Below are 138086 nucleotides of genomic sequence, written 5' to 3'. Positions count from 1 at the left end.
GCCACCATGCATTCATTTAAAAAAAATACCTAACAAATTATTTCCAGTGCAACAGTCTTAAGCATTTCACAGCAAGACAGAACATGTATTCCCAATAAGATATTTTTTTTTCCTAGACTGCGCTTGAACTGTTGCAAGAAGTAAATTCAGAAGCTTTGCGTTAGCAGAACTCCTGTTTTCCTGCCATTCAGGCTTTCTTATGTGCAATGCAAGAACCTTGTTACTTGTATTCAGAAACATTGTGGACATTAACTGTGAAAAGTACTCAAGCCAGTTATTTAGCAGACACTTTTAATCAAGCAACTGCCCGATGCTTGGGCAATGGAGCTGACACTGAATGCGCAGCATTTTAGCAAAATAAATAAATAAATTATAAATAAATAAAGATGTCATGCACGTTTTTTCCTGATGTTTGCAGAACTATTTCTATCATTCCATCCAGGCTTTATTTTATGCAATAATGCAAGAGCTTTTCCCTCTTGTGTTCACGATACATTGTGTATATTCCCCATTTAAAATGTACTCCACCTAGTTGTTTACCCGATATCACAGAATCAGTATATTTGATGTAGGTTCCCCTGAGATACTGCAATAGCTTGTGCTGTTGTAAAGAGAATCATTGCAGACGATTTATTTACCTGGGTTAGGCAACGAAGCTACCTGCCGAATGCTGCATGGTGGGGATTCTGCGTGCAGGGCATTGGGGGAAAACAAAAATAGTGGGTATTAGAACATGCTCCTACTCTTACAAGTGATAAATGAGCATTTGACACAAAAGCTTTGCATCAACAAAACTAACATAATACTTATCTTACTGTGGTTTGTTTATGCTACAATGTAAAAGTTTTTCAATTGCATTCTGAAGTTTCGTGGAGAGAAACTCAAGATGATACAAACAATAATTTACCTGGTACCAGAAATGAAGTAGCTTCCCGACTCCTGCGTGATGGTGTTGACTCTGGCCGCACTGCAGTTTGGCATGAAAAATATAATGCATGCATCATTGTGCAGCCACCAAAATTAGCCTGCATAAAGTTTTTCATGTGCCCAAGCAAAGATGTGTTGCTGTTGCAAAAGGAAAAGAGCGTGGAGATAGCTTTCAAAAACTACTGCATCTTTAACAGCAAAGCTGTTGAAGAGAGCAAAGACCGGCATTCGGCAGCATGTCCAATATCAATCAGCAACACAATCTGCGCTATTGTCTCAAACTTATCCCTTGAAACATAATTATCAAAGATTATGACATGAAATTTATTTTCAGTTTGCATCAGACAGTAGATAACCCATTGCACATTTTTTTGAACCAGCAATCTGTAATTTTCTTTTGCCGCATTGTGCTTCACCAGTTCTATGCTGGAGGTCAACTGGGAGTTTGTACAGCTGCGGTAGTAAAGAGCAGCTAGCAACACAGTTTGTAAGAGCCGAAGCAGCCCTGAAGAAATAGGCCAGAAATAGACCTCTAGTGCTTCCTAAGGGTGTGAGAGCTCACTTATACACCTTTGCTGTACATGATGTATTAGTTACCGAGATTGGGAACACGTGACCGAGAACGTTTGAAAAATTCTTTAGTACCTGATGGTGGCCGGCTGCTGCGTGGTGGTGTGGACTCTGGGCACGCTGCATTTAAGCAAAAGAAAGTGTGTATTAAAAAAAACAAAAACAAAAAAGTGAAACTGTTTACTACCCGATCTTTCGCACTACAAGAAGTGTATAAAAATAAAAATTGTAACGTGAGCTTACACTTGGCTGACCAGTTATCCTGAGGCAAAAAGTAGTAGCAGAAGATATGCAAGCAAATGACATACATATGACATGAATACTTTCAGAACAGGTTGTTGCTGAATCATCATTACACATACCATTGAAAAGCTGTGCACAACTATTTTCACACATCTTTCTTTGTAAAATATTGAATGTGTTTTCTAAATAGTCAGTCTCTTCACTTGTGTTTTTTCTCACGCTGTTTAATGCTACTTCCAGCAAGATTTTAAAAATATATTTATAATATAAATAAATATATATATATATATATATATATATATATATAACTTCCAGGAGTCTGAACCAAAGTAAATCTTTGTGCTTTGCTGTCCAATATACCTGAAATATCATACAGATTATTTATAGGGAGCAACACAACTTGGCATGCCTATGAAGGTTCAGAACGAGACTTTCTACGGGAGGTTACAGAGAAATATACCTCCCAGGCTAGACCGATTATACACCCAGACTACACAGGAGTAGTCAACCACGAACTTGACAGGGAAATTAGTGAAGTAGAAGTAAGGGCGGCCTCGCAAAAACTTAATACTAAATCAGCACCCGGACCAGACATAATCACAAATAAGATACTCAGGAACCTAGATGATGAGTCTATAACAAAATTGACAGAATATATCAATGAATGCTGGAAAACCGGCAAAATACCACAACAATGGAAGACAGCACCCGTCATCTTAATACCTAAGCCAGGCAGGCGCTTACAGCTGGAGAATCTGAGACCCCTATCTTTCACATCTTGCGTTGGAAAGCTCATGGAGCATGCAGTCCTAGAGAGACCAACCATCTCGAGGACAGGGACCTGTTTCCCTCCACGATGCTGGCTTTCAGAAGGAATCTTTCCACGCAGGATGCGATGCCCAAGCTTAAACACCAAATCATAGGCGACCCAGGCAGATCCACTAGAGCCATCCTCGGCTTATACTTAAAGAAAGCATTTGACAGTGTAACACATCAGACAATACTCACCAGCCTTGAAGAGATAGGATTAGGAAAGAGAACATACAATTATGTTCGTGCCTTCCTAACCGGCCGAAAGGCAAAGATCACCGTGGGAGACCTCGTCTTGGAAGAGATTGAGATTGGTAGTGCCTGCACACCATGGGGTCAGTGAAATCGCCGATGCTGTTTAATCTGGCATTATTCGGATTACCAGCGAAACTAGAAGAAATTGAGGGCCTTAACCACACTATATATGCCGATAACATTACCTTATGGGTAAAGGAGGGTAATGATGGGCAGATAGAACAGACACTCCAAAGCGCGATTGAAACAGTCGAACAATACCTAGAGGGAACTGGATTGGTTTGCTCGGCGGAAAAATCAGAATTATTATTGTACAGGCTGACTCGCAGGGGCTGTAAACCAAACAGCTACAGGGGGGCAGACATCTAGAAACGGACATAGAATTGAAGACTGCCGATGATAAACCCATATCTAAGGTTGATAAAATCAGTTTTGGGACTGCTCAGCACAAGCGTTGGCGGGCTAGTTGGTGCGAATCCATAATTACTTGTTTAGCGCAAAAACAACGGACACGTGAATGACGACAGGACAAGGCGCCTTGTCCTGTCGTCATTCACGTGTCCATTGTTTTTGTGCTAAACTAGTAATTGGGACTGCTCATTGAAGCAAAAGGCAACAATGGAGAAACCATTAGGAAGTTGGAAGGGACAGTATCTCAAGTTATGAGGTTGATCAAAAGGATAGCCAATAGACACATTGGAATGAAGGAAGGGAACATGATCAGAGTGGTACAGGCGTTCATTATCAGCAGGATCGTATACGTCGTACCCTACCTTAGATTGTATGCTGCCGAAAAGATTAAATTAGGATGCCTCATTAGGAAAATTTATAAACAAGCCGTAGGACTACCAATCAGCACTAGTACCGACAGGCTATTAGAATTAGGCCTGCACAACACAATAGACGAGCTCATAGAGGCGCAGCGGATAATGCAGTACGAACGCCTTTCCAAGACCAACACAGGAAGACACATACTAGAAAGACTAGGTATTGGGTACGATACTCAAAACGGAACCAAAGTGGACATCCCGAATGGTGTCAGGGATACGATAACCGTTCCCCTATTACCAAAGAACATGCATCCCGTGTACAGGCAGATGAGAAAGCAGAGCAATGGTCATACAAAAGAAATTTGGGAATAGTAAAGAAGCAGTATTTGTAGACGCTGCTAGATACAAGCACAGGCGCGGATTTACAGCCATAGTAATTGATCACAAAAAGAAGTGCAAAACATGCGTTACGGCAAGCACAGTAAACATCGAGGCTGCAGAGGAGATAGCTATTGCGCTAGCACTATCACAGACCGAAGCGGACGTAATAGTCGGTGACTCTCAGGCGGCAGTACGAAATTTCCTTAATGGCCAAATCTCTCCTGAAGCACTAGAAATCCTAATGGCAGGTACCAAAAGTAAAGAAAAGAATGTTTGTTTAATATGCACACCCGCTCACACCTCCACCTCGCCAGGAGACAGCAATAATAATGAGACGGCGCATGACGTGGCTCGAGGGCTTACGGACCGAGTCACGGCCGATAATAGGGCCGGCACCTTAGCATCTCCTGAGAACGAGGATGGAGAGGAGTGGGAATGGAAGGATCGTACGACCAGATTTATTCACATCACACAACACTACAAATTGCAAATTTAAAAAAAGGTGCGTTTTCCCACCACCTCACCAAAAGCTCAGCAAAAAGCAGTCTGTCGAATGGCGGCAATTACAGACCAGAACTTATCCGAACCCGGCGATCTCACACCTCATTTACCAAGACATGTGCAAGACAGATAAATGCAAAAACTGTGGTTCTAGAGCCAATCTGGAACATATGCTATGGAAATGTCAAGGCACAACCAACAATAATGGGGATGCAGCCTCTCGCGATCGCCTCCGCTACGCTGGGAGACTGTGTTGCTCAGCTCTGCCCTTGACGATAAACTTTGGGCTGCCCAGCAGGCCGAGGAAGCCGCCAGGGCTCAAGAGCTCCTGGCCGTCACCTAGGCGGGACCATTTGCCCGTCCCACAAACTCGCAGGGCCGTTAAATAAAGTGCTTTGACTGACTGAACACAACTTTGGTAGCAGCTAGTTTCGTAAATTTGATTTCTGGTGGCACCGTTAACTTCTGCACAGGCTTAATGCAGTGATTGATCACTTTTATACTGAATAAAACTGACATCTACGACTTTACACTAAGAAAGGTTGAAGTTGAACTTACACCCGTGTCACACTGGCGTTCGGAAGGCCTTCCAACTGATAGTCCGTTGACTCAAAGGTCAAGTTCGAGCTGCTATACAGGCGACTTCGAAGGCCGCTGAGTGAATAGTCTATCGAGTCCCTAGAACTCGATCTATCGAAACCCCGATGGCCTTTGAGCAACGAAAGCGGAAACAGCGCCAACGGGCACTCTCATTCACAGTGTGCTCGTACTCACGAATAGAAAGAAAAAAATCAAACCAAATGCTCTCAAAAATCGTACATACGAGTGTTATTAATTATTTAAGGTATTTTTGCGATTTGAAATGTGCGAACTGCACAAACTCTCGACAACAGCTTGTGTTCATCGTGCCACAGTTTCGCTACTCCATAACTTAAAAACTAAACATATATTTATAACAACGTATAAGCAATTTATTAAAATACATTTCTGTGCTTTTGAGTGGATTTAGTATTATTTAACTTTTGGTGACATGAAAATGACACTAAAGATCTGCAGCGCCACACAATTTTTGTGAGAAACGCCTCAACCAATCAATGGCCTTTCAAGAGTGCCATGTAGAACTTTGAGTCGATAGTGTTGTGGCGGTTCGAAGGCCGTCCACTGGAAGGCCTTCCAAGCGTGCCTGTGTGACACGGGTATTACACTAAAATGTTGAGGCATACCACAAGGAAGTAAAGGAACATTTTCATTCAAACTCACAGGCTTCCCATCCACTGTAAAGAAGTAGCGACATATGGTGAATATAGTCATAAGTACGTGCCTTTGCATAATGTTTCACAATAAAAATTGCAGTGCACTTTAACAGATTTGCAACTTGATACAGTTAACTTGTTTCTTGAAAGTCATATTTTGCACTTTATTCATGTCAGGAAAGCGGCTACGTTATATTTCTCTGTGCTTCATCTCACATGTTAAAGTAAATTTCTATTAAAGTGCATAAATATTTATAAGCAAGCAAAAGTCGCATCGAAACCAAAACAAAGGGATGCAGTGTTGACATTAAAGGGAAACTGAGACTTCCACCCAAATGTAGCAATTCGCTACTATGGAAACCCAACCGGGTTCCTCGAAAGAAAGCCTCGCAGTTGAAGAAAAATTCGTCTTGGTCCGGGACTCGAACCCGGGACCACCGCCTTTCCGGGGCAGCCGCTCTACCATCTGAGCTAACCAGGCGGCTAGCAGATGGCAGGGCGAAGTCGAATTTGTTGACAACTCGAAGCAAAGGCAAGTGTTTGATGTAATAGTTCAGCGGAAATCCGCTAGGTGGAGATAAGTAATTAAAGGGAAACTGAGACTTCCACCCAAATGTAGCAATTCGCTACTATGGAAACCCAACCGGTTTCCTCGAAAGAAAGCCTCGCAGTTGAAGAAAAATTCGTCTTGGTCCGGGACTCGAACCCGGGACCACCGCCTTCCCGGGGCAGCCGCTCTACCATCTGAGCTAACCAGGCGGCTAGCAGATGGCAGGGCGAAGTCGAATTTGTCGACAACTCGAAGCAAAGGCAAGTGTTTGATGTAATAGTTCAGCGGAAATCCGCTAGGTGGAGATAAGTAATTAAAGGGAAACGGAGACTTCCACCCAAATGTAGCAATTCGCTACTATGGCAACCCAACCGGGTTCCTCGAAAGAAAGCCTCGCAGTTGAAGAAAAATTCGTCTTGGTCCGGGACTCGAACCCGGGACCACCGCCTTTCCGGGGCAGCCGCTCTACCATCTGAGCTAACCAGGCGGCTAGCAGATGGCAGGGCGAAGTCGAATTTGTCGACAACTCGAAGCAAAGGCAAGTGTTTGATGTAATAGTTCAGCGGAAATCCGCTAGGTGGAGATAAGTAATTAAAGGGAAACTGAGACTTCCACCCAAATGTAGCAATTCGCTACTATGGAAACCCAACCGGTTTCCTCGAAAGAAAGCCTCGCAGTTGAAGAAAAATTCGTCTTGGTCCGGGACTCGAACCCGGGACCACCGCCTTTCCGGGGCAGCCGCTCTACCATCTGAGCTAACCAGGCGGCTAGCAGATGGCAGGGCGAAGTCGAATTTGTCGACAACTCGAAGCAAAGGCAAGTGTTTGATGTAATAGTTCAGCGGAAATCCGCTAGGTGGAGATAAGTAATTAAAGGGAAACTGAGACTTCCACCCAAATGTAGCAATTCGCTACTATGGCAACCCAACCGGGTTCCTCGAAAGAAAGCCTCGCAGTTGAAGAAAAATTCGTCTTGGTCCGGGACTCGAACCCGGGACCACCGCCTTTCCGGGGCAGCCGCTCTACCATCTGAGCTAACCAGGCGGCTAGCAGATGGCAGGGCGAAGTCGAATTTGTCGACAACTCGAAGCAAAGGCAAGTGTTTGATGTAATAGTTCAGCGGAAATCCGCTAGGTGGAGATAAGTAATTAAAGGGAAACTGAGACTTCCACCCAAATGTAGCAATTCGCTACTATGGAAACCCAACCGGGTTCCTCGAAAGAAAGCCTCGCAGTTGAAGAAAAATTCGTCTTGGTCCGGGACTCGAACCCGGGACCACCGCCTTTCCGGGGCAGCCGCTCTACCATCTGAGCTAACCAGGCGGCTAGCAGATGGCAGGGCGAAGTCGAATTTGTCGACAACTCGAAGCAAAGGCAAGTGTTTGATGTAATAGTTCAGCGGAAATCCGCTAGGTGGAGATAAGTAATTAAAGGGAAACTGAGACTTCCACCCAAATGTAGCAATTCGCTACTATGGAAACCCAACCGGGTTCCTCGAAAGAAAGCCTCGCAGTTGAAGAAAAATTCGTCTTGGTCCGGGACTCGAACCCGGGACCACCGCCTTTCCGGGGCAGCCGCTCTACCATCTGAGCTAACCAGGCGGCTAGCAGATGGCAGGGCGAAGTCGAATTTGTCGACAACTCGAAGCAAAGGCAAGTGTTTGATGTAATAGTTCAGCGGAAATCCGCTAGGTGGAGATAAGTAATTAAAGGGAAACTGAGACTTCCACCCAAATGTAGCAATTCGCTACTATGGAAACCCAACCGGGTTCCTCGAAAGAAAGCCTCGCAGTTGAAGAAAAATTCGTCTTGGTCCGGGACTCGAACCCGGGACCACCGCCTTTCCGGGGCAGCCGCTCTACCATCTGAGCTAACCAGGCGGCTAGCAGATGGCAGGGCGAAGTCGAATTTGTCGACAACTCGAAGCAAAGGCAAGTGTTTGATGTAATAGTTCAGCGGAAATCCGCTAGGTGGAGATAAGTAATTAAAGGGAAACTGAGACTTCCACCCAAATGTAGCAATTCGCTACTATGGAAACCCAACCGGGTTCCTCGAAAGAAAGCCTCGCAGTTGAAGAAAAATTCGTCTTGGTCCGGGACTCGAACCCGGGACCACCGCCTTTCCGGGGCAGCCGCTCTACCATCTGAGCTAACCAGGCGGCTAGCAGATGGCAGGGCGAAGTCGAATTTGTCGACAACTCGAAGCAAAGGCAAGTGTTTGATGTAATAGTTCAGCGGAAATCCGCTAGGTGGAGATAAGTAATTAAAGGGAAACTGAGACTTCCACCCAAATGTAGCAATTCGCTACTATAGAAACCCAACCGGGTTCCTCGAAAGGCCGTTTTTTGGTTTTGGCCCGTAAAACCCCGTAATTTATTTTAAGAGTACCTACGTCAAAATATAAAGGCCATTTTTGAAAGCACAGTACTAAAAAGGCGGGAGAAATTTCGTCGATACCTTCAGTGACGCGCAATCTGGGGCGACGCTGTGCTGCGGCACCAAGGCACCAAATGCGTATCTTGCAACCGGGCGCAGGCGGAACTGGCGACGCAATCTCCCACGCGAAAAGATAAACGCGGGAAGGCAGCGCGGCGGAACTAGCGTAGTAGTATGGAAAGGGGAAAGGTTGGCGCGGAACTGGCGTGGCGACGCAATCCCCCACGCGAAAGGATGAAAGCGGTAAGGCAGCGCGGCAGGGAGAGGGGGGGGGAGGGGGGGGGGGCGTATGCGCACGGCGCTCGCAGACACGGCACTCGCACGGCGCCGGTGCGGGCAGACGGCTCTGACCTTTTTATGCCCTTTGCTTTCGCCGCTCAGTTTGAAGCGATGCTTGCCGCCAGCGTTTTGACGGTGGTTGTCTGCGGACATCGAGTGTGATCTATTCATGTTTGCTTGTGCACGCTGACACCACGCTTGTTGATCCAGTTAGTAAGCGAATGTGTCCATGTTTATGCAGCCGATAAAGCTACTATCCCTACTCCGTATAGCTCTCTACTAATTTGCTATCGCAATTGATGCTTCGCCTTTCGGGCGAAACTGCGACATTTTGTCTTGTTCGCATTTCTTTTTATGCATACGCGAAAGCCGCGTCCCGTGTCCGCTGGGGATAATGATATCGCAATATTGTGCTTGTGGGGAAAAAAGAAGTGCCGCTATGTGTAAGGTAACGGTTAGGAGCGCGCATCTATTATACCCGAAAAACGATCACACCCCCACACGTCCGGCAGCAAATGAAGACGCGACATGTCGTTCGCTCCCGAGTTAGGGAACAACCGTGTGTCCGCACCAGGCCACACCTCGCCTTGCATGTGCGCTATGACTCATGGTAGACCTCAGAATCTTATCATTTCAAAACACTTCACATAGGAAGCCAGCAAATACTAAATCTCTTAATTACTACAACGCAAACAACGAAATCGAAGGGGAGACACAAAATGATAGGACCATGCGCCGACTATAAATTGAGGCTTTTTTAGTGGAAGACTTTTGTAGAGACGCTTTATAGGAATCAACACCAACAAGCCCTATTCGCCGTTCTAATTAAACACGAAAAAAAAAAGATGGCTTATTCAATATACCGACATTTTATTAAAAGAGTTGCAGACTTTGTTAACTACGAATGCTTTCAACAGGCACTTAGCTCTATATATAGTCGCAACAACAATGATCTGCGCCGCAGACAAGCAGAAATGTTTAAAAAGTTTATAATGAAATTATCACGTAACAGGTGTCGAATATTTGGTTGCAGCAAAAGTGCTTCTATCACTTGATGTCGCTGACGAGCAGGTAGGTCCGTATAATCGCAAGACCGAAAAACCGCGAGTCGTAAAGAATAACTCTATAGACTTTTTTTAATTGGCTTTTTCATAAACTATACGCAAATGCATAAATCCTAAAATATTTGCGGCAATACGAAAATCGAAACGAGCCCTAAAAATGGGCATTCTACGATAAAATCGCAAAAGTTTCCAAGTATACGTGTTGGTGACACAAACTCCCCTTCACATTTGCGCAACGGTAAATAACGTCATGGGCATTCCTGAAAAGACTACACACCACAAGGCGAAATGAAGCAGCCTTCACTCGGAGCACATATACTGTAACGGTTCCTTCGGCTTAGTTCTCCCCTATCTCTAATTCACCTCTCACGACCAGCCAGTGTCACGATATGCTCAGGCTGTGCCAATAAGGAAATGAAAAGCTTTGGAATAGTATCGTTAATTACTCTGATCAGCCCAGGTAAGGATATTTAACATTGGCACCAGATGCCGTATTTTGCAATTACTATTAATTTTCTATTATCATTCTATATTTTGCTACATCCCCAAGTGGTTCGTCTCGACAATAACGACTCCGTATATATCGCAGCAACATGCGGTCTCAGTTCAATGTCCATGCGTTTGTGCGGTAATTATAATTACAACTATATTCATATAGCAATTGTGCAAATTATCACACTCGCTTAAGTGGGTTCGACTGTAGATAGGCAGGGCAAGATCGAACTAGTCTAAATATTTTCGTTTTACTAAGTGCACATGTCACACTTCATCAGATCTTTGCGTACGTGTTGCAATGACTACACAATGCCGCAACGTTTCCTAACAAAGTGAACGTGCAACACCTCTGACAGCATGCACGGAAGCAATCAAGCACTTAAAAGAAAAAGGGCCGCATTATTACCTGCTACGCTTAGTACAACAACTCCGTACTTGGCGTACGATGAGTCCGGCGTCTCCCTGCGTTTAACTGCTTTAGTAGTTTGGGATGGCCTGTAGCTACTCGGCCAAAAACATTGGTTTCCTTCAAGCCAGTTAGTTGGAACTACCTCCACGGTGTTGTCATTCAAAAAACGCACTACAGCATACATGATCTGGAAAAGGCAACACTTTATTCACATAGTAAATAAATTCAGCACTTTAAATGAAGATGCATATCAAAAATTAGTCATACATTTTCACCACGTAATTGTTTCAATGTTACGTTTTTATTAAAAATGTTACTTTTTGAAAGGGACAAAACACACTCAAATATGAAATAACTGAGTGCCATCTGTAAGAGCGCTTTTCCCAATTTGCCGATTGATATACAGCGCTTCGACAGACAGGTAAATCAAATGGCTACTAATTATAAGGTATAGCTATAGATTGCATGTTCCGCATTTCACCTATGTTGCAGTATTTATTGTTTTCCATGTTACGAGCAACCAGGTGTCTTGCAGCAGTCCTACTGAATATGCAGAGGACAGTAAAGTATCTAAGCAATTCCTATTAAATTACGCACATTTTTCTGGGCCGTCGAAAAATTAATTGCCTGGAATATTTCAAATTTTAGGTTTAGCCTTGCACAGGCACTTTTCAACTTCTGCACTGTCTTACAATAATGAAGGCGCAAATCACACAATGAAGTAGCTATATGGCAATCATTACAAAGAGAAGTTGCCAACACATAAAAGAATGCTTGGGTGCATTGCGGTTGACAAAAAAAAAGAAAAAGAATTGCAGAACGAAGCAGGGAGAAATATGTAATATTACATTCGTCAGTTGTATTATAAATACAAGTGACGACTGCAATAGTACATATTTATCCCTGCTTAGGAGTTTGCACACCTAAAAGAACCATACGTTGGGTGTGTTGGTATTCCATACTTGTGAAAACAGCACGAAACAATAAAGGGCGAAGAACAGGACAAGACGGTCACAACGCAACAGCGCCTGGATAAGTCATATATATGTATATTCGCCTTTTCGCGCATGCGATAACAGCAGCGATAGTGCGCTCCCAAGACACTTCCGGTCACAGGCCTTATCAGTCTACTGTGCCGGATCACAAAGCGCACTCCTGATAATCTATATCACCGCCACTGCCTTTCTTGCACTCTATAGGTAGCGGACTACGTCATTGAGCCAAACCGGAAGCCGTCCAGGACGCATGTTTTTAAATAGCGAAAAGGTCTATATACCGGGTGTCTCAGCTATCATGCAGCACGATTTAAAAAAAGAGGAGAGCGTTACGCGAAGCTAACCTAGTGCGTATTGTTTCCAGTGCAGTGGAGTAGCCGCCAGCAATTTTTTTCGTTGCTGAGATTTAATTAGCTGATTGAAATTAATTATTTAACTCGAGAAGTACTGCCCTAATTAACGAAGTGTCAATGAGAAAATTCTAGAGCGACATGAAAAACTACCGATACAGCTTTCTGTTGCTCACTACTTGCTACATAAAAGTGTTTTTCCGAGCGTGAAAGGAGCCCGCGAAGAATTGCCGCGCGACTGGTCGCTCGAGGCACTTTGCGTGTATTCGCGGGCTTCTTTCACGCTCGGAAAAACATTTTTTATGTAGCACGTACTGAGCCACAGAAAGTTGTATCGGTATTTTTTCATGTCGCTATACAATTTTCTCATTGATATTTTGATAATTAGGGAAGTAGTTCTCGAGTTAGATAATTTATTACAATTAGGTAATTAAATCTCAGCAACGAAAAAAATTACTTGCGGCTACTCCACTACAGTGGAAACAATACGCACTGGATTTGCTTCGCGTAACGCCGTTCCTCTTTTTTAAAATCGTGCTGCGTGATAGCTGGAACACCCTGTGTGTGTGTGTGTGTGTGTGTGTGTGTGTGTGTGTGTGTGTGTGTGTGTGTGTGTGTGTGTGTGTGTGTGTGTGTGTGTGTGTGTGTGTGTGTGTGTGTGTGTGTATATATATATATATATATACAGGGTGTTTCAGCGAACACTTTCAAAAATTCTTAAAGGTTGCCTGTGGCAGATAGCACAATTCTGGTTAATGAGCTGGTTACTTGAGGAGGCGGACATTACTTGCGCAAGAAATTGAAATGCATAATTGACTAAATAGCACAAATTCACTAATTCAGTTTTTAACTAATTACGTGATGGCCCATATTGCAATTTACAAATAGTAGCCGTAGAGTCCGCAAGGTGGATCCACTTGGAACGAATTCTCGGGATGACACCCGTTTCGAGATAATAATTCCCGAACTTTGCGGAGAAATACATTGGCGTTCCAGTTAGGTTCTTAACAAAACGTCGCTTTATGCATTGACGCACAAAATTAACTGGAACGGCAATGCATTTGTCCGCAAAATTCGGGAATTAATATCTCGAAACTGGTGGCATCCTTAGAATTAATTCCAAGTGTATCCGCTTTGCGAGCTCCATGGCTACAATTTGTAAATTGCAATATGGGCCATCAGGTAATTAGTTAAAAATTAATTAGTAATTTTTTGTTAATTAGTTAATTATGCATTTGAATTTCTTGTGCAAGTAATGTCCACCTCTTCGAGTAGACCAGCTCAAAAACTAGAATTGGGCTATCTGCCACTGGCAACCTTAAATAAATTTTGAAAGTGTTCGCTGAAACACCCTACACACACACACACACACACACACACACACACACACAATATATATATATATATATATATATATATATATATATATATTCTAGAGCTTCCAATAAATATTTCTCTTGTTTGTCAGCGCTGCGACCGTTTAGTCATCTTTTTCATTATTTGTTGTTTCGCACTGTTTTCACAAGATCACACACCGAACATTTCCTCCCTTTCACATAACACTTCTGTAAACTTAACATTTCGTCGCTACCTATAAAAGACAAAACGTGGCTTTCATACGTATACATTGGCCTGGTACGGAAATATTATCCTAGCTGCGTACATTCAGATAAATCTACAAATACATTAATTAGGCTCGGAAGCTGACCGCATCTTCCACCGTGCTGATACAGGAATCATGCATATGATTACGTGAACAAAACACGATAGAAGTTTATATGGAACAGAAAGATCATTTTGCCTACAAGGCAGACAAAGGCGCAACAAAGCACAAATCCTGTAAAATGATCGCGTTGCGTGAGCGTAAACCACAACAGACACGAACTCTGATAAAATAAGAAGGCATGACCTTACCTTTGCTTTGTAGACGGAATGCACCAACCTGAAGGTTCTTTCTCTGGGTGAACGACGCGCACCGAGAGATGTTCGTGCACACGTGCTCGGGGCAAGCTGTCTTTCCAACTTCGTGAACGCGCACACACTGGCGGAAAGCGCAAGCGGGACAAACCTCTACGCGCCGAAGAATGATGACCTTTAAACTACTACTATAGGTTGTTCGTTATGAGAGAAGGAAAGGTTGGCGCTATCTTCTGCAGCCCTTGAGGGAGCACGGCCCAGCGCTACTCTTCTCGGATGCACGTAGGCGGTTTCTCTCGCCTTCACTACTCTTCCCACTGGCGCTCTCTTATTATCGTCAAGACGCGTCGGCACTCCTTTATGGTTGAAAACACCATGAACTTCCGCCTGTCAGGACTCCGCGCTCTAAGGTAGCACACAAATCACACAAATGCCGCCGCACACGCAGCGCGACACGCTGCAAGAGATGAAATCAGCTGATTGTGCGCAAGAGACAAGCAAAGACGGGGAGAAAGAGTGGGTATGCGACTGCGTGTCAAAGGTGAGCTAGCAAACGGAATGGAAATGATGTACATGAACCAATCAATCGACGGCTTTCATGACCCTGCTGGAGTAACAACGTGTGAAGTGGAAAAGCCCTAAGAGGAGCACGCGATTGCTTTAATTTTCGTGTTATGAAAGGTCCTTTAGGCGCCCCTTGTTTGACAAGCGGTTCGCAAAATCTCAATTGTAAAAGCAAGGAACACCGCGTGATACCGCTTCAATGCGATGCCGTGCGGAGATAGGGCTGATGTGCGATGCCTCGCTGAGCAGGGCGCGGCTAGTGCCCCGTATGGTTTCTAAAACGCTTAACGTGAAGGTGCTGCCCTTACACAATAATGAGTGGTTAATATTTAAAATGCGCCTTTAAAACGTTCTTCCGTTACGCCCTTGTACCGCTAAGATAGTAGTACAGGAACACTTGTTCTTGAGCTTCTTTGTTAACCTCCAAGTTTCTGCACCATATGTTCGCACCGGCAGAATGCAATGATTCGTCCTGCAGTGGACATAAATATAGGCTGATGGTGATGATGACAGGAATACTACGTAAATGTGAGACGTGGTGGACTAAACAGAGTGAAGTAAAGGGAAAACCAAATGTTCTTCGCGCGATGCCACGTGAGGCAGAAGAACACATTTTGATACTACGCTAGACACTGGCCACACCATGGGAGAGGTCAGATCGCAAGCAATGAATATCCCCAAATCACTGGACTTACAAGGTATAGTGTAGAAGTCTTCAAATCTCGTGAACTGCCTTCCCAGAATCACTTGCGATCCATGCTTGTCAAAGCAAAAGTCCTTAACAACAACAATCGCACCATTGGAAAGAATACAGCAATTATCTCCAACCGTTGATTTTAAAACAAAGTTAGGGAAAACGGCTATGTGAAACTGTGGGCCTTTACATGAAGTTGGTAGCTGTCCACCCATGTGCATTTTTCTGTATAATATTGGCTGTTTTGATGGCTCCTTAAAAACGTATAGTTTGCCACTGGCCTTCAGCTCACAAACTCTGTTGTGTAATTGCTGTAGAGGGTGCGTAGCACTCCGAAGAAGGCGTTTCAATTGAAACATGAAAGTTTCAGCAGGAAATGCACTAAAGCTGTCGAGTGGCCCATGTTTAATCACATCATCCGCCAAATGAACTAAACCATGAACATTGTATGACAATTTTCCTCTTCCATATAAACTTTTAAATGAAGAAACAAAAAACACAAGGAGCGCTTTAGCATAGTTATTGTATGTCACACACATGTTAGGACTGGCGAGAATTCTAATCGCAACGTGAAGCACAAGGAAGTGCTCATATCTCTTTCGATCTAGAATATCTCTTAGTACAACTGGACCGAAGTACAATAGAAATGATCGAAGCTCAGTTGCTTTCCAAAACCCCAGATCTGTCAAAGGCCGCGGAAGGCGTGCAAACTCTGCGCAGCAAAAATTTTTGAGGTCAGATAATCGCTTTGAGATTCCCTTAAGACGTGAAGAAGGCAAGCGATAGGATTTATTGCCTTTCATCCACAAAAGCAGCGGCTTTTTCGTGACGCCAATACACACTAGATGCATATAATCTAATGGGAACTGAGTGACAAGCCCTACAGGCAGAGAATCAAGAGGTGTGTTTTTTACATGATGGTCTTCTTGAGTTTTTTGAGCAAAAGATTGATCTGTTCGTAGCGGTGCATCCGTGTCAAGAAAAACAACCGTCCCATCTACAAACTCGCCTTCTTGAGTGCACTTCCCACATCCAAAGTAGCCAGTGTGAGATTTGGTACCCAACAAGAATGCTCTTGCTGGGGCATCACAAACAAACGCCCTGGTATAAACTGAGATTGATTTTCCCGCAAACGAAATTCCATTATTCAGTAGACTCTGGAGTTCAGTGATAAAAATAGACAGAAAATCATCAGCAGATGCAGGTTTTGAATGGCCGTGATAACAACCTATCAGGAACACACCGCTACCCACTATGTCCTGCGTTCTCCCTAGGATAGGCCAGAACTGACTGTGAGTACTCTTTGTGAGAGGCAATCCATCGACATAAAACGTAATGCCGATATTGTTCGGTATGGGAGTATCCGTCACTTGTGAAAGCAGGACGCGCAGGCTTTCTTCAATGCCAAAGTGGCAGTACGATCCTGGTGGTACACTTGTTAAATGTGCGGTTGCAGCTCGCGGTGTAGACATCAAAGTTCTGGCGTCTTTCGGCAGGCCTCTATAACACGGGTGCTGACGTAACTCCCTCATTAATGCCGAAAGAGCATTATGCTTTATTTTATGCTCACTACCCCACTCTGCCAGGAAACGCCTTAATCGCATTTCCGAATTGGCCAGGTCCGTCTCGCTTCCTAATTCGTGCTCGTGCCCAAGAACCGGAGCCTCCTCAAACAAGTTCGACTCGTCAGAAAGATCACTTTCGTCTATATTAGACTGCACATCAAAAGGTACAACATTACTTTGATCATTAAGGGTATCTGATTCAACTAATTCATGCATATCATAATCAATTGCACCAGCTGGAGAACCGTGTGCGCTTGCGCGATGAGGTACAATAACGCTACCAATGGCACTGTTACGCAAGCTCGTAGATGTGGAAGAAGCACTGCGCGTGCCGCGGACACTTTCATATGCAGGTACATTCTCACTACAGGGTGTTCCTTCGAAAAATCGACCACTTTCGATGCAACGAACCCTTACATCGCTACCGGTAGAAGAATCTCCTTCAGTGCACGAGCTTAGCCCGTGCTCACTCTCGGAGCTAGGAGAAACCGCCTGAGGAAGCCGACTTAATTCATGAGCACCTCCGCAGGCACGCTGACCCGACTCATTAGAAGCATCAAGAAGGGCACGTGAAGTGGAAGGAGCCACAATAGACTCAGAAATATGGCCAGCGCGAATCATACTTGCCACTTCATTTTTAACCCGACGCATTTTTTGCCAACGCGACAACTTCGCAAAATCTTTCTTGCGCCGCCCCATGGTTCACAATACCTGGCGGTGTCTTCACAAACACTCAGGAAAGGTCTCGTTCACACTGCTACGGTCCCAGAACGTGCACAGCCGTCCACAGTTCAACAGAAAAAAAAAAGCAACAGCATACGAGCGCGCGTAAAACTCACTTTCACAGAAGCCGCCATTAGCGCAACTGGGTTCTACGCAAGGCGCGAAGGCAGTGAAAAGGAAAGTATACGGGACGAGCGGTGTGGAAATAAGCTCGAGACGGTGGTCTTCGTTATTCAGACGCAAAAAATATTTATTTAATAACACATAAATAACAAAAATATTTTCCACAAGCACAAAATTTATATTTTTGTTGAAATTACGAAGGGATGCGTGCGTTCGCATTACAACACGTATAAATACGACACCAATTGTTTTACAATGATGGCCATGACGTCACCATTATTCTAGCGGAGTCGACCCATAGAATATGGCCGACCTTTGGCGCGTAAAATTTATTTCAATACAATGAGTTGCCGCACATTTGAGCTTCTTTAAGCTTCTCTCAACTTTTTTTATTGAAGAGGAAGATCTGTACGGCCCATCACGATGTCACGCAAGAGAGATCAGCCTGCAAGTTCGGATTCAGTTGGATTCGGCCGCTTCGGACCGTGTCGGCCTCCATGGATGAAAAGGCTGTTCGGCCGCGGCATGTTCTCATGTAGCTCTGATTGGTGCTGCTTCGTTATCGTTCTTGTATATTTTATAATTCTTTTTTGGATATATCAGTGAAACGACCCACGTGCTCGACGAATGTGCATCTCGGGTGTCTGTAGAGGTGACCGTACTTGCATTTTCTTCGAGGGATTGCCTGCGACAAGCATCTAGAACGAGCACGCGGTAAACCTATTGTTTCGGAACGGCTGCGTAAACGATACGTAGTGGTCACGTAGTGGTGTTTCATTTCAGAGAATTGCCTGTGCTGCTGCGGACACAGTTGTGTTTACTGTGCATTGTGAGGTTGTTTGTACAGGTGTGTTGTGCGGCGTGCGTTCGTATAAATGAGTGCACGTGTAATATGTACAGTGGCAGGTGACTCGTGGTTTTCTGTGCGTGTTCTTTTTCATTGCGATAGCAATTATATGGACACTCCCAAGCTCATTTCTGCCGTCGCAGTTGTCACGGACGTCGCTGTAGGTTCCGTCTAAAGTCCAAACACGTTAACATCGTCACCGCGCGACGAGGGTGCGCCGATGATTGCGGTTCAATCTCGCGCACGCGAGGGAGATAGGCGGGCCGGAAGCGCGCTTCTGTCACGTGTGAGGCAAGGGGGGGGGGGGGGGCTCACTCATGCTGTGGCTGAGCGGGCACTGTATCTCGAAAGCGGTCTGCGACTTGGAAAAAGCGGGCCCGTGCGGGCCTCTTCAAAGCGATCTGTGCACAGGTGTAATGAACCAAGTGCAACTAATGCCGGTAGCTTCGCATGCGCTGTGCTTTCGAAGTTCGCGTTCAAGCGAGAGACGGCACGAATCTCAATTCTCTTGCTGCTTCGAATTCGCTGCCGCGCATCACTCCGGGGTTATGACAGCTAGTTTCGGCGGTCATCGAGCGAGATGTGTTCATGTTTACCTGTGCACGCGTTATAGTAAGCGAATGTTTATAAGTTTATACGGCCGACAAAACTATCTATAGTGTATAGTCTGCTAATTTGCTATAGCAATCGATGCTTCGCCTTTTCGGCTGAAACTGCGAAATTTATTTTCCTGTCGTCGCAAAACGAACTAGATGAAAACGCGTGTAGGAGACCGAAAAGTTTATTCTGCTTTGATGTTTTGTTAGGCCAAAACTCGCTTATTTGTGGCGTCAGGCTGTCAGCTATTATGTTTTGACAGCTTACTGCTGTGAAGGAAGTGAGTCTAAATTAAATTTGCACTGTTTTAGTGCGACTTATGCAAAACTTGCGTTCCTTCGTCTTACGAAAAACAGATCTCTATGCGTAGCGCATGTTTCTTCTCGTGATTGTGACTTGTGCCGCAATTTGGTTCTTGATGAACAGTGTACTTGAATGAAAAATCTACTGACAAACACCTGCCTTACCTTTTATAAATACCGCAGATATATTGCTAATTTTTATAGTACGTGGATACGAGGGTGCAGCGCCGTTAAACTGTCGGAGCTTCAAGCTTTATTGAATTACAACCTGACACCGAATCGCGCGCGTCACAAAAATTAGTTTCTGCTTGCCAGTCGCGTTGTTTAATTAGTAATTTCACTACCTTCTTCAAGGTAAGGAAAACAAAATCCTACGTTCATGCATGTGGGCGGACATTTTCATTTGCCATGTTATTTTATGCACTTATGCCGATTTTCAGTGGCTGATCCGTAGTCTTTTGCGGTCATAAATATAGGCTGATGATGATGATGAGGGCGATTATGCCACGCGTTCGGACGATCGACTTTTCCATTCCAACCAACCAGCTCCATGCACGTGTTACCTGTTGCCAGTGAAACAAGAGGCAAAGGCAGAGCCCGCCCATCGTCGCAAGAAAAAGCGCGCATCTCGCCGCTATGAGCCGGTGCCATGCTCGTGCAGTCGCCCAATTGGGCGACAGTCTAAACTATGCTGATATATATCCGGATCCCTGTGTATTTTTTCGCTTTGTGTATAGTATACAATGCTGCTGGGGTGTCGACAAATTGTATAGTATTGCTATATATAAATATTTGTTGTTCTTATGTCTGTCTGTCTTATGTCTGTCTTAGTCTGTCTGTCTTATGGAACCAGCACCCACATAACCAGCCACTTATGATAAGCATCGTTCTTAAAAAAATTGAAACTTTGCAAAAGCCACGCGTCGAACACTGTACAGCGCGTAATTTGCACCTGTGTGTTTACATGTGCATTTACGCTTGCTCTCGTATTCAGCGCCATTTGCGTATTCAGTAAACAAGTGCAAGTATTTATACTACGTACACTAATTAGGGATGACGGATGTGCAACAGTCGTATATAATTAAGCCGAGAAGAGCACCGAAATGTCTTGTTCAAGACATATATGTTAAAACAGATAAATACAGATATCTCCTGTACGTTTAGGCAAGACGTTTGCTAGCCGTCTTGCGGCGACGTCTTGAAGACGTCTTAGCAAGATATACGCAGGAAACGTCTTATGAAGATATCTTCTAGCCGTCTCTCGCAAAACGTCTTCCAGACGTGCACAGGAAGACGTCTTGTAGCCGTCTTAAATAGTTGTAGACGTTATAGTTCATTTTGGCTGGTCCAAGACGGCTACAAAACGTCTTGTGTTCAGTGGGACCAATGCCATGATTAGAAACCTGAGCCCGAAGCACATCCTGGACTTGACCGAATATCTAAACGAGGAACTCTGGAGCAAGGGCCACGTACCGAACCAGTGGAAACACGTGGAAGTCGTGACCATTCCCCAACCAGGCAAGAAGCCCGCAATCGACGCCCTGCGTCCCATGTCGCTGACTTCGTGCCTCAGCAAGCTGTACGAGAGGGTCATCGGAGCCCACCTCCAACACTACATAGAGGGGACGGTGACCTCTTCCCGCACACCATGCTTGGCTTCAGGCCAGGACTTTCTGCGCAAGATGCTTTCCTAATCGTGAGGGAAGAAGTTCTCAAGGGCATCCCGAAGGGAGGAGAACACCTCCTGCTCGCACTCGACCTGAAAGGGGTCTTCGATAACATCTCTCACGAAGCCATTCTCAAGGGACTGAACGACATCAGCTGCGGAGAGCGCATCTTTAATCACGTCAAATCGTTCCTGACGGGCCGGACGGCAACCATCGGAATAGGCCAGACTCGATCGGATACGATCGACGTGCCGAACAAAGGAACGCCGAAAGGGGCGATAGTCTCCCCGATTCTCTTCAACATTGCGATGCTAGCGCTGACCAAAGAGCTGCGAAAGATCCCGGACCTAGGTTACGCCTTCTACGCAGACGACATCACGCTCTGGGCCAGCAAGGGCTCCCTCGCGCAAAAGAAGGCGACCCTTCAGGAGGCCGCGACGGCCGTGGAGAGATTTGCAGCAGCGAGCGGGATGCGTTGCGCGCCCGAGAAGTCCGAGGTGATCCGGGTGCACGGAGGAGAAATATACAAGTCACCCGGCCCTATCGAACTCTATCTAGAGGGCCACAAGATCACGGAAAGCAAAAAAGCCTAGGATTCTGGGTTTTTGTATCCAGAGCAATTTGAAAGCCTCCCACACCATCCAAACCCTAAGGTCCGCCACCAACCAGATCTTGCGGTTTATCAAACGAATAATAAGAAGCCGCAAGGGCATGCGAGAAGAGGACACGCTCCGCCTCGTCCGGGCTCTGGTGATCAGCAGAGTAACGTATAGCATGCCGTATCACTACGACTCGCTAAACAAACGCGACGAAGAACAAGTCGATGCCATCATCAGAGGTGCGTACAAAACGGCCCTGGGTCTCCCTGTTTCCACCTCAAACGAGAAGTTAGCGGCTCTCGGGATCCACAACACATTCGCTGAGCTGTCGGACGCGGTTATGGCTTCGCAAAAAGCCAGACTACAGAACACGGCGGCGGGCAGAGCCATCCTCCATCGGACCGGAACGGCAACGGAGCTTCGTGCCCTCGATGGGCAACGATCACTCCCGCCCGAGGTCAGAAGCAAGATCAAGGCAAACCCCATACCAAAGCACATGAATCATGAACTCCACGAAGGACGACGCAAGGCGCGGGTCGACAGACAGGGTCGACAATTCAAGGGTGACCCGTACGTAACGTACGTGGACGTGGCGGCGTACCCTGCAGGGGGCCTCTTCGCGGTAGCCGCTGTGAACGGGAGAGACAACTCCTTGACCCTCGCGGCCGCCGTCAGGGCAGAGACCCCAGCTGCGGCTGAGACCATACCCGCGGCGCTGGTAATAAAGCAACATGACAGGGTGGGCAGGGAAGTTCATGTCGTTACCGACTCGCAACAGGCCTGTCGTAACTTTACCAACGGACGAACACCGGTGCTGGCAGCTCAGATTCTAGGCCCGAGGCTGCAAGAATCCCATCAAATCACGTGGACGCCGGGCCACGCCGGACTGGAGGGGAACGAAAGGGCGAACGCCTTAGCTCGAGCGCTAATCAACCGAGCGGGGCAAAACCTCTCATCAATCTCCACCCTTTACCTTCGTGCCCCTGCCATCAAATTACTGCGACCGACTCGAGATCCAGCGATTCAACCGCAGGATTTATCGTCCCCCTCACAAAAAGTTCAGCACTGAAGAGGCAATAGCCATCAGACTTATCCAAACAAACACATTCCCAAACCTACACAGATACAGCAAAATATACCCACAAACATATCGCAACATCTGCCCCTGGTGCGGCGACACACGCCCTACACTCTTTCATATCTCGAGGGGCTGCGGGGGCAAACCTCAACATTTAATGACACCTAACACGTCATTTGAGCGGTGGGAGGTACAGCTGACCGGAGATACCCTGGCGGCACAAGAAGCTCTCGTCCAGCAAGTACGTCGAGCAGCCATGGCCAGTGGAGTCCTGGAATGAGGACACCACCCACTCGTCCTCAAGATCAACGACCTCGATGGTCTAAATAAATGTTTTTTTTCTCTCTCTCTCTGTCTAGTTGTTAAAGGTTCAATATATATTGATGGATCAATAATTAATTTATTGCTAATAATGGGGCTGTATACGATGCGACGCGCGTATACACTATTTCACGAGGCCTGCCCTCCTGCCTTTATCAACACTGAGTGCGTCACTCTGCGCACGCGTTGACAAAATCACGCGTGTAGCACACAAACATTATGCACTCGCCCTACAGCTCTCGGCGTGTAAAGCGCGCTCAAACGTAGGCGTACGGGTTCATTCATTTCCAAAATGTTTAATCGCGTCTAGCAGATGGCGCTGGTTCGCTTCTTCAAGTGGCTTACAAGTGGTGGTAATTGGCGGCTTAACAGATGTCATTTTTCGCTTTTCTGTCATCACTACCTTCTATTCACTTTAGGACACATGCTACGCAACTGAAACCGGACACTAGCGAAGTCATATCGACTTAGCAGTAGTGCTGAGTCCCGAATCGAGCACAAGTTTGGAGATATCTGTAGTCAAATTCTGGAGAAAAAAATGTGCTGGCATTCCGGTTTTTTCGCGGGCAGAACTCGGACGAGGCTCTTGGTAAATTGCTAACAGATACTCGAAAATATTGCGCGGCTAAAATTGTCGGAACTAAGAGCTCCAAGCTATCGTAAAACCAAGCACTGCTGCCATAATACTTCACTGCTTCCTGACTCTGTAATAGTTCTGTAATAGTAAAAAGAGCCCTAATATGAATATAAAAATTTCGAGAATGTTCGTTAACTTTGTATTTATTGAGACTTGTCGTGAGGGTAATGCTCATTCTTCAAGCAATCTAACTGTAGAGGCAGAATTGCGCCATCGGCAAATATGATTTTGAAAACTCTGCTTGAAAAACAATAGTGTACATGGCAGTGGTGAGAAGATGCAATTACTTTTAGCTGTCACAGATAAGTCATTTTAGCAAGCAGTGCAATGAACCGGTGCAATATAAAAAAAACCTTTTCCCAAAATATAGCACTACAATCAATTATTGAAGCTCGCTCTATTTTCACCGCTTTGTTACGTTTCAGCTAGAATCGATCACCTTTTCAAAGTAAGCTTGCCATTATGTCGCACTAACTTATATCTTGATTCTTTCGTCCCAAGAACAAGCACCGAATGGAACCACCTTCGCTCCTCAATTGTTGCCGTTGCAGATGCAGAAAGATTCAAGATCGCCTTGGAAAATGCCTTGTAACGCTTTATTTGTTATTTCACTGCATACTTTTGTAATCATACCGCCCTTTTCTGTAGTGCCTTTGGGCCTTGAAAGTATTTATAATAAATAAATAAATAAATAAATAAATAAATAAATAAATAAATAAATAAATAAATAAATAAATGGGTTGCTCTCTAAGCTACCCATATCAACCATCAACGCGGCCAACACCAGCGCCGACGTAGACTGCATCAGGAGCAATATTCTGTCCTTAAAATACTCGAATGCTGGCCTCCACAGTGCAGCTGGCAAGCAGCACGGGCCACTTTGACCCAGAAAGTCAAATAGAAAAAAAATGTCACAGTTTCGCCCTAAGGGCGAAGCAATGAATGCGATAGCAACACAGCAATGTCATACGAAGTAAGGTGAGCGGCTTTGGTAACAATATGAATTGTAGTAAACATCAGCTGATTAAGTAAGCAGGTGTGCTGCGGCGTAAGTAGACCGACATGAAGAGAGACTCGATGACCACGAGAAGGCGCGTGTGAAACGGTGGTGTTGATGAGAAGCGCTTCCCGTGGGCAGCGCGCGTGCGAAGGGACACACCTGTAGCGCTGCACTGCCGATCCGGGCAGCATTACATGTGTAGCGTGCGTTGGAAAATGTGACCCGACTATTACTAACTGAATGAACAAGCGTGGTGTGAGCGCGCACAAACAAACATGAAGAGATCACACTGAATGACTGCAGACAACGACTGTCAAAACGCTGGCAGCAAGCATACGCCGCTGCGGGCGAAGGTACGTGCGGTCTATCGCTTCAACAGGAACTGAGCCGCGAATGCACGGCTCATAAAGGTCAGAGCCGTGTGGAGATAAGAGACGTTGCGGCGAGCGACGAGCGCGGTTGTTGGCAGAAGAAAAGTGCGCCCCCCCCCCCCCCCCCCCCCCCCCGCTTCCTCCGGCGCTGGCTTCCCGCTTCCTTGCTTGCGCGCGGGAGAGATAAGAGACCGTGCGGCCGAGCGACGAGCGCGGTTGTTGGCACAGCAGAAGTGCCCCCCCCCCCCCCCCCCCCGCTCCCTCCGGCGCTGGCTTCCCGCTTCGTTGCTTGCGCGTGGGGGATTGAGTGCGTTCGCTCTCCGTGATAGCGTGCGTCCCAGCACGCTTGCGCTCGGGCATACGGCGCGCGGTGAAGATTTTATCTATACGGAACCTCACGGCGACGGCGACGGCTACGGCGACGGCGACGGCAGAAATCCGGTTGAAGTGTCCATATAATTGCTATCGCAATAAAAAAAAATACTGGTTGGGTTCGGGTTCAATGAGCTCTGATTGCGGTGCGGTTCAGATTCGTGAACAGATTCGCAACACTGAATCGGTTCGCGAACTTGTTCGGCCCAGTAAAATTTATCTTTCAGAGGGCGTCATGGCGCTAGAAGACAAGGACAAGAACGAGAGAACAGGGGTGCTATGCAGGATGTGCCGAGTTTCTCATTCGCACGAGTTTTGCCCGAGTTTGCTCGATGGCAGTCAGTGAACGGAGATAGCAAGGAAAGCGCAAGAACAACGGGCCAAAAGAAATGTCGAGATAAAGCCGCGTATGACAACATGAGCGCACCCTGCGCGGCGTTTCAAGCACAGAAGACTGCGCAACGAAACGCGCCAGCGCCGCGTCTTGTTATAAACGTATTATCGCAATTTAGCAATACCGTCACTGTCCCGCTGTCTATCTGCACACTTGCCGTGAGCTGTTTGCCACGCCTTTCTCGAGTGCGTCAAGGGCGTGCCTCCTCTTTCGGGCATTATCTTTCTATCCACCGTCGAATGCGAACAGGGCACATGCGGTGCATTCTTGCACCTACACTTTCCTTCAATCGAATACGTTAAAATAAAATAATGAACAATTTATTTCTTAAAGTATCGGTTTTTCGTTTTGAATGCTATAAATTTCTGATGACAAACGAAGATCGAGCAAATTATTAGATTTCGCACTTTTTTTGCCGTGAGTGGCGACAGTGAGGCGACAGATTACAAGCGGATACATTCTAGAGGGTCACACACACGAGAGAGTTCATACGGTGACAAGTCGCCAGGGGCGCTGCAGTGCTATTCTCGATTAAGTCACTCATGACAATGATCTGACCATTCCCTGTCTATTAGGGGAAGGGCAAAGTATCGCCGCGGCATGGCTGTTCACCGCAGGCGCTTCACTGAGGCTATTAAGGCCGCCGCTTTTCCAACGAAAAACGAGACAATAGCCATAGAGAGGGGAGCAACGGCTGTCGCTGCAAAATGGCTGTACGGTACCATGTTTATTTCTGTGCGCAAAGCCTCCGTGATGCATTGTGAAGAAGAGCGAGCTGCCCAGCGTCACAATTAATTGATTTTTATCGCTTTCCCAGTGAAGGTGCTTCTGTGCACGTATACGCAGTATTTTGAGTGTGTTGTGCACTCCAAAGTGCTTGCCGATTGTTTGTGCTGGAGTTAACAGCCATCGTAGATGGATATCGTAAGGACACCGCAACAATCGCATTTTGGCAGGTGAGGGCTCTAATGTGCCGTGATGAAATGAGACTTCGAACGCAGGAAGGTGTTGCAACTGTTGAGTGTGCAGTGCTTGTTATGAAGAAATGCCATCGTAATGGGTCTAGAAAAGCGGGCGATGCCCTACGCTGACCGTGTTAGCGACACTACCGCTCCGATACATAGCCGTCATCAGTCATCTCAAATGACAGCTGCGATACGTTGTCGTTGGAAAACCCTCCGCACTCCTCAGCATCGTCGTCCACCACGGCGCATCGACGCCTTGCAAGTAGCTATAGTGACGTGCCGATAATTACTTGCTGTGTGCTACGTCGCCACAGTGCAGGCAATGAAACCATGTTGTGGGGCCATCACAGCCCGCGAAGATATACGCGTATGTATAAGCCAGCGATAGTCGGCGCTCAGTACATCACCGATGACAGTGCGTTGTGCGTGTTCTATCTCGGCGGTCAAGATTGTTGATGCCTCTCTGCTCAGCACCGCGTCGCTGTTGCCGAACAATAAGTTGGGCGTGGCTCAACTGTGGTGCGGTGCGCACAAGAGTTACATGCCTCGCGTGGGGCGTGACCTATGGTTTTAATTGACAGACGAACTCGTGCCAAACTTGCACATCGCGAAACCCTCCCCGAGTTGAACTCGGGAACATGGCAACAGCAGCAGCCTGTGTCATCGCATCCAGCGACAGCAAGTGTCAATAGACCGTCTGGACCCGTTCACCTACATGACCGATGTTGAGTTTCAATGTCATTTTCGCCTTTCCAATACGTCAGTGCGCTGGCTGTGTAGCGAGTTAGGCGAAAGCTGTCGTCTGCGGAGATAGCGTGGCGGGCAAATTATGCTTTCGGAGCACAGATTGATGTGAGTAGGCTGCAGAGGAAGAGTTCATGCGATCGTTAGCTTCGGCTCTCTCCGGCTTCAAGCGCCGTGCGTCCACCGTGTACCAGCGCCAGGCCAGGTCCGGCGGCGTCATTGGAGTACTGGGGCACCTGCAAGCACCTAGGGTTCCAACCGGACCAGCAAACCTGTGGTTGGTTGGTCCCATTGTAGTGGTCACATTGTACAGGAAGACTCAGAATGGACGCCAGGCGGCCTTACGGTGCAACAGGTGCCGAAAGCAGTCTTTGCAGTTACACGGTACTGCTGCACTGTACGGGCAGAGAGGCGAGGGAAGTTACTTCGCCAACACGGACCGCCTCGGCCGTCCGAACGTCCACCTCTTTGGGCGGCAAGTGATTTGGCTCACGTACTGACGTACTGCGTGAGCAATAGCGTAGATGTGTGGCTGTTGAATGAGATGACCAGCGACTTGTGTCCTTTATCGAAGCATGCCATCGCCGACTGGAAGAACTACGCCCGTGAGGTCAGGATGGACGAGCTGCTGCCGCGACCTCCTCTCGGGGGCCCCGGAAAGATAGTGCAATTTGACGAGTGCCTTCTTCGCGGCAAGTGAAAGTACAATCGAGGCCGCCTGATGAAGGGCGACAACGTTCCACTGAGCCTCCAAAATTACGGCGATGTTAAAGGATCGTGCACCATGTGTCTTCGGCATGGCCTGCGCTACCACAGGAGTGCTGCGACTTTTCAAGGTCGACCGACGAGACGAAGCGATTATTGCAGCCGGTGTTCAACCAGGGGCCTTTATTCGCAGTAACGCATGGGTCGCATAGAACTGTATTCCAAATTTAGTAGATGCTAACGAGGCGAGCCTCAATCTGCACTGGGAGACAGTCAACCACTGCGTGAAGTTTGTGGGCCCCATCACGAGCGTTCAAACGCAAAAAAAAAAAAAAATAGAAATTTATTGTCAAAAAGTGAATGGCCACCTCGTCAGTGGTGGTGACAGGGTAACTGCACCGATGTTGGCGTCATTCCTGGCATAGATGTCGTGGTAATCAATTAACCGCCACGTACGCCGCGAAGATCATTTCTTGCGTTTGTTAGAAACCACGGTAGGGATGGTAGTATCGATGAACGATTAATCAATTAATCGACGAAAAGTACGCCGCAAAACGATTAATCGTCATCGATGTCTACCTTTAATTTAATCGGTTTAATCGATTAAACCGCTTCGATTAATCGTTTTCCAGACAGTGACTAAAGTGGCGTGAAAATTTTGAAATCGTACTATAGAATGCGGAGCACGAGCAACGACAGCGCGGCTGCGAAGACCGAGAGCGACTGTCAACTGTTTTCCCTGAGTCCTGCCGAGATTGCCAAGCGTTTCCCCGCTTTACGCACACGTCACACAGGCTGCCTGGGGCCGGAGAGAGGCCGCCCCCGTACGGAGAGAGCATTACGTGAGGCAGCAAGTCTTGGAAAGCGAACTCATCGACAAGCCATTTCCTTCGCTGTTTACCTCGCAGTATAGGGTCAGCACGTGACCCTGAGAGACAACGTATTGGCCGATAATGTTTGGTTCGCAGTAGTTTCAAATCGGTGCGCACCCGTGCAGCTGCGCTGCTGCCCTGCACCCGGCAGCATTAAACCGACCGCGCGCTCTGATGTGGCGATCACGTGTTGCGCCGTTACTTCTTGATGTCAGTCGTGCTGCGATGCTCTGTTCTAATTTCTTCTTCCTCTACGCCCACCCTCCTCAGTAAGTGCCATTTTCAAGATACAGGGTGTTCATTTTTAAGTTTTATGGAATTTTTAGAAATCGCCTGTGGCAGGTAGCATGATTCTTATCATTGATGAGGAGGACATTAGTACGAGAAATCGAAACACATATTCAACTAATTAATAAAAAATTACTAATTAACTTCGTAGTTAATTAATTTACGACGCATATTGCAATTTACCAATTGCAGCCGGTGAAGTTATTTATTTGTTTATTGCACGTACTTTCCAGGCCCGAAGGCGTTACAGAAAGGAGTGGAGTCAAAAACAAAAAATAATGCAGCAAAGTACAAACCAAAAATATTAACAAAATGCATTCGAACAGCGGTCTTGAAGTTGGTAGAGTCGGTGATGAGTGCGGCTGATGCGGTAAGGCGATTCAAGTCCGTGCTTGTCCTAGGGATGAATGAGTCACTGTACCGGTTTGTGCGGCACAATGGTACCCCGACTTCGAGGCTGTGGTCAGTGCGAGACGAAATATAAGACGGAGGGGCAAGACGGGTTTCTTTTAAACGGGGGTTCAAATAAAAAACTTTGTGAAAAAAGGAAAGACGGGAACATTTGCGGCGTGACGTAAGATCTGGTAAGTTAAGAGTTCATTTCATTGATGAGATACTTGCATAGCGAGAATAATTAGATAAGACAAAGCGTGCACCGCGGTTTTGAATACTTTCTAGAGTAGAGACTAATGAAGACTGAGTCGGATCCCCAATGGCTGAAGCATACTCCAATTTGGAGCGAACTAAAGTTTTGTAAAGAGTTAGCTTCACGGACGAAGGGGCAGAGCTAAAATTACGGCGCGAGTAATCAACCATACGGTTAGCGTTATTAGCAACATAGTCAATATGCGAATGCTAAGAAAGGTTATTTGATATGTGAAGGCCGAGATACTTGTAAGAAGTAACTGACGTCACAGGTGCACCATTAATAAAGTACGTGTGCATGACAGTGTTACGAGATATTCGCATGGCCTTGCATTTATTTGAATTTAGTTGCATGCACCAATTAGAACACCACTCAGTTACGCGGTTAAGGTCGTCCTGCAGTTCTTGGGAATCGGAAGGATTAGGAATTTTACGGTAGAGAACACAGTCATCTGCGAATAGCTTTATGGAAGAACAAAGAACGCAGTTCGGAAGATCGTTAATATAGATTTAAAAAACACCGCCCAAGCACTCCGTACAGATGGTTAACCAGCGAAGCTGAAACGTGCGGCCCCGGTGTTTAGCAGTGGTTAATCCCGACGCTGTATTGAAGCGTTTCTCAAATATTGGCTACATGTTTGTGTTTCTAGTGGAACGCAAGCGCCAATGGCGGGCGGATGCTGCTAACCACGACACCGAGCTAACTCGAGAAATCGAACGCATGCGACAACGGCGAGCCGAGGAGGCGGCGTTGCGGGCAGAGCAACGTCAACGTGGCAATGGCGGGAACGCGTTCGCTAACAATGTCACTAACGGCGCTAGCTGCCAATGGCGCGCGCGCTTGGGTGCGACGTAGAGAACGACGTAACTGACGGCGCAGCCAATGGAGACGTTTATCGAAACATGGGACGAACGGTTTTTTGTTTCGCCTAGCTATGTACAGCTTTCGCTGTAAAAGAGAAGTGGACCGAGGACTGAGCCATGAGGAACACCTGCTGGTACATTAGAAAACAGGCGTATCCACTTGTCAGGCGTATTCACTTGGAATGAATTTCCAGATTTTGGAACTGAGGTTTGAACAGCGCGAAGAAAACAAGGACACGAAGAAACAAGTACCGCAAACAAGCGCTTGTTTGGGGTATTTCTTTCTTCGTGTCCTTGTTTTCTTCGCGCTGTTCAAATCTCAGTTCCAAATTATGAACCAACTAGGCCTCATCAAGAACTTACTGAATTTCCAGAATGACACCAGTTTGAAGATATGCACTATCAAACTCGCCGTAAAGAAACGCTGTTGCTCCACTTACATTTCTACCAAAATGCATTGAAGAACAAAAGTAACTGGAACGCCCATGTATTTCGTCCCACACGTTGAGAAATAATATCTCGAAACTGGTGTCATCCTGTAAATTCCTTTCAAGTGGGTCTTCCAAACTCATCGGCTACAATTAATAAATTGTACTATGTGTCGTAAAGTAATTAAATAAGAAGTTCATTACTCAATGTTTGTTAATTAGTCAAATATGTATTTCGATTTTTCGTGCTACTAATGTCCGCCTCTTCGAATAACCCAGCTCAACGATAAGAATTATGCTACCTGCCACAGGCAATTTTGAAAAATTCCGTAAAGTTTAAACATGAACACCCTGTACATTGTTTATTCCTTCACTAGTCCCTAGTGGCAATTATAGTTGGCCTTTAAGAAGTTAAAAAACATTATTCTTCATCAAAGGTTATACCCTTGTAGTTCTTATCCTGGTTCCACCTTTCAAACGTTATAATGGGTACTTACGTGAGTAGATAACTGTGTTTAAGCCTTTTTAAAGCACCCGAAAAAAAAAGTCGATTAATCGATTAATCGACGAAAAGCCCCGCATCGAAAGCGATTAATCGATTATAGGCTAAACCGACGAACGATTAATCGTTAATCGATTAAAATATTTAATCCACCATCCCTAAACCACGGTCCCTCGGGCTACCCAGTACAAAGACTGTTTCCAGCGCTTGTTAGAAGCCATCTCTCGGCGCTAGCCCGTCTGAAGGTGCATCACAAAGTAAAAGAAAATAAAGCGTAGTTTTCTGACCCTTGTATGAGTGCTTTCCGGCATTCGTGAATGCTTACACGGTAAGCGCGTGGCTAACCACTACTGCGCTAGCAGACGCTTATTCGTCTCGCAGCCTTACTTTAGCGCGAGCAACGAGAGATCTGTTGAAAGCGCAATGTGAAAACCAGGCGCACACTAATCTGGGCTCGGGAATGGGAGCGCAAGCAGGTAGCGAGCCGCACCAATTCAATCCAGAGGAAAGAGAAGGAGCAACGAGCGATCTCTTGAAAGCCTAGTGCGAAAACCAGCGCACACCGATCTGTGCTCAGAAATGCTAGCGCAAGCACGTAGCGAGCCGCGCCAATCCAATCCAGAGGGAAAAAGAGGAGGGCGAGCCTCCCCTCGTGGTGTAACGCGAAGCGCATTAAACGGCAAATTAGTCTAATACACATTCATTGCACATCTTGTAAACTTTAAAATGCTTATAAACCACGTTAACGTGACTAATATTATCGTACTAAATACATTTATTTTATAACATGCTTGTGCCTATAATGCACTCGGTGGAACGACAAACAAGTGAAAGAAGGTACGGCCATGCACCAACCGTATGACCACGTGAGCCCCAGTTTGTCGACCGCCCATATGGCAACGCCCAAGAGATGACAGCCACCCAGAGTGAATCTAGATAAACCAATGAAACTGGAGGCGTGCCGACGGACAAACTTTGTCTTGTTACCATTAGTTCTTTCATCTTGGGGCGTCGCCAGAGCTCGTGATGATCCCGAGTTTCGCCAAACTCGGCGCATCCTGCATAGCACCCCAGGACGAGCGCTAACTTTCAACGAAGTGTTCATTTCCAGAAACACCGTATTTGTAGGCCCGCACACAGAAAAGGCCCAATCACCGCACATGAAAACCGGCCGCGTCCAGGAACGCAAATTCATTTGTAGTTAGAGCAACTGAAGGGCAGCTGATGCAGCTATCACCGGCCCTCGCTATCAGAGTGGCTTCAACAACCTCTAGCGTAACTTTATCTACATTTATATACAAATCAGAACACTTCATGAACAAGGGTTTGCACCCACAATCACTGCAATGTCCAGAAACATGACCATCTCGGTATCGGTTCAATTTTTGTTTGTGTTCTCTTAACCTATCATTCAGGCATCTCCCAGACTGTCCAATGTAAACCTTCCCGAACGATAACGGAAGGCGATACACAACATTCTTTCCGCATGCACAAGAGGGGCGGATGATTCTTTTTACAACCTGCGCATTTCTTGGCAAACGGATCTGTGCATGGCACTGCATAAGCTAAGTAATTTCTGCGGAGCGGAAAATACTACACCTACTTTGACATTTCGTCCAAGCTTCTTTAGAGCGTATGATACGTTATGCAAATACGGCACAACAACCTTTTTCACGCTGTCACTACTGCTCATGTGCGTGCCATTCTGTTTAACTTCTTAACGCACTTTCTGCTGCTGATGGTCAGGGTATCCTGCATCCGATAGACGTTCTTTTTGTATGTCAAAGCTTCTAGACATTTAATGGGGGATGATTTGGGGAACGCGTTGTCAAGACACAGATTAGCGATTGCTCGTTTCACCAGCTTAGAATGTGATGAATGATGCGGAAGCAGCATCTTATTGTTACGAGGGTTATATTCCCAAGAAATATTATTCTCGGAATATCATCCTCATTTTTGGCGCGTTTCTTTCGGCTTAAACTCACTCAATCCGCATGCCCTTCCACATTACATTCAGGTGCGCTGTCTGTCGTTCAATTGCTTCAGCTCCCGCTGCAGGGGCTCGTGCATGTATTTCGCTTGTCGCGAATCAGCGTGCATAAGTCTCTCACGTCTGCTGCAGCTGACGCTGCAGACGTTCGCTTGCCGCTCACTTACAACGATCATCCTCGAATAATATTTTTGCTCGAAACTTTCTAAATACGTTTAATGTGTTTACGGCGCAAGTTGGTTAGATTTCAAACCGCGCAGACAACTTCGCCTGCAGCTCTCACTTTCTCCATCCCGCAGCCTGCTCAGGGTATCGGTAGCAAACGAAACATCGGGGGATATCTGCGCTTTTGCTAAATTCTGCGCATGTAAATAATGAATTAATGATTATTTGAAAAGAAGTATGGACGATTAACGTCTGTTATAATGGTAATTAAACGCGACTACAAAAGCGTGTGACCATAGCATAAAACTTTATCGACATTCCGTTTCGCAGCAGTGTTGTTAGGAACATTGGAGGAGCTCTTAGGAACATCCACTCACGCAACAACCATCAAATCGTTGGTGGCAGGAACGTTTCATTTCTTTTGCCATTCCCGCGCCGCCGTCAGAGAACGAAACAGTTAATGACTTCGCTAATCCACCAGGGAACGAGCTCAGCAACCTAAAACCATCATATGCGCGATGAGAAATCACCTTTGAGTTCAACAAAACACAGAAAAATCAACATGTGGCAGCTGAAGACTCAAACCATGACTGAAACGATATAGCATACCGTGTCAACTGCGTAGCACAGCACAATTCGCGCTGTTTTTCACCATGAACGTAAACCAACTTGTCCAACTTTCAGCATAGTTGGCAGCACATGACAACCGCTCGGACAAGCCGGCACAAAATGGTAGCGATTTAAGTTTCTAACACTTGTCAAACAATCGGGCAATGCACAGCTCGTTTTTGCAATCAGACTGACACGCAGCTTTGTTCTTTTCTTGTCGCATGATTGTCGCCTGCTATGCGGCCCCCCTTCGGCTTCTCAACCTGGCTGTTCGAGATAAAATTTCGATGGCTTGTGGCGCACTGTATCTGCGCTAGCAACCCGCAGACAAGGATGGAAGAGGCACTAGCAAGTGTGGAGAAGGTGGAGTGGGTGGGCAGTGGAGTGTGGTCCACTAGTGTGGAGAGCAGCGGAAGCAGAGGGCACGGCAGCGCGCGATTAGGGCCAGTGGGTTCGCGTGCATCGTCAAGGTAACCGACAAAACGCATTGGCGAATGCCAGAGCCGGCTCTCCTCTATATTTTACTCCGGGACTGTGACTGACTAGTAAGGAGCTGTCTTATTTAGAAGGTCATGTACACTGTACAGTGCTCAGCGATTGAAATGTGAAAATGCAGCCGGTGCTTTTTGCACCACCGCTGAGCGCTTGGTGATCAGGCCGAATCAAGGTCGATCCAAATAGGTCGCGCAGCTTCGGTCGAAAAGCGGTTCAGAACCATTGTTCACTGGCGTCAGCAAGCGTGGTTATAGGAGCATCGGTCGAAGCGTTACTATGTGAGGAGGGAAGAAACATTTAAATTTTTTTTGTTTTAATATAAGAGATTTTGATTCATTTAACGAAAATAAAATGCTTAATTAATTCTATATACGCGTGGCGAAAAAAGGAAAGGCAACTCTGAACAACTCGGGAGTGACAAACTCACAGGTTAAAGCTTCGTGAGAATGCATTGTAGCCGCACCCCTCGAGCCTTGGCCAATACCACTTAGTGGGTATGCGCCATAGTTAAGGTCATCATGATCATCATTATCACCACAGGGCCACTTATGTAGAGCAAAGTTGACTGAGAAATTGATTGGTGACAGATAGACCGGAGTAGCGGGATGAGCTGCAGCTACGTCGACGGTCGTTCCCACGTCCACAATCTTGGGTATACGTATGTATGTGCGCTAGATTTCACCTCGAGTCCACTGATATTATCCGCCGCCATGGCCATGAGTGACACTGGGTAATACTGCCATGGTCAGTTCTTGTACATACAGTGTAAGAAGAATCCATTAATATGACGGAAAATATCGTGTCAGCTCCATTTCAAAACTTGACCGTCAGTGTGATGGCAGTTTTAAATACATTGTGTTTGATCGTTTTGACTCCTGGCTTTTCAATATGAGACGCAACCTTGTTGTGGCAAATCAATTAGGCAGAATACCGCAAGATGGAGGAAGTATCGTGGAGGGGGAAAATCCACCCGAATGTATGGCACGAAGCTATAAAGGAAATCCATCCGGGTTTCTCAGAAACAACGCCTCGCAGTTGAGGAAGAAAATTGACAACCTATACAGTTGTCAGTTTGATATTTCTACGTCGGTATGACTGTAGGTTGTCATTTTCAAATGACAGTGTTTTGAATCATACTGACGTCTGGCGTGTTAACCCTTTCAGCCTTGAATTTTCTTTAACGCGCAGAAAAATTTTTCGCCGTTTTGTATTGACTTACTACGGCCTAAGAAACACAAAAATATTTAGTTTATTCGGAGTACCACATCGGCATAAAATATGGCGTCATGTCCTATATATAGGAAACCAGGGATTAGTGGTTGTAAAGAGTAATATTGCTACATGCGTGTGGTATTCGGTTGTTTGAACGAGGCGCGCGGGCGCCATCACTCGAGAAAACAAGGGGAAGGGAATCTAGCCGGTCAGCGCTGCAGCCGCTGTTGTAAATATAACCTGTAAATAGTTGCTCGTCTTACTGACTCGTCCTTCGCGTAACAATATCAAGTATTTCGAAGTTTCATATTATTCTCAGCTGTGTCACACATTTAAATGTATAAAAACTTGCATGATGGTGATTTGACAGTGGTTCTTTTGCATCAGACGCCTCAAAAATATTCTTCGTGCTGGTTATACACGGCTCATCATTGCACTTGAATGGCCTCTATCTTTGATAGACGCTTTGTCGGATGTATTTCCGTCATAGATGGCCAATTATTCGTCTGCCGTACAGCAATTACTGCTCTACAAGCCTGCAAAAGCAAACTGCATATCCTGATTTTCATCGTCATCATCTTCCAGCTCCAACACGCAAACTTCCTTCATCATTGCGCTTGAATGGCCTCCTTCTACTTGATAGTCGTTTTGTCGGATGTTTTTTCGTCATAGATGGCGAATTCTACGTCTGTTGTGCAGCAATTACTGCTCGCTAAGCCTTCAAAAGCAAACTGTAAGTAGCGCCCACCGACGCCGCAACGTGGGGACGCTAAAGTCGGTGCTGTCGGCCAGCGCCTTGGTGCCAGCTGCGAAAGACGACGGAAATAAATTTGGGCGGCGTGTGATAGATGCGTAAGCATGGCACGTGCTAGACCGTTCTAAAAGCCTGCTGCGCTGGTCCTCTTGTTCTGGCGCTCGGCTGCGACCCCTCGGTTCCGGAAATGTGTATCCTGGTTTTCATGGTCGTCGTCTTATACCTCCAACACGCACACTTCCTTCATCTTTGCACTTGAATGGCCTCCATTTCCTTGATAGTCACTTTGTCGGGTGTATTTTCGCCAAAGATGGCGAATCCTTCGTCTACTGTGCAGCAATTACTGCTCCCCTAGCCTGCAAAGGCAAACTGTATATACTGCTTTTCATCGTCATTGTCTTCTACCTCCAACACGCACATTTCCTATAGTGCAGCAAACATATTTAGGTCCTTTATACACATACTTATTACTATAGGAGTGTGCCCTTTCCACTGAATACAGAAGTTCAGGCTGACTTACCACCTCGGGAATAATAACACAAGAAATCGGAAACTGTTACAAGCAACAGCGTCCTCACTGTACATTCAACTTATTCAGGGCCCTTGACAACCATTGAGCCCTGGTGTACTATATTTAGGACACGCAGATCATGGCGTGCTGCGGGCTATGCGCTAATAAGAGGCAAAGCTTCCCTATATAAATACACCCCTAAACATATCGGAAACAACACACACAATGATGATCGCTACGGAGACAATAGGTTATACTTGGAGAATGCCAGCAAACTTGGAAGTAGAAAAAATCGAGAAGAAGACAGACAAAGTGACAGGAAGGTGGCTTGGCCACCTTCCTGTCACTTCCAGCTTCCAGCGACTTTGTCAGCCACTTCCAGCCACTTTGTCATTTCCAGACACCTTCCTGTCACTTTGTCTATGTCTTCTTCTCGATTTTTTCTACTTCTAAGTTTGCTGGCAGGCTCCAAGTATAACCATGTACCAACTAGCCCAACAAGCCACTCTCATGAGACAATAGGTATTGAGTAAAATATTATCAAAAGACGGGGATACTGCTGCAGTCGTGTTTCTTGCCTTCCGCTATTTTGATTTCACCTCTACGGCTTTCTGAGGAAGACAAGGATGACGAAACTGTCGCCTATGCTGGTGGAAGTGTATGGAGAATAGCTCAAATTCTTTTTTGAGTTTGCTAACCATTTGCGTATCGATTAAGAACAATTTCCCTTCGTGTCCTTTTTATAGGACGCCAGGGCATAAAGGGTTAACGCGAAGTAAAACAGTGTCAATATGATAGACTGACGTCCTTACATTTTACGCTTAGCTGTAATTTAGATTTTTCCTACTCAATTTCAAATACAACTGATTCGTCAGTATGACGGCCCAGTGGCTTTTCACTGTACATGCCTCATTTAGATGTTTCTGTGTCAATGCGGAATGTAATATGGTAAACTGTGTGACTGTCACTTTCAGTGGGGCACATATTATAAAAGATAATGTAGAATTATTAAGGTGGCTGACTGGGCTAGTTGGATATTCATACTGGCAATACAGCGTGAGATGAAACACGGGGACGAATAACAGACACGGACAAGCGCTGACTTCCAACTGATTATTTTATTGACAGACAAGCTTAATATATGCATGTCCAGGAACAGATATAAAGAAAAAAGAAGTATTTCCACTGACAAGAAAAAAAAAACATAAATCGAGAGAACTATGTTTTGAAGCAACAACAACAACTAACAATCATGGTAGCCTGCTGCGCATGCCCTCAAATTTCAAGAATCTGAGTTCCCTATTATATAGGGTAACCGACGGTTTACTGACGGTTCTGACTTGTCAGTGGAGATACCTCTCTTTCTTTGTATCTGTTCCTGGACATGCTTATATAGCATGTCTGTAGCACAAAATAATCAGTTCGAAGTCAGTGCTTGTCCGTGTTTGCTCTCACGCTGTGTATTACCGATAATGTAGAAATTGGCAGATGCACTTCCGTATTTTCCGCCTGAATGCTGGTTAAAAATAAACAAGTAGAAAAAGATAGTCGTCAAACCTGTGACTTGGTGTGTTATTTTTATTGTTCACTGCAGAGAGCCATGTATCATTGTATCTGAAAAATAGAACGTAATACCGTGATCAGAAGCAAGAATGACACGTATTGAGTTTGCACAATATTGCACAATAAGGGCTTTACGTACAGAGAAAAACCGAACGCTCATAACAAAGCTTCAAATACAGACATGACAAGGAACAATTTGTTTGCCGTCACAATATAAACGACAAATTGGAAGTAGTACTAGCAGTATTAGTAGTATATATACAGGGTGATCAAAGTTAAGCTGACAGTTTTTTTTTAAATTAGGCTCAGCAGCTGCAAACGTATACCGCCGATCGCGTTGCAGTACGGTATCAATAGTATCGGCTCACTGTAAGAGATATTTTATGAAAAATAACGCGAGAAGAACCAGGATTGCATACAATAAATTGTTTTCTAGATTGAGAAAACTATACCTAAAAACGACGGCTCGGGATTTCAGCGAAATACAATTTACGAGTGAAGAAGCTATAAACGCCGTCGGGGAATTCAATTCAGCGATCACTTGTTCCATTTCTGCATATTCCAGACGCAAATAGAGACACTTCATTCGTAAGCAAGGTTACGCTGATTTTGTTGGAGCTACTAATGGTGTCCACGGCGCCGGAAATGAAGGCGCGTCCACGTTAGCGATACAGCAACTCGCCGCGCGCTGGTAGCAGCAGTTCGCAGGGACTGCCGGCCCGGCGGTCTTGCTGGCAAACGGCGAGATCTGCCTGTCACACAGAGGACCTCCCTGCTAGACCTCCCTGGGGCACATCGACGTGACCATTCAGAGACAGAGGAATGGTCGCGGCTACGCCCTTGCGTCGCCGGTAGCCTTACCGCCGCTGATCGCTCGTCACCGATATCGTCGCTAGACAGCTGACGGCGCTTCAAAACGAACCTCCGACGCGCCCAAGCAGCAATGTTTTGTTACCGTTGTTGCTGTTTTAGCATATTCTCGCAATAATCTCTCACGAAGAAAAGATGCTATATTTGCGGCGCCAGCAGCTGCAATACAAGCACGGCTGTGCAGCTGTCGGTAGCCGCGCACTGCAGCTGAACTTGAATTGTATCGGAACTCTCACTGGTGCTAAACGTACGATGAGTGCAGTGCCTTGCACCCGCAGCCCCACCTCCAGGAGCGGCACTTATGGCAAATTCCATTGGGAGAACAGGAGCACTCAAAAGCACGGTGGAAGTGCTTGTTCCAGAGGCGACGTGTTTCAGTGGTCGAACAGGAGTGGGAGAGCCGTCGTCCAGTGGTAGAACAAGAGCAGTTTCGCTGCGCCGAGAGCAGCTCTCGCCTGAAACGGCGAGTACGGAGGAAGTCACGTGACTTAAACCGTCATATCCTCCTTATTCCTTTTTATTTTACTTCAGCCGGCGCGCGGCCGCAATGGCGACAGCCAAGCGTAGTTGGTGTTTTGGCACCACTGATTTTGACTTCTGTGATACGAGCGACCTTCACAGCGATTTAGCGACAGAGCGATTTAGCGACATTTCTAGTCCGCCTTGCTTCTCGTCGGATGCGCGGGGGACAGCGGCAACAAAGCGTCTTCGCCTTGCTGACGTGCTTGGGACGCTCGAAGGTGACAGCAGCAAAAAGTGCTGGAGCTCAACTTCAGATTCAAGTTGCAGATTCAGATGATCTTCGCAGGCGGAAACGTTGTGGGATGCGTCGGCGCTGCACAAAAGTATGTAGTACGTGGCCCCAAACGGTGACAGCGTTACGCCCGCCAGATCACAAGACGATCACGCATGTTTTGCCACTCTCCTACAGAGAATGGTGGGACGTCGGTTGCTTTAGTCACATGGTACATTTCTCCTCACAGGTCGCCCTCCCACCTGCTCTCATAATGCACGCCGTATTCTAGTGGCGGGTCGAGTGTTCCTGCTCTCACTGCACTGTCACCCGACTCCGCACTGCGCGGTGCCCTGCTCCTCTTCTCCCAATGGAATTGGCCATTAGTTTTCCATCTGGGAGAAAGGTCGGAGAGGATGGTCGGCGGGGCTGGGGGGAGCGAGACTGGCGGCGTTGAGGTGAAGGCGAGCTGGAGTAGCGGGGCTCAGCCACATGTTCTTGAGGGGCAACTTGGTCAGAGCTGGGCGTATACGAGCGATAGCGGTCAGGAGCATTAAAGTGCCTGGGAAAATTTGTCTGTGCTGTAGAACTCCAGCGACTTCGGCAGTGGCGGGAGATGTGGCCGACGCGGTGACAATGGAAACAAATAGGCTTCTCTTCTAGTCTAGAGTTCGCCAGGCGGGCGGATTCCGGAACCATGGAGGAAATTCTGATGTGTGTAGAGGCGGAGCTACAAAATGTGGCTGCACATCGGAGTGAGGAGCCGAGAAAACAGAGTGGATACCCAAATTGGCGATCTGCTGTCGAACGAGAGGTACTGGGATCGATACCTCGCACCTTCACCGAATATGTAACGTATAAAGATGCACAGGTATGACTATGTACAGGTAAATTTCCAAGCGCATATGCATGTAGCTCTGCCCAGAACGAACAGCCCGTGCCAGGTTAAATTATGAGTTGCCTACCAGCTGTATGTTTGCAGTAGTATTTTACTGAGTTGATTTTTATTTGAGGGTACACTTCGATCTTGTCACTATATGTTTGTTAATGGCAAATTATAAGGTAGAGAGATCAAGTTTAACTGGCTACCAAGTTGTACCATAAATGGACAACCATAAGTGCATGCGTTATGCACTTATGCATAATATTCGCTAATACTATCTAGGTGTCCATAAACTACCTAGGGATAACTCAGTAGGTACACCAATGCACAGAACAGAAAAAGCGATTTCAGTGTTGTGCCTTGCATTCGATATACAACCCAATAAAGAAGAACACCTAGCAAGCTGCCTACAGGTGAAGTTTCGTTTCCTCCAGTAATTGATCACAGAAAGTACTGGCTTTATTAGTGCTCATTACTAGAACAAAATTAGTAATTTGCGGGAAAAATGCGATCTTCGGAAAAAGGACAAACAAGTACACTTGTGAATATGTGTGTGTGATGTTTCCCTGACGAAGGTTGTATAATACGACGTTAGGGGAATCTATTATTAGGTATGGCTTAACATTTTACTGTTATCCGTCTCCTTACAAGTACAACTCAATAAATTTTATTCTACGTAAAATAATGGGTTATCTCAGCATGTGGACCATATTGTTGAGAAGATCCATGAGACATTATGAACTGATTGAGCGTGCTTGATGTATATATACAATTTGTATTTGATGCTATTAATAAGAACTGCTATCTACTACTTTAGGAATTGAAAACAATAAGCAAAGACAATTAGTTATATAGAGAAGTATAAACTCCTACTGATCTTCACAATATATAGAAGGAATACCCGTGCTTTTTATTTTCCATTTTATTTCAATAACTTGCAAACAAGTTTTTCTAACAGCAACTTTAATGAAATGTTCAATTTCATAAAGTCTTTGGTTATACATTCAAACATTTGAAGTGACGTGAAAAGATGCAAAACTTATGCCCACTTCACGCTATTATTTCGCTGCATGCTATTATCAAGCAATGCATCTACACTTTTGTTTTTAAATGCGAAGCATTTCTTGCCGAACATTTGCTACTTTGACAGTATCTATCTAGCCGCCTATGTCTTTGTGCTCTCACGGTCGTTTTGTTAACTTGGTGTGTATACCAAAATTGGCATAATATGACAAGAGTATATGACGAACATAAATGATATTCATGACATGAATGTCATGACATGCCTGTCATGTAGGTCATGACAATGACCCAGCGAAAAATGTTAACACTCAGCAACCATTGAAATGGGTTGGACGTGCGCGCTAAGTGAACGAAACACTAAAGAATTGTGACAGAAGTCATAGTCATGACCATGACTCAGCAAAAATGATAATGACTCAGTAAAAAAAGGATTAATACTCAAAAACCACTGAAATGGGTTCGGACGTCGGTACTAAGTGAAGGAAGCAGTAAAGGATGATGGTAGAAGTCATAGTCATGAGCATGGCTCAGCAAAAATGACAGTGATTCAGCGAAAAAAATATTCACACTCAAAAACCATTCGAATAGTTTTCGACGTGGACACTACATGAAGGAAATACTAAAGGAATGTGATAGAAATCATAATCATGACCATGACTTAGCAAAAATGAGAACTCATTCACACTCAAAAACCAATGTAATGGGTTCGGGTGTGGTACTAAGTGAAGAAAAACGCTAAGGTTGATGGTCGAAGTCATAATCATGAGCATAACTAAAGCTTTCGCCTTAAGGTCTCTTAGGTGTATCTAAAGGGGCTCCCGAGGACTCATGACATGAATGTGATGACAAGCGTGTCATGTAGGTCATGAAAGAGCCACCTATGTCTTGGTGCTCTCATGGTCGTTTCGTTAACTTGGTAGGCTTCCCGCGCGCTGCTTCGCATAAGATCGATTCTCACAGGGCGTGTTGATCTGCCGGATTTTAACGCATGTTGTTATTTTCGGAACTATATATATGTTAAAATTTTGAATACTTTCATTTCCATGTGTAGTTGCAAGATACTGATGGTCTTATCTGTGATTTTAATTACATTATTTAACGCATGACTTCATTTTAGCGGGATGGTCATTTACAGGTGCATTTTTGTATCCACTTGCGAAATTGTTCACATGCTTCTTTATATTGCGGCGAACTTGTCCTGGCTACTTTTATTTCTCCTTTTTTACTGATTACCGCAATGTTGCTCATACGTAGAGACTGCCCAGTCACGGAGACAAGTCACAACGCTAACGCGAACTTGAATTTAATTGTGTATATTTATTTGTGCCGAGATTCTATTTCAACATTATTATTAGCATTGCAATAAAATTATTACGTTGAGCCTTGTGGGGATGTCGGTCGCCTGTGCGCAACCATCATCATCGGAGCTGAGCTCACGCGCCCGTGCCACGCGCATCGAGCATATAGGCGGAGACAGCAGTTGGCCTGGAGCTCTAGACGGTAAAGGTTGTCTCCCGCAGTCCGTGTCGCCTCTGAGAGCCTCAGCTGGTCACTGGCTCACATTGGCGCCCGTAACGTGGGGCCAATTGGTGGTTCTCGGAGATAGGCATCGGAGCGTCTAGTTCGTTAGCTGGTTTAGAAGAACTTGTTGTCGGGCGAGTTGGTACATATGAGCGGACATTGTTTAACTGCGCGAAAAAGACGGACACAGAGACAGCAAGGAACAAGGACGGGCGCAGCAGGAGGAAGGGCACAGCAGGAACAAGGACTGCGCCCGTCCTTGTTCCTGACAAAGACATGACAAAGTTGACGTTGGACGTTCCAACGTTTAGCGTTCACGACGCCGGGAGATCGGTCACTGATTTTCTTGATGAATTGGCCCTTTACAGGACGGTTTCGAGTGTCTCGGAGCTTGACTTACTCGAACGAGTCTTGCCCGTTGCACTTGGAGGTACCGCGGCACAGTGGCTGCGCCTGCAGCTTCCGCTCCTGTCCTGGGACCAATTCGTCGCGGCGTTCCGAGCAGAGTTCCTGCCAGTAGAATACGACTACCGCATCCGACGCGAGCTGGACGCCCGGACACAACATCCAGATAAAGGTCTGCGTGCATATGTTCGGGCCATGCAGGAACTCTTTCGACACGCAGATCCCAGCGCGGCCGAGTCCTCTAAGGTCGCATTTTTTGCGACGGTGCAACCCTCGCTTTAGGCCATATCTCTTTGGCCGTTCATTTTCTTGCCTTGAGGTACTTGCTGGCTTCGCCCAGCAAATAATAGAGACGTGCTTTTGGGAGCAACACTACGCTCCGCCATCACCTATCGATGTTGCCCTCGAGCCAGTCTGTGCCTGGAGGGAGACAAATACGGGGACAGTACCATCGTACTGTCCCCGGCCACGAACTTCCGTGGCGGGCCCGGATAGAGAACTCGGTTCTCTTGGCCCCAGTAGCAGAAACTCTCCGCGGTGGCGGGGGCCCTCTACTACCAGGGCCCACGATGACTTCACCCCGCCACCACCCCGGTCCACTCCCTTAGACCGGCAACGAAATCCTCTGAACACCGGAGGTCCCTCTAGGTGCCTGCGGCCTGTCGTGCCGCTTATAGGCCGCAGGCACCGAGAGGGTACAGGGAAGATGCACGCCAGGCTGGCTCCTGCTACGGTTGTGGTCAGCATGGACACTACCGGCATGAATGTCCAATGACGCGCTCACCCAGCCGTGATTTCACCCGGGGAAACAGCTCCGGCCCGCGGTGGTAACGAGCTCCCCAACACCGCCCACGGCCGAAGTTACCGAGGGTGAACAAACTGACCTTCTTTCCGTCTGCCGGATAGAACGTACTAGCTCTGCTAGCTCTTGTCCTGTACCATATGTCAAGGTACATGTTTTAGGCACGGAAATATCCGCGCTTCTCGATACTGGAGGCAGCATCTCTCTCATTGGGGATCAGGTTTTTCATTTGTGCCAGACGCGGAAAGTGCAACTCGCACAATGTAATACGCACTTGCGAGCTGCGAACGGAGCATTAATGACAGCACGAGCTGCGGTGCGTCCCAAGCTCTTTCTCATGAGCAAGATATACCGACAGCGTTTTATTTATTGCCCGGGGTTGGCAGTACCCATGCTATTGGGCCGAGACCTTATCGCTCGGGAAAACATAGTGCTGGACTTGGCAAACGGCGGCTTCCGAGTTACTTGCGCACCCCGCAGGGGCGCCTGCGTAAGCAGGCGTTTGGTGAGTTGCGACACCACGGACCCGAGCACATGGGGGTCGGACCCTCCCACGCTTAACCGTGCGTGGCTTAGCCGTGTCCGGGGAAAAGGGGATCCTGGGGGTTGAGCCAATGCTGAGTGCTTGGACCTTTATGGCCCCTCGGCGGAGGCAACACACCCCTTTGGCCTCGGCTTCACGTAGACGGCACCCCCGGGCTGACCCACCCGGGGGAAATCGGTAGTTGCCTTTTCCTGTCTCTCTCCCTCCAACCTTCGTCTTTCTCTCTCACTTTCCATCTCTCCTGTCTTCTCTTCGCTTCGTTTTACTTCCAATTTTCCAGGCAGCAAGGGTTAACCTGGTGTAATCTATCCAACCTTGGGTCTATTATATTAGGTTATAGTGGCTATGTACAGCTGGCGTCTGCGTCTCCATCGGGTCTCGTAGCGTCCTCTTGTTGGGCTTGGTGGTGGGTGGCTGGCATAGCTGCCGAAATCATCCTTACCTTTACGGCTTTTTCGTCATTCCCCCGACTCCCTGATCGCCCTCATAAACGAGGGCGCACCGAAGAAGTTTTTAAGTTTTTTGGCCGCCAAGTTGATGTTTTCCCAAGATTTCATGTTATACATTCCGAGAAAGCAGAAAAGTCAGCAAGAATCGTCTCACCTTTTCTGGTTGCGAAATCACTGATGGAGGCTTTTGGCCCAGGCTACAAGGTTTCCAAGTTGGCAAGCGGTGACCTACTTCTTGAACTCCGTGATAAATTGCAATACGAAAAGCTACCCAATCTTGTGTCTTTCGGGGCCATTCCAGTGAGTGTCACCCCACACCGTTCTATGAACACCATTCGTGGTGTCATCTCCGATGATGATCTAATGGAGCTAACTGAGACTGAACTTTTGGAGGGATGGAGTGACCAGAATGTCATCAATGTGAAAAGAATTAAGATGAGGCGTGATGGTAAAGAGATTCAAACCAAGCATCTAATCCTAACATTCGGCTCAAGTGTACTTCCCGAGATTATCGAGACAGGCTATGTAAAGATCCGAGTCAGGCCCTATATCCCGAATCCCCTCCGCTGCTTCAAATGCCAGAGGTTTGGCCACAGTTCTCAGAACTGCCGAGGCCGAATAACCTGTGCCAAATGTACCGATGAACATCCATCTGAATCTTGTGAGAACGCGCCACACTGTGTAAATTGTGATGGGGAGCACGCCGCGTATTCGCGTTCCTGTCCATCTTGGAAGAAGGAGAAAGAAATAGTAACGATCAAAGTCAAAGAGAACATATCATTCAGAGAAGCGCGAAGGCGGGTGTCCTACCTGCCGAAGAATAGTTTTGCCGAAGTGGCGCGTCAGGGGGCAGCACCACAACGGCCTCCGGCGGCTGTCAGGCCCACACACAGTGAGCCGACGGTGACGCCATCCGCCCCCTCGGCGGCTGCAGCTAGTGCTGCTCCGCCATCTCAGAACAAGGGGCCATCGACCTCCGGGCTGGTGGCCTCAAGGGTCTCGTCCCATGAGACGAGGCCGTCACGACACACCAACCGCTCGCAAGAGCGCGTGTCCAGCGCCTCGCAAGAGGCGATGGACACAACAACCGGCCAGACGGCGCCGCCAGCGCCTAAGGAGCGGCGGGAATCTCTCGACCGCTCCAGAAAAGAGAAACCTCGCGTCACGGCGCCTGGAAAGGGCACCGTGAGCTAGTCTTCATCTTCTGAATACACAGCACAAACTCCTTTTCAATATGAACACGCAAATATTACAATGGAACGTTAGGGGTCTCCTTCATAACCTTGATGATGTCAAAGAGCTCCTTCTTAAATATAGTCCGAGGGTGCTGTGTGTCCAGGAGACGCATCTCAAAGCAGAGAACACAAACTTTTTAAGGCACTATGCCATTTTTCGCAAGGACCGCGACGACGCTACCGCCTCGTCGGGCGGTGTCGCTATAATAGTAGATAAAGGTGTTGCCTGTCGGCAATTGAACCTCCGAACTTCCCTTGAGGCAGTTGCTGTCCGAGCAATACTGTTCGGTAAGCTAGTCACAATTAGTTCGATTTACGTCCCTCCTTGTTATCAACTTTCCAAGACACAGTTTCAAAGCTTCATTGATGAACTTCCTCCGCCATACATAGTTGTCGGTGATGTGAACGCTCATAGCCCCTTATGGGGCGACTCTCGTTTAGATGCGCGAGGACGCCTTATAGAAAATTTTCTGTTTTCTTCAGGTGCATCTATACTTAACAAGAAAGAGCCAACTTATTACAGCGTTACACATAACACATACTCAGCCATTGATTTAAGTATAGTATCGAGTACTCTAATTCCGTATCTGGAGTGGTCTGTTCTCAGGAACCCCTTTGGGAGCGACCATTTCCCAGTTATGCTAAACTTAACAAAACAAGATACATGCTTGCCACATTTTCCTCGATGGAACATGGACTCGGCCGACTGGGAAATGTTCCGAGAGCTTACGTATTTAGGCGGAGATGAAATTGCTGTTTTTAATGTAGAAGACTCTGTTGCATACCTAACAGGTTTCATTGTTAGCGCTGCAGCTAAATGTATTAAGCAAACTAGTGGATTAGCTAATAAGCGTCGCATCCCATGGTGGAACGACGAATGTCGGAAAGCGCGCAAAAATCAAAACAAAGCTTGGAGATTGCTTCGCAATTCTCCAACTGCTGAAAACCTCATTAATTTCAAACAGATAAAATCACAAGGTAGGAGAACACGTCGACGTGCAAAGAGGGAAAGTTGGGATAGGTACATCACCAGTATAAATTCGTACACCGATGAAAGAAAAGTCTGGAATCGGGTAAATAAACTAACAGGTCGGGAGTCGCATCCCCTACCCTTAGTAAGTACACAAGATGATAGCCTCGAAGATCAGGCGGATTGTCTAGGCGAACATTTTGAGTATGTGTCAAGTGCATCGCAATATACCGAAACATTCCTGAGAATCAAAGAACGCGAAGAGCGGCGACCCCTAAATCGCAAAGGCTCATCGAGTGAGGCCTACAATTCCCCATTTACTTTAGCTGAGCTTCAAGCATCTCTCGCTTGTTGCAACAACTCAGCGCCAGGTGGGGATCGTATCATGTACGAAATGATTAGGTACTTACACCCCGAAACACTGAAAACACTCTTGTCTCTTTTTAATGCCATGTGGGCGGCTGGCTGTATTCCGTCTTCATGGAAGGAAGCCATAATCATCCCCATACTTAAACAAGGCAAAGACCCGTCCTTGGCCAGCAGCTACAGGCCAATAGCTCTACCAAGCTGCCTGTGCAAGCTGTATGAAAAAATGATAAACCGGCGCCTAATATGCTTCCTAGAAAATAACAAAATTTTGGACACCTTCCAGTGTGGTTTTCGAGAAGGTAAGTCTACTACAGACCACCTTGTCCGCATTGAGGCATATATTAGAGATGCTTTCATACATAAGCAGTTCTGTCTGTCTGTATTTCTAGACCTAGAGAAAGCTTACACCACATGGCGCTTTGGAATTCTCCGAGATCTTTCGGCAATGGGTGTTCGTGGCAATATGCTTAACACAATCGAAAGTTACCTCACTAATCGCACATTTCGCGTAAGGGTGGGCAGAGCTTTGTCTAGGTCATTCACACAAGAAACTGGTGTGCCGCAGGGCGGTGTGCTTAGCTGCACACTATTTATTGTAAAAATGAATTCCCTGCGTACAGTCATCCCACGCACAATGTTTTATTCGGTTTATGTCGATGATGTGCAGATAGCCTTTAAGTCATGTAATATTGCCATCTGCGAACGACAGGTACATCTGGGAATTAACAGATTGTCCAAATGGGCGGAGGAGAATGGTTTTAAAGTTAACGCTCAGAAAAGCACTTGCATACTCTTTACAAACAAGAGAAGCGTAACGCCTGTCCCAAGTATACAAATCAAAAGAGATGCGCTCTCTGTGAGCAGTGAGCATAAGTTTTTAGGAATCATTTTAGATTCCAAGCTTACATTTATTCCTCATATTAAGTATCTGAGGGCAAAATGCCTGAAGACAATGAACGTTCTAAAACTTCTGTCCCGCACAACATGGGGCAATGATCGAAAGTGTTTGCTTAACTTGTATAGCAGTCTTGTCCTCTCCCGGCTTGACTACGGGTCTATAATTTATAATTCTGCAACGCCAAGTGCATTAAAAATACTAGATCCCGTTCACCATCTGGGTATCCGCCTCGCGACAGGTGCTTTCCGAACAAGTCCGATCCAAAGTCTCTATGTAGAGTCTAACCAGTGGTCACTCCATCTGCAGCGTTCATATCGCAGTTTCACATATTTTCTGAAAGTACAAGCAAACAATGAACATCCTTCTTATTCAACCATAAATGACGTTACCGCTGCCACACTTTTCCATAATCGACCTGCAGCGAGAAAGCCATTTTCCTTGCGTGTGAGGAACCTCAGTGAGAAAATGGGTGTTCCGCTGCTTGATCATCGTCCTATGGCTCCAGTGAAACTGTTACCGCCGTGGCAGTGGCAACTCATAGATTGCGATACATCGTTTGTAGAGGTCACTAAACACGCACCAGAGGCACACATTAAAATGCATTTCTTAGAGCTTCAATACAAGTACTCGTGTACAGAGGTTTACACTGACGCCTTCAAGTCACATGCCGGGGTGTCTTATGCAGCCGTTGGCCCATCCTTCTCGGAATCCGGTGTACTCCACCCGGAAACGAGTATTTTTACGGCTGAGGCCCATGCACTGTTGTCGGCTGTGAAGCATATAAGGAATTCAAAACTTCAAAAGGCAATTATATTTACGGACTCCCTAAGCGTCGTAAAAGCATTGATGTCACTCGCTAAACACAAAAATCGTGTACTTACTGAGCTCTATTCCGTTCTCTGTCAAGCGTATTTATGTAACCAGCATGTCATTATATGCTGGGTGCCTGGCCATAGAAGCATTGAGGGTAATGTGCTAGCTGACCGAATGGCTACGTCAATAACATCGCACGCTATTAACCCTACAGCTGCTGTCCCTGTTACAGATCTGAAACCTTTCCTGCGAAAGAAACTGCGAAGCCACTGGCAACGCTTGTGGGATGCTGAAATAAGTAATAAGCTTCACTTGATTAAACCACAGTTAGGTTTCTGGCCCCCCGTAACGAAAACACGGCGAACTGACGTCCTATTCAGTCGGCTGAGAATAGGACACACGTACGGAACCCACAGTTTTTTGTTGACAGGTGATGAACCACCAACCTGTGGTAGATGTGGTGAGAGGCTGACCGTCCTCCATGTCCTCCTGGAGTGCCGGGAAGCCGAAACAGAGAGAAGGAAACATTTTCCTCTTGCATACCGATACCATATCCCTATCCATCCCAATATGTTTCTTGGCAAAGAACCGATTTTTAATACCAAAGCAATCCTAGGTTTCTTGAATGACGTGGTACTACATGTAATTAGCCCTAGATATTCGTAGCACATCCTCCCGCCAGAGGATGCTGTTGCGATAGTGTTTAGTATAGCACATTCCTCCAGGCCTTTATGTTCAAGGGTTCTGTTGAGGCAATCGTGCTTCATGCCAATTTTCGCATCGGACATATTTTGGAAATAGTAATATTTATTTGCAATGCATATTCAATGTTCATAGCACACGCCATTAGTCATTCCCATAATCTTATTACCTGTAGACTTTATGCACTTTACAGCGACAATTTTAGGCCCCTTTACAGCCACGTCATATCCACCACTCGTAATTCATCGCTTTAATTCAAACTCATTAACACTGGCCTGGCGCTCTTTGGCCATTATTGGCCCTTGCGCCATTAAACCCCATATATCATCGAGTTACTTGCGCAGGTGATTTCTGTCAGTTCGCTCCACATATGTTTCTGTGCATAGCGCCAGTGATTCAGTCACGCTACTCTGTCACTCTGCTTTGCCGCCTAAGATACTGGATATAGTTGACAAGTGCACTTTTCAAGGTAAATGCACCTGGTAGCGAAGCTTCCATAGAAGCGGATACGTTCAAAAAATGGCGGTTCATTCATGGTTCATGGGGCTTAGCGCCATCTGTGTGAGGAGGGAACCCTTCGGGTGGAAGAAAAGATAATGTGACGCCATATCCGTTAAAAACAGAAATCACGTCATTTTATTCTCAAAGGCGCGAAATTTGTTTTCGGGGACCTGCCATTAGAGTTGTATATTGGACTTGTAGTGGACTTGGTGGCACCGACCAGACGACCATGCTTATTCCTGCTTTTTTTGTTGTGCAGATTGCGCTGTGGCCAAGCAGCCTCACTACAGGGCAGGTCACACATACGTACGACAACGGAACAACGCCAGTGACTTCGGATGACAGAACATCGGACAACAAATCTGCGCAGACTCCGATAACGATCGACGCCCCGCAACAACGCAGCGACCACGTTACGGACACGGTCACGCCGACGTTATCAGGCACTCGGCAGTATATAAACCTGACCCATGACCCCAACTGCTTCAGTGGACTTGGTGGCACCGACCAGACGACCATGCGTATTCCTGCTTTTTTCGTTGTGCAGGTCAGTAACAACTACTCTGTACCCTCCTTACGGGACAATGGTGTAACGCTAACGGTGCTGCCAAGTCCACACTTTCTCGCTGTATTGATTGTTGAGTGCTATGATGTATTTAAGCTATTAAATACATCATAGCATCGGGCGATGTCGAGCTCAACCCCGGTCCGACCTCAGACTCGGAATCACTCATCCTAATAACGATCTTTTGAAACAAATTCTGAAAGAACGATCTAAAACCAACAAAACGTTAAAACAACTAGTGACTAACTTGAAAAGGGTTGAGCGAACAGCTGATAACATGGAAACTAGGTTTGCCGCAATTGAAAATGGCATGGAACGACTGAAGTATTGCCAAGAGAAGTTGGCCGAATGTGAAAACAAATATGACACCATGAAAGATCAAATCCAGAACCTTGCATTGAAATTGGATGATTTAGAAAATAGGAGTCGACGGAACAACTTGATTATTTATGGTGTAACGGAAAAACCTAACGAAGATATAGTTTCACTCGAAAAGATAATGAGAGAAAACATTTTAAAAGAAACGCTAGGCATTGAAGTGAAAAACTTTGAAAGAATTCACAGGATAGGTACCCGCGCAAGCAACCGAGACCACCCGATCATCCTTAGATTGTTTTATTACGCCGAAAAAAAAATCTTGTCTTGCTGCTACAAACTGAAAGGCACACCACTAACTTTCCTAAGATTTTTCCAAGAGAGTAAGGGAAATGCGCACGCACTTGTGGCATTCAGTGGTAAACGAAAGGGCAAATGGAGCAAAAGTTAGGCTAACATTCGACAAACAGAATCGATGAGAAAGTGTATACTTGGGACCCAGTGAAGAATATTAGATTTGAATTACCGCAGAAATCAAGCCTTTCAAAACATTCCCTTTCCACTTCGACTTCGCTGAAATCCTCTAAAAACAAGAAAGTTTCAAAATGACAGTCCAGTACCAAAACTCTACGAATCATTTCCCTAAATGCGCGAAGTGTGGTAAATAAATTTGATCAATTAGAGAATCTAATTCTGTCTTATCAACCACACATTATAGTAATAACAGAAACATGGCTTAATCCTGGTGTAAGTGATTCTGAATTGTTATTCTTCCTTCATACAGACTGTTCCGTAAAGACAGAGGATCAAGAGGCGGCGGTGTCACGATATCAATTAAAGATAACATAAAGTCCTTAGAACTTGATGGCATTGCCGACCATGACAGTTTATGGTGCAAAATAACGTATTGTAACAAAAACATAACTGTAAGGGGCGTTTATCGGCCCCCAATTGCAGCACCTGACTTCATCGATCAGATTCATGATTACCTTTCAAAACATACTAATTTTAGATCGAAACTTATTATTGCCGGTGATGTTAACCTTCCCGGAATAGACTGGAACAACCGCTCACATGACAGCCGTGACGTCGCAAGCTCAGAATCACTGCTAGACGTGGCGTTCACGTTTTCACTGGACCAAATGGTAACTGATAAGACCCGTATCACTTCAACATCATCATCTTTACTTGACTTAGTTCTTATAAGTAGTACATTAGAAGGATCTTCCGTGTCCATCGAGAAGGGCATTTCAGATCACAAAGCGCTTATTCTAACCTGTCCCATTTCAATCACGCGAAAATACAAAAAAAAAACAACCTACTTACTTTAAGGATTATACACGCGCAAATGATTCTGCTGTACTAGGTTTCCTAGAATGCCAGTTTCATACATTCAGTGAACTAACAAATCTACAGGAACTCTGGACGCGTTTTAGAAATATTGTTAAGTATTGCAACGAAACCTTCAATCCAAATAAAAAGAAACGCACTAACCGAGAATACCCGTGGATAGCACGTGAAATAATCCAACTAAAAAGAATGAATGAATGAATTAACATTTATTTCCCTTTTTAAGAAATGGGAGGGGCCGGGGGGGGGGGAGAGAGAGGGAGGCCTGTGTGCTCCAGTCTCAGCACCTTCTGCTGCCAGACGTCCGCCTACCAGTCGTGGTAGGCCTCCGCTACCTCCTCAGCCCACCTCAGGACTCGGTCTTGCAGGGTCGCATCGGAACTGCGCAGGGCAGTCTCCCACAGCGCCTCACTACTAATTAATGGTTTGAGGTTGCGGGGGGGATATTTGATGGGGGATTTCCACATGATATGGGAGAGATCTGCTGTCTGGACAGGGCAGAAGCGACACTTGGGTGTCGGGTATGTGCCGGGAAAGAAGTGCAAAGTGCGTGGGGTAAGAAAAGTGCGAGTTTGTAGTTGGCGCCACAATATTGTTACGCGAACGAAGGATTAAGTACAGGAGACTATTTACAAGTATATTTACAAATGATAGCTGCAGCGCTGGCCAGATCAGCCGATAGCTCGAGAGCCCAGAGCAGTTCGTCTTCTTCGTCTAGGCGCCCGCGCGCCTCGTTCAAACAACCAAATACCACACGCGTGTAGCATAATCCCCCGGCGGCAGAAGCGACGTCCCGGAGCGTCTAAATGTCATCACTGGGAGGGTGATACTGCTTCAGTCGTGTAACGTGCACGATATCGCTGAACTGGGAAGCAGATGGGGCGTCAGGGGCGATCTCGTAGGTGACGGGAGTCACGGCACGAATCACTCGGTAGGGGCCTGTGTAACGAGACAGCAGTTTTTCTGACAGGCCGACCTGACGCGACGGAGACCATAGAAGCACAAAAGAACCAGGCGGGAAGTGCAGGTCGCGGTGTCGCTGGTCGTACAAACGCCGTTGACTCTCTTGGGAGTGCAGAAGGCGGCCACGGGCAATTTCCCTTGCGTGGGCAGCGCGGCCGACGGCGTCAAGTGCATATTCACTGGTGGGTGCTGTGTGAACAGGGAGGCTTGTGTCGAGGGGCAGTACTGGTTCTCGGCCGAACAGAAGGAAAAATGGCGAATAACCGGCTGTGTCGTGGCGCGAGGAATTATACGCAAAGGTGACAAACGGTAGAGCGAGGTCCCAGTCAGTGTGGTCGGAAGACACATACTTCGCGAGCATGTCTGTGAGAGTGCGATTAAGACGCTCCGTGAGGCCATTCGTTTGCGGATGGTATGACGTGGATAGCTTGTGCCTCGTGGCACAGGACTGCAGGATGTCCGCGATAACTTTTGACAGGAATGTCCGGCCACGGTCTGTGAGAAGTTGTCGCGGAGCTCCATGTAATAAAATCACGTCGCGTAGAAGAAAATCGGCAACATCTGTGGCGCAGCTTGTAGGGAGTGCTCGGGTGATGGCGTAGCGCGTGGCGTAATCTGTGGCCACAGCGATCCACCTGTTCCCAGAGGTAGAAAGAGGAAAAGGACCAAGTAAATCTAAACCAACCCGAAAGAATGGTTCCGCGGGAATGTCAATTGGTTGAAGGTACCCAGCAGGGAGCGTCGACGGTGTCTTGCGTCGCTGGCATTTATCACACGCAGCTACGTATCTTCGAACGGAGCGAGCAAGCCCTGGCCAAAAGAAGCGCCGGCGGATCCGGTCGTAGGTACGTGACACACCGAGGTGACCGGCAGTGGGGAGGTCGTGAAGTTCGTGGAGGACAGCCGAGCGAAGGTGTTTAGGGATCACAAGGAGTAATGCTGGGCCGTCGGGGTGAACGTTGTGGCGTTAGAGTACGCCATCTTGAAGTGTGAATAAGCGAAGGGAGCTATCGGCAAGTGACGATTCCAGGCGGTCAATGATGTCACGCAAGGACGGGTCACGGCGCTGCTCGTCGGCGACATGGACCAGTGGAAAAACAGAGAGAACGCAGGCGTCGGTGTCAGTATCAGACGTAGAGGTCGGGTCGTGGACTGGGTAGCGAGAGAGGCAATCTGCGTCCTGGTGTTGGCGTCCCGACTTGTACGTCACTGCGTAGGGATATTCTTGTAGTCGGAGAGCCCAACGACCAAGCCTACCAGTAGGATCCTTGAGCGACGAAAGCCAACACAGCGCATGATGGTCTGTGATTACTGAGAAGGGCTTGCCATATAAATATGGGCGGAACTTTGAAACAGCCCAGACGAGAGCAAGACATTCGCGCTCGGTAATCGAATAGTTGCGCTCTGCAGTTGTCAGGAGCCGGCTAGCGTAGGCTATAACGCGGTCGTGGCCGTGTTGTCGTTGCGCTCAGACTGCGCCGATCCCATAACCACTGGCATCGGTTCGGACCTCTGTAGGTGCGGACGGGTCAAAGTGGGCCAAGATCGGTGGATTGGTCAGAATCGTGATAAGGCGTGAAAATGCGGCAGCCTGAGGGGAACCCCACGTAAAAGGCACGTCTTTCTTCAGAAGTTCAGTGAGTGGTCGAGCGATTGCTGTGAAATCTTTCACAAACCGTCTGAAATAAGAGCAGAGCCCCACAAAACTCCGGACGTATTTGACAGACTGAGGTACAGGAAAAGCTGTTACTGCTCGAACCTTCTCCGGGTCGGGTTGTACTCCGGAAGCATCGACGAGATGGCCGAGCACTGTAATCTGTCGGCGCCCGAAGTGGCACTTCGATGAGTTTAATTGGAGCCCAGCCTTGCGGAAGACGTCAAGTATAGCTGCGACGCGCTCAAGGTGCGTCTCAAACGTAGGAGAAAACACAAGGACGTCGTCGAGGTAACAAAGGCAAGTTGACCATTTGAAACCTTGAAGCAGAGAGTCCATCATCCGTTCGAACGTGGCGGGGGCATTGCATAAACCAAACGGCATAACCTTAAATTGGTAGAGGCCATCTGGAGTGACGAAAGCGGTCTTTTCTTGGTCTTGCTCATCGACGGAAATCTGCCAATAACCAGATCGAAGGTCAATGGACGAAAAGTATTTGGCACCGTGAAGACAATCAAGAGCGTCGTCAATTCGTAGTAACGGGTAAACGTCCTTTTTAGTGATTCGGTTTAGGTGGCGGTAATCAACACAGAAACGCCACGTGCCATCTTTCTTTTTGACGAGCACCACCGGCGACGCCCAAGGGCTCGACGAGGGCTCAACAATGCCTTTCGCGAGCATCTTGTTGACTTCCTGCTGAATAACTTGCCGCTCTGCCGTGGACACGCGATACGGTCGGCGATGAATGGGAACAGCATCACCAGTGTTTATCCGATGCTTAACAAGGGACGTCTGACCAAGTGGGCGATTGTCAGTGTCAAATACGTCGCGATAGGAAAGCAAAAGGCGATATAGGGCGGCTGCTTGGCCAGGGGCGAGGTCCGGAGCGACCATGGGACGTAATGGGCCGTCGAGGTTCAAGGCATCCTGCGGGTAATCAGGAGCATCTGGAGACGCGTCGGCTGCAAAAGCAGTGACGTGGTCGTCTGTCACTGACCGGAGCGTGGTCACCGCTATGCCTTCAGGTAACACTTGCTGCGTCAAGCCAAAATTGACAACGGGGAGACACATCCGATTAGCGGCAAGGGTAACGACGGAGTGTGGCACAGAGATGTCGCGCGCCAGGAGGACATCACGAATAGGGGCGACGACATAGTCGCCATCAGGCACGGTTGCCGTTGAGGCCAATTCGACGAAGGTTAGGCCTTTTGGAGGTAACCGAACAAACGCTGTAGTGCATAGGGTGTGCGGTTGTTCGGGGCGAACGTCGGAAACAAGAGGAAGCTCGAGGCACAGCGTACCGGTGGAACAGTCGATGAGGGCAGAATGCGTCGTCAGAAAGTCGAGCCCGAAGATTAGGTCATGAGGGCAACTGGTCAGCACGGAGAACAGGGCGGGAACTTGGCGGCCAGCAATTCCTACGCGAGCAGTGCACATACCACAGACGGCAACAGTGGCGCCATTGGCGACGCGTACGGCTCGAGTGACGGCAGGCGTAAGAACTTTTTTGAGGCGACGACATAGGTTAGCGCTCATTATAGACACTTGGGCTCCAGTATCAATCAATGCCGTCAACGGGACACCATCTACATCTACTTCAATTAGGTTCGTGTTCGTGAGGAGCGTCAACGGAGGATTTGGACAGGACGAACGTGATGCAGCACTACCTCCAAGAGCTGCATGGCCTAGTTTTCCGTCCGGGAGGGTCCATAATGGGTCGGCGACGAATAGCGGCGTGGCTGGGGCGACGGGGACCGACGGCGCTGAGGTGACGGCGAGCGAGTGGGACGACTGTCACCGACGGATACGTGAGAGCTCGAAGGCATACGCGAGGCGAGTAGCGGCGAGGGTCGGCATATGGGCGAGGAGACGGGGAAAAGTAGCTCGAATATGGCGATGACCAGGAGGTGCGGCAGTGGCGAGCGACGTGGCCAATGCGGTGGCAACGAAAGCAAATGGGCTTGTCGTCCGGAGTTCTCCATTCTGTAGGGTTGCGGTATCTGGAATACAGATCGCTGCGAGGCGCAGCTGTCGGCACCAGTCGGGCGTCAGGTCGGGAGATGGAGCAGGCAGCAGGAAAACCGAGGTTGGCAAACTCTTGCCGCACAACCTCCTGAATGAGGGAGATCGCTGGGGCTGGTTGGTCAAAGGTGGGGTCAAGAGGGCGCGGATGGAACGTGGCAGGACTGGCAGCCTCGATCTTGCGGCGAACAGTACGCGTGACGGTCTCATTGGAGGGGGGCGAAACGGTAAGGGCGACGCAGGACGACGTCGCAGCTGTGTTAGGGAGCCGGGAGAATTGTGGAATGACGCGGCGGCTTTTGGCGAGCTCAAAGCGGCGGCATTCCTTGACAATGACGTCGATGGTAGACACATTGTTGAAGATCAACAAGTTGAACGCATCGTCCGCGATCCCTTTGAGAACGTGGCCAACCTTGTCAACTTCAACCATGTTCTCGTCGACTTTCCGGCAAAGAGCTAGCACGTCTTGTATACGTACGAGACATACGATTCAGTGGAAGACTGCACTCGGGTAGCAAGCTCTTTTCTTGCAGCCTGCTGCCGACCGGTCGGATTTCCAAAGAGGTCGCGGAGCTTCTCCTTGAAAGCGTCCCAGCTAGAGATCTCCACCTCGTGTGTCCGGAACCAGACACGAGGTGTTCCGCCCAAGTAGAAGAGGACATTAGCTAGCATTATGGTAGGGTCCCAGTGGTTGTTGCGGCTAACAAGCTCATACATGCGGAGCCAGTCATCAACGTCGACATTACCTTGGCCGGAGAATATGCCAGGATCGCGGGGAGTGGCCACCGTGACGTACGTTGTGGTTGGAGGTGCAGTAGCAGCAGCAGACGAGGTGTCACCGGGAGCCATGGCGGAAAGCTGGACGGTGCAGCCGCTGCGGAGCTCCGTGGCGAGGACGGGGAACGGCACGCTCCACCAAAATGTTACGCGAACGAAGGATTAAGTACAGGAGACTATTTACAAGTATATTTACAAATGATAGCTGCAGCGCTGGCCAGAGGGGATCAGATCAGCCGATAGCTCGAGAGCCCAGAGCAGTTCGTCTTCTTCGTCTAGGCGCCCGCGCGCCTCGTTCAAACAACCAAATACCACACGCGTGTAGCAATATTTCGCTCTGGTGCGTGCTCAACACAGAGAGAGGGGGATACGTTAGGCGTTGGTGTTTGTAATGTGTGCAAATTTCATGGAATGGGATGAGTGCGTCTTTATTGGTCTATTGTTGGGAGTCATTGGGTTCTAGGGTAAGGCCCACATTTCCGTCCACTCGGTCCGTGAATCCTCGAGCAGCGGCATGAGCCATTTCGTTGCCTGGTAGTCCTTGATGTGCTGGAGTCCAGATGCGAACGATGTAGTTTTTCGGCGGGTGAGCGACTAGTAGATAGTACGCGAGGTTTGTAATGTAGCCGCAACTGAAGTTCCGGATAGCAGTCTTCCAGTCACTGATGATGACATCGCAATCAGGTAGCCCCGATGCGAGTGCAATGGCGGCCTCTTCTGCGTCGCCCGCTGAGGTGGTCCTGACTGATGCTGAACGAACAGTGTTGCCCTGCTAAAAATAAAAATAAGACGACGGCGGAAAAAGGGAACCAAGTGCACGTTAGATGATCTTATCGGTACACTAAAACAAAAATATCGGAAGCAAAAGCCCGTTTCTTTGACACTACGCTACCTTCGTTTATGGCGCATCACCCTCACAAATTCTGGCGATATTTGTCAGATGAACAAGAAAAAATAACGCAAATCAAAATTTCGGATCATGTTATTCAGCATCCTGAGCACATTGCCAATGAGATGAACAACTTCTTTCAGTCAGTTTTTTTTTTCAAAACATGCTGCTAATCCAGTTTTAACACCTTACGATGTCAAAATACCAATGGAAGAATTAACTGTAAGTGAAGATGGCATACTTTCTCTATTGCATCAGCTTGATCTTAAGAAATCTACCGGCCCCGATCATATTTCCTCTCATTCTTAAGTCGATACGCAAACTGGACATCAAAGTATCTATTTGAAATACTCACTCTTTCTTTTCAAGCATCAGTGTTACCAGACGATTCGCGCAAGGCTGCAATAATTCTAGTACATAAATCGGGCTCGAAATTAGATTTAAATAACAACCGCCCAGTGTCATTAACAAGCTCATGCTGCAAAATAATGGAACACGTAATATTTAAGGCCATAATAACTCACCTAGAAACAAATGAACTTCTGTATAAACAACAGCACGGTTTCAGATTGTCACAGAGCGGCATATTTTCGAGAGTTCGAGGGGTTATTCACGCCAATTAACGGCCGCCAACAACGTGGTGCACTCACTGTGCGGCATATAAATTCGATTAGCGACGGCCACGGAGCGACATATTTTTGAGAGTGGTTTTGACCCTGATTAGCGACACGCCGAATTACGGGCGTCAAAAGCATCGTGGCCTCAAGGGCGACATCTCGATTCGAGACGCGACACGCCGATTACGGACCCCGAAGTGTGCGTGTACGGCCACGTGGTAGTGCCGGGCTCGACCTTGGCCCTTGACCTTGGGGGAGAGGAGAATCTGCGTTTGTCGTCCATGGTGAAAGGGGCGCGGCCAAGACTGTTGGGAGCTAGGAGCCGTGAATTCGGAGAACTCTACATACCGGCAGTTTCCCTACATAGGGAACTAGGGAAAGGAGAGGCTATTTAAGCGCAGGTTTTGGGCCCTGCTGATTAGTCTAGAAGCTGAACCTATGCGCTGCTGAGAAGCCGTTGGGGGGCTAGTGCCGTTCAGTATCGCCTGGGCCGCCTGGCCACGTCGGAACTCCGAGAAACTTGTTGACGTACGAGACGTCAAACCAGCGTCTGCAACGAAGCTCACGGTAGTTCATCTCAAGTTAGCTCAACCTGCTTGAGAGAAGACGTCAAGTCTAGACTCCCGGGAAACCCAGCTCAGCAATTCGCATCCACCTCGACAAGATCGGACGGCCAGCATTCTTCGGGAAAGCTTTGTGCACCGACTTTCACGGTTTATGGATTTGCTGCTGCTGCCCCGCCATGCGTATGACACCATTTGTTTTCTTTTGAACTTTGATTTCTTTTGAACTTTGCTTTAGTGAAATACTGTTAAGTGTATTCTTGTGTATTTGATCCTCGCACTGTTTCATTTTTATATCTAGTGTTCATTGCTCGTATTTATTTGTCTTCATCATTGTGTTATATCAAGCTTGGGTGTGTTAGTCTGTTTTTTTATTATTTGATTTTATTAATTTGTGTATGTTTATCAGCCGATAAATATCTTGTTTTTTGTTTACTCCCGACTCTGACTCTTTTCACTGTGCTCGCTTGCGTATGGAACGACCAACCGGCTTGTCTACCCCCTCGTCGATCGACTTCGCGCCGACGACAAATCGGGGACAGCTGTGACACAGATCAAGACTGTCAACTATAACCCAACTGGCTGCGAAATGCGAAAACACCCGTGTACTTAGATTTAGGTGCACGTTAAAGAACCCCAGGTGGTCCAAATTTCCGGAGTCCCCCACTACGGCGTGCCTCATAATCAGAACTGGTTTCGGCACGTAAAACCCCATAATTTAATTTTATTGCGATAGCAATTATATGGACACTTCAACCGGATTTCTGCCGTCGCCGTGAGGTTCCGTATAGATAAAATCTTCGCCGCGCGCCGTATGCCCCAGCGGAAGCCTGCGGGGACGCGCGCTATCACGGAGAACGAACGCACTCAATCTCCCACGCGCAAGCAAGGCAGCGGAAAGCCAGCGCCGGAGGGAGCAGGGGGGGGGGCACTTCTCTGCCAACAACCGCGCTCGTCGCTCGTCCGCACCGTCTCTTATCTCCACACGGCTCTGACCTTTATGCACTCAGTTTCCGTTGAAGCGATAGACCGCACGTACGTTCGCCGCTGCGGCGTATCCGCTTGCTGCCAGAGTTTTGACGGTCGTTGTCTGCAGTCATTCAGTGTGATCTATTCATGTTTGTTTGTGCGCGCTCACACCACGCTTGTTCATTCAGTTAGTAATAGTCGGGCCACATTTTCCAACGCACGCTACACATGCAATGCTGCCCGGATCGCCAGTGCAGCGCTACAGATGTGTCCCTTCGCACGCGCTGCCCACGGGAAGCGCTTCTCATCAACGCCACCATTTCACACGCGCCTTCTCGTGGTCATCGAGTCTCTCGTCATGTCGGTCTAGTTACGCCGCAACACACCTCCTTACTTAATCAGCTCATGTTTACTACAATTCATATTGCTACCAAAGCCGCTCACCTTACTTCGTATGACATTGCTGTGTTGCTATCGCATTCATTGCTTCGCCCTTAGGGCGAAACTGTGACATTTTTTTTTAAACCCAACTGGCTGAGTTAACTCACGACATAGCTAACGTACTGAGCTACGTACTAGAGATGGGTCGCTCAGGAGTGAGCCGGATCTTGTGAGCGGCTCTTTTTAAAGAGCGAGTGAGCGGTGGTTCAGTAAAAATGAGCGGCGGTTCTTTTGGAGAAAGAGAGCCGGTTCTCTCGCCTTCAGAAAGCCGTGCCGAGGCGTTCCGTCAGAGTCGTGTCTTCTGCTGGGCGCGACTTCCGCGCCATCTATTAGCGGTACGAGAAAGCAACTGCCCTCCCGCCTTTCCTCGCAAGAGTCGCCTTCACCCCTTCGCCTTCGGCTGAAGAACGAAAGAACCGCCGCTCACTTACTGAACCACCGCTCTCTTCAAAAGAGCGGCTCAAAAGATCCGGCTCGCTCCTGAGCGCTCACCGCTCTTTTCGCCACGGCTCACTCGCTCTTCAAAAGATTCCGGCTCGCTCCTGAGCGCTCACAGTGTTGCCAGGTCCGACGAGGCGGCGTAGCCAAAAGCTAGAGAAGTCGTAGCCCAAATGTAGCCAAACCGAGAAAAAGTGCAAAATATTTCGTAGCCAAATATAGCCATTTTGATTTGCAATTTTATTTGTGTATACATTTTCACATTCGACTACGGTAATCCTTTTTTGCACAACCCGTCGTAACAAAATGTACGTGCCGCAGTGACGGTCGGCCCTTGACATCAACAGCGACATCATACTTGCACAGAACACGTGTTGGTTGGCCACGGAAGCTCTTAAGTTCCAGCGAATCGCTGCAGAGGGCGAAATCAGTGCTTTTATTTTATGACAGATAGTACTAAGTTATTATTTTTAGTTATTTAAAGTAGTATTATGTACGAACTCTGCTTTTTAGCTGTCGTTAACACAAAATAATGTTCAGCGTCATCGATCTCTCACATTATGTCTGCCTACGGCGTAGAAGTTCAGCTGTCCAGCGATCGGCGAAGGCGACGTGCTCACGGCTTCTTTTTTGATGACTTTAAACAAGTATTTCGCGCTATGATATCTCGCGTTATTTGTCTCATCGTCCTATCTTGCTTTCTCATTTTTTGTCTTTGTTTTTCAATTAGCTTGGCCCGGATTAGCTGGGACACACACTACCTATACAGTGTCAATTTACATCAACCTGGCCGCCATCTAAGGTCTCTAGCACGCCAAGAACATGCGTAAGAAAAGGGAAAGGCAACAGATGCCACTCACTCTCTGAATCGGTATAAGCGGAGCTTTAAAAGATTACCGTGCAAACCGGCACATTCGTGTAAGTAAGAAGCGCGCAGTCGTTTTCGGCGACGAGCACGTCCCGAACTAACTCGCTCAAAATGGTAAAAGCCGCGACGGTACACAAAGAGCAATGGTAAACAACAAACTGACAATAGTGGTAATGCTGTGAAAGCCGGTTACTGTCAAAAAGCAAACCATGTTGATGGCTAATAAAGTTTTAGAACATGGGCCCCTAAAGTTTAAGGCCCCAAAGAGCTTTGCGGGTGTTAGCGCTGGGACATGCAGGAATGAAGAGTTTTGTAATAAGCGTTTTGCGTTTGCGGATAGCGTGTTGCGTTTGCAGCGTCACTATGGCGTTAAAGAAAAGCTGTTATAAATATTCAAATAAAATATACCATTTTATGATAAGAAAAGTAATTTATACTTTCGTGTTTTCGCCTTTAATTACAATTTAGAACTTATTCTATTATCAGCATGCAACTTGTTGCACTTAGTTTTGAGTAACCAACTTGACGCACCTTCACCCAGCCAACTCAATCAATCCGTTATATGCCTACGAGCCATGAAATCGACAATTGAATTCGGAATCAGCGGCGTATAATGAACCATTCTTCATTACACATGTTAGTTGAGAGAAAGCGATAACCGCAATCACTTCTTCTAGCTTATGAACTACCACGAATCGAGCCCAGTTTTGTGCTGGGTTAGAGCCGTCGCTTCGGTGGGCGCCGCCATGTTTGTTGACGAAAGTTTTGGGGCAGCTTTTGGGGCCCTGCTAAATCGATGAAATAGCGTGCCCGACGCAAAACCCAAACACAGTTCCCGTCTTGCGCATGCGCAGTGGCTTCGACGCTATTCCTTTGGGACCCCAATACGTTTGAGGCCCCTATTCTAAAGCTCTAATAATTGCTGATGATTGGGAGGCATGACGCAGTGGGGGACTCCGGATTAATTTTGGCCACCTCGGGTTCTTTAACGTACACCCTAAGTACACGGGTGTTCCTGCATTTCGCCTTGATTGAAATGCGGCCGCCGTGGCCGGGTATCAAACCCGCATCCTCGAGCCAGCAGCACGACCCCTCACAAGCTAACACGGTGTGTGAAGTTCATGTGACGTGGTGCACTGATGTCATCGTGGCAAACATGTTTCCATATTAGCAGAATGAATATCTGCATCCATGACGTTACGGGCAAACCATCTAGAAGTAAAAGCACCAGAACCCAGCTTTGGCTCGGGGTCTCGCTCCCATTGTTTTTATTGCGATAGCAATTATATGGACACTTCAACCGGATTTCAGCCGTCGCCGTCGCCGTCGGCGTGAGGTTCCGTATAGATAAAATCTTCGCCGCGCGCCGTATGCCCCAGCGGAAGCCTGCGGGGACGCGCGCTATCACGGAGAGCGAACGCACTCAATCTCCCACGCGCAAGCAAGGCAGCGGAAAGCCAGCGCCGGAGGGAGCGGGGGGGGGGGGGGGGGGGGCACCTGTCTGCCAACAACCGCGCTCGTCGCTCGTCCGCACAGTCTCTTATCTCTCCCACGCGCAAGCAAGGAAGCGGAAAGCCAGCGCCGGAGGGAGCAGGGGGGGGGGGGGGGGGCACTTCTCTGCCAACAACCGCGCTCGTCGCTCGTCCGCACAGTCTCTTATCTCTCCCACGCGCAAGCAAGGAAGCGGTAAGCCAGCGCCGGAGAGAGCGGGGGGGGGGGCGCACTTCTACGCTGCCAACAACCGCGATCGTCTCTCGCTCGCACCGTCTCTTATCTCCACACGGCTCTGACCTTTATGCACTCAGTTTCCGTTGAAGCGATAGACCGCACGTACGTTCGCCGCTGCGGCGTATCCGCTTGCTGCCAGAGTTTTGACGGTCGTTGTCTGCAGTCATTCAGTGTGATCTATTCATGTTTGTTTGTGCGCGCTCACACCACGCTTGTTCATTCAGTTAGTAATAGTCGGGCCACATTTTCCAACGCACGCTACACATGCAATGCTGCCCGGATCGGCAGTGCAGAGCTACAGATGTGTCCCTTCGCACGCGCTGCCCACGGGAAGCGCTTCTCATCAACGCCACCATTTCACACGCGCCTTCTCGTGGTCATCGAGTCTCTCGTCATGTCGGTCTACTTACGCCGCAACACACCTCCTTACTTAATCAGCTCATGTTTACTACAATTCATATTGCTACCAAAGCCGCTCACCTTACTTCGTGTGACATTGCTGTGTTGCTATCGCATTCATTGCTTCGCCCTTAGGGCGAAACTGTGACATTTTTTTTATACGTTCTCGCATACTTGGCCCACTTCCCCAAGTTTGGATTCTCCTCTCTCAGGAGGATCCGATCTTACGTCCAACCTATCGAAATGAATCTCGAATCTAAGCACGGAGAAAAATTCATCTAGCAGGAAAAGGAAAATGTCAGTAAAGCTTCGCGTCAGGAAGGTGGAGTAGGTCGAAAGCTGTGCCCGGCGCGATACTTCATCCGGAAGACATGGCCATGAACACACTTGAGCGTGTCATCCACCCGTGCTTCCCTTCTTTCATGTCGGCGCCAATATCGCCCAATGGCCCCGACGCTATGTTATTGCTCTACCTTCCTGAGGATAGCCATGTTAGTACAGTGTACTGTGACAAACCCACTACTCCCAGTTTCATCCCGATGCCCGGGTATCGGGCGCCTAACGGTCAAGCAGGGTGTAAGTTTAAGTGCATCAAAGATCAAAGCCACCGGCTCAGACAACGGCGCAGAGAGGGAAGCAAAGGCCGGGGAGGGGGGTCATTTCGCGCACAGACACACGCACAGCCACGTAGCCGGCTCACCCAGCTAAAACAAAGCCTTCGAGATTTGCTTCGACCCCATCAGAGCCACCTCTGGAGCGTGGATTAGGGCGCCGATTATAGCCCAAACACAGCCAAGTCGCAGATTTTCAGTAGCCCAAATATAGCCACATAGCCAACTCGTCCAAGTCAACGCCAAAAAATTTTTCCCGTAGCCCAATTTGGCTTTATATAGCCAAACCTGGCAACACTGAGCTGCGCTCACCGCTCTTTTCGCCACGGCTCCCTCGCTCTTCAAGAGATCCGGCTCGCTCCTGAGCGCTCAGGAGCGCGCCGCTCTTTTGAAGAGCGAGGGAGCTGTGGTTCAGTAAGTGAGCGGCGGTTCTCTCGGAGAGAGGAAGCCGGCTGGGCTCTCTCTCGTTCAGTGAGCGTGAGGAACCGTTCCTAGAAAGCGCTCAAGAACGAGCCGGATCTTTTGAGCCGTTCTTTTGAAGAGTGATTGAGCCGTGGTTCAGTAAGTGAGCGGCGTTTCTTTCGGAGTTAGGAAGCCGGTTCGCTCTCCTTGAATGAGCCGTGCTGAACCGTTCCGTCAGAGCTGGGTCTTCTGCTGGGTTTCGATTTCTGACCGACGAATGGCGGCCGGTGTGGGCAGGCTCGCGCTACTGGTACTCGCTCGCAGTGTGTGGTGTGAGCAGCACTCCCTTTGGTTTTTTTGTGCGTCCTATGGTGTGGCACCCGATGCCACCGAGGGGAGAAGTTAAGAAGTCTTAATTGGCAAAGGATGGTACCGTTCGTTTTCTGCTGCTGTTTGAACGATGTCTCACGACTCTCACCGATCGCACATCGTGCGCTGGTCCAAAAACACGTCGAAGATGGTCTTCCGTGTCTTTAAAGACAACAGGTGAACGTACAGTTTACGTCCTGTTCTTCATTTGTGCTAATTAGTGTAGTCATGAAAATGTCGCCTATGACATCCACTTCAGTGCATTTTCTGAGCGTGTATCATTAGCACGTCATTAAAACGAGGTCAATGATCTCTTGTGTTGTAATACAACTTCATTTCTTCTTCTTCGATACTGGCATGATCGCCAGTATCGCGCGTGCACTCAAGAGAAAAAAAAAAACGAAAGGTACGTGCGGCAGTTTTGTGGATCTTTTGTATGATTTTTGTATATTACTTGAAGAAATTTCTACATTCATTTTGCATGGCATTACAGCTTCCTCATATTATAGTGAACGTACGTATGTGAATACATGAATAAAGTTGAAACATAATGTACAATCATTGTGTGCTTTTATTTTGACAAAAGTTGATTTTAAAGTACCACAAAAACAGACAAGCTTCTGTAATGACGATGAAGTTACATATTTTTTTTTTCTGAAAAAAGTACGCCGCATTCTGCCTGTCACAGTATCATAAGCATTTTATCCCCAATATCAGAAAAGAAAGTTTCATTACAACTAAAAATTCACGCTCTTAATATATGTAAAAATATTCTCTAAACATAGCGAAAATACCAATAACACGGTTATTAAATTATGCATATATAGTTTTTTTTCAAAGCCAGATAACTATAGAATATGCATAACACAGATTACACGTTTAAGTGAACCAGTAAGCCGTTCAAATGAACCGGTTCATTTCTGTGAGCTGAGCCGTTCCGAGCCGCTCACTGAAGTGAGCCGTTTTGCCCATCTCTACTACGTACTAAGCTATGCACTGACGCACATAGCTAACGCACGTAATGATGGCCAATTAGATGCTATTTTTTTATACTTTCCTAAAGCGTTCGACGTAGTTCCGCACCAGGATTTACTCACAAAATTATCGGCTTTTGGTATTAGTAATAAAATAATATCCTGGATCAACAGTTTTCTAACCAATCGTAAAAGAGCGTTGCAATCGATAATCATCTTTCACAACCACTCGATGTCTACTCCGGAGTACCTCAGGGATCGGTTCTGGCACCACTATTGTTCTTGATGTACATTAATGACATCCAGTTTGCCGTTAAAAACTCAATTCAAGTGCGCCTGTTTGCTGACGACTGTGTCGTGTACACTGCCGTACACAACTCAGACGACCAGATAGAACTTCACAATTCACTGCTAACAATTTACTCTTGGTGCAGCACATGGGGCATGAATCTGAACACATCAAAAAGACATTACATTTCTTTCACAAATAAGAAACTGCTGCTTAACTTTTCATATTCGATCGGAAGCTCAATTATCAACAAGAGCGACCAGGTAAAATATCTAGATATTAAACGAACGCCTAACCTTAACTGGGAGCCCCACATCTCGACCATCTGTCAAAAAGCCGAAGGCAAACTATTCTTATTAAAAAGAAAACTGCGCGCAGCACCACCCCACCTCAAACTAAATGCGTACAAAACACTAATAAGGCCATGCCTAGAATACGCTGATTTAATCTGGAGCCCTCATCAAAAACGCCTTATAAATAAAATAGAACGCATACAAAAAATGTCACAGTTTCGCCCTAAGGGCGAAGCGATGAATGCGATAGCAACACAGCAATGTCATACGAAGTAAGGTGAGCGGCTTTGGTAGCAATATGAATTGTAGTAAACATGAGCTGATTAAGTAAGCAGGTGTGCTGCGGCGTAAGTAGACCGACATGAAGAGAGACTCTATGACCACGAGAAGACGCGTGTGAAACGGTGGTGTTGATGAGAAGCGCTTCCCGTGGGCAGCGCGTGCGAAGGGACACACCTGTAGCGCTGCACTGCCGACCCGGGCAGCATTGCATGTGTAGCGTGCGTTGGAAAATGTGGCCCGACTATTACTAACTGATTGAAGAAGCGTGGTGTGAGCGCGCACAAACAAACATGAATAGATCACACTGAATGACTGCAGACAACGACCGTCAAAACGCTGGCAGCGAGCGGATATATACGCCGCAGCAGGGGGCGAAGGTACGCGCGGTCTATCGCTTCAACGGAAACTGAGCCGCGAATGCGCATAAAGGTCAGAGCCGTGTGGAGATAAGAGACGGTGCGGTCGAACGAACGACGAGCGCGGTTGTTGGCAGCGTAGAAGTGCATCCCCCCCCCCCCCCTTCTTCCGGCGCTGGCTTCCCGCTTACTTGCTTGCGCGTGGGAGAGATAAGAGAGTGTGCGGACGAGCGACGAGCGCGGTTGTTGGCAGAGAAGTGCCCCCCCCCCCCCCCCCCCTGCTCCCTCCGGCGCTGGCTTTCCGCTTTTTTGCTTGCGCGTGGGAGATTGAGTGCGTTCGCTCTCCGTGATAGCGCGCGTCCCCGCACGCTGCCTCTGGGGCATACGGCGCGCGGCGAAGATTTTATCTATACGGAACCTCACGGCGACGGCGACGCCGACGGCAGAAATCCGGTTGAAGTGTCCATATAATTGCTATCGCAATAAAAATTAGCAGTTAGGTTTGTATATTCGGAATACAAAAGGCAGTCTAGTATCTCAGGTCTGATTGCAAGGGAAAACCTAAAATTCGTCTCGCAGAGAAGAGCAATTTCACGACTAAAATTCATCTAGGAATTATACCATGATCATTTTCAGATAACACGTTCTCGTTACCTGCAAGCTCCTCCAAAACGCTCAACCAGAATAAATCGTTCCAAGACAGTCTATTCTCCCCCAAGTCGTGTTAATATTCACAAACACTCCCTTTTTCCGTCGGCCATTTCCCAGTGGAACAAGTTAACTAACGATATTGTGTGTTGCAATAACATCGACTCTTTTATTAACCGCATTCAGTGTATTGACTTCTCACCATGATTTTTTTATCATTACATTTCTGTATGACTTTTGTATGACATTCTGTGTATTGACTTTTCCCCATGATTTTTTAATCATTACATTTCTGTACCACTCCTGCACGGGCCGTGAAGGGCCTGCAGTATATTCAAATAAAAAATATTGAAATGTCCCGCCATTCGACGTGTTGGGCGTTTCGAGCTTTCAGCGCGGAAACCGATGCAGGAAAATTTCAGCCGCACGGGTGTCGAAACCGCACCCTTGCGCCGAACATACTTTGTTTGGACGCCGACGAACGCTTTGGGCGTAGAGTGCTCGTCCTTTCGTCGGACGACAAGCAAGTCGGCCAGTGCTGTCCCACGAAAACAACTAAAGTGAACAATTATCTGGCGGTCGCAACTCAATACTTTTGACTGAATAGATTAAGAAACAATGAAACTACACGCGTCACCAAATTCAGACAAACGTCGACAACCAAAGCAACACAACATGTGAGGGGGGCGCATTGTATCAGGTGAACTTTACGACGCCCCTTTCTGCACACTTCAAGGGCTGCATTGCATTGCAAGTGATAACGGCGGGCGCTCTTACGGTGGGCGCTGAAAATAGGTGTTTATTGATAATGATCAAGTAAAATAGAGTTATTCTTTTCTCACCATGCGTATATAAAATTGATGAGAAATTTTATTTTCGTAGAATGAATCTAGCAGTGCATCGCTTTAATTAAAAACGCATTTTTTTCTTTCCCTATGTTTGTTCCCTCCAAACATAGTCGCGCTTCAGTCGCTGCTCCCATAACCACCCTTGCTGATGTCGGTGACAATTTGTTCTGAACCGCTTTTCGCCCGAAGCTTCGCGACCATTTGGATCGACCTTGCACTTTTGAGCAGACGCAGAAGCGACAGCTGGTGCGCACGCTGTAGCCGTTCGCAGCCATGTTCACGGAGAAGCCCGGCTGCACTCCTGTACTGCGTCACCATATTGATACAGGAACCACACAGCCTTGGAGCTGCAACCCAAGGCCACTGAGCGTTCACAAGCGGGCACTCCTTGATGTTGCCCTGCAGGAGACGATCGACACCGGTGTGGCGAGACCGTCCCAGAGCCCTTGGGCTTCGATCTCCCATCGTGCCAGCGCTTGAGAAAGATGGCACAGCTCGCTTATGCGTAGACTATCGGCACTTAAACGATGCCACTGTTCGGTAGGCTTAACCCTTTCCTAGCCGGGTGGCGCGGGGTGTCCCCTGCGTCTTCTCTGGACCTCAATAAAGTTATTTCACTCACTCAACCCTTTCCTTCAATCGAGTCTATTCTATCCAGTCTGGGTAGTGCAAGGGTGTTCACTAAACTCGATTGTTCGCGGGGATTTTTGAAAATTGAAATGGAACCCGCCGACATCCCCACACTGCCCCCTCCCCTGCTGCACAGCCTCTAAGGTGTTTAGTGTGTGATGCAGCCCTTCTTTACCGATGAACAATTAACTAAAGACCCCGGCATGACGCTGACAAAAATACATATTGTCACAGTGACCGTTTGAGGACAGTTGCTGGCGATATCGCCACCCACAAGTTGTTATTGCTACTCTTCTGGCTTCAGGAACCTCCTCTCAGGGAAAAGCTGGTTGCTTTGATTGTGTACGTGTGGAATTTGCTCTAACAACTATTATTATACCGTGCATTTTAATGTCCCTTTAGACAATATAACAATCAGAAGTGCGTGGCGCGACATGAAACACAAGCGAGCTCGAGGTAGATACTTTATTATTAGTGTTTTAAATCTGGCTCACGATTTTTGCGACATTGTACGCGGAAAAAGTCCCCGGTGCACCCTGTCAGTCATCGCGGACCGTGCCTTTTCCACTTACAATCCGCTGCTAGCGATGCGCTTGTCTTTCGGTGTAGCGCTCGGTGTTATCTTCATCGTCACGGGAACCTTGCAAATAATGCTTGACCTCGTCGAACATATTTCTGTAATCTGTGGCATCTAGCCTGGCGGACAGTTCCACCCTGTCCCCCGCATAGAGCCTGCGATGCCAGAGGACGAGGTTCCACAGCGCCCGCTGGCCCGTCGTGCGCTCCCAGCTGCCGTAGTAGTGCGCGAACGTGCAGCTTCCGTTGTAGATGCAGCTCGTCCTGGCCGGATCCCACTCGAACAGCGCCTGGGCGTTGACGTGCCCGATGCGCAGAAGCGCTGCCAAGTGGCCAGAGAAGGACACGTCGTCCTGCAGACAGAAGCCCTTTGCAGAGTTAACCGCGTGTCGTGGGGCAGAGATCAGCAGACTTAAAGAGATGTTATGCTGTTCGTGATTTAAGTAAGGATTATCAGTTTAATTTGGCCCGGAAAGTTGCAAGAAAAACAGCAATGAAACCTTGGTACTTCAGATGTATGCAATGAGATTGCTTTACGTGTACCATAATTATGGTTTAAGATCGCCGGCTTTCTATTTATTACGTAGGGGTTAGCGTTTTATCCTATGTGTATTGTCACGTAGTAGTGACGCTGAAGAAAACAGTCGTAAAACTGTGTATGACGAAACTGGTTGTTTATTGGGCGAACCTGTGCCCACAAAAGCAAGGTACACTCAAAGCACAACGATAGCGGCGAACACAGTCGGCGATCGTCGAAAATCTGATCAGCCGCGAAACGCGTCGGCTTTTATACCTGAGTCATCGAAGGTTCTAGATTAATCCCTGATGCCCGCGTGTCTTCCAGAAAGTTCTAGACAATTCGCGTCAGTCATGCAATCAGATAAAATAAGCGTCGGTGAAAACAGGCAATGGAAAGAAGCATCGATAACGTTCTAGAAACTTCCGATACAGGCGCGTCCTGCGCCGAGCTATAACGTTTAACATTTGTTAGCCGGTGGAAAGCGGCCACCGGTGAAAGATAAACATGTATACGTGTCAATACCCTCCCCTTAAAAAGCATCGTCCCGATGCTACAAACAAAAGTGAAAGCGAAAACAAAACAACGCGTAATAAAGAAAAAAAAATAAAGTAACAAAGTACCTAAGTTCGTCAGCGGGCGTAGAAAGGCTTAAGACGCACCACATGGATGACTTCGGGTCGTGCGCGGCGCCGCTGCGATTGCGAAATGCCGTCTGGCACGACCTCATAGTCCAGTGCGCCAATACGTCGGATGATCTTATATGGTCCGAAATAGCGACGTAAGAGTTTCTCGCTAAGTCCTCGTCGGCGTATCGGAGTCCAGACCCAAAGACGGTCTCCGGGCTTGTACTCGACGTAGCGTCGTCGAAGATTGTAGTGTCGGCTGTCGGTTCTCTGCTGGTTCTTGATGCGCAGGCGGGCGAGCTGTCGACCTTCTTCGGCACGCTGCAAATAGGTGGCAACGTGGAGATTTTCTTCGTCAGTGACGTCCGGTAGCATGGCATCAAGCGTCGTTGCCGGGTCCCTTCCGTAGACCAGGTTGAACGGCGCCATGTGCGTCGTTTCTTGCACGGCCGTGTTGTATGCGAAGGTCACGTACGGAAGGATGGCATCCCACGTCTTGTGTTCGACGTCGACGTACATTGCCAGCATGTCGGCGATGGTCTTATTTAGGCGCTCGGTGAGGCCATTAGTCTGCGGGTGGTAGGCGGTGGTGCGGCGATGGCTTGTCTGGCTGTATCGCAGGATGGCTTGAGTTAGTTCAGCCGTGAAGGCCGTACCTCTGTCGGTGATGAGGACTTCCGGGGCACCGTGACGCAGGAGGATGTTCTCAACGAAGAAACGGGCTACCTCGGCGGCACTGCCTTTGGGCAAGGCTTTTGTTTCGGCGTAGCGGGTGAGGTAGTCCGTAGCTACGATGATCCATTTATTCCCGGACGTCGACGTCGGAAAAGGCCCCAGTAAGTCCATCCCGATCTGCTGGAACGGTCGGCGAGGTGGCTCGATCGGCTGTAGCAGCCCGGCTGGCCTTGTCGGCGGTGTTTTGCGTCGCTGACAGTCTCGGCATGTCCTTACGTAATGGGCGACGTCAGCAGAGAGGCGAGGCCAGTAGTATTTTTCTTGTATCCTCGCGAGAGTGCGGGAAAAACCGAGATGTCCAGCCGTTGGGTCGTCATGGAGAGCTTGCAGAACCTCTGGACGCAATGCTGAGGGTACCACGAGGAGGTAGTTGGCTCGGAGAGGCGAGAAGTTCTTCTTTAGGAGAATGTCGTTTTGCAAGAAGAACGACGCCAATCCTCGCCTGAACGCCTTCGGCACAATGATGGGTCCCAAGAAAGTGTCGTCATCCTGGTCGTCTTGTGGCGGCGGTTCGACGGGGGCGCGAGACAAACAATCGGCGTCAGCGTGCTTTCGCCCGGATTTGTAAACGACGGTTATGTCGAATGCTTGAAGTCTCAGGCTCCATCGTGCGAGGCGACCTGAAGGATCCTTCATGTTAGCTAGCCAACACAAGGCGTGGTGGTCGCTTACAACTTTAAAGGGCCTGCCATAGAGGTAGGGGCGAAACTTTGATGTAGCCCAGATGATGGCGAGGCACTCCTTTTCCGTTGTGGAATAATTTGCTTCCGCCTTCGATAGCGACCGGCTAGCGTAACTTACAACCCTTTCTAGTCCGTCAGTCCTCTGCATAAGCACGGCGCCGAGTCTACGCTGCTTGCGTCGGTGTGGACTTCGGTATCGGCATTTTCGTCGAAATGCGCAAGTATTGGCGGCGATTGCAGGCGTCGCTTCAGTTCTTCAAATGCTTCGACTTGCGGCGTCTCCCACTTGAACTCGACGTCGGCCTTCGTGAGATACGTCAGTGGCTCAGCGATCCGTGAAAAATTCTTGACGAAGCGCCTGTAATAGGCGCACAGTCCAAGAAATCTACGCACTGCCTTCTTGTCAGCGGGCGGAGGAAAGTTGGAGATGGCCGCAGTTTTCTGAGGGTCGGGGCGCACTCCAGACTTGTTGATGACGTGGCCCAAAAACAAGAGCTCCTCATATGCGAAGCGGCACTTTTCTGGCTTCAACGTGAGTCCGGAGGTCTTGATTGCTTGAAGAACTGTTTCAAGGCGCCGGAGGTGTTCCTCGAAGCTTGAGGCAAACACAACGACGTCGTCCAAATAGACGAGGCAAGTCTGCCACTTCAAGCCTGCCAGTACTGTATCCATGACACGTTGGAAAGTGGCAGGCGCCGAGCAAAGACCAAACGGCATGACCTTGAACTCGAACAGTCCGTCTGGTGTTATAAACGCAGTCTTCTCCCGGTCCCTCTCGTCGACTTCGATTTGCCAGTAGCCGGTTTTGAGGTCCATCGACGAAAAATACTTTGCGTTGTAGAGTCTATCCAAGGCGTCGTCAATCCGTGGGAGGGGGTATACGTCCTTCTTCGTGATTTTGTTGAGGCGACGATAATCGACGTAGAAACGTAGGGTTCCATCCTTCTTCTTCACTAACACCACGGGGACGCCCACGGACTCTTGGACGGCTGGATGATGTCGTCGCGTAGCATTTCGTCGACTTGTTGCCTTATGGCCTCGCGTTCGCGCGCCGAAACTCGATACGGGCTCTGACGGAGTGGCCGGACATTTTCGTCGGTTATGATGCGGTGCTTGGCGACAGGGGTTTGTCGAACTTTTGACGACGACGAGAAGCAGTCCTCGTATTGCAGGAGCAGAGCCTTTAGTTGTTCTTTCTTGTGCCTGGGAAGGTTCTGATTGACGTCGCAAATTGGTTCAGGTACTATAGTCATCGTTGCAGGTGCACTGGAATCCGTGAAGGCGAACGCACTGCTGGCTTGTACTATTTCGTCGATGTAGGCGACCGTGGTGCCTTTGTTAATGTGCTTGTATTCGGGGCTGAAGTTCGTGAGCATCACCCTTGCTTTCCCTGCACGTAGCTCAGCTATGCCTCTAGCGACGCAAATTTCACGGTCGAGCAGTAAGTGATGATCGCCCTCGATGACGCCGTCCATGTCTGCAGGCACTTCGGTACCGACGGAAATCATTACGCTGGAGCGAGGCGGAACGGTGACTTGTTCTTCAAGCACATTCAAGGCATGGTAAGTTATGCTTGTATCGGGTGGTATCGCGTTGTGCGTTGAAAGCGTTATCGATTTGGACCTTAAGTCGATGACTGCACCGTGTTGATTTAGAAAGTCCATGCCTAGGATGACATCCCTGGAGCAGTGCTGCAGGATTACGAAGCTCGCCGGGTAAGTGCGGTTGTTTACCGTGACTCGCGCTGTGCAGATTCCAGTCGGCGTTATGAGGTGGCCTCCTGCTGTCCGGATATCGGGTCCTTGCCAGGCTGTTTTCACCTTCTTCAACTTGGCGGCGAACGGGTCACTGAAGACGGAATAGTCGGCTCCAGTGTCGACGAGAGCGGTGACGTTATGGCCATCGATGAGCACGTCTAGATCGGTAGACCGGCGTCTGGTGTTGCGGTTAATTCGTGGCGTCGGATCACGGCTGCGTCGGCTTGCTCTGCTGCTGCTACGTCGCGTCGGAAGGTCTTCTTTCGGCGGCGAAGTGTTGTCAAGGCTGTTGCTAGGCGGCGTGCTGATATCTCGTCGTGATGAATCGCGAATCGTCGTCGTCGGCGGCGTCGGAGGATCTTCGGCATTGCGTCGTACAGCAACCGCACCTCCATCGGTTGCTGCCTTTAGTTTCCCGGGTAAGGGCTGGGAGATCGGCCCCGGGTGGGACCGTTGTACTGACGGCGATGCGGCGAGATGTAGCGGCCTGGTGACGGCGAGCGTGAGGATCGTCGTGGTTGCCACTGGGCTCCGGCGAGGTAGTCGGCGATGTCGCGCGGTCGCTCACCTCGATCGGGACGCGGCGCGTTGACGGGGAACCCTCGTAGGCCCATCTCGCGGTATGGGCATCGGCGGTAGATATTGCCGGCTTCCCCGCAGTGATAGCAGAGCGGGCGGTGGTCGGGGGCGCGCCAAATGTCCGTCTTCCTCTGGTAGCTGCGCTGGGCGACGGGCGGGCGTGCTGGCGGCGGCGGCGGTGGACGACGGAACTGCGGCGTTACGGGGCCCTGGCGCGAGCGCGGAGGGGGCCCTTGACGACGGGCGACGGCGGCGTAGGTCAGCGCTTCCAGCTGGGGTTGCGGCGATTGTGGCTGCACCTCGGGAACTCCAAGTGAGCGCTGAACTTCGTCTTTGACGACGTCGGCGATAGATGCCACGTGAGGCTGCGACCTGGGAAAGAGCTTATGCAGCTCCTCGCGAACGACCGCTCTGATGGTCTCGCGCAGATCGTCGGCGCCTAGCGCTTGAGCGTCGGCGTAGTTGGTCAGGGCACGGCGGTTGTATTGCCTGACGCGCATTTCAAGCGTCTTCTCGATCGTTGTAGCCTCGGAAAGAAATTCGGCGACAGTCTTGGGCGGGTTGCGCATCAATCCGGCGAATAGTTGGTCTTTGACACCCCGCATCAAGAACCGAACTTTCTTTTCTTCAGACATGTCGGGGTCGGCGTGGCGGAAGAGGCGAGTCATCTCCTCCGTGAAGATCGCGATGTTCTCGTTCGGCAATTCCACTCTGGTTTCTAAGAGAACCTCTGCCCTCTCCTTTCGTACGACACTCGTGAAGGTCCTCACGAAGTTTTCACGAAAAAGGTCCCACGTAACCAGGGTGGTCTTTCTGTTCTCAAACCAGGTCCGAGCAGCGTCATCCAACGAAAATAGACATGGCGTAGCTTGTCGTCGTCGCTCCATTTGTTGAACGTCGCGGTCCGCTCGTATGTCTCCAGCCAGGTTTCAGGGTCTTCAGCCGATGATCCACGGAAGGTCGGGGGCTTCCGAGGTTGTTGCAGCAGGATGGGGGACGCTGGGGCTGCCATTGAGGTCGTTGACTTGACCTTGATCGCTGTAGTCTTCTCGGGAAGAAGTCCGTACTCCGGCAGAAGTCCTTGCTGGCTACGGCTAGCTCGCTGGTCCTTGGTGACGTTGGCGTTGTCCTCCGGTTTTGGGCTTGGATCGCGGCTTTGCGGGGGCGTTCGCTGCATGAACGCACTAGCACCTCCACCAGATGTCACGTAGTAGTGACGCTGAAGAAAACAGTCGTAAAACTGTGTACGACGAAACTGGTTGTTTATTGGGCGAACCTGTGCCCACAAAAGCAAGGTACACTCAAAGCACAACGATAGCGGCGAACACAGTCGGCGGTCGTCGAAAATCTGATCAGCCGCGAAACGCGTCGGCTTTTATACCTGAGTCATCGAAGGTTCCAGATTAATCCTTGATGCCCGCGTGTCTTCCAGAAAGCTATAGACAATTCGCGTCAGTCATGCAATCAGATAACATAAGCGTCGGTGAAAACAGGCAATGGAAAGAAGCATCGATAACGTTCTAGAAACTTCCGATACAGGCGCGTCCTGCGCCGAGCGATAACGTTTAAAATCATTTGTTAGCCGGTAGAAAGCGGCCACCGGTGAAAGATAAACATGTATACGTGTCAGTATTACGATTGAAAAACGTTCACCCTGACGACCGGCGTTGCCTTCGCGGCTACGAGTGGAGTGGCGTCCCCCATTCCGTGGTGGCGCACATTTTTACGAGCGTGAGTTCGCGAGTGAGTGCCCCGATTTCAGTGGTCTCCCTATGCGGTACAAAAAGTCATCGACTAATTGTGCTGCGAATGGGTGCCAGCACTAGAGCACTGCACGGGCCGATTTTTTCAGCCCGGGCCCGGCCCGATCCCGTTTTTACGTTGGGCGGCCCGCCCGAGCCCGATCAAAACTTTTATGGCGAGACCCAGGCCCGGCCCGGGCCCGGAAAAAATCTACGTCACCCGCCCGGCCCGGCCCGCCACCCCTTTACCTTAGGCCCTAGCCCGGCCCGAGCCCGAATCGAAACCGGCCCGAAGCCGGCCCGAGACCGAAAAATAATGTTTTTCAGAGTTGAGACACCCGAGAATAACTCGCTGCACGTTACATGCACCACCAGAAAGCCCGAGCCCGGCCCGGGCCCGCGTCAAAAAAGCTGAGCCTGGCCCGGGCCCGAGTCAAAAAGCACACGCCGTGCCCGAGCCCGGCCCAAGCCCGTGAAAAAACTGTGCTACCCGGCCCGGTCCGGCCCACTGGCCGGGCCGGGCTCTGGCTTTCGGGTAAGCCCGAGCCTGTGCAGTGCTCTAGCCAGCATTACTTACAATAATAGCACTACAGGCACATCCTACCACTTGCTACCGGTCGATGCGAACAGGAAAAGTAAATTGGGAGAGGCCAGTGATAGGTCGCGGCTGCCTATGCTCGCGTCTGCTCTGCGCACTTTTGCGCTTTCGACTAGCTGCCGTTGTCGAAGCATCATAAAAGACGACGACTTAGAAGCACAGCTGCGTCATCTGTCGTCGCGCGTACCGGACCGCGCTTGGCGTCTGCTTTCCACCAATGCTGGCGTATAATCGCTATTATACAGAAAAATTTTGATAAAAAGTGTTACCCGGCGTTCACCGCGTTGCCACTCTATAATTGGACAATCTGACCGGTAAGCTTTCCGTTGCAATAAAAAACGGTTACCGTAAAATTGGTTGTCAGTCCCTTTAAATATTTCAAGCGAAATAAATTCGGCTAAAAATAAAAAAATTGTATTACTAAATAACTCTTTAGATACACTTCAAAATGTATCGCAGAGACTTGGTAGAGACTAAGGTTTCAGGTGGCCAACACATGTAACGACCAGACTAGCATAATTCGCTCGACTCACATGGTGCTCTGCTTAACAGTTATTCTTCTTTGAAGAGAGAGCATAATCCACGGTGATGCTGAATTTGAGCGTATATTTTAAGTCCCTATGACATCGACAACGTCTATAACATAACTATGACACTGAAGGTGAGCGATGGCTGTCGTCAGCCTATGGCACATGTTTTTACTACAAACGCTAGGGCAGAGGTATTAATTACTGGCTGATTACTGCTGCATCGATTCAAAAGCATTAAAATAGAATATTAGAGAATAATAAAGGGAAGAAATCCATCGTGATAGAAAGAAAAGCGTACAATATTGGGAATTTCTTGTAAACACTTTAGCTTAAAGTACTAAAAATGAAGCTTTTGGTGGGCTAAGCGATACTCACAGCAAAAATACGCTGTGCTTACTCATGAGCCACTATAGCCTAGACATTACGCGTGAACAGGCGTACACTGAAGGAGAGGACCGGTGAAGCAAGTATCCCTCACGTGTCATGAAGCTGAGACGGCGGCACTGCTCTGAAGCTCAGGTGCCACTTGTTTGGCACGGTTGAGCGAGCAATATGGCTCGCCAGTGGTTTTGGTGGTGCATATTTCGTGCTTCAAGACAAGAGACACGTGCAAGATCTGCCTGCGCCCTTGTTGGAGTCTATGCGTTGCGGGAATAGTATGTGACGTAGTGGCATAGCTGAAGTGACGCATTCAGAGGCAGATTCCGCACACATTCTGGTTGGTCAGCAGCGAACAACAGGAATCGGTCTTGGAGCAATCGATTCGGTGGTGGCGTTTTCCGCGACGCGAAAGTGACCGTTGAAGAGGGGAGTTTCGCTTGCTAACTTGCCCGAAAGGCCCAAGTGAAACAGCCTTAAGATCCATCCCAGTAAATACAGTCGCCATGTGTGACCGACGAGCGACCGGTGAAAGAATGACGTGCCGTGGAATTCACATCACCAGTGTAGAAAACAGTGCAGGTGTGCTGAATAATTTCAGTGCTGGTGTACAATTCACAAGAGATTTAGATGCACGTTAAAAACCCCAGGTGGTCGAAATTATTCCGGAGTCCCCCACTGCGGCGTGCCGCATAATCAGATCGTGGTTTTGGCACGTAAAACTCCATTATTATTATTACATTTCAAAAGACTTTGATTTGTTTAGGTGGTATCATCTTAGAAGAACATTGACCTCTCTCTTCTGTGAGTCCAAGGCAGCCCTCCAGAGTTTACTCTCAGCACTGCGCCATGGATCACACGAGCAGCTCGTCGCAGAGATAAGACAAGTACACCATCGAATAGTTGATGAAGGGCACAACATAATATATCAGTGGTTGCCTAGTCACTGTGGCATACATGGCAATGATCGAGCGGACGCAGCGGCCCGACCTGCCCATGACGGTGTCAACTGCGTTGCCATTCCTCTTTCGAGAGCCGACGCAGCGAAAAAACTTTCCGCGCTTGCGCGTGAGCTAACATTGATACAATGGAATTCATCCGATTTTACAAGTGCACGCCTTCATGCCCTGGACCCTAATTTACAGCTCCGTATTCCGTTCAACCTTCCACGACGGGACTGCACACTTCTAGTCCGTCTATGGCTTGGAGTAGCATCTTCAAATGCGTACTCCTTTCTTATCGGAATGACCAATAGCCCACTTTGTGAATTCTGCGGGTGTAATGAAACAATCGCACACCTTCTTTTTGAGTGCCCTCATTTCAACCCGCAGAGAGCAGCTCTCTCAGGGACAATAGATCAACTGGACAAACGCCCATTAACAGAAAAGAACATCCTTGGAAACTGGCCTACACAAACAACGGCACGAGCCGCCCTGAAGGCACTGCTGCGTTACTTGAGAGACACCGGACTCAGTGACAAATTGTGACTCTGCACTGTGTTACGTAGGATGGAACGTTCACACTATGCAACCCGAGATCGCCTTCGGAGACTGCGTGACAGTGCCTGCAGAAACGGTTCTGTTTTGTGTGTGTGTGTGTGATTTTCTTTTGTTTGTTTTTTTTACTTTTACTTATTTTTATCTCTCTCTCCTTTCGCATCCCTTTACCCCTCCCCTGGTACAGGGTAGCCAACTGGAGATAACCTCTGGTTAACCTCCCTGTCTTTCCTTTACGTTTCTCTCTCTCTCTCTCTCTTGACCTCTCTAACAAATGGGATATGCTAAATATACCATTTCTGTCTGAGGTGCTGCCATTGATGTTAAATATGCACTCCCATCTATAGCGGATGCACTCCATAAATCAATTTGCGCCAGATATGAAATGTTGAAATTATATCATGTGATAAATTTTAAATAAGACAGCCTGAGTTGCACAAGGGTGGCGAACAGGGCGAGTTGGTGCTTATCCATGATAGCAACGCAGACAAACGACTACACAGGAAGGCGAGCGCTGTCCAGCTTCCACGGTTTGGCATGCCTTGATGTGGGACGAGTTGTGCTGGGCAATTGACGCACACATGACCACACAAACAGCAGTTCTGTGCACATTTCGTGTTTACGTGTTAGTACTCTTGCGTGTATCACATGAGTAGCTCAATTGCACCATCGAGACGCAAGTATTGTATTGTAAACATTTATTCCTATCAGTGACGGCAACTGGACTTTTACCCGTTGCTCTGCTAAGCTCGTGGTGGCGGGTTCCATTCACGAGCGAATTTCTCCCTGGGCGAAATGAAAAAGCGATCGTGTGCTTAGTGCACGCTGGAGAATACCGGGTGGTCAAAATTATTCAGAGCCCCCCTTCCCCCACTACGGAGTGCCTCATAAACTACCATATTGTGGTCCTGGCAAGTAATATCCCAGAATTTTGAAATTTGAACAAGTATTTTTTGTCACACCTTTTTATAAGCACCTTACAATTGTTTTTTTTTTACGTGCGTATGACTTTCTCTGAGCAAAAGCAAATTTGTAAAGAACCGAAAGGAAGCATCCAGTTCTCGTTCGTAATAAAGGCATCTGTCAGGTGTCTGCACAAACAGCTTGTGCGCTTGGGCACAGTAAACCACAAGAAGAATTAACGTTCTTCTCTATGCAAGCCGTTTGCGTCAAACAATCTTAAACAATTCATTTCGAATAATGTATCGCTGAATATTTGGTGTTCGCACTTATGACCACATATTGAAACTGAAGGTTGCCCAAAATCGCATGCGTGACACCAGTTTTATCATATTCGTGTTGGCACTTCACGATAACGCCGTATGTCTTGACACAAAATTGAAGCCTGTTTCATAGCTTCCCGCCATTGAACCAATTATGTATCCTAAAAAGTGCAGAAATAGATTCAGAAAGAAGGCAGGCGTGTGTGTACAAAAAAATGCCGCAGATCCAATCAGTTGTAATTCACATATAGCGAAGCCTTTTGTGAGTGCACAGAGAGTCCAAACACGAGTTTGTGTTTATTGAATGTCCGCACAATGGTACACGGAAGGCTTTATTCGGGCATTCTAGAGAGGCTAATGCAATGCCACCGCCGCTGCCGCGTATGCATGAAGGTGAGCTTTCTGGATCGTTTTTTTTTATCTTTGCCCCACACGGCTGGCGCCGCTGATGACGATGATTCATTGGCGTGCCCTTCGAAATGGGACGCTAAGGAATAGTCACCTAGTCTGCTTGAGTTACACAGGTATGCTATACATTCTTCCTATTCCAACGTCTCCTTAATATTTGTTCTCTTCCTCAAAACTCCTCTAACTTGTACGGACACCTATGCCTGTGACGGATCCGCTCGCCTCCACTGATGCACGCAGGCGAGCGCCATTTGGTGGTGGTACAAGGAACCCAATTCTGATCGGCTGTCCTTTTCGGCTCGAGAAAAGCCACGTCTCAACACCCGCGGTCACGAAACCCGGCGAGATTCGCAGTCACGAAACCCGGCGAGATTCGCAAAGAAAAACTTCGCTTTTAAAAGTTGTTTTGATGTAATTTCTCGATCTAAGTACCTAAGAAATCGCGACAGGCAACACTCATGCGCGGTTCGCTTCAGAGAACATCGCACAAAACGAATAAATTTACGTGTAGCAATGTTGCGACACTTCACACGTGCATATCATGATTTGTATCTTGGCTTACCACCCTTTTCAACTTTAGCGGGACAACTCTGGCTTTTGAGCAAAAGTCTTACTTGACTCGATTTCGACTTCACTAGAGGGGCCGGGCAAATATCAAGTTTTTTCTTTACTTTTTTGGCTGAATAGCCAGCAATAAACTAACTTTCCTTTTTATAATCATTCACAGCTCGTTTGCACATTCTATTTTGCCTTCTCTGTCATGAACATAGAACGGTTTTCTTTTTGTGGTGGTTCTAATTTTGTTGTAGGCTATAACCGTTCACAGTACCTCTATATTTATTTGTAGTCGGGTTATAACACCACTTATAACACCAGACTAAAACAGCACAACAACAATATAAATGACGGCAATCGGGGCCAGCTTGGCTTACACAGCCGTAAATGTGGTGGTAAGACTACGCTTCTTCGTACCAAGCCATGCATGTCTAAGTTGAAAAAGAAAAGCGGGATTGTTTCTCGACACAAATATCAGTGCATCAGAGAGATAATCGAGGCAGTTAAGACTGCTTGTGCGGGGCAGAGGTGTGTAAGCATGCCATCACTAACACTGACCAAGGAAGAACTAAGGTGTGTAGATGGTTGGTGATAGGGTCTATGGTGATATCACCTGGTGCCATTCATGATGACTGATGCTTCTTTCCTTAATTCCTTACTTTCTTTGTTTTCCTTTCCTGCTGGCGCTTCGTATTTGTACACATGCCTAGCATCGTCAGATGAATAAACAGTTGGAAGTCAGCGTTCTTTTCACTATGTCTCTATCGTCGTTATTTCCTTATTTTTTTGCTCGCTGTTACATAAGTTGCAATGAACCTACTAGCCCAGCAAGCACCCATTCTGGAATAAATATGTGAAGCCTTGCCGTCTACTAAGGAGAGATTGTTAATAAAATGAGCCCGAGAAACTGTTCAAGAAACTGTGACTGGATTTAAAAAAAATCATATGAAGACAAGTGACGTCCACTGCCACAGCCTCGACTCGTATTTCTTTTTCTTTCCATGAATGCGAGAATTGGACGTAATCCATGTCTGAGCACATCATCCCGAACAGGCGACAGATGAATTTTATAGCCGTACATGTTCGGGCTGTCGAACAGCGGTAACGCGCAACACCAGAAGACTTTGTTCACGCTCGTGTAAACTTTCAGTAGTAATTATGAAGGTGTTTTGTACTCGCATCGTCTGATGGCAATTCCAGAGAGCAGGGCACAAACTGTCCTGCTCCCTGCATGTCGCACTGCACTACATGTCGCATGCATGTTGATATGTCGCGCTGTATCGCCGCGCGACATCTTTTCAAATGCGTTGCGTGAACAATATCAGCGCTCTTGATTTCTGGATTTACTGGCTACTTAAGTGAAAATATTTCTTTTTATACTGCATGAAACCTACATTTTAACTCTGCAGGACTCTCTGGGGAATTTAACACATGCTGATATTCCATGGCCACCTGGCACACGTGCACCAAGCACAAGCCGCATTGCGTTAGAGCGTGCGTCTCTTCGCAATAAAACGCAGACCATGCCACCTTTTCTCTGTCTACTGCGTTGCAGACGAGTCCAGCTTTGTCGTCTGCATCCAAGGCCAGCACGCTTGGGCACACACCAGAGAGAAGCCGGTGCTGGCACAAAAACAAAATCAAAATAGATTTCGCGTTTAAAAAGTAATACCTTTTGGTAACTTCTCACATAAATAGCAGGCATGTAGTGTTATATAATGATATATCACACATTTTTAAGTCTACCACCAAAGCTACTTTTCTGACCTTGAACACGAATCTTTTTATAAAAAATTATAACTTTACAGTTATTTTTCAGGCAATCGGCTGGACCTTCAAAGCTCCAAATATCTTTCAGCTTTACTATGTCAAACGGGCTACCATTATATCTTCATTTTGTGGCTTCTGGATTTGCCCGCGTTCTGAGAAAGAGATTCAAACTTTGCAATTTTACCGGCTTTTTCCGGTGCCATAGTACCCAAAGTATTCATATATTTGAAATATTGTCACCCAGCTAGCACAGCTAGAATAGTTGTCCAGCAAGAGATAGGCAAAAATCACGTCAGCCTTTATAGCAATGGCTGGACCTGGGAGAGCGCGCGCGCAACCACGAACTTCGTCGTTCTCGCCTCAAGGGGCCAGTGCCATCACCTGCCAACTTATTTCGCGTCAATATTCATTATTTTGGCAGTCACATCACTTATTTTCTTGCCATACACACCACTTGAACTACTGGATGAGACAATGTGCCTTTGAAAAAAAATCTTAACTGATGACCGCTGGGCAAGAACAATGAATTTTCGCCAAGATGCTAGAAAATGTTTGGCCAGAAAAATAAACGGGGATAATGAGTTTTGGACATCAACATAAACATCAATTTTTTTCAGCTATTTCTGTGACGGTCGAAAAACGCTGGTTGATCTGGCGTGGAATGGCCTCGTTTTAGCCAGGTGACCGCTGCACCTTCCATGGTGTAAATTGTGACATAATAGAACTAAACAGATGTTTTTGCAGCTTGTACGTACAGACTCGCATCTCCTTGCACTGACAGCCTCCTCCTTCCGCCTCTGCGCCACCCCCTACTCCCCCACCCCCCCGTCCACCACCCCTTCGGCAAGACTTGGTCCACTTGAGACCCTGTCTCGAAATTCCTATTTGTATTTCGCAAACGTAATTGGTAAAATAAGAAAACGAACGTTAAAACGTGGAGTATTGTCCGTAGTTCGCAATTACCACGCTGCATCGCAGTTTATATACGTAAAACAGACCACTTGAAGAAGCACAAGGCAAATATAAAGACGATAACGAGGCTGTAAAGCTTATCGCTACTGTTCTTATGACCACTTGTGACACTTGTAGAGGACTGACGCTGACCAACAGAACAAACAGGTTCGCCCTTCACAGCGATGTACTGCGCTTGCTGGGATATAGGCCAGGGGTTTGTGGCTCTGTAGGCGAAACAGGCGGCCACCTGGGGCTGCACTTCGGGTAGGGCGCAGCGTAACCCTCCAAGAGCACGTTTCACCGGCAAGACAGAGAGCATTCGACTCCTTTGGATGCTACGTTGGATGCAAACTTCAATTTCGCATTTTCTATCATTCTCGTTTTTGAGACTGATTGTTCACGGAACTATAAAATGATACCCGCGAACCTCTGTGCTAACTTTTTCTTATGTGTCAAATTAAATTTTTCTTTTTTTGCTCACGCCTCCCACGTTTACTAACGCCTCACACCGACATGTAAAAATTTCTACCTGGTATACCTTAATTTGGTGCTATAGATTGTTGCGGCATCGACAATTTGAATGTATCTGGGGCGCCAGAGTACTTTAGACTGCCGCTGGGTATGGCTATCAGAGATATTTCATTTCGGTGCGCACTGAACATGTATCATGCTTCTAATACATACGCGTGTATGTAATGAACTTCTCGTTTGTAATGCACAAGTAAAAGACGGTACAACAAACACGAAATGATGTTGATGGTGGTGGTCGTGGTACTGCTCTTTATATCGGGTCGCCGTAGTTGGCCGTGTCCCATGCACCCATCCAGTTTATATCAATACGGGACAGGCGCCACAGTGGGGCTACACTGAAGAGAAGGGAGACGACGGGTTCCCGCTTGATATAGCATCGCCATTTTGGCCTCCGTTATCTTCCCTGTAAATAAAGTGTAAATAGCCTTGGGTATCAGTTACAACTACCAGTATTTGGTGGAGGTGCGGACGTTCCCCCTGGCCGTCATGGAGCTTCGCAGCGGTGGCAACGGCGCCACTGCAACATCGGCTCCTGCTGCTGGCACTTCATCTACGCAAGCGTCTCCGCCTACAGCTCCGACCTACGTCGCCGTCCCCCCCCCCCCCCCCCCCTCGCGATTCTGGTGTTTTCACCGGAGTCGGCAGTCCTGATGTCGACGACAGGCTCCGCTTATACGAACGTGCCAGCACCAGTCACAGGTGCGATCTGACTATTATGCTTGCCAACTGAAGCGTGCAGACACGAGCATACAACAGTGAACAACGTTTATTGGTAACGAGGCTTTTTATAGGCGCTGGAAGTGTGCGCAGAGAACGTGCGCAGTGGCAAAGAGGTGTGCCAGTGACGATGCATCACCAACGTTCTTTTATACCTCGACGGAGCTCCACGGGCATGGTTCCAGACTGTCAGCGCTGGAAGAAGCCCTCCACACTTCCAGCTGGATGTCTCTAGCCAATCAACATCCCACCTGAACCCTTTTGCCGTGTTGGTCTAGACCTTCTTGGACCATTTCCTCTCTCGGGCTCCGGAAATAAATGGGTCGCCGTCGCTACTGATTACGCTACGCGGTACGCAATCATCAGAGCCCTCAAGACAAGTTGTGCTACGGACGTCGCTGACTTTACTCTCTACGACATCATTTTAGTGCATGGTGCTCCACGCCAATTACTCACTGACCGTGGCCGTAGCTTTCTCTCAACAGTCGTCGAGGACATCCTCCGTTCCTGCGCGACAAAGCACCAGTTCAGCACGTCCTACCACCCACCGACCAACGGCCTCACGGAGCGCCTCAACCGGACCATCACCGACATGCTGTCGAAGTACGTTGCGGCCGACCACCACGACTAGGATCTTCATTTACCATATGTGACGTTCGCGTGACATCGCGTCACGACACCACCGGCTATTCACCATTCTATCTCGTATATGGCCGAGAACCCGCGTTGCCCTTGACACGCACGTTCAGCCACTGAACACGCCCGCGACGCGATCGCACACGCCGCCTCGGCGCGCCAGCTCGCCCACACCCGTCTCATCGAGGCCTCACAGGAGCATCAGAGACGCCTCTATGATTGCCACCATCGCGACGTGCACTTTTCTCCGGGTCCTCTGGTGCTTCTTTGGTCACCCATCCGCCGTGTGGTCCTTTCCGAAAAGCTGCTGTCGCGCTACACTGGTCCATACCGTGTGGTACGACAAGTGACCGATGTCACGTATGAAATCATCCCCACCGACCCCTCAGCGTCGTCGTCAGCTGCAAGTGACATCGTTCACGTAGCGAGACTAAAGCCATACCACACACCTTTCACCGCGGATGTGTAGCTTAAGCACCAGGACGGTGTTTCTACTGCCGCGGGTGATGATACGGAACAGCCGCCACAGTGTGGCTGCACTGAAGTGGAGGAAGACGACGTGTTCCCGCTTGATATACCGTCGCCATCTTGGCCTCCGTTGGCTTCCATGTAAATACATTGTAAATAGCCTTGGGCATCAGTTACACGTAACAGTATAACCATCTCTACAGGCAAAGCTGGGCCGAAAAAGGGGGAACGGCTTGAGTGCTGCCCTATTGCTACTTGTCAATGTGGCCGGCGCAATTATTATTAAAAGAGCTGAAAACAAGTATAGGTCGCCTTATCCTTTGTCATTAAAAAAACAAATACCTGATGGCTTTATGAAAGTGATGAGTGAAAATTAAGCCTACAGAAAGAGCTTGTAAGTGCGTAATTTAAGTAATTCACGATGTAGGCATTTATTCAATAAAGCATGGCGCGAGTTTCGGTTTCGGGTCTTTTATTTGTGCTTTCGGATGCGTGGCGGTTCCGTTTGGTACAGTTTAGATTTTAGATGTGATCACGCGACGACATCGACTAACGCGATGGCACTTTCGGGCCATTTGTGCAACACTAAAGTTCCAAATGGCTCTGGCATTTCCGTTCACATGTAAGTAAACGAGTGTATTGTCACGTAGTAGTGACGGTAAATAAAACAGTCGCAAAACTGTGTATGACGAAACTGGTTGTTTATTGGGCGAACCTGTGCCCACAAAAGCAAGCTACACTCAAAGCACAACGATAGCGGCGAACACAGTCGGCGATCGTCGAAAATCTGATCAGCGGCAAAACGCGTCGGCTTTTATACCTGAGTCATCGAAGGTTCCAGATTAATCCCTGATGCCCGCGGGTCTTCCAGAAAGTTCTAGACAATTCGCGTCGGTCATACAATCAGATAACATAAGCGTCGGTGAAAAGAGGCAACGGAAAGAAGCATCGATAACGTTCTAGAAACTTCCGATACAGGCGCGTCCTGCGCCGAGCGATAACGATAACATTTGTTAGCCGGTGAAGAGCTGTCACCGGTAAAAGATAAACAAGTACACGTGGCAGTATTATCTTGTTCAGAACATCACGCGAGTAGACAGCTGTCGTGATGCATCGCAATCGTTTGAGAAGCATCACAGCAGTGCGATTTTTTAACCTATTGCTTTGTCTGCAAAGCTATAAAGAAAAAAGACAATGAACATGCTGAGTGGTGTTTTTAATTTCAGGTTTCCACTCAGTAATAGGGAATTGCTGGACTGGTGGACCAGCGCAAACAGAATTGTACTGGCGAATCTAAAAGCAAGTCATAGAATCTTTTCATTGCACTTTGAACCATCCTGCTTCTATAAAGGTCACAGCAGAAATTCATTGAAGCCTGATGCTGTGCCGGGTATTTCTGTGCCGGGAAGCAATCAACGGGCGAGTACCTAATAGAGACAAAATCGAGTGCACGAACCCACATCGCGCAGGCGTTCGTTTTATTAACTGTGCAATATTTTCAACACTTCCTTGCATGCCATTTCATGTGACATATATTATCTGGTCACAAAGTTGTGCAGCGAATCCACTTGCATGATCGACACCGGGCCTGTGGCACCGTTCACTTGCACTTGATGCTGACTCTTTTACATGTATCCATAAACTCAGATATGCACATCAGGATCCAGCGAGCATTTTAAAATTTGAATTTTTTAAGCAACATGTACATATGCAATCCTGGCTTAATCTCAAATACCACTAAGCAGCTGGTGCACAAATTTTTGTTGTGTAGACTCGCAAGTAAAAGAAGAGGCCAGCTCTAGCTCCTTTTCCTTAAATCGGTGTCTACAAAGGGTATGAAAAAAAGTTTCTCGCGTACTGATTATTTTGTTGTAAAAGCAAGCCAACCCACCACATTGGCGTAACATATGTTGTACATCATACTTAGATGTGCTTTAATTTACCAATTGGGATGAATTATTTTTGAGGCTCATTCAGTCGAATCATACTGCAAGCTTCTTTCATCAATGTCCTGTTGGATCTTTGCAAATGTTCAATGAAATATGTTTACCTGTTGATATGCAATGACAAGCCTTTCTGTAAGCTCCAAAGGTAAAATTTAAGCTCTAAATTAAAGAAGACATTTCTAGTCAGAAACAACAGGCAAAAACGGTGAATGCGCAGTATCAGAAGTTCACGGTACTGACAGTATGAGAAGTGTCAAATTAGTGATTTTGTTTAAGGAAAGAATTGTATTTCAAAATGCAAGAAACTATAGTACGAGCTAGAGCACTGCACGGGCCGATTTTTTCAGCCCGGGCCCGGCTCGGGCCCGTTTTTGCGTTGGGCTACCCGCCCGAACCCGACCAAAAGTTTTATGGCGAGACCCGAGACCAGCCCGGGCCCGGAAGTATTCTGCGTTACCCGCCCGGCCCGGCCCGCCACCCCTTTACCTCAGGCCCGAGCCCGGCTCGAAACCGGCCCGAACCCGGCCCGAGACAGGAAAAGATCACCGAGCGGCATTTAGAAAAATAAAATAATGAAGAGAACGAAAGAAATTTATTCTTAAGGCATAATGACATGTCATATGCAATTACAAACACCATTTGAGTGGTCTCAACGCAAATACCAGTGCGCGAAGTAGTAGGAATGACGCTGCCGAGCAGTATAGCCAGCAGTTTCCAACGGTGCGACCTTGATGCGGCCCAATCCACTTCTATCGCAGCGCCGCCACAGTATTTTTCCACGTCGGGCGCCTCACTGCAAAGCATGCGCCGCCCTAGCCGCTCGTCCCACTCAACCGTATTCCAGTACACTATAGCCGAAGCACAGCCGCGACCGGTCGTGAGCGCAGCGCATGGACGGAGTAAATGGAGAAAGAATGCTTCTCGGTCCTCCATGGTGCAGCCTAATGCGCTGCTGCTAGGCGACCGGTTGAGAACATGCGTGCCATCATGGATGGACGCAGTGCCATATTTCAGCCGCGTGATGAATTATCTTACCAGTCATCGTTTTACCAATTTGCCTTTGAAGAATCAGCAAGTCGCGAACGCGCTTGCACCGCGCTGAAAGCATTGATTACACTGATTTAGGTAAGGAATACAATGGCATCCTCTGGACTTTTACATCCTGTTCCAACAGCGCAAAATACGACGGAAGAAGAAAAGAGAAGTACACAGGAGTAGCACTGCTAGCTTCCAGCTGCGCCGGAGCAACAGGTCTTTCAGAGTCAAGACGCGCGAGGATAACTCGCTGCACGTTACATGCACACCACCAGAAATTCAGAGCCCGGCCCGGGCCTGCGTCAAAAAGCACATGCCGTGCCCGAGCCCGGCCCGAGCCCGAGAAAAAACTGCCCTACGCGGCCCGGCCCGGGCTTTCGGGTAAGCCCGAGTAAGCCCGAGCCCGTGCAGTGCTCTAGTAGGAGCCAACGTGTCGACAAGGGGACTTTTTCAAGGCGCCTTGAAAAAGACAAGTCCTCTTGTCGAAACATTGCCTTCTGCTCTCACCTTGTTCTCGTGTTGCTCATCGTCTTGATATTTCCCTCTCTCGCATTCCCCGCGTTTTCCCAAGACACTATAGTGGAGGTCAAGCAAGTCAGTATAGGTAGACTACTCTGGGAAATCGTGCGAGTAATGGGAGAGCGCACAATGGGTCAAGAAATGTGTTCTTTGTCTGCAATACGAAAGCTGATGATTATCACTACATGAATTCACATGAGTTACTTAGCATCATGGGACTGCCACTTGATCAATTCAAAAACAAAACAAAAAAACAAGCTACACAAAAATTATCATGATGCTTTCTCCACACTGGAGTCAACTAAAAAAATTGATCACATATAATCACTTGATCACATTGATCACTCGACCGATAATTGTGAAGTTTTCTTCTAATAAATTCAAGGACTCTATTGTTGCAAGCAAGAAACATTTGAGAACATCATGTGTAAGCATCAGCGAAGATTTCCGTAAGACGACACGCAACTCGTGCAAGAAACTTCTCGAATATGGTAAAGCAACAGGCCAGCAATATTCACTGCGGTATAACAAATTATACATAAACAATAAATGTTTTGTTTATTACCCTCTAACTGATAGTGTCAGTGAATTATGTGAATTAAACGAAAGTACATCCTCACGTCCGAAACCTTGCACCACTTCCCGCGATGCCCCTCAGAGTCGTAATGGGAACAGCACATAGCAATTTTTGGGCAGAAATGACAGTACTAAAAGAAGCGTTCGTTTTCTTTTCGCTAACATTTGAAGCGTAATGCGCAAACGCGAGGAACTGTCTTCTGTTATCGGTGATTGTGCTGCCGATGTTGTCGCCCTATGTGAAACATGGCTTTCGAGCAAAGTGCGGAATAGTGAAATTCTTGAATGCGCAAGTGCATTCAATTTCTACAGGTCTGACCGTGAATCACGAATAGGTGGGGGCGTTCCAATCGCAGTTTCCGTACACCTGCCCTCCCATATCATCCCAGTCATGTGCCTCTTGGAATTATTGTGCGCATGTGTTCGCTTAGGCGAGAAAAATGTTGTTTTATGTGCTTGTTACCGTCCGCCAAATTCCTCATCCAACTTCTGCGATGACCTACACGATGCCTTACACAATGTTATTGTTAGGTACCTTCCTCTCCTATCATTCTTCTTGGCGATTTCAATTTCCCCGATGGGATAAAAGCAGTGGCCCTTCCACATCACTCACCTCGCGCTTCATAAACTTGTGTAACGACTTCAATTTAACGCAGCTTGTGAAACTGCCCACGCGCACCACTTCTTCAAATCTGTTAGATTTAATTCTAACCACTGAGCCGGATTATATTTGCAGTTTAACCCATCTGCCCCGTCATAGCTATCACTATCGTTCAAGTGCGACATCAAATCTGTACGGAAAGCCAATTCTACTAAAGTCATTTTCGAATACAAGAAGGCTAACTTCGACTCAATTAATGCCGAATTGGAAGATTTTTGTCATGAATTCCTACGCAGCTTTTCACAGCGTTCAGTTGAACAGAATTGGTCTATCTTCAAAGAACAAGTCTTATTATTAATAGATAATTATGTTCCACGGCGCAGTGTTCGTTGTTCTTTCCATTCCCCCTGGTATACGTCTACAGTGAACCGCCTTCGCAAGAAGAAAGAGAGGTTGTATCGTAGTGCGTCACTTTATGATAGCAGTGAAAGGTGGGCAATGTCCCACAGCACCCTGTTTGAGTATAAACAGGCACTTAGGGTAGCCAAAGACAATTTCTTTACCTGTACACTTCCATCTTTGTTACAGTCCAACCCACAGATGTTTTGGAGTATTGTGACTGGGCCACAAAAACAACAACAGGAAATTCAGCTATGCGATGAGCAAGGTGATATCATACCAAGCAATCGGTGTTGTGTTGTTCTTCAAAACCATTTTGTAGCCTCATTCTCGAATGACACGTATCGTGCATTGCCCCCAAGCCTGCAGTGACTTCTTTTCCTATGATGGTTCCAATCTTGGTTGACTGGGTTGGTATTGCCAAACTAATACAGGCACTGAAGCCATCTTCTTCACCTGGTACCGATGAAATCACCGCCGTGTTTCTGAAGCACACTGAGACATATTCATCAATAATCCTGTCACAAATACTTACTCAGTCTTTGCAGTGTTCCCAGCTTCCTCATGACTGGAGGGTGGTACCAGTTCCCAAGCAAGGTAATTTATCCAGCCCCTTAAACTATAGACCCATCACATTAAACAGCATTCCTTGTAAGCTTCTAGAACATGTAATATACTCCAATCAGGTAACTCTTGTGAAACCCAGCTCCTCCTTTTTACTAAAGACCTCTTTAACATCCTCGATCGCAACTCTTTCGTAGATTGCATTTTTCTTGACTTTCAAAAAAGCATTTTACACCGTCTCTCACCGCCTTCTTCTAAAATTGAAAACCCTTAACATCCACCCCAATGTGCTCCAGTGGATTGAGTGCTTTTTATTAAATCGAAAGCAGTACATCACGGCAAACAGCTATGACTCTCCTAATCCTACTGTAACCTCCGGTGTACTGCAAGGAACCGGTCTCGAACCGTTACTTTTATTGCGATAGCAATTATATGGACACTTCAACCGGATTTCTGCCGTCGGCGTCGCCGTCGCCGTGAGGTTCCGTATAGATAAAATCTTCGCCGCGCGCCGTATGCCCCAGAGGCAGCGTGCGGGGACGCGCGCTATCACGGAGAGCGAACGCACTCAATCTCCCACGCGCAAGCAAGAAAGCGGAAAGCCAGCGCCGGAGGGAGCAGGGGGGGGGGGGGCACTTCTCTGCCAACAACCGCGCTCGTCGCTCGTCCGCACAGTCTCATCTCTCCCACGCGCAAGCAAGGAAGCGGGAAGCCAGCACCGGAAGGAGCGGGGGGGGGGGGGGGGGGCGCACTTCTACGCTGCCAACAACCGCGCTCGTCGTTCGTTCGACCGCACCGTCTCTTATCTCCACACGGCTCTGACCTTTATGCGCATTCGCCGCTCAGTTTCCGTTGAAGCGATAGACCGCGCGTACCTTCGCCCCCTGCTGCGGCGTATATATCCGCTCGCTGCCAGCGTTTTGACGGTCGTTGTCTGCAGTCATTCAGTGTGATCTATTCATGTTTGTTTGTGCGCGCTCACACCATGCTTCTTCAATCAGTTAGTAATAGTCGGGCCACATTTTCCAACGCACGCTACACATGCAATGCTGCCCGGGTCGGCAGTGCAGCGCTACAGGTGTGTCCCTTCGCACGCGCTGCCCACGGGAAGCGCTTCTCATCAACACCACCGTTTCACACGCGCCTTCTCGTGGTCATCGAGTCTCTCTTCATGTCGGTCTACTTACGCCGCAGCACACCTGCTTACTTAATCAGCTCATGTTTACTACAATTCATATTGCTACCAAAGCCGCTCACCTTACTTCGTATGACATTGCTGTGTTGCTATCGCATTCATCGCTTCGCCCTTACGGCGAAACTGTGACATTTTTTTCTTAATTTATATTAACGATCTTCCTAACCACGTTTCCTCACAAATTGGACTTTTTGCTGACGATTGTGTAATTTACCGGAAGATAACTCAACCAGGCGACGCACTGCTGCTTCAAGCTGATCTGAACTACGTTCAAGCATGGTGCACTCAATGGCTAATGAAACTGAACGTAAATTCATGCAAAGTAATGAGAGTATATCGTAACAGTAATGCTCCTGCCCTTTATCCTTACTTTCTCAATAATGCTACCTTAGAAGCTGTTAGCTCATATAAATACCTCGGCGTTCATATATCTAATACCTTGACATGGCAAACTCACATAGTTTTCGTAGCTAACAATGCTAATCGCATGTTAGATTTCCTTCGCCGGCTCCTATGTCTTTTAAACTGTTATTGTATAAAACAGTTGTAAGGTCGAAACTCGAATATGCCGCCTGTATCTGGGATCCTCACTCTGCCTCGCTTACCTCCTCTCTCGAAGCTATTCAAAACCGAGCCGCCCGTTTCATCCTTTCTAATTACTCTCGCAACACAAGTGTTACTGCAATGAAAATTTTCCTGGACCTCCCTGACCTTACGACACGAAGAAAAATGGCGCGGCTCGGGCTATTCCACAACATATACCATACCAATCATCACCTCAAGAATGCACTACTCGCTGCTCCTCATTATATTTCAGCACGCACCGATCACAACTTCAAGGTCCACGTCCCAAGTTCACGTACAAACTTACACGCTTATTCCTTCATTCCAAGGACATCGACTAGCTAGAACCGCCTCCCCGCCTCCGTTGTCAGCAACCCCGTTCCACCATCCTTCAAAACCGCGATTTCCACTTATTGTATTGAGACCCACTCCTCTCTGTAACGCCCCACGTGGCATTGGTAGAATTGAAATAAATAAATAAATAAATAAATAAATAAATAAATAAATAAATAAATAAATAAATAAATAAATAAATAAATAAATTGTAACGAAGAAGAAGCGCCCGTTAGCCCGGCGCATCTCCAGCGTATGAAATGTAACGAAGAATTGCTGGTCTGTCATCAGGCGCATCACCCGCCTTACGCACGGGGCTGGTTCTGACTGCTCGCAGGGTTCTGACTACCGCACCGAGTTCGACCTCTGACTCCTTGCGTACCCTGTCAATAAACACCTTGACATTTGGTGGAGAGTGCAGGGTACGACTCCATCAACGCTGGAACTTCGAAGTCGAACCCTTCAATCATCTCGGCCCATGCCGGACGATCCCGCCCAGCCTTCTCGAACCATGCCTGACGATCTAGCCCAACAAGCTGCAGTCACGGCACCAACTGTCATCTGTCCTGGCGTGCAGCGTCAGCGGGATCCTGCGATTTTTGTGGGTACCGGTAATCAGGACGTCGAGGACTGACTCGTCTCGTACGACAGAGTGAGCGCGCACAACCACTGGGGCGATAGGGAAAAGCTCAACAACGTAATTTTCTACTTGAGCAACGTTGCACATTTGTGGTATCGTAACCACGGATCCGACATCCCGACATGGTCGGCGTACAAGACCAACTTCACGGAAGTCTTTGGTCGTCCTGCTGTACGTAAACTTCGGGCCGAACAACGCCTGCGCGGACGCGTCCAGCAACCAGGTGCGAATTTCACCAGCTACAATCGAAGACGTCGTTAATCTGTGCAACAGAGTCGACGCAACGATGCCAGAAGCCGATAAGATCCGGCATATCCTCAAGGGAATTGAAGACGACGCCTTACAAATGTTGGTCGCCCGAAACTCGACCACTGTGTCTGTCGTCATCGTACTGTGTCAGAGTTATGACGAACTTCGAAGGCAGCGAGTAGTGACACGACATCCGTCCTCAGAATTCGCCCCTGTCTCAGGTCTGACGCTAGGTGTTGACGAGTCGCCTCTAATGCACCAGATAAAGGAGTTCGTGCGAGAAGAAGTTGCTCCGCAGCTTTACCTGGTGCCCTTTACGAACGGGCAACCATACTCTCCATTGACACCGGGGTTACAGAGCGCCATCAAAGAGCAAGTCGCCGAGTGCCTGCCAGCTGCTCTTCAAGCGCCGACCGTCGCGGCGCCCCTGACCTACGCTGACGTCGCTGCAAGGCCGCCCTTCGCTTCACGTCTACCTCTCCAAGCTGTTGCTCGACCGTCCCCGTTGCCCTTCTCACCGCCTGCACCACAGCTACCACGTCAGCCAAATCCTTGGCGCACAGCGGACAACCGCCCAATTTGTTACCATTGTGGTATTCCGGGACACGTTGCCCGCTTTTGTCGACGCCGTATGCTGCCTATTCATGATAACCGCCGACCCATGAGCACTTACGCCCCTCGACAGCTACAATCTCCTGTGCCGCCGGATGAAACCCCTAATCTCGACCATGCTGGTCGTTCTCCATCCCCACGCCGCCGCTCCATTTCACCGATGAGACGCCGGCTAAGCCCTCTACGTCAGGTAAACTAAGTGTCGCAGTTCCCGAGGCGAGAACTGCGTCCCCTTCGATTATTCAAAGGCCTCGAAAGAACCCCTGCAACGTCATTGATGTATACGTCGAAGGGATTCGAACATTCGCACTGGTCGATACGGGCGCAGCAATTTCGGTGTTACGCGCAGGACTGTACCGACGAATAGGAAAAGTAACGACGTCACTTTCCGTAGTGTACTTGAGTACTGCGAGCGCACAGTCTGTCGAACCATTGGGAGCCTGCACTGCACGTGTTGTCATCGAGGAGTCGCTTCACGTAATTGAATTCGTTGTGCTGCCGTCCTGCTCCCACGATGTTATCCTAGGCTGGGATTTCCTTTCGTCAAACAATGCCATCATTGACTGCCCGCGCCGAGGTGGAGTTGTCTTTTCTTTCTGGTGCAGCCATGGACCAGGATCATGTGACGTCTACAAAAATGCTTGTGGCCGAAGTTACTGATATCCCTCCTCAGTCAGCCGCCAGCATCTCCGTATCTTGCGCGTGCTATTGACACCATGTAACTTCTTCGCACATCGCCGTTCCATTCCGTTGCCCTTTGCCGTCATCGCCCTCAGTGCTGGCCGTGGTGTCATGTGTGTGTGCAATGTGTCTTTTCTGCCGATTACTTTGCACCTCGGTTACCTTGCACCTTCAATGCTCTTCAATGTTCCCGACGACGCACATTCGACGTCTCTCGCCGCCCTCGACAGTGAAAATGGACCGCCGTTGGAGTGCTTCCATCCGCCAATCTCCGGTGATCTGACAACCACACAACGTGCGCAACTTATCAGCTTGCTATGCGAATTTACCGCCTCCTTCGACTGCCATCAACATTCTCTCGGCCGCACCACCACAGTATCGCACAGCATCGACACCGGTTCGCATGCCCCACTCCGGCAGCGTCCTTACCGTGTCTCAGCTTCTGAACGCCGTGTCAACGACGAACAAGTGGGCGATATGCTTCGGCGTGGCGTGATTCAGCCGTCCCATAGCCCGTGGGCGTCGTCAATCATCCTCGTAAAAAGGGAAGATGGGTCTATTCCAGTGGCGTAGCGAGAAATTTTGTTTTCGAGGGGGGGGGGGGGGGGGGCTCATGTTGCAGCGTGGCTTCCTCCTTATAGAATTTGTCGAGGGATCAAATACATGAATATTAAGTGCATTGCCAACGCCATTGTATATTCGATGCTGCAAACGAATTATTGAACGCTACGCACTGTCAAGTACAATATGAAATTTTTCATCAAAGCATATATTCGTATGTCCCCAAAAATGTGGGTGAAATAACTGATATCAATGCTGCCGCGTTTTTTGTCTATTTAATAAGTAAAGAAAATATCGCACGAACTTTAGAACTATATCAGTTCGAAACCAGCAAAGCAGTGCCTGCAGCTGATATGAAAAACCGTAAAGGCCATGAAATGAATAAGTTAAGGACAAATATTTTGATGAATCTTTGTCATTCAAGAACCTTTTTTTATATTTTTGCACATATGCAACGACCAGGAAAAAACCTCAATGAGGCTGTCCCTCGTTGCAATAGATTGCGCAGGAGCAGCTGTTACCGCTCGTGTATTGTAATTACACTGAGATTACACTCGCAACAGTGAGTACAAGTAAAAAGGAGTTCTGCAAAATAAACATTAGAAATGCGAAGATAGACTGGAATATACAAATGCGAAGATACAACTCGCTAAAGGGCAAAAAAGAGTCACTGGAAACAAATTTCAATGCTTGTATACCCAAAACCTCGCAACAAGATATTTAAATATACGTCTAAGTCTACATTAAATCTTCGTATTTAAGCAAACGTCACTGTATATAATGCGTCAAACAAGAGAAATGAACATGTTGCGCAGTCACAGATAGTAAACTTTGCGCACAGAAAGACAAATGATCTAGGCAAGAACAAAACTATGATCGCAGAAATCGTGATATGTACTCGGGCCATGCAGCGGTCGCGACAGCGCCATGTCGGTAGAATAATAGAGGAATAATGCAGAAATCAGTACGAAAATGTGTAATTTAATTGCCTGCACAGCGGCAACAATTATTCTGCACCCAACATTAAAGGAGGGTATTGCTTCGTCTCAAAAAAAGAAATAAAAGCAGGTAGCTAAAGAGGAAATACAAGGACAAACGAAATCCACAGATGATGCGGCAAGTTGAACTACCCAATATCCGAGTGTTTTTCGCAAATGCCGCGTGGGCCGGGCTTTCAATGAGAAAGGTCGGTCAAAATTGGTTATTGATGTCCTCGTAATTTTCGTATTCGCATGATAATTTTGATCATGATGCTAACTGCTAGAATAAACGGCTAAATTTTTTGTAGTTTTAAAAGCTAACGAACAGTCATACGTTTTCATAATTACGAGCTTATGGACCTGAAGGAACAGAGCTTTTTACTTGCATTGATTTTTGCTGCTTCGCTACCTAAAGGACAAACTTCTCTCGGCGGGGAAGTTGAGCGAAGCGGTCAATGACTTCGGACACGTTGATGCCGACGTCTCTGTGGGTGTATAGAAGCGCCAGCCTAACCATGCGTTCCACAGACATTGTAGAGGGCAAGTTTTTTCTTAGTAAACTCTTGTTCAAAGATATTCTCTCTGCGCTGGCAATGGTCACTGGAAGGGTGACTAGAATCTGCAACAGTTTGTACACATTTACATACAACCTGCAGTCGCAATGAGAGAGGGCATCTATTTCGGTGCTAAAACCTAAAACACTCCCTCGATGGCGTTGGCATCCTTGCTTAGGTGCCTTGCACAAACAGTAGGCTGTTCGATTCCAGCGATGTCGGTCGTTTCGTCAGGAAGTATGGAGAAGCAGCCTGCTTTTGCAACTAGGCTTTCTTTGATAATTTCACCACAAATTTCAATAATTTAGGTTTGTGCATCGGGGCTGAAATACTAGGCATTACTGGGGCAACTTTCCAAATGGTTCTTCAGATATGTATCTCCACAATCAGCTTGCATGCGAAGAAGCGCTCTGAAAATACCTGTATTTTCAGCGGGGGCTATGCTTAAATCCATAGGGCCACTGTCCTTGTGGCCACGGAGAGCCAGACCTTGTCGCCCGCAAAAAGAATTTCCTCAATAATAGGCCATTTACTTTCTTCTGTTTTCTCATATTTTACTTTACCAGCTGATCGATCACATTGGGCACGCTTCCTGAAAATGTTTGGGGAAAATTATCAGCTGCTAGCTCACAGTCACCGTGATATTTAGTATTTTTGTGTGTGTGGAATATTGCGAGCGCGTGCTTTCATTTCTGGAACGGCTTGGACACGAGGGCTCCAGTGCACGCATGTTGGCCCAAGTTTATAAGAGCATTAACCACATAAAGTTGCAGAATTAAAATCTTTTAAAGCACGTCTTTGGAAATGTCAGTGCACCTTTCGCGTCAAAAGTTTATGAGAACTTTATACCCATAAACCCCATGTGTTAGGGCTTCTCAGCCCCCAGCTCCACAGGCACTTTTATCATCCCGTCCTTACAAGTCGCAAGAAAGTTCAAAGTGTCCCTCATAACGACCTTTACGGCAACAGAACTTGCCGCCCTACGTGCTGCTGCTAATTACATCGTAGAAACACCACCTCGAAAGTGTGTCATTTTTTGTGACTCCAAGGCAGCCCTTCAGAGTCTGCAGTCAGCATTACGACGCAAGATACATGAACAACTGGTTCCGGTAGACCGTTGGTCCGGTAGGGATTCGGGCAACGAGAGTGCCTACCTGATTTCTTGTCGCACAACTTTGCTACACAAGTCCCGCCTGACTCCTGTGGAGTCACAAGGAGGTGGCGAATCTCTTCACGAACAACCTCCCGGATGAGCTCACGAAGCGAATACCCATTGCCGGCAGCCAGAGCAGAAACGTTGCTCAAGGCGTTGTTTGGGCGATCGAAGTGTCGGCAACGTTGTTTCAGTGCTCGTTCGACGGACGTAGCCTCCGAGATGAGTTCCGCAACGGTTGTCGGCGGGTTGCGAAGAAGACCGGCGAAAAGTTGTTCCTTGACGCCTCGCATCAGAGGGCGCATTTCCTTTGCTTCCGGCATCTCTGGGTCAGCGCGGCGGAACAGGCGGGTCATGTCCTCCGCAAACATGGTGACGCTGTCATTCGGTTTCTGGATGCACGACTCGTTTAGTTGGTGGGCAGAATCGCGACGATCGTTGTTTGCGAAGGTGGTGGAAAGCTCCTGTCAACTCATTCCAGGAAGTCAGTGTGGCTTCCTGGTTCTCGTACCACGTACGAGCGCTGTCCACCAGGGCGAAGTAGACGCGCGCGAGTTTTCGTCTGCAGTCCACCGATTCGGCTTGGCGACTCGCTCGTATTGCACCAGCCAATCTTCGACGTCCTCGTAAACATCACCATGGAATGTCTCGGGAGTCTGAGGATGCTGCAGAGTCACCTGAAAAGGTCCTGCGGTTGCCATCTCGCTAGGTAGTGGTCCGGTTGGTGAGGGGTTTTCCAAGAAGATTACCTCCGGGCTGAGGCCCCGCAGTCGGCGACTGTAGCGGTGGATAGGAGTGTCCACTGTAGGAACTGGTTGCGACTTTGAACTCAGCGTTGCACTCCGCACAGGAGTTCCGGGCATCCGGTTGAATCCGGTTGAAGGACCTCCACGAGTGTCGCGAGATGCGAAGAACAGCACACAGAACGACGGTGCGCCACCAAACACAAGCTCTATATTTAAGCCCAACAATAATTGGCCGCGCCAACTTTATCTTCTTCGGAGAGAGAGATGCTTGCGCTCGTGTCCCTCACTTCGTTGTCGTTCTTAGTCGTGACAATATCATATACCTTGTGAAACAATAAAGGAAAAATTCAAGTTAGAGCTATGTCACTTGCCGCATAGGTGTGGGAGGCCTTCCACCAATAGTGATAGGTACCACGGAATTTAAGAAATTGAAAGCATCAAAACAGACAAGGATGATTCTTAATATTTCTGGCTATCATTTCAAGTACTTCCACCAAGTGTTACAATGCTGCACGCAGCCACACCAAGGATCTCACAGCAGTACCTGCAGCTAAAAAGCAAAAGTAGTCGAAGTGCTGGTGCATTCTGGACACTAAATTTGAAAACTTTTAGGAGAGAACAGTGAAAGAAGCAGAATAAAGAACTGCATTCCACAGTTCCCCTGTTGAATGTTTTTTTTTTTTCTTAGACAATGCCTACACCTAGCCACAGCAGCTGCTTCAAGCAGGATCCGCAAGCCAAGGCGCCGCAGAGACACATGCAAGTAAGAGGCAAGAAGCAAGAGTACTGGTGTTGAACATTCTGCTAATTTCTTTTTCTCACACTTAGGCAGCCAGCACACCTTGAACAGGCTCCTTGATTGCGGGTATGTCACCCAAGTCGCCAAAGAAGCGTTTGAGGGTAAGACACGGAATGAAAACGACCACTTCTCCATGTAAACGATGCTCTTTCGCTCAGATGACTCCTACACCTGGCCACGGCAGCTCCCCTTTGCAGACTCCACCAACAAAGACGTCGGGGAGGCACGTGCAGTTAAGAGGTAAGGAGCAATGACACTGGTGCTGACAGTATTCATTTTTATTTTTCGTAACCTTTTGCGCTGTAACTATATGCTTTGCAGAAGACCATACCTACTATCAAGTTCTTACTCAGTGCAAATTCAACGGAGGAGAAGCTACCGTTGAAAATACTGCAGCTTCATGGAATGCCCTCATTACAACATGTTCTCTGCCGTGTGCAGTGGTGATGTTCAGCAACAATTTAGCTTTTAGTATTAGCTGTACTGAAAACAGAATGTTGGATGTGTTACATCCCAGTTGTTGCACCAATACCTATACTAGTGAAACCTCTTTCATTACAGGCAGCAGCATCTCGGTACCTCAGAGGGAGTGACCACATGTATTCCGCCTTGCAGTCTCCGAGGACAAAGCTTCTGGAGACAAGCTAGACACTGTCTGAAACAAGACGGAAGCTGAAACGAACAAAACATAAGCTTAAAAAGTATAAAAAGTAGAGACCCTTAAAGGACTTATCAGAGAGATGAAGGAAAAGCAGCTTCACTGTCCTGAAGGGGACATGGTGTTAGAATCATTTGGTGACCTACCGAAGCAGCTAATTAAAAATGTCACAGTTTCGCCCTAAGGGCGAAACAACGAATGCGATAGCAACACAGCAATGTCATACGAAGTAAGGTGAGCGGCTTTGGTAGCAATATGAATTGTAGTAAACATGAGCTTATTAAGCAAGCAGGTGTGCTGCGGCGTAAGTAGACCGACATGAAGACAGACTCGACGACCACGACAAGGCGCGTGTGAAATGGTGGTGTTGATGAGAAGCGCTTCCCGTGGGCAGCGCGTGCGAAGGGACACGCCTGTAGCGCTGCACTGCCGATCCGGGCAGCATTGCATGTGTAGCGTGCGTTGGAAAATGTCGCCCAACTATTACTAACTTGATTAACAAGCGTGGTGTCAGCGCGCACAAGCAAACATGAATAGAGCACACTGAATGACTGCAGACAACGACTGTCAAAACGGTGGCAGCAAGCGCATCCGCCGTCTATCGCTTCAACGGAAACTGAGCGGCGAATGCAGAGCGCATATAGAAAGGTCAGAGCCGTGTGGAGATAAGAGACGATGCGGGCGAGCGACACAGCTGAGCTGAGCAAAGTACGAACGCGGTTGTTGGCAGAGCTGCGCCCCCCCTCCCCCCGCTCCCTCCCGCGCTGCCTGCCCGCTTTCTTGTTTTCACGTGGGAGATTGAGTGGCAAGTTCGCCTTGCGCCCTGTTGCAAGATAGGCCTTTGGTGCCGGAGTGCAGCGTCGCCCCGCCTCCCTCCCTCCCTCCTATACCCCTACGGCCTTGCGGGCGACTGTCGCGTTTGCTTTCCGCCGTGCGTTCGCTCTCCGTGATAGCGCGCGTCCCCCGCACGCTTCCGCTCGGGCATACGGCGCGCGGCGACGATTTTATCTATACGGAACCTCACGACGACGGCGACGCCGACGGCAGAAATCCGGTTGAAGTGTCCATATAATTGCTATCGCAATAAAATGGGAGTACCAACATCAGCCGAGCACGAGGTTGAAAGTGCTACAGTGAAAAGCTTCGGAAGTTCGCAACGACATTGTACTACCATTCACCCAGCGCCTACAAGTAATGTCTCAAGCATATTCTGCATGCCCAGCAAACAGACAATACGTTCCTGGCTGAAAATAGTTGATTCTTGGCCAGCGTTTACCAATAAAAATATGTGGTTTCATAAGTCAGAATAACTTTTATTCTGACCTGGTTCGTGCTGCTGCCTGTACAAGTGTGATCTCTTTCAGCAGCAAGCTAATAGAAAGAACAGTGACATATGCCAGTCCCGCTGTTCAGAAAATGTGTGCTTCACCTGTTTCCAACATTGCGCTGTCACTGTGGCGTGAGAAAACTGTGCATCCAGTTTATGTGCCGCAACAATCATGGTGATGACTACAGAAAGTTTGCCGTCCCAACAGTAGCTGGCATTATTCTGGTGCTCTCACAGCATGTTCGTTAGACGCCAGCTTATCAGCCAAAATGCACTTTTAACAAGGTATGGACCTCCGACAAGGTGCACTTTCCGCAGAAGCAACAGGTAGCACCTGTTCTGTCATACCAAAAACATAAGTGGTGCAGCAAGCAACCGGGTGAGAAAAAAGAATAGAATGTGTTGTTCTTTGTTCACTTTCTGCGTTGCCCTTATGTCCTGCAATGTTTTCTATGCACAAGGCATACAATTTACTTTTCTGGGCAACACAATATGTGCCATTAAAATTACCCTCTGATGGGCTAATAAGTATTCTTGAAGAAATGGCAATGTCTTGCTGGTCTGGGTGATGTAATGACTACATTCACACGAATTATACAGTCCCATTTAGCTAGGTACATATTGGTTCAACTGTTACACTTAAATGAACATGAAAATATGTCAAAGAAATATTGTAACATGCAACTAAGCAAACGTTTACACAATGTAAACGCCAAACAGACAACGGTGAATGGAATGGGGAAAAATTGTGCGCAACAGTTCTTTTTTATAGTGACGAAGCTTGTTGATTATAACTATACTGCATTACTGATATATCTTTATTTTTTCTGCGAGACGTCAGCTAGGAACAACTTGGTAATAGCTTTATATTGCTTAGTTATATATCTTTGCATAATATTACATAATACGTGTTGCTTTTTTATTTATTCTACTTCTTATCTAGTATATTTGTCTCAAACATGCGTTGAGCAATTTCGTATTATTATTATCATGCTTAGTGCTGCTGTAGTATAATGTTTGCATATCGTTTTAAAGTGTAAAGGATATGATACAAACTATTCTGCGATTGTGCTACACTAACTGCCTGGGCGACGGGTAAGCACCATATGTTAGGTTGGCTAGCAGATTCCTGTTGTACCTATGCTCATAATAAACTTGAATTTGAAAAAAAGAGTACGTATAGGGTACAAAAACCCGGAGGCAAAATAGGGCATTGATACATTGCTTTTTTGAACATTTAGTGTACATATACAATATATGTTATATTTTGCAGCACTACAGAGCGCATTTTGGAGCTTCGCGCTGTTTTTCACCTTTAATTATGCATGTGTTGTGTAGCCATCAATGTCGCAGTACATGTTGTAGCAACTGCTTTGTGTATGTAATGCATACCAGATTAAGCTTGTGATATCCACATGTGCAAACGGTATATGTTACTCTGACAATTACAAGATCAGGTTTTACAGTTTTCACAGTGTTGCAATAAAAAGAAAAGTAAGCAATCTCATCGTGGAATCGTTTTCATTACGGCAATGCGTATGACAGTTATTTTTATTGACAAGGTGACAACTTTAACTGCTAAATCTGTCATAGGAACGGATTATATGCATACACAATAGAAAAAAAAGGGGGATGGGTGGGGAGGATTAGACGCGGCACGAACTAACAAAATATCTAAATCTTCTTCCAGACCCACTCCTATAAGGTACGGTAACAAATCGTATTAAGCATACAGTTCATACAACTGACTCTAGTATTATTTATGCAACATCGGGGTCACTAGCGCCAAGCAGTATAACTACGTATATGCCAAGTGTTATACTAAACGAAGTTGACTCCAAAATGCGATCTTTCTGCAAAATTTGAGCAAGAACAGTGCAGCGGTGAGCGCAAAACCTTTCGTTTGAACACGCGCAGCCAAATATTCAGACACATGCGCCCCGCGACGCGAGATGTACATTCCGTCATTCGCATTCGCGGCTGCACCGGATGGCCTCCGTACACTTCTGATTCATCGTGCTCACTGCACCGATACAAAAGAAAGATGATGGGCGCAGGTGGCCTTAAAGTTCCTCGACCTTGCGAGTTTAGACACCGTGACCATGACTTCGAGCTCCTCACTCACAACCTTGTCGAGTGACACTTGCAACAGCAAACAGGGATGCCTTAACAGAAGAGTGTACTAGACAATGGTCGAGTGGGCCGAACGGCGCTCTGTCGCTGAGGCGCCGCGTGTGGAAAAATAGTGCGAGGGCGCTGCGAGCGAACTGGATTGGGGTGGAGCCGCGCTCCGCGGCATATTCAACGTACTTTCGCTGTGGGCGCCGAAGCCGATTGCGCATAGTAGGCTTTTAAAATATCACTTTATTTCAACTGCAACTTTATGTTTACCCCATTCTGCCAAACATATATATTTGAGGCATAGATTATACAACGCGACGTCTTCAATTTTGCTGTCGTTGTCAAGCGCGTCGTCTGCTAGCGAGCCCGCGTTCGCTACGCGGACGCAGGCGCACACCCAGTTTTTCTCGCAGAACCTCTGTGCAGTAAATTTTTTTAATGGTTTAGTTGCTTCGGTGCGCCCATGACTATTGATGGCCGGTGCCAAATGTAGTTTTATCCAGGTGAACTGCTGTTTTTACCACTGTCCTCTAAAAGTAACTGGTATCTCGCGCCATGAAAGGCTACGTAAGAAAATTTTATTATTGATATCGTGTCATTTCACACGTGCTTCTTGTTGGTGGATATTGATCAGGGACAATGATCGAAGAAAACCATAGTAGAGTGAAATAAAACAGGTTTATTAACTGCGTGGCGCGAAGAATGACCAATGTATTTCTAGGTAATTAAATCAAAGGGTATATATATATATATATATATATATATATATGTGTGTGTGTGTGTGTGTGTGTGTGTGTGTGTGTGTGCGTGTGTAAGGGAAAAATAACAAATATTCTAAATGCAATAATTGAAAGTCGGAACTTCCGACCGGAATAAGCATACGTGTTTGCAGTGACAAACACACTTATTAGTGAATACTGGAAATAAAACTCTCATTCGCAGAAATAGTATTCATAGCAGGTAAAACCATCTTATATATATATATATATATATATATATATATATGCGTGCGTGTGTTTGTGTGTGTGCAAGTGTTATTATTATACTCTATGACGCGGAATAGCCATTTCCGTTCGAATGTAACGCATCACAGCACTATCGAAATCTCAAAGGTGAGTGACTGCATGCAAGTGAGAACTGTTATTCCGAATAATTTTGCTGCCGGAGAGTCGTGGCTGTTGCGCAGAGGCGCAGTTCCTGAGAGAATTAACGGATGGCTGTTCATAAGTCCTGCTTAACACGTTCCTAGCTCTCATTCAATATAAACGCCCCGTTTTGGGGCAGCCTGTAAATCTGCTAACATGATTTTGCTAACAGGCTAACAGCCTGTATTCTGCTAACATGATAATTTTTGACAGTCTCACCTTGTTTGCAACCCATTAAAACTGAGTGCCGCATGTGGTACCAAACTTATCTTCTTCAACGAACGCAACAGATCTGCACATATCTCTACGTGTATGTGAGACATGCCGTTCCTTTAATTGTTTCATTATGGTCGTTATGATAGTGCACCGGATGACTGAACGCTACAGAGTTGAGCGGTCATATATTTGGGAACGGCATTACATTTACGCATGAAATATAGGATAAGCGTGTAAGGACTGTGTGGCGGAGACAACCACCGCAAGGCCGAGAGATGGCGCCACCGGACAGAGCGACATCATCACCGATACGGAGCCGAGAGATGGCGCCACTGGACGGAGCGACATCGTGAGGATGGAGAAGGAGTCGTGGGAGGCCGGGGAGTGTGAATAAAGGGTTGTACTTGTTCGAGACGCGGTGTGCACGCTTCCTCCCTGACAAGTGGGGGCTCGTCCGGGATTGGAAATGGATAGCGTAAACGTTCCGGAGGAAGTAGTGCAGTACCTCGTCAACCAGACAGACGGATCGCCCATCCAGCGGGAACAGGTCGCCTCCCTGCTGCGGCAACGAGTGATGACCGCCGCCGTGACTACCGCGCCGGTAGGCCTAGGGGTGCCAGTGGCTGTGTCGCAGCCGCCTGCCGTGACTTGCATGCCATACGGGACATCAGAGCCGCCGAAGTTCACGGGATTCAACGACCTACAGTCGCCGGAAGTGTTCCTCGAACGTTTGGAGAACTTTTGCCTTGTGTCTGGTATCGACTCAGCCAGAAGGCTTAGTAACGTGGTGCCGGCCGCCTTGGAGGGCAGCGCTAAGCTGTGGTGGCGTTTTGTCGGCGTTTTCGCCACGTGGGAAGAGTTCACACAAGCGTTCCGCGCGGAGTTCGCTTCAATCGACTCGAAGCGCCGCCTGAAGGAAGAGCTTCAACAACGCACCCAGCACCCTGAGGAGAACCTGAAGGAGTTCATTTATGTCATATCGGCATACTACGACCGCATCGGTGAAACCGTACCGGAAGAGGAAAAAGTCCAGCGGGTTCTCCGCCAAATGCACCCGCAGCTACAAGACCTCGCAGAAGGGTCAACCTTTACCACTCTGAGGGAGCTCGCGACGGAGGCGGACGGATTGATGGAAAGAGCGTGGCGGCGATGGCAGTACAAACCGCCGCCACCACCAACAAATCAGGTCGCAAAGGATTTGGCATTTCAACCACACAGGGCAGTCGCTAACGCTCTCGGACCGCGGCCCATGTCGGCGGCTGCCACCGTGGGCACCACTACGTCAGCCACAATGTCTCCGCCGTACCACTGGCCACTACACCCCGCGGCGGTCCAACCGTCCTATCTTCGTGATAGAATTCATCCCGCCCCCACCCTCCCTACGCTGACGCAGCCGATCGCCTACACTTCGCAACCGGCCGCTCGTTGGCAGCAGCCCAACACACGACAAGTCCACTGCCAGCGCTGCGGAGGGATCGGCCATGTTGCCCGCCAATGCGCCACGGGCAGGCAAAATGCACCGCCCAGGTGTTTTCAGTGCCATCAACTGGGGCACGTGCGGGCCGAATGCCCAGAGAATCAGTACTCGGGAAACATCCATTGGTAGATGCTACGCCGGCGGGCATCTACGACAGCGCGCTCCAGGTTGCGGCCACTGCTGGCAGAAAGGAACCCCTTCTCGACATCCGCATCGGAGCAACGACATTCCAGGCCCTCGTGGACACGGGATCCAGCGTCAGCCTTCTGGGACAACAAGCGATGGCGGCCGCTGAAGCCACAGGAGCCAGTCACAAAAGAGAGGTACGCACGCTCCGCCTGGCCACGGGCTGGTCTCAATCTACGTCCTCGCTCCGATGCAAGATCCACTGGGCGGCAGGCTCCCGCCGCCAGCGGTTCCTGTGTGTGCCTGACCTCTGTAAGGACATTGTACTCGGGAGGGATTTCCTGACAGTGACTGGAATATCGCTCCATATTGCACTGGGAGGTTGGACAATTGGGACGGAACCGCAGTGCATGGTACCCTTCGTCAAAGGAGAGCAGCAGGTTAAGGGGGAGCTAGAATCATATGACCTGCAAGCAATCTTTACTGAGCAACCAATCTTCGCTGAGCAACCTGAGCCTATGGTCAGCTCTGAGGTCTCAACCGCCAATGACCCTGCTAGCTTTGCGGCTCAGATGAATGTTGATCCACGTCTGGTGCACGTGCTCGACACTTTCAGCTCAATTATTACAACTACCCCCGGGCGCACGACAATTGCTGAACATCGAATTGACACTGGGGACAGCCTACCTGTACGTTGCAAGCTTCGCCCCGTCAATGCCAAAAAACAGGCCATTATGGATAATTGCATCCATGACCTCCTAGAACAGGAGCTCATACGCCCGAGTACCAGTCAGTGGACGAGTGCTCCTGTTTTGGTCGCAAAAAAGTCTGGTGGCTTCCGCCTCGCCATTGATTATCGGCCACTGAATAGCCGAACAAGGGTGCCTGTTTACCCTATGCCCAGGACCGACTGGCTGTTGGCACAGCTGGGTCAGGCACAATGGTTTTCAAGTTTTGATCTGTCACAAGGCTTTTTCCAAATCCCAGTGTGCCAACCAGATATCCCTAAAACTGCATTTATCTGCCACCAGGGCACCTTTGAATTCACTAGGATGCCCTTCGGAGTGGCAGGTGGGCCAGCAACCTTCCAAACGTTGATGGACAGAGTTTTGGATGGTATAAATCATAAATTCGCAATGGCATTCCTTGATGACGTCCTGGTGTATTCAGACACTCTGGACAATCACGTGGAACACATCCAATGTGTACTCGAGCGCATCAGAGCCGCAGGCCTCACCATCAACCCAGACAAAATCCAACTCTGCCACCACTCGCTCAGGTTCCTTGGACATATTATTTCACCTGGGCAGTGTAGACCTGACAAAGACAAAGTGCTTGCTGTGTTGCACTACCCTCGACCAGCAACAGTCAAACAACTGCAAGCTTTCCTTGGCCTGGCGGGGTATTATCGAAGCTTCATACCTCGATTTTCGCTCACAGCCCACCCCCTCACCAGCCTTTTGAAGAAAGATGCACCCTGGCAGTGGACCAACCAGCAAGAGTGCGCATTCCAGAGTCTGAAGCAGTCCTTGGCCAATGATGCCGTGGTGAACCTGCCTGACCTCAACCAGCCCTTTGTGGTGGAAACAGATGCCAGTGGTATTGGAATAGCTGCTGTGCTACTCCAGGCAAGCCCCGAGGAACTCAGACCTGTGTCATTCATAAGCAGGGTCCTCACGGAGGCAGAAAAACAGTACACTGTTCAGGAATGGGAGTGCCTGGCAGTGGTCTGGGCAGTCGATAAATTCAGACCTTACCTCGAATTCACGGAATTTGAAATCCATTGTGACCATTCTTCTCTCTCATGGATGTTTCAAACAAATCAAGCCTCACCTAGAGTCAAGCGGTGGGTCCTTAGGCTGCAAGGCCTTAACTGCAAGATCAAACACAGGAGAGGACTTGCCAACATTCCAGCAGATGCCCTTAGCAGAGCCCCCTTGAACTGTCCAGACAACCCAAGCCAGACTCTACCCGAAACTCTGTTCCCGATTACCGTTCAAGAGCCTGAGCAACACATTACGTTCGAGACAGTTTCCCCCCTGTCTGTGACAGACGATGTGACTCTCCTCAACGATATAGAATGCCTGATTGAGGAGCAAGGTCGTGATCCACTGTTCGCCAAGCTGAAAAGCGTCATGCAAGGTACAACCCTCCCAGAGAACGACCCACAATCACGCCTAATTAGGGACTTGGCTGCTTCGACAGAACTGGAGTCTACTGGGTTGTTCGTTCAGCACAGAGGGAACCAAAAGGTGCCTTGGCTACCAGAGTGCTTGCGGACTCTGGTGCTGAAAATGGCGCATGACCACCCCACGTGTGCACATGCGGGTTTTTTCAAGACATTGCAGCGGGTCTCTTCTCGTTTCGTATGGCTGGGTATGCGAGCAGATGTATCTAAATATGTCAGATGCTGCAAAGTTTGCCAGCGCTCCAAGGCAAATCGCCAAAAGCCAGCGGGCCTTATGAGCAGCCAGTGGGCCACTGCACCGATGGAGGAACTTAGTGTAGATGTCATTGGACCGTTACCACTCACACCACGGCGCCACCAGTACCTGCTGGTGGTGGTTGACAAGTTCACAAAGTTCATTGAATTGTTTCCTCTAAGAGCAGCTACCAGCCAAAACATTGTTGATTGTATGCGGCAAGTCTTCTGTCGGCATGGAGTACCAGTAGCAATTTCTAGCGACAACGGGCGCCCATTTGTCAGTACGCTTTGGAAGAGCCTCCTGAAGCAATGGGGCATAAAAGACCGTCATACCGTGCCTTACCGCCCCGCTGGACAGATGGTAGAACGCCATAACGGTACAGTTAAGGAATGCCTCCGGGCCTACTGCACAAACCACAGGGAGTGGGACTCTCACATCCCCGAAATTTCCTTTGCTCTCCGCACTGCAGAGAGTGTTGTGACAGGCTACACGCCTGCCTTCCTGTGTTATGGTCGAGAGCTGCGCACTCCATGGGAACCACCTGGCACCAAGGACAACGTTGAACCGCCTGCCACGGCTTACCATGCCTTTTCCGAAGAAGTCCGCCAGTGCCTTGCCCAGGCCTTTGAATTTACTCACGGACAGCAAACTGCTGCTCAGGCAAAACAAAAGACATATTACGACCACCACAGGCGGCCAGTTACCCTGAAACCAGGCGATCTTGTTCTCCTGGACAGCCATACTTTAAGTAATGCAGCAACAGGCGTATCATCGAAGCTCGCACCAAGACGTTCAGGTCCCTATAGGATTACAAGGAATGTCGGTGCTAACAACTTCATGCTGACAGACCCAACGACAGGGCGCCGTCGCGGCATAGCCCATGCTGACCAGCTGACCGCGTATTATGAACCTCGACTGGACATGCCCGCGACGGGTTCACGTTCTACGGGGGGGAGACGTGTAAGGACTGTGTGGCGGAGACAACCACCGCAAGGCCGAGAAATGGCGCCACCGGACAGAGCGACATCATCACCGATACGGAGCCGAGAGATGGCGCCACTGGACGGAGCGACATCGTGAGGATGGAGAAGGAGTCGTGGGAGGCCGGGGAGTGTGAATAAAGGGTTGTACTTGTTCGAGACGCGGTGTGCACGCTTCCTCCCTGACAAGCGTAACATGTTTTTCTCGGAAATCAGACTCGAGAATAATTTATGTTGTTTACACCTCCATAAATAAGCCGAAGAACGTAGCCACCTGCTTTTTCTTTTTTTAATATAAGCAAATTCTTGGGCATATGATTATGAGACACCCGGTTTAGTTTTTGCCACCTGGGGTTCTTTAACGCGCACCTATAAATAGAAGCACACGAGCCTCTTTCCATTTCGTTCCCATCAAATTCCGCGACCTGGATTGAACACGCGAGCTCCAGAATTAGCAGCGCGACGCCGTATCCACGATATAGGCACTAATTATGCTACCGCGCAGGCTTTCTTTCTTTCTTTGTTTCTTTCTGTTCTTTTTTTTTTTTTTTTTGAAGTATCGCCTGAAAAAAAATTCCACGTACGGCTTACGGCCAAAGATTAGCATATAGAATGGCTAACTAAAACCGTTTTCAGCGCTCGAGGTCCGACTGCAATAAATGACCCCGTACGAATTACTCTGCATTCTCTGACGCGAGAAAGGCGGAAACTTGAATGGAATGTTGCGCTGCAGTTTACTCTTTTTTTTTAATCTATACCAGTGCTTCCCGTAAATCAAAGTACAAGGCGCCGGATGGGGCAGATATGCTTTACTTGGTTGAAGCGGCAAGCAGGAAGGTTACATATGTTGCTTCGTCTGTGTTTCGTCAGACCTACTGATAGAAAACTATATGCACAACAATACACACGAGAGATACCTGTCGCTTGAAGAACGAGAAAAATTTTTTTTTCTCCAAAGGGAACCGTACAATAACATAGTAGAACGAAAGCCGACACTGCGGCCGCAATGCACGCGCAATCACCGAGCGGCATTAAAAAATAACAAAATATAAATAAAGAAGAGAAAGGAAAGGAATTTATTCTTAAGGCATAAATGCATGTCATATGCAATTATGAACCCCATTTGATTGGTCTGAACGCAAATACCAGCGCGCGAAGTTGTACTAATGACCCTGCCGAGCAGTATCGCCAGCAGTTTCCAACGGCGCGACCTTGATGCGGCCCAATCCACTTCGACCGCAACGCCGCCCCAGTATTTTTCCACGTCGGGCGCCTCACTGCAAAGCATGCGCCGCCCCAGCCGCTCGTCCCACTCGACCATATTCTAGTACACTCTACTTAACAGCTATAGGCACCGGGCGCGGGATGAATTTGGACCGGTGGCGCCTTCATGCGGCGGCGCCGCGAATGTAATGGCATGTGGCGGCCGGCATGTGGCATGTGGCGGCGCTGACTGTAAGCGCTGGGGACACCAAACTGATGCATTGTGGTGTAGAGTGAAAGCAAGAACCTTCGTAACGCATTATGACTGCATTTGGTCCCACGGCGCTCACCTGTGAGGCCAAAAGCAAAAAAAAAAAAAAAAAAAAAAAAAACGGCGGCAGCCGCGCGCTGCCAGCGCTTCAATCGCTGGGCACTGTACATTTCCGACGCTGATTTTCTATGGTCTAGTTGTTCTAACGTTAATAAAAAAGCCGTTCATACGCAAGAGCTTCGTGTACCACTTGCCTGTCTTCGCCTCCGCAATGTAACGGCTCCGGAGCTTGGGCACCGAAGGTGAACACTCAGATTTGTAGTCATTTTGCCTTCTTATCAGTGTATCAGTCTTGCCTTTAATGTACATTTGCCTTCCTAGCAATTCCCAACTCTGGTTGCGTCCGGCACATGACTGTGCTGTGCATCGACGGCGAACGCCAACGCACTGGCGTGTTCACACTCGCCGCCACCGACAGCTCCCGTCGCGCTAAGCTATATAAAATGGGCTGTGCCTGAAGATCTGGCTAGTTTATAAGCAATTAAGAATGGGGAAGCATTGCAAAGATAAATGAACTGCAACGGACAGAGAACGGGAACTTACTGATACATGTGCGATCGGCGAAACAGCTCAAGAAACAGAATAAGGAAGACGTATGTCTCCTTTTTTTCTGTCCATAATTTTTGTGTTATTCGCCTATTTAAATGATTAAATACGCGAGAATGTTAACGCGCACAATAAAATAACATCTGGAATATAACTTCTGGAGTTTCACGTCATAGCTTGCCGTGGTGAACTCCGTTCGCGTGGTGCATTTGCATCGCAATTTGCGCTCGTTTTCTGCTTTATATACTACCTGATGCCACAAATTTATTTATTTATTTATTTATTTATTTATTTATTTATTTATTTATTTATTTATTTATTTACAGTACCCTCAGGGCCCAGAAGGGCGTTACAGAGGGGGTGGGTGCAATAAACGATAACAAAACAACATGGTCAAACAATTTGTAGTATTTAGAGTGATAAACTCAAAATATGATCAGTTGTTGCAATCTTGAAAGATGATGCTTCCTCGATGCAGGCGATGGAGGGGGGAAGGCGGTTCCACTCGGCACTGGTTTTTGGAAGAAATGAATCGGAGAAAACATTTGTGCGACAGAAAGGAATGAACACTTTAAGCCGATGATCAAGACGCGACGACATGTACGAAGGTTCTGAAATAAATTCTTGTTTAAGTGAGTTATTTTGATAACAGATTTTTTGAAAAAGGCAGAGACGGGAAATCTTTCTTCGAAGCTGCAAATTAACAAGGCCAATGTTTGACTTCATTAAAGAAACGCTAGCTGTGCGAGAATAGTTTGATAGGATGAAACGTGCTGACCTGTTCTGAACTGACTCAATGGTGTCTGCTAATGTTTTTTGACCAGGGTCCCAGACAGATGACGCATACTCTAGCTTCGGTCTAATTAGTGTTTTGCAGAGCAGTAACTTCAAATGGGGTGGGGCTTTAGAAAAATTCCTGCGAACGTAGACAAGAGATCTGTTTGCATTGTTAGTGATTATGTTCAATGTGCGCATGCCACGAAAGGTTACTGTTTAGCTGAATTCCAAGATATTTATAGGAAGTCACGTGCTCAAGGTTGGTTTCATTGATAATATAGCCGAAAGGAGTGGGTGAGTTTGACCGACGCGAGACAGACATAATTTTGCATTTAGTCGGATTTAAGAACATTAGCCATTGTGAGCACCACCTTGAAATGTTATCTAGATCTGACTGAAGCATAAAGTTATCATGCTGATTAGTTATTTCACGGTATATAACGCAATCGTCGGCAAAAAGTTTAATAGAACTATTAATTACGGCAGGCAAGTCGTTTATATAAATTAGGAATAGTAATGGTCCCAAGACAGAGCCTTGAGGAACACCTGACTTCACGGCGCAGTGTGGGGATGCACGTGATCTGCCTCGTACAAGTGACGACCTTTCTCAAAACCAGACACACGAAAATGCGTTTTCCGGTGCGTCAGCCCTTAAAACCCGCAGTGCCAAATCACTGGAAGCACCGAGCGCCGTCGTCCCGTCGTCTGCTTCACATGCCAGTGCTCCGACAGCTGCCGTTCGCGGCGCTGTTCGCCAGCATATCGCGGGATCCACCCGGGATCCATATCACGGGATCCACCCAGCGAGAACCGTAGGTAACGTGCAACTCCCAGAAGCGCTTGGGTTTAAAGTGGAAGGAAACATAAACAGATCAGCCGTAGAGATCAGCAAGAGACGATTAGAGTACTGGTGGAAAAAAAGCAGGGAAAAGATGGATACGACCTGATCTCTTAAAATCATAGGCAGCGGTACAAGCAAAATTTTTGAAAAAGAAAGATAATGAGAGGTATACAAAAATGCTAGATAAAGAACATGTGTAGTATACCTGATTAAATCAAGCAGGCTAGGTGACTATTTGTCGCCACCCCGTTTCAAAGGGGATGCCAATAAATCATCATCATCACCATCATCGCCGGCGCGCCGCTGGCGCCTCACGACGGCCGCCCGGTGCCTATACGGTATTTTCGCTAGTGCGTGACCGGTGAAAATCACATACCACCGAAAATTTTAACAGGATCATCCTTCGGTTGCATGAATGCCAGCGGCACGGCTGCACGGCCAATACCTCCCACACCCACAAAATGCCCACACACACGGCTGCACACACCACTGCAAGCTATAGGTTTCCAGGTTAAAACTGACCATGGACGCCAAGTGTAACAAGCATCTCAGGAGCTGACTACCTCAGCGTAGCAAGATGGCGGTGCTCTTGCGGTTACCGATTTCAATTCGTGGGCTCTATGGGTAACTTGTCCTCTTGTGTCAGTATAGTAACTCTATGCCGTGTCCAAACCGGCGTGACCACAAACGAAAAAAAAAACAAGAAACAAACAGGGAAACGCGTTTTCGTGAACTTTCGCATAGTTCACGAAAAACGTTCGCATAGTCATCGGCGCACTGCCTCATGCTACCACCAAAACTCGATGCGCCTCTTGGTTACCTCGACTGCCCCGACCTCCTTGCCGTCCTCCGTCTTCAACCCAAGTGCGGTAGGCAGCGCGGATGTGGGGGTTGGCGGTAACGATTCCCCCGCACTCCAGTAGCACGTGACTCAGTGTCTCATCCGACCTCCCACAGAGGGTGCACGTTGTCGAAATCCACTAAAGCCCTTCAATGTCTAAAAGTACCGCCAACCATTTCCCTCCTTCTTCGTTCCGATGTCCCGCTCGGCGCGGTCAGCGCGACCTCGACAGTAGCGCCGCCTATGTCGGACCTGCCGTAGCAGACGACGGCTAACGCGCTACCGGTGGAAATCGGCGGAAAGCTTCGTTCGAGCCCTGTGGAGCACTTTTTGAGGCGAGACTTTGCTTCGTCGCTCAGTAACTGGTTTTAATAATGCCGCTTTGGAATTGCGCAAGAGAACAGAGAAAATTAGCATTATTTCAGGCGTAAAGCGTCCGCACGTTGAGAGTTCGCGTTGCAGAACCACGAAGAAAGCACGCGGTTTGCTGAAACACGTGCCATAGTTTCAATTAGTGTTCACTGCGCGAAAGTATGTGAACGTGGTTTCGTAGGTTCATTTACGTACCTGCAGAATATTCGTGAAATATTCCAACTGTCTTGGGTCAGCAATGCTTAGCAGCTAGGCCACTTCTGCTCTGCGCCTTTTACAGATGTGTGTAGCTGATGCACGGGTTCTGGCGGCCATGAGCAATGTTTTCACACGTAGACGGTATTTATAATGTGAACAACGTACCGGTACTATCACAGCACATGAAATCTTTGTTAATTTATTTTGGTTATTACTGTGCAAGAGGTTGAAATTTGATAGCAAGAACCAACTGGATGCCAAAACTGGACAGAATTTCAGAAAATAATTATCCCCCTCCCCCCATTAGCACCAGTAACGCTATTGGTAAAGTGCTCATTTATATATGCAAACTGCGCGCGTCTATATTCTTTTGCTTAGTAAGTTATCGCAGGGAAGCAGTGTCCCTATAGCTCGAACACTATTTTGAAGCCATTTATTAGAGACAGAGAGAACAAGAGGGTTGTACGACCAAACAATCCTCACATGGGTTTAATAAAGGTGCTCAAGGACGGCAACTGCGTCCGCACTCCATAATAAAAAACCGCGAAATTATTCGTCGCAAGAGATGCAAGGCAACGTACAGTGCAGCAGTGCCTGCTGTACCCATTTACTTAATCGGAGGCATAAAAATGTTAATGTTCAGCAGTAAAAATGGTAATCCTTATGGCCTGTGGTCCTTTGGGGCCATTCTCTGCTATGATAATCTCGCACACAAAACATGCAAGTAGCCGCTGCTCATCCGTCCGATTCCGAAGTCGCGTCTGGCAGCAGCCGGGATAGATGCGAAATGCAAGAGTCCCGTGTACTGTACGATCAAAGTGCGCGTTAAGCATCCCCAGATGACCTACATTAAGTTATCCGGAGCCATCCACTACGACCTTCGGGGTGTTGAATGTGTTAAACACCACAAACCAAATCAATACATGTACGCGCACATTGAAACTAAACGAGTGCGTTCGTAAGCCTCAGTGAACCTTGCAAAAGCGTCGAGAATGTGATAACTTCTGTTGGAGGTGAAAAAAATGGACTGAATAAAGTCTATTTTATGTCACACGCCAGCTGCAGATGCGGGCACTTTCGTAGCAAAACAAAACCCCTATGAAACAAAGCGGGCACATTCGAAAAAAGTCACATTAAACGCGCTAAAAACCGCGCACAACATGGACACATACGCAAGCACTTTTTTAAAGAGGCAGGCGTAAACTAGGTTCAGTAGAAGAGGTAATGAAGAACCGTGGCACTTCACAAAGCCATGCGTTTTTTGCAACCCCCTTGAAGTCTGCCCGGCCGATCCTCCGCATCCACAATTTTTAAGGCGAAAGCCTTAGTGGCTCACACCACCGATGACATTGAAAAAAACGCGTCGTCCGGTTGAGTGGTACAAAAATTGGCCATCATCAGCAATGGCTCATACCCCTCTAAGCAAGCAAAAATGCAATGGCTGATCCTTCTCGTAATGCAGAGGCTACAAGCATTCAGCGAAGTGAAGCGAACAGTGCACACATTCACTAGAATCACGCATACAAAGTACAGAAACGCGGCGTCTAGTCTAGTGGCACAAGAAGAACCACGTGACCTTCTTCTCAATGGCTCATACCCCGCAAGCAAGCAAAATATGCAATGGCTCATACCCGGAATGGCTACAAGCCCTCAGCAAAGTGAAGCCAACAGTGCATATCTTCATTGAAATCACCCATACAACACACAGAACAGCATATGTTTATATCCCTGTTGAGAGGATGCAACGCAAAGGTCAAGAGAAACGTCATTGGCGCGAGTCTAACTCCGCTAAACGAGCGCACGAGCGTAGAAAACGAGTCGAAGAAGCCGAACTGCGAAAGCAGCAACGCGACGATGCGAGACGACGCATTACCAAGTGTGCAGCAGGCTTTCGCCTTCACGTGTTACTGGACTGTAACATGCTGCCGAACTTTCGTTGTGCGTTGCGCTCGTCGGATGGCAAAAAAAAAAAAAAAAAAACGCTTAACCTTGCACTCGGCCGCGTAGCGCTTGAAGGAGCGAAGCTGGGCGATCGTAGCCCAACATTTTCCAGAAGTGCGCGCGAACTTTTAATCTTATTACTTATGATGCTGATAATTTCTTTTCGCGCGTCACGTACTTACGGCCGTCACTGCGCGTTGCATAGCGCAGCTTGCAATGCCGACACCGCGTTCCCCCACGTTGCAATGCCGACAACGCGTTCCAGCAGACCCGCTCCGTGAATGCGTCTCTCTCTCTCTCTCGCTCTCATTTTCTTTAGTTCTTTCTCCTGAGCATAGGGTGCAAGAACTCTTCTTCACCTCGCAGAGCACGAGCGTGCGAACGCGCCAGCTATGTACGAAGACGACGACGCTCGAACGCAATCATATGGTTCGCATAAATGCACGTTCTGCATGCGTGGATGTATAGCCTATATAGTGGTTACGACGCTCGCCTTGTGACCGTGGGTACGCGGGTTCGCATCCCGCCTCGGCAAGAAAGTTTATTTTCTTTTATTTTTTGATAGTTTCCTGATACGAACCACAAAGCACAAATTACGGCTGGCTTAAACGGCTTCGCTGTTAAAAGCCATTTGCCCTCGCCTTGTCGGTTGCGGCAACCGAAGGCGCAGCAGCACGGCATCACAATGAAGTTCTTGTCCCTAACACGTTTGATCTGGTCCGCTAACGCACTCGATTAATCCGTTTGCGCGCACAGCACTTCCGTCGCACGGGGCCGAGAATGGCGGTCGGAGCGCGCTGGAAATGATGATGACGAAATAAATTTTAATTTTCGAGACAGTGTTCCCGAGCGTTTGAGCTGTGGATCACTCTAGGTGGGAGGGTCCCGCATTCCAGGAATCCTCTGGCCGCATCCCGGGCTCTGGCGACAATACGTCGTTGGTCGTCCAGGGCCGGGGTGGAGATCTTGGCCTCCCACGTCTCGGGGAGGAGGTTCACGTCTTCGGTCGTTGTAGGCTTGGTAATGGGGTCTTCGGGGCGCCACGGGCACTCGAGTAGTAAATGAGCCAGAGTGTCTGGCACGACGCAGATCGGGCAGTTGTAGTTGTGTATTGTCGGGTGGATGCGATGCATGAGGATCCCATGGGTGTACGTGTTGCTCTGCAGTCTTCGGAATGCGGTGCTTTCCTATTTGGTCAGTTTTGGGTGAGGTGGCGGGTACACCCTGCATCCCATTCGGTAGTGTTGGAGGATGGCGTTATACGTGGGGGGTATTGTCTCCGCTTCCGCTGCTTCACCGGGCGGTCTTGGATCTCGCGGGGCGGCGAGAAGACTAACATTTATTGAGGTAAAAGGGAAGGGGTTTAGGAGCTAGATGGGTGGGGCCCCAAGTCCAGAGCTCCACTGGCTTCTGCCGCCAGCCGGACGTGGCCCAGAAGCGCTAGTTTCACTTCCGGGTCTGAGCGAACGAGGAGTGCCTCCCATTGCTCCGGAGAGCTTTCTAGTCTATACCTATATATCCTGTAAAGAATTTAGTTTATCTGGCCTTTTACTACATCCCCATGAGACGTGGTAGAGGGTTGGTGGCGAATCGCGACACCACGGACAATCGTGCCCGTACAAAGTTGGAAAAATTTTCTGCTATCGCAATAAATTTGGATAGACCCCCGTTTGAATTCTACAGAGGTCCATTGCGTCTTCCACTTCAAGAGGTTTGTGGGGGACGCCATACTTTTGCCGTGCGTCTCGCTGATAAGCAAGAATCTCGCGCGGATCCAACCGAGCAGGATCACTGTCTTCCTCCCCGCGAAGGCCATCCAGTGTCGTGTGGGGTGGTTGTAATTGAGAGGGCGGCTGGTGCTCCGCTCGGTTCGTGAGCTCTCGAGCTAGAGTGTCCGACCTCTCGTTACCCTCTAGGCCAGCATGTCCCGGGCACCAGACCAGCCTATAAGTGTTCTTTAGCTCCCTTCCTAATAGGTTGCGTATTTTTAATGGAAGGCGGCCGTTCGTAAAGAGTCGGCACGCCTCCTGCGAATGTGAGATGAAAGGCCCGGTTAACGTGATCGCGGGCCGCGGCGTGTGCCGCTTCGTTTCCCTCGAGCCCCTCGTGCCCTGGTACCCACGTGACGCAGGTGTAAGGGGACGGAGTGCTTCTTTTCTTCAGAATTTTGACTGCTTCCACCAATATTCGGCCTCTCGTGTAATTGCGTACTGCGGATTGGGAGTCCGTGAAGACTGCGACCGCGTTCGTGCTCGTGGTGGTGGCGAGGGTGATTGCCGCTTCTTCCACGGTCTCCGATTTCCGCACCCTGACGGTGGCGGATGCCAGTTCTTTGCCTCTCGAGTCAACCACACTCAGGGCGTAAGCGGTTTTTCCCGGGTATTTGGACGCATCTACGCAGCGAGCATCTGGATCGTGCTTGTGGCGTCTTCGGATGGCGTCGACTCGAGCGAGCCGGCGTCCCCGGGATGCATGTTGCGCGGTAGTTTGTTGATGCTCAGGGATTCTCTTATGCATGGCGGTATCTTGACCTTGCGGTCCGCGTCGAAGATGTAGCGTTCTCAGTAGCCGAGGCGCGCAAGGACCGATCTGCCCGTCGGCGTGAGCTTCAGCCTCTCGAGTTGGTTGGTCTTCTGGGCTTCCAGCAGCTCTTGCCAGGTGTTATGAGCACCCATTTTGAGAAGTCGGGTGGTAGATGCAACGGGTGGTAGACCCATGGCGAGCTTCGTAGCTTTGCGGATGATGACATTGAGCTTGTCGAATTCGCAATTCTGGAGAGCCAGGTACGGGGTTGCGTACGTTATTCTGCTAGTCAGTAGAGCTTGAACGACTCTCAGGGTGTCTTGCTCCTTGAGGCCACTGCGTCGATTGGCTACCCTCCTTACGAGGTATGTGAGTTGGGAGATTGTGCGTTGGAGCCATGGGAGCGTGGCGACTCCTGATCCGTCTCGGTGCAGGTGCAAGCCGAGTACTCGAAGCGAGGCGACCTTCGGTATTTGGATCCCGTTGAGCGTGACACATGGGTCTGGAGATTCGCAGGTGGGAGGTATTCATTTCCCTCGTGCGTGCCTTGAGTACGAGTAGCTCCGATTTCTCAGGTGCGCAGTGGAGGCCGCAGCTATCAAGGTAGTGCTCAATGACATCAACCGCTTCTTGAAGGCAACGTTCTTGCTCTCCGGTGCTCGTGCCTCGCGTCCAGAGCGTGATGTTGTACGTGTAGAAGGCGTGACACGGGCCTGGGATGTTTTCGAGAAGCCGGGGGAGCTTAAGGAGTGCCACGTTGAATAGGAGGGGCGACACGACCGAGCCTTGCGGCGTTCCCCTGTTCGGCAGCTTGAATTTTTTACTGCGTAAGTTGGATATCCCCACCATGGTCGTCCGGCCGGTGAGGAAGTTACGGACATAGCCGCAGGTCTTAGAACCGCAGGCGGTCTCCTCGAGGTTTTGTAGTATTGCTTTGTGGCTTACATTGTCAAATGCACCCTTCACGTCGATGGCAAGGACGCACGACTTGCTATTCTTGCTGAGGTGGTCAATGAGGTCATCCTTTGGAGAAGAAAGACGTCTTGCGTAGAAACAAGCTGGCGGAAGCCGAACATGGTGTCTGGATAGTGCCCATTGTCTTTCAAGTGCGATGTGAGCCGGTCGTGGACCATATGCTCAAACAGCTTACCAGCGCACGAAGTGAGAGAGATTGGTCTCAGGTTCCTGAGAGCTGTGGGCTTGTTGGGCTTTGGTATCATGAGCACTTCCGAGTGCTTCCACGCGGCCGGCAGCTCTTCTTTGTGCCAGCACTCGTTGTAATACCGGAGGAGAGCCGTCAAGGCCTGTTGGGGCAGCTGTCGTAGGTGCTTGTTCACTATCCTGTCCCTGCCTGGGCTCGTGTTTCTCGTGAGTTTTGAGATGGCTGCTCGGAGCTCTGCTGGTTTGAAGGGCCGGTCCAAGTCAGCGTTGAGTCTGCATTCATATTCTTTGAGTGGTGGAGTTGTCGCTGGTTGGGAAGGACCGCGGAGCTTGTTGCATAGTTCGCGGAGTAGGTAGTCGTAGTTGTGTGCTAATCGACCGATGTGTTACCGTTGCTACGTCTTGGTGGGGCCTTCGTCTAGGAGAGCGCGCAGCAGGTGCCAGGTTTTCTTGGTACTGAGCGTATCCTAAAGCTTATCGCAAAAGGCACGCCAGTTGTGTCTCGCTAGCTGTTCAGCATATTCTTGCGACTGTTCTGTCAATAGGGCGTTCCTGAGTTGCATGTTGAGTTTCTGCCTCTTCCATCTCTTGAGTAGGGCCCTTGTGGCCTCCTAGAGGTGTAGTAGGTGGGTGTCTATGAAGGGGTGGTCGTCATCAAGTTGGATGATTTTTGTGAACCGTTCGGCGGTATCCAGGATATGTTTGAGCCAGGCGTCGATGTCCGATATGGTTGTTTGATCGTCGAGCTCGGTTCTGAAGGCATTCCATTCCGTTAGTCTTACCGTGCCAGTCGTGGCCGGCCGACGTGGGTGCTCGATGTCGAGTTGAACGATGTGGTGGTCACTACCAAGAGTGTCTGGGAGACAGGTCCAGATCGCGTTCTTCACGTCCCGCGTAAAGGTAAGGTCGGGGTTGGTGTCTCTTGAGACGCTGTTTCCCACTCTCGTAGGCTGAAGCAAATCGTTCCACAACGTGAGGCCGTGTTGCTGAGCGGCGTCGTGGACTCTCGCGCCTTTCTTCGTAGTGGTGGCATAACCCTAGGCGGTGTGCGGGGCGTTAACGTTCCCTACGACTACAAGCCGGTGGCCTCTTGTGCGTTTTCGTTGTTCGCGAATGAAGTGATCGTAGTCGGCGAGATGGTCTCGCGGTGGGCTGTTACGTTAGCCACGTAGAGGCTTTGGTGCGACTTGCGGTCGGGTTTGATTTCCACGCTAGTGTTCTCAATCGTGGTGTCTTCTATCCTGTGTTCTTGGGCCGTAATTGTCTGCTTGAGATGTATGGCGGTTCTTGTGGTTATGGTGAGGCTGTTGTATCCTGGAAGCCCAACTTTTTTGGTGTTGGTCTCTTGGAAGGCGATGATGTCTGGTTGATTTGTCTTGATATTCTTGTAGATTTGCTAAGCGGTGTCTGTAGGATTCACAGTTCCAGTGCCAGATGTGGAAAGTCTATTGCGAAATCGGCGTTTTGCAGTCAGGGTTTGCCATCCCCAGGAGTCCCAGGTGTGTTAACGTGCTCCCGTTCAAGAGAGTTCGAGCGGGAAGGCGTCTTGCTGTGTGGCCGTCGTTTCTTCCTTCCGTGCCCTTCCTCAAGTTCCGCGTGGCTCATGTAGTTGTTCCTGACATGGACTATGAAGTTAGTGAGCTGGGATTTCATCTCATTTATTTGGACTGTATGTGTGTCCATGGTGTGGCTGAGTGTCGTGAACTTGTTGCCGATTTGGGTATGGATTGGCTGCAATTTCGCTTGTACGATTGCTTCGAGCTTGAACTCAACTATCGCCGTGAGCTTCGATTCAATTAGAACCTCGAGTTTCGTTTCGATGGCGTGGACAATCTTCTCCTCCACGACAGCTTCAACTTCTTGTTTCATGAGGTTCTTGGCTTGTTGTTTAGCTAGTAGCTGTTCTTGACATAATTGAGTGAGCTTCTCATTGTTGTCATTCTGCTTCTGTATAATTTCTTCTCGTTCTTGGCATAGTTGTGTGAGCGTGTCGATGACGGCGCCTCGGCTTTGGATCTGGTCACGAAGGCTTTGCAGCGCCTTCTGCTGATTTCGAACGATGTTCTCCAGAGCCCTGAGCGCCGCGGTGTCTGCAGTCGAGAAATCCGAAGTGCTCGTGTTGTGAGAGTAACCCCGCGCTGCAGCAGCATAGTTGACTCGTTGAACGGAGCGCGTTCAGGATCTCGTGCAAAACTTGGACCTCGATGGTACGATAGACCTAGACCTAGACCTAGACTTGCTTCGGCCGGCATGGCGTCGCGGTGCACTGCCCGAACTTGTGGACGGTTTCTCTAGCTTGGGAAATTCGTCATCGCTGCTTAAATTCCAATGACTGTCTAGGACTTTTGCCTTGTTAAGTTGTTGTCTCACTTGGTAAGTTGGTGGGTTGGGTCTTAACTTCTTCTTGCACTCCTTTCCGGCAGTCTCGTGTGCTTCTTCGCATATTTTGCACTTGGGTAGGCATTCGTGATCCTCGAGTACTGCGTCTTGTACGCACTTGCAGCAGAAGTGTTTTCTGGGACTGAGGCAGATGTCTTGTCTGTGTCCGATGGCACCACACGTCCGGCAGTACTGCATGGACTTTCGATAGGGCTTACAGCGATAGTCCCCACTTTGGTAGGTGATGTAGTACGGGACGTGTGACCCGTCGAAAGTGATGACGGCCGTAGATGATCGACCGAGCATGCATGCGCCGAGAACTGTGTATCTGGGATCGACTCTGAGGCCAGCTACGATTTCGGCACTACTGGTACCTGCCAAGAGACTGTAGATGACGCCTCTGCTTACGTCGTCGGGATGTCTCACGTGGGGGTTCACCTTGAAGAAGGTGCCGCCTAACTGGATGGTCGTTATGCTTTTGAGATTGGTTGCACGTTCAGCGTCGGCGGTACTCGCAATGATGACGTTTTCGTCTGAACTCAAACGTTATCGGGGAAGTCCTGTTGCGTGAGACCGCTGGATCTTCCGGTGGCGTGGGTGACTGCGGTTAGGTTCCATTTCGATAAGTCGAGTCCGACTTGTGGCCTGTAGACAATCTTCAAGTCGTCGGTTGGGAAAGGCGACATGTTCTGGTTGCGTTGTTTTGACGGTTGCGGTGTGGGCTTAGGGTCTTGTTTCGGCACTTCGTTGTGCGCTTTTATGGGTTCCGATGCTTGTTTTCTCTTGCGTCCGACTTGCAGCCATTCAATGTGTTGGTTTTAGATTGTTTTCCCGCTGTTAGCATCGTAGGGCCGTGCCAACGTCGTTGCGGAATTCGCGTCCGGTCCATCGGTTTGAATTCTTGACGGTTTCTCTTGTAGCTGGGTAGCCATCTGTTTTCCTCGAAAGTGTAGGCGGCAAAGATCAGGTGGTGTTTTCCTCGACGCTTTCTTCGTCGATGTAGGCACGCGACGCTCACAATCGGATGCCGTGCGCATGCCACGCGGGCACGAGCCGAGCGCGTGCACGCGCTCGGCAGGCTACCGTGGCGTTAGGGTTAGCATGGAGGGTTGCAGCCTCGAGATGTCAACAGTTCGATTGCGGTAGATGTCCACTCATTGCTTAATGGCAGGTGTCAGTCCGTTCCTTGTGACTTGCTGAATCGGCGAGCACAAAAACCAAGAACTTTTCAAGCCTTGGACCATGGAAATTAGCGTGAAAGCAGGAGCCCATGTGGAGCGCTTCCGCACTCCGTGGCCCCCTGGCGGCTTTTTCGCGCTGGAAAGGAAAAAAAAATATACAGAAGCGCAACGCGTGCTTCCACGTCACACCAATTGGCCAAAGGGGGGACGGAGGAGGCTGGGGCGACAGGAGGCGGCGAGGAGGTAACGGCGGGGAGGGCGGGGCGGCGGAAACATCTAAGAATGGCACTACTTTTGGAAGATTGAGGGGCTCCAACATCATCACCTCGTAGAAGCGCGCTCTCGAACTCTCGCCTCTGCCAACAGTGTGTACTTCCCTTCGAGTTGTCGTAGCAGCATTCCGTACGGCTGTCGAGCTTCTCACTACGATACAACTCGAGGGACGACTTCTGCGGCTTTCCGCCACGCAGCTGTCTCCATCTGTCGCACCTGGAGCCGTACTCCCTCGCCCACTGGGTCCCTCGGCTTCTGCGCCACCGCCCCCAGCCCAAAACGCCGACGCAGTGCGGCCGTCCTTCTTTCGTCGACATTTCGGCGAAAATGGTGTGCATCAGCATGTGTCGGGCGACATTCTTTCCCGGAATCCTCAGGAGCCGATTTTCCTACGTCGCCTTCGCCATCCGCCTCTCTAGCGGTGAAGGAGGACCATCCGATCTCCTTCTGTATCGCCTCCACGGGTGTGAGCCTGTGAACCGCCAGCACCTGCCTGCCTATTGGTCTCTGGCGCCTCTCTAGGAATTCCCGCGCTCCTGAGGAGAGGCATAGTACGGCGTTAGCGCACCTAAGGCCCAGCACTGCTACAGTTTTCCACAGCACTCGCATCACCTCATATCGGCTGTATGACCACAAGGGCATCTGGCACTGAACTCCCTTATGTCTAGTTGCTTTTCCTCTCATCTCTCTGTCATATGTCGAGAGGTAGTCTGTGCTTGTTGCCAATCTGATGCCCAAATATTTTGTGCAGGTGCTCCTGAGCATTGGGTCGCTCTGTAGGCGCCATGTTGCGCCGAGCCGCGCGTCGCATGCCCCCCAAACCAACACCACGCACTTTGTGGAGCTGAAACTCGGTCGCAGTCGCCCCATCGCCCCGCCACAGATGTCTAACGATTTCTGTAGCTCATCTGGAGAGCCTGCAAGGAGTGCAGAAATTTGCGGTATGCTCGCAAAAGTGGCCATGCACAAAACACACTTCCCGTGCTCCGTCTCTTTCAGTAAGCGACCGCGCGAATTGAAGAAACACGAAAGGTTTGCACAACTCGATGACTATCTTCGCTGTTGCTGAACTCTCTGGATCACACGAACTGCAAAATAAACAGTTTTTGACGCGGCTGAAGCCTAGGCCTTTGCCGCAAAGTGCCGCGCAACTGGCCGCTTGACGCACTTTGCGTGTATTCGTGGGCTTCTTTCACGCTCACAAAAACACTTTTATGTACCACGTATTGAGCAACACAAAGCTGTATCGGGAGTTTTTCATCTTGTTCTGCAATTTTCGCATTGACACTTTTCATCCAATTATGTATAATATTTGAGAAGTTGATTATTAATGAATCCTAATTATGTAATTAGGCGGAATGTAAAAAATAATCAGAGTATCTCCAAGCGACGGCAAACAACATTACCTTGGTTCTGTTCAGCTACGCGGCATTTGCATATTTTGAAAGTTTGACTCAAGTTACGTGAAACACCCTGCACAGTTCCTCTACGCCGTGCATTCTGTTAGCAAGGGCGATGGGAGCAAGCAGGCGCTCTCAAGTGGCCGTTAAGGCAATCGTAAACCACAACTTTGTGCTAACAAGCGTTGCCACGTTCAAATGGGAACTTAGCTTCTCCCGGCTGTTCCACTCGCTCCATTTATTACCTGGTTAAGTTTCACTCGTGCTCATTGGATACGAACAAGCAATATTCTTTGGCTGTACTAACTGTCGAGGAAGTGTTTCCAACAATCCGAATACGTTTGGAGCGCAGTTCTTAGGCACCCGTTTATGCGTCGGCGTTGTGCTTCGGCGTAACCGAGCGAACTAGCAAACAGCATAAAATAGCGAACGCGGTGTGCAGCGGGCGATGAAGTTTCACTCGTGCTCATTGGATACGACCAAGCAATATTCTTTGGCGGTACTAACTGTCGAGGTAGTGTTTCCAACCATCCGAATACGTTTGGAGCGCAGCTCTTAGGCACCCGTTTATGCGTCGGCGTTGTGCTTCGGCGTAACCGAGCGAACTAGCAAACAGCATAAAATAGCGAACGCGGTGTGCAGCGGGCGATGAAAGACGGTGATAGCGAAGAGAACGCGAGGAGGAAAGGGGTGGAAGAGGGTGGAGCGGAGCCATGAGGCGGTAAGTGGAGGAAGAGGGGGGTATGGCGAAAGCGGGAGAACAAAAGCGTATTGCCGCGCAAGACGGCAACGACCGCTACGAGATGGCGCCAGAGTAGCGCGCCGTCGTCTGTTCATCCACGATACCATATATGCAAAGCTCTGCATGAGCGGAGGTCTGTCTGCGGCGGCTGCTGTGAATAGCGCCCAAACGTCACCCACCCGCTGCTTCTCGTGATCTCCCGATTAGCGAGGCAGTCGCGCCACACTTCGCTCCCTTTGAAACGTGCTGCACGAGACAGATTGTCCGCGGCAGCTGATTTATCGCGATATAAAAACACGTATGGAGCTTCGCATTAGAGAGTATCGTAATCGTCGGTGAATGATTTCCTTTTTTTTTTAATTGTAACTTTTGCAATACAGCGGCGAATTAACTATTCGAATAGTTGTCGCTAGGTACCATACGACCAGGAGTAGTGGCAGTCGTACAGAGGAACACTGCGCAGAACAAGCAACGATTCCTGAGAAATACGTACGCTTATTAGGCACATTCTTTTCTTTTTTTTGTTTTCACAAGAGATCGGTACAGCAAGCCCGAAATCTCTGGGTGAAGAGCTGTACGGAATGCTCACGTGAACCCTGCGTGGTGATGCCAATTCCGGTGAGTTTCCTTATAGTCTGTTCTCTGCTATGGAAGGCACGTGAGAAGGGCATGCTCCGACGGAACGATTTATTCTGAGATTGCGGCGCTGTACACGCGCAATATGAAAAAAAAAAGAAAACATCTAACGCTGATGTTGGCATCTATGTGGAGCGAATAGCTAATTCGTGTGGTATAGAGAAAGAACGGAGCATTTAAAACGAGGCACATACCCCTGTGTGACTGGTCGTGGCCGCCGCCTTCAACAGAGCGCGCATGACTTGGGAAGTCATCATCACGGTGGAGTCCATGCAGAAGGAAGACTCGAGGTCTCCAGGCCGGACGTGGCAGTGCAAGCTGTGGGGGCTGAGAGCCACCTGCTTGTGCAGGTACTCAGTCACCTGGCCATGAATAAGAAGGGCGAGCAAAATGACGAGGTGACCACCATTACCCACAGTGCTAAGCTAGAGATTCGTAGCTACAATAGCTAATTAAGCTACAGCGAAATTCAGTATAATCATTAACAAACGCTTCGCGCGTGCCTGTTCTTGTAGATTCGATGTGCTTTTATGCATTATGGCATAAATGGCGTCTAGTTGAATATATATAGGCAGGCAAATGTGCGAAGGAGCGTGAAACATTGATTACATGAACGGTACCGCTGCGGTCTGTATTTCTGTTAATAGTTTTGTCTTTAACGCACCAGACAAGTCTGAAATACCAACACGTTGGCGAAAGACCAGCAGGACGCACCGACAGCCATAGATAACGTTTAAAGCTCAAGTAAACATAGAGTATTTTATTCAGCGTGGTGGCGTGGAGAAGAGGTAGAACACCCGACCTCAAATCTGAAGGTCGGAAGTTCGAATCCTGCTCCAGTCCACTACATTTTCAGGCATGGAGTGGTGCCTGACACCGGCAAAAAATACATATTGCCGAGAGCTAGTGGGGCTATACTAGTTCAGGTGCAACCAAACTAGGCAGGCCCACTAAGCTTCATCAAAGTCACTCCCTCACCAGAACAGGAATTGGCCTCCCTGGTGCAGTATTCGGCCACAACCTCCCTCATGACTCCGACAATTAACCCATGGCCCTCAGTCCCCAGTGGCTGCGGAGCACCTGACCAAGGCGGCAGTCAGACCTGCGACGTGGCAGAGGGTGCTAAGAATCCCTGGGTCCGGACAGGCCACCAATGGAAACTGAACCTGGCAACGTTCAACACGCGTACCCTCTAGAGTGAGGCTAGCTTAGCAGGACTATTTGAGGAACTATCAGGCATTGCCTGGGATATTATTGGCCTTAGTGAGGTTAGAAGAACTGGTGAGGCTTACACAGTGCTGACTAACGGCCACATCCTCTGCTACAGAGGTCTTCCAGAAAAGAGAGAATCCGGGGTAGGATTTCTAGTTCATAACAACATAGCGGGCAACATTGATGAATTCTACAGCATTAGTGAGAGGGTAGCAGTCGTCGTAATAAAGCTGAATAGGAGGTACAAAATGAAGGTAGTACAAGCCTACGCCCCAACTTCCAGTCACGATGATGAAGAAATAGAACAGTACGTTTTATGAAGATGTCGAATTAGCAATGAGATGCACACTCAGTATACTGTAGTCATGGGCGACTTCAATGCAAAAGTGGGGAAAATGCAGGTTGGTGAGCAAGCAATTGGCAACTACGGCATCGATTCTAGGAATGCAAGAGGAGAGATGTTGGCAGAATTCGCGGAAAGGAATAGGCTCCAAATAATGAATACATTCTTCAGAAAGCGCATCAACAGGAAGTGGACATGGAAAAGTCCTAATGGAGAAACAAGGAATGAAATAGATTTCATACTCTGCCGATCTGAGCATAGTGCAGAATGTAGAAGTGTTAGGTAAGGTAAAGTGCAGTGACCATAGGTTAGTGAGGTCTTGGATTTCTCTCAATTTGGAGAGAGAAAGAGTGAAATTAGTCAAGAGGAAACAGGCCAACCTAGACGCAGTAAGGGTGAAAGCAGACCAATTCAGGCCGGTGCTCGCAAACAAATATGCAGCTTTAGAACAAGAAGATGAAGATAACATAGAGGTAGTGAACGGAACCGTAACTAGACTGATCTCAGAAGCAGCAATTAAAGTGGGAGGTAAGGCACCAAGGCAACCAGTAGGGAAGCTCTCCCAAGAAACAAAGGACCTAATAAAGCAACGACAAAACATGAAAGTTTCGAACTCAAGAGATCAGATAGAATTCGCTGAACTGTCAAAACTGATCAACAAGAAGAAAGTAAGGGATATTCGAAATTATAACGTGGGAAAGATTGAGGAAGCCGTAAAATATGGACGCAGCATGAAGTCAGTAAGAAGAAAGCTTGGCATAGGACAAGGCAAGATGTATGCACTAAAAGATAAGCATGGTAATATCATCAGCAATTTCGATGACATAGTAAAAGCAGCGGAAGAATTCTATACTGACCTGTACAGTTCTCAAAGCAGCCAAGCTACTTTCATTCGAAATAGTGATGAACCGGATACAGAAGCTCCTTCTATAACTAGCTATGAAGTGAGAAGGGCCTTGAAAGACATGACCAGGGGAAAGGCGGCTGGAGAAGATGGAATAACAGTAGATTTAATCAAAGATGGAGGAGATATCATGCTTGAAAAGCTTGCGGCCCTTTATACTCAATGCCTCACAACTTCAAGTGTACCAGAGAGCTGGAAGAACGCCAACATTATACTTATCCATAAGAAGGGAGACGTTAAAGAATTGAAGAATTACAGACCCATTAGCTTGCTTTAAGTATTGTATAAAATATTCACCAAGATAATTTCCAATAGAATCAGGGCAACACTTGACTTCAGCCAACGAAGAGAACAGGCTGGCTTCAGGAAGGGATATTCTACGATGGATCATCCAACCAAGAGAACAGGCTGGCTTCAGGAAGGGCTATTCTACGATGGATCATATCCATGTCATCAATCAGGTAATCGAGAAATCTGCGGAGTACAATCAACCTCTCTATATGGCTTTCATAGATTATGAAAAGGCATTTGATTCAGTAGAGATACAAGCAGTCATAGAGGCATTGCGCAATCAAGGAGTACAGGAGGCGTACGTGAAACTCTTAGCAAATATCTACAAGGATTCCACAGCTACCTTGATTCTCCACAAGAAAAGTAGAAAGTTACCTATCAAGAAAGGGGTCAGGCAAGGAGACACAATCTCTGCAATGTTATTCACTGCATGCTTAGAAGAAGTATTCAAGCTCTTAGACTGGGCAGGCTTAGGATTGAGGATCGATGGCGAATATCTCAGCAACCTTCGGTTTGCAGATGACATTGTCCTATTCATCAACAATGGAGACGAATTACAACAAATGATTGAGGACCTTAATCGAGAAAGTGCAAGAATTGGGTTGAAGATGAATATGCAGAAGACAAAGATAATGTTCAATAGCCTGGCATAGGAGCAAGACTTCAGGATCGCCAGTCAGCATCTAGAGTCTGTAAAGGAATACGTTTATCTAGGTCAATTAATCACAGGGGACCCTGATCATGAAAAAGAAATTTACACAAGAATAAAATTGGGTTGGAGTGCATACGGCAGGCATTGCCAAATCCTGACCGGGAGCTTACCACTGTCGTTGAAAAGAAAAGTGTAAAATCATTGCATTCTACCGGTGCTAACATATGGGGCAGAAACTTGGAGGTTAACAAAGAAGCTCGAGAACAAGTTAAGGACCGCACAAAGAGCAATGGAACGAAAAATCTTAGGAGTAACGTTAAGAGACAGGAAGCGAGCGGTATGGATCAGAGAACAAACGGGGATAGACGATATTCTATGTTGACATTAGGCGGAAGAAATGGAGCTGGGCAGGCCACGTAATGCGTAGGATGGATAACCGGTGGACCATTAGGGCTACAGAATGGAGGGATGATGAAGTTAGGAAATTCGCAGGCGCAAGTTGGAATAGATCGCAGGGAGAGGCCTTCGTCCTGCAGTGGACATAAATATAGGCTGATGATGATGATGATTTTATTCAGCGATGCGGCAACGTATACCCTTGCAGATTAGGACACGTCAGAATATTCAATGAGAAGACGGCATTGTGATTCTACTACGCCAAACCACCTTCTACCCACATGCTTTGAACATTATGACAATAATAGCAGCACTGCCTTTATTTTACACATCATTTTTCTTTTAAAAGGTATCGTTATGTCCCTTGTTGGAACATTTCCTTCCTATCGCGATCTTCATACGTCGCGGCTTCTTCGAAACAATGGAGATAACTTTGTCGGTGTTGGCTGGCAGCCGGTGAATGGACATGAGATACTGCCGAATAAGCCGCTCTTCAGCCGTCATGTTCGGAAAACATGTATTTACACGCAATGTCAACTGTGGTGAATAATTTAAGGAATGTGTGAACTTTCGGAAACAGCTCTCTGTCACATCAAACTAGAACGCCCGTCGCGTAGCGTTACAGCTCTTCTCTTTGTATGGCCTGCCATTTCGCCTTCCATATCTCCCACTCCCCCTTTATTATAGGGACATGTGGCGTTCTTATCTTTGACGTAAAATACAAAGGCGTGCCGCGCAGACTTGGCAGCGTGCCTTGGTTGGGCAAATCGCAAGCTCGGTATACTGTTGTTGCCCGGTGGCCGGTGGCTTGCAAAGCGGCGCTCAAGAAAGGTTCACAGATCGTTGATATACAGTATGTATGAAGCTCACCTGTAGTGCTCCTCTACAGAACTACAAGAATTTCGCTGTGCCGACCGTGCACCCACGGCACCACGAACTTGTACTTGTATTTCTTTGTCACGTGCGAAAGTGGGCGAACAGTTTCATTTTGGCTAGACGAGAGAGCTCCCCCCCCCCTTATACGTCCTTGCTATATATATATATATATATATATATATATATATATATATATATATAAATTGCCGCACCTTGCAGCAGGTGCCCCATAATTAGAAAGAGGAAGGAAGACGCGCGCTAGTCCACGCGCCATGCGCCGTCACCTGCTTTGACGGGCGCCAGCGAAGAAGCAGACGAAGATCCTCCGACGAAGATCCAATGCTTATCCCAAGAAACAAAGGACCTAATAAAGAAACGACAGAAGATGAAAATGCCCAACTCAAGAGATCAGATAGAATTCGCTGAACTGTCAAAACTAATCAACAAGAAAAAAGTAAGGGATATTCGAAATTATAACGTGGGAAAGATTGAGGAAGCCGTAAAATACGGACGCAGCATTAAATCAGTAAGAAGAAATCTTGGCATAGGACAAGGCAAGATGTATGCACTGATATATATATATATATATATATATATATATATAAATTGTTAGTTTCTTGCGTGCGGAGCCGCGTTCGCTTAACAGGAAAGTAACATATTGTGAACATTGCCGTCTGCCAAATGAACTTTAATTGGTGAGCAGCCATGTGCAAATCTCACGAAACAACAGGACTACACAGCAAGCGACGATGGGCAGGCAATGCATCGTTGGAGGTTGCAAGTCAGGTTACCAGACCTGCAAAGAAAAATTAATTTTGTTCGATGTTCCTTCTGATCCAGAACGCCTCAAAGGCCGGGCTCAAGCGATTCCTAGGAAGGGCCGTACGCTCAGCACAAAGGATGTAGTTTGCAGGAAACATTTCGCAGACGATATGATTTTGAAGAAAATATACTTATTAGAGCTAGGAGGAGAGCTCCTGCTTAGCGTGCCAAAAGGAAGCGTTCTTTCGGAAGATGAAATGTCTTGCGTTTTTCCGTTTTCTCCCGCGCAACCTTTGCT

At 48.1% G+C, this 138086-nt stretch overlaps 1 protein-coding gene and 1 non-coding gene across 2 annotated transcripts; both read right to left on the bottom strand.

Moving 5' to 3' along the window:
• Positions 1 to 6394: 6394 nt before the first annotated feature.
• Positions 6395 to 6469, bottom strand: Trnap-ggg (transfer RNA proline (anticodon GGG)). Its single transcript has one exon. It is a non-coding gene; the product is annotated as a tRNA-Pro (tRNA).
• A 66457-nt stretch (positions 6470 to 72926) lies between these two features.
• Positions 72927 to 136654, bottom strand: LOC119441337 (uncharacterized). Its single transcript, XM_049662664.1, has 3 exons — positions 136583 to 136654; positions 132547 to 132714; positions 72927 to 73274 (listed from the first exon to the last, which is right to left on the bottom strand). The coding sequence occupies exons 1-3, from the start codon at positions 136652 to 136654 to the stop codon at positions 72927 to 72929; spliced, it is 588 nt and encodes a 195-aa protein (XP_049518621.1).
• Between the last annotated feature and the right edge of the window lie 1432 nt (positions 136655 to 138086).

This window comes from Dermacentor silvarum, chromosome 2 (genome assembly GCF_013339745.2).
Source record: "Dermacentor silvarum isolate Dsil-2018 chromosome 2, BIME_Dsil_1.4, whole genome shotgun sequence".
Taxonomy (NCBI): Eukaryota; Metazoa; Arthropoda; class Arachnida; order Ixodida; family Ixodidae; genus Dermacentor; species Dermacentor silvarum.
This window is presented reverse-complemented; position numbering and strand designations above follow the sequence as displayed.

Excerpts from the sequence above, each read along its gene's own strand:
- LOC119441337 (XM_049662664.1), bottom strand. The coding sequence starts at position 136,654 with ATGACGGCTGAAGAGCGGCTTATTCGGCAGTATCTCATGTCCATTCAC. Across the intron at positions 132,715-136,582 it reads TGCCAGCCAACACCGACAAA|GTGACTGAGTACCTGCACAA; the intron begins GTTATCTCCATT and ends ATTCATGGCCAG. Across the intron at positions 73,275-132,546 it reads CCACGACCAGTCACACAGGG|GACGACGTGTCCTTCTCTGG; the intron begins GTATGTGCCTCG and ends TTCTGTCTGCAG.